Source organism: Notechis scutatus, chromosome 4 (assembly GCF_049901735.1).
Source record: "Notechis scutatus isolate UNSWTSFEM ecotype Mainland chromosome 4, rNotScu1.2, whole genome shotgun sequence".
Classification (NCBI taxonomy): domain Eukaryota; kingdom Metazoa; phylum Chordata; class Lepidosauria; order Squamata; family Elapidae; genus Notechis; species Notechis scutatus.
This window is the reverse complement of record NC_142012.1, coordinates 162,067,526-162,211,704: the sequence shown is the minus strand read 5'-3', so window position 1 is coordinate 162,211,704 and position 144,179 is coordinate 162,067,526. Positions and strand designations below refer to the sequence as shown.

Genomic DNA, 144,179 nt, shown 5'->3' with positions numbered 1-144,179 from the left:
TACCGGGGGTCCCCAATATCCTTCAGCCTAAACCCGAACATTGCCCCAATCTGCCTTAAGCCACGGCGAGTGCCATTCGCGCTCAAGCCCAAAATCGATGAGCAGTTAGACAAGCTCATCGCGCAAGGGGTTTTAGAGCCTATAGACCATGCCCGGTGGGAAACCCTCATAGTCACCCCGATCAAGCCGGATGGGTCCGTAAGAATCTGTGGTGACTATAAGGCCACCCTCAACCACGCGTTGCAACTGAGTGCCTACCCCATCCCAGTGGTACAGCACCTTCTGCACTCACTGGGGGGAGGTAAGGTCTTCGCAAAACTCGATCTGGCGCAGGCATACCAGCAGCTGCCAGTCGATGCCGAGACCGTGGAGGTGCAGACCATCGTAACCCACCGAGGGGCATTCCGGTGCAAACGGCTCCAATTCGGAGTCAGCGTGGCACCAGGAGTATTCCAGAGCCTGATGGAAAGACTATTACTAGGAATAAAAGGGGTGGTTCCCTATTTCGACGATGTACTGGTGTCAGCTGCAAATAAAACCCAATTAGAAAGCTGCCTAAGGGAGGTCTTGCAGAAATTCAAAGACACCGGGCTAAAAGTTAAAAAGGAAAAATGTCAACTTTGCACAGAGAAAGTTGAATTCCTGGGGTACCTCCTAGACAAAAACGGAATCCACCCCACAGAAAAAAAGCTCAAAGCCATCAAAGAAGCCCCTAGACCTAGGAATAAGACTGAACTGCAGGCTTTTCTTGGACTCATTAACTTTTACAATGTTTTCCTGCCCCAGAAGGCGACGGTAGCGGAACCCCTACAAAGGCTGCTGGACAAAACAGCCACCTGGGCCTGGGGGAAGCGGGAGGAAAACACATTCAAACAAATAAAAAACCTGCTAACATCAGACGCAGTCCTCATCCAATACAGCGAAACTCTACCGTTAGCCATGACCTGCAACGCGTCACCCTTTGGCATCGGAGCCATCCTCAGCCACACACTGCCGGACGGAAGAGAAGCACCCATCGCTTTCTTCTCGAGGACACTATCCAAGCCAGAGAGGAACTACAGCCAGCTGGACAAGGAGGCCCTAGCAGTCATCGCTGGCGTGAAGAGGTTCCATGAATATCTATACAGTAGGACCTTTTCAATTATCACCGATCACAAGCCACTGCTAGGGATACTGGCAGGGAACAAGGCCACCCCGAACATACTGTCACCAAGGATGACAAGGTGGTCCGAGTTCCTTGCCGCCTACACCTACCAGCTGACACACTGACTCAGGAAGAACATCAAGCATGCAGACGTGTTGAGCCGCTTCCCCCTGCCCGACCTGGAGGATGACCCGGCACCCACAACATTAGCGCTGCACATAGAAACACTACCCAACCCACCCCTGACCGCGTCAGATATTGCCCGAGAGACTAATAAAGACAAACGGCTGACGCGGGTCTTGAACTGGGTGGGAAAAGGGTGGCCGGAAAACGACGGCGGCAAACAATTTAGAACTTTTCGAAACCGGCAAACTGAACTTTTTACACAGAAGGGTTGCATACTTTGGGGGGACAGGGTTGTGATCCCTGAAACTCTACAAAAGAGGGTGTTGTCTATGTTGCATGAGGGGCACCTGGGCATAGTTAAGATGAAAGCCCTGGCCAGGAGTTACGCCTGATGGCCAGGAATGGACAAACAAATTGAGACTTGGGTAGCCTTATGCGGGAGATGCCAGGAAACCAGACCAAGCCCTCCCTCTGCCCCAATCCTGGAATGGGAAACCCCCAGGGGACCATGGTCCAGGATCCATATAGACTTCGCCAGACCTACCAAGGGATACACATTCCTGATAACGGTTGATGCTTACTCCAATTGGCTGGAGGTAAGCGCCATGAAATCCACCACCACGGAGGCCGTTATCAAAAAGCTAAACAAACTATTCACCACCCATGGCCTACCAGATGTACTAGTGTCAGACAACGGGCCACAATTTACTGCACTAGCATTCGAAAAATTCCTGGCAGAACGGGGCATATGGCATGCATTGACAGCGCCCGCTCATCCGGCGGCGAACGGGCGGGCGGAACGCATGGTCCGTTACACAAAAAACGCCATACAAAAAATCGAAACCAGGGACATGCAGGATAAAATAAATAAAATGCTATTAATACAACACATAACACCAAACACAATGACCAACAAAAGCCCAGCAGAACTACTCATGGGCAGAAAACTATGATCCCAGCTAGATAGACTGCACCCCACATACAACCCAGAGAAACCCCCAGACTCATCAAGCAAACACCGAACATTTAACACAGGAGACACAGTCTACACCAAAAATTTCACGGGGGACCCGCTCTTGGTGCCTGCAAAAATAATCCAGATAACAGGCCCCCGGTCATACTGGCTACAAACAGACGATGGACGAAGCTGGAAACGGCACATCAACCAATTAAGGTCAAGGATAGCCACCGATAGCGCAGAAAGCCCGCAAACACCGCAAAAAGTCACTAATAAAGAAACCGGAGCGGGGGGGGGAACCTCAAGCAATAAACAAACAGAAAAAGAAAATCGTAAAACACAAACCAACACCCCCAAGCCAAAATAAACCAGCAATACTCACTGGTAGACGACGAACCATTGGCAGACGAACAACCCGGAGCTTCACCTGGAAGGAGCAGCCAAGCCAGTTCAACCAGCCCGGAAAGACCAGGCGGGAACAGCGAAACCGGTAGCTCAACCAGCCTGGGTAGACCGGGAGGGAGCTACCGCAGCAGGCCCGGCTCACCCTTCCAGGCGGTTCCATCAGGAAGGTTGAGAGCAGTGAGGAGTCCGTCCGAATCGGTCAAAGACCAAACATCAACTGAACCGCGCAGGTCAAATAGGCAGGTACGAAGCCCCGCCTATTTGCGCGACTACGTGACCACGTTACGTAAGACTGAACCAAGAGGGGAGGGGTGTTCTATATTAACATACTCCAAAAGCTGAAATCTGATTGGTCCACATGGACCGCATTCCGATTGGTTTACTGAACGGCCGTGATTGGCTTCCTAAGAATCAAGCGCGATTGGCCGAGCCGATCGCGGGAGATTCAAAGGTCTGTCATTGGCCGACAAACCATGAGCAATCCCTATATGAAGGGCTGCCGCGGCTCCAAGATTTTGTACAGATCTTAACATAAAATAAAGAGCTTGAAGTACACTGGTCTCGCGTCTCTTTTGTACCTGATCTAACAACAACACTTAATGATAGTCACAGGGTACAATAAGCAATCAAATCATACTAGGAAACAGTCCATATAAATCGTAAGGATACAAGCGACAAAGTTACAGTCCTACAGTTGACAATGACTCAACGGCACATAATCAATCAACATCCTTGTTTTATACAGGTAGTCCTTGACTTCTGACCACAACTGAGCCCAAAATTTCCATTGTTAAGCAAGACGGTTCTAACATGAGTTTTGCCTCATTTAACAACCTTTCTTGTCACCATTGTTAAACGAATCACTGCAGTTGTTAAGTTAGTTACACATGATTGTTAAATGGATCTGGCTCCTCCATGGACTTTGCTTGCCAGAAAGTCACCAAAGGAGATTCCTCTGCCACCATCATAAATATGAGTCAGTTTGCCAAGCATGTAAATTTTGATCACATGGCCATGGGGATACTGCAACGGTCATAAGTGTGAAAAATGGTCATAAGTCACTTTTTTCAGTGCTGCTGTGACTTCGAACAGTCACTAACCGAATGGTTGTAGCACCGAGGACTAATATTATGTCCTGCCCAGACTTGTGATGGACTTGAGCTACCTATAAATCTAACAACTAACCAAATAATAACACTAATGTCCTTAATCCAGGCAGCAAAAGGTGAAAGAATCTATCAATTATCTTCAAGGTCCCCAGCTATGGAGAACTTAAGGGTGATCCAAATGGTCGTGTGGGAAGAAATATCCATTTGGTTCAGTTCCAAGCTGGGAGAAAGGCACCTGAGACAAAATGGAGGCTGGAGGCTGATTGGAAAGAGAGTCCATTTATTAATGAAGCAGAACCACATGTTTGTGGTTTATGATTTTGGTGCAGCTGACCACATGGAGCTGAGAGTAGGGGGTATTTATACCTTCTCTTGGGCTTTGCACTAGAGCTTCCTGTTCCTGTGCATGAACATGTATTCTATTGGCTGTTGTCAGACTCCCATGGGGCCATGTAGGGGTCATAGCTGGCTCTATAGGCTAAGAACAAATCTTAGGACTTTGTCTGAGCTAAGTTTGGTTGATGTTTCTGAGGGTGATGCAATGAAGGAGCCTTGGGCAATTCCTGTTGCAGCTGAGGGCTAATCCTACCTTTGTTGGATCTTGGGCAGAGGTGGTATTCAGCGGGTTCTGACCAGTTCTGGAGAACCGGTAGCAGAAATTTTGAGTAATTTGAAGAACTGGCAAATGCCACCTCTGACTGGCCCCACCCCCATCTATTCTCTGCCTCCCATTGAGTCCCAGCTGATCGTCTGGGTCTTCTTTGGCTGTCCTGCACAGGAGAACGGAGCTGGAAAGCAGGTTAGTTGGGGGGAGGGAATGGGATTTTGCAGTATCCTACCCCTGCCATGCCCACCAAGCCACGCCCACAGAACCAGTAGCAAAAAGTTTTGAATCCCACCACTGATCTTGGGTGAGGGTATTTGCTTATGAATAGAGCTACCTAGATACTTGGTTTCTTTCAATAAGTTCTTAAATGCTGACATCTGCTGAGACCTATTAAGGAAGGTGGAGGCTGCTTTCCAAGAGCATGTTTATCCATTTCTCATCCAGGAATATATAATATTCTGTCTTTTTAATATTTCTCAAAATATTTCATTCTTTTAGGAGAAGGGTGGGTGCTATCTTTCTACAGTAGCAAACTACAAGTCCCAACATCCTTTGCTAACGGCTGTGTGAGCTAAATCAACATGGAGTCGTTCAGTACTGTGGCACTGCTGACAAAAGTGACTGACGACCATCCTTGCACTTACGACAGAATCCTCACATGAACAAAATTTTGAGTGCCTGGTAACCAGTGTGTACATATGATGCTTGCTGTGTGCCGGGATCATGTAATCACCTTTTGCGACCTTCCCAGATGGCTTTTGATAAGCAAAGCCAAGGCGGAAACCTGGATTTGCTTAATGACCTCACAGTTCCCTCAATCTTTGCAGTGATTTGCTTACAACACTGTTTAAAAGGGTCATGAAATTGGCCATGACTCACTTAGCAATTGCCTTGCTTAGCAATAGAAATTCTGATCTGTTAAGGTCTTGGGATTTAAGAGCTGACCAGCAGTGAAGCTGACCAGGTGTGGCTGATGCAATAGGAATGAATCAGGATAGCATGGGTATTTCCCTTTAAGACTGGGGATGGGTTCTGTTAAGCCTGGATTCCCCAACGGGTGTTAAGGAAAACAAACTAAACAGAACGTGCAGCGAAGTCAGATAGGAAGACAGGTAAATGTGTGAGATAAGTTTTCTAGTTAACACGCAGTAAAAATACAGATACGCTTGTGCTATCAAAAATATAGTTTATTCCATTTAAGAATTATAGCATAGTCAAATAAACGGTCCATTAGTCATATATCAATTTCAGTCAAGTCTTGTCGAGGATACTCTAATTGCAAAGTCCGTGTCGAATAGCCAGTGTCGGTACACATATAATAAATCTGTCCAAAACTTATCTTCTCTCCGTTGAGAAATATCTTCAAAGTAATCCAACACTTCTTCTCCTCCCGATCCAGCAAGAACGCAGTCTTCAATAAGCCAGCCAGTAAGAGCCAGAGAGTGCCTTGCTGCTTATATAGTACTTTTACAGCTGCACCCTTAATTACATTCCTTTAGCTTAAAGTCACATACACTTTATCTGACAAACCATGATTCATCATTTTATTATCTTTACCCAAAACAGTTAGGGTAAAACAATGTTATCCCTAACAGGTTCTATCACTTTAAGAGGTGTTTATATAAAGGCAGCCATTAAAGGGTATGTTCTCTCTCCTTCATTGCAGAGTTCTCCGTGTGTAGAGTTAAGAAGTTTGCTTGCTTGTAAGTTATTTTGCCTACCACGTATATTTCCATATATAACTGTTGACAGCGGTTTAAACAGTGGTTTAAACTGACATTTAAACCACTGTTAAATGTTTAAGTGTGTGCTGTGTTTTGCTCCTGGGTTTTCTCATAATGGTAGTCATGCTGCAAACGCTCTAACATGATCCCAGTTGTCGTTGTACGTCGAGGACTGTCAGTTGATCTGGGAGGCCACTGCCTCAGTCCTGTGAGTTACTCATGGGCGAGAGATAAGCCGTACTTCCTGCTCGACATAGCTGCAAGCAGTAGCGGGGGATGGAGGAGGTGGGCTGCTTCCTCCCTCGCTCTCATTCACATGCCAGCGTAATTGGAATAATTTACCCACTGCGTGCAAAGCCACCAGCATCTAATAAAATAATGAGGATAAAATTAGACTTGGTCCCGTGTGCTTCTGACATGAAAGTTGGTTTTTGTTCATTTACAACTTCTTCGGTGCGCTGCTCAAAAGGGTTTTGAAACAGGGCTGTTTCTGCTGGATTTCTTCCCTGCTAATATTATATTTTAACATTAAGAAAACTAAGATCATGGCATCTGGCCCTCTCAATTCCTGGCAAATAGATGGGGAAGAAATGGAGGCAGTGACAGATTTTATTTTCCTGGGCTCCAAGATCACTGCAGATGGGGACTGCAGCCAAGAAATTAAAAGACACTTGTTCCTGGGGACTTTGAACTCTGGTGCTGGAGAAGACTCCTGCGAGTCCCTTGGACTGCAAAGCAATCAAACCAGTCAGTCCTGACTGCTCTTTAGAAGGCCAGATCCTGAAGATGAAACTCAAATACTTTGCCCCCCTAATGAGAAAGGAAGGACTCCCTGGAGAAGAAAAGCCTAATGCTGGGAACGATTGAGGGCAATAGAAGAAGAAGGGAAGAAGAAGAAGGGAAGAAGGCAGAGAATGAGGTGGCTGGATGGAGTCACTGAAGCAGTCGGTGTTAGCTAAAATGGACTCCAGAAGATGGCAGAGGACAGGAAGGCCTGGAGGAACGTTGTCCATGGGGTCGCGATGGGTTGGACACAACTTTGCAACTAACAACACCACCGCTATATTTTATCATCTTTATTTTGTCAAACAATTAAAGACCAGCTTTGAATAAAAAGCAAATGAGAAGGAAAGGAAATATGAAGGGAAGGGGGAAAATGGAATATAAGAGGAAGAAAATTAACAAACACAAATAAGTGATTTCTGGCCTTGTTTGTAACAGAAATTAATAAATTATTTGCCCAACTTCACTGCTTATTTTAAAAAAATCCTTTCCACCCCACATTTAATTTTTTTTCAATCATCAAATCAATCGTCACTCCACTTTTCACTGTTCTCAATTAAAAGTCCATAGAGAATTTCCCTAAAAGGATCTTTTAAAAAAGGACATTATTCCTAATATCTAAGGGGCTGCCACAAAGAAGAGAGGGGACAACCAATTTTCCAAAGCACCGAAAACAAGGCAAGTATCAATGGATGGAAATTAATCAAAGAGAGAAGCAACCTGGAATTAAGGAAAATTTATTGACAGTGTGAACAATTAACCAGTGGAACTACTTGCCTCCAGAAGTTGTGGGTGCTCTAATAGTGGAGGTTTTAAGAAGAGATTGGACAACCTTATGTCTAACATGATATAGGGTTTCCTGCTTGAGCAGGGGGTTGGACTAGGTGACCTCCAAGGTCCCTTCACACTCTGTTATTCTGATATTCTCTTATTGTCTCTGACCAAACCAGTCACTTTCACCATTTCTGCCAGTTCTTACATCTTCACCATCCAGTCTTCCATTGTGGGAACTTCAGTACTTATCCATACAATAATTCTGCTTTTGCAGGATTTACTTATTTGGGAGGGAGCAAGTGGTTGGGTGAGCCAGTCCGAATTTAGAACTACCCCAATCTGGGATGAATGAAATTTTCTGTGTTGCCATCTAATGTGTCATCTGGATCTTTGCATCCCAACCTCGTGGTCCCATGGGCCACAATGGTTTATTAACAGCCTTATTAAAATACACAGGTAGTCCTCAATTTACGAACATTTGTGGAACAAGTCTTCAAAGTTTTCACGGTGCTGAAAAAGCAATTAATGACTGGTCCTCACATTTACAAATTTTGCAGCATCCCCAGCAGTGGTGGGATTCAAAAAATTTGTACTACTGGTTCTGTGGCGTGGCTTGGTGGGCAAGGTGTGGCTTGGTGGGTGTGGCAGGGGAAGGATACTGCAAAATCCCCAATCCTTCCCCACCCCACTAACCTGCTTTCCAGCTCCATTCTCCTGTGCAGGGCAACCAAAGAAGACCCAGACGATCAGCTGGGACTTGGGAGGTAGAGAATAGATGGGAGTGGGGCCAGTCAGAGGTGGCATTCCGAACTACTCAAAATTTCTGCTACCGGTTCTCCAGAACTGTCCGAATCTGCTGAATACCACCTCTGATCCCCAGGGTCACATGATCAGAATTTTTTGCAATTGGCAACCAGTCAGATCCAGCACGCAGGCCTTGAGTTTGACACTCCTCTTGTAAAGAGTTGATTTCCTTTAGGATTGACCGATTTGATCTCCTTGCAGTCCAAGGGACTCTCAAGAATCTTTCAAAAGTTATAGAAATCTAGTATACATCCTTTGAATCAAGTGCCTCTTAATTTTCTTCCTTGTTATTTAAATATTCTATAATGTTGTACAGGAAACAGCCCAGAATTGCCTTCACAAATAAAGTTAATGAACAGTTAAATTAAATAAATATAGCATTGAATCTATCCCAGTGTTGCATTGTTATTTCTGGTTCCTTAACAGGAAGTGGTATTTATCCTTTTCAGTGACACTGAAGTATGAAGGAATTAGTCATACCTAATGAGATTCTTTCTTTCTTTTATTTTATTTATTTTATTTTGTCAAGCAATTATAAAATAACAGGTATAAGTATAAACATAGTTATGAATACATGAAATGGATACATATAAGAAAAAAACAACAGTAGGACAGGGATAGTAGGCATGTTGATGCGCTTATGCACCCCCCCTACAGACCTCTTAGGAAAGGGGTGAGGTCAATAGTAGACAGTCTAAGGTTAAAGTTTTTGGGGTTTGGGGAAGAAACCACAGAGTCAGGTAGAGTATTCCAGACATTGACCACTAGGTTGCTGAAGTCGTATTTCCTGCAATCAAGTTTTGGTGCGGTTAACCCTGAGTTTGTATCTTGTGTTGTTATGGTTGAAGCTTGGTGTGATCTTGTGTTGTTATGGTTGAAGCTGAAGTATTCATTGATAGGTAGGACATTGCAATGTATGATTTTATATACTATACTTAGATCGGACCGAAGGCGGTGTAGTTCTAGGTTGTCTAGGTCTAGAATTTCAAGTCTGGTGGCATAAGGTATTCTGCAACGAGTCGAGGAGTGGAGAACTCTTCTTGTGAAATATTTCTGGACTTTCTCAACTGTGTTAATATCAGATACGTAATGTGGGTTCCAGACTGATGAGCTGTTTTCAAGTATTGGTCTAGCAAATGTTTTGTATGCTCTAGTTAGTAGTGTGATATTACCAGAGAAAAAGCTGCCTAAGATTAGGTTAACAACTCTTAATGCCTTTTTGGCTATGTAGTTACAATGGGTTCTAGCACTTAGATCATTAGAGATGAGTACTCCAAGATCCTTGACAGAGTTTGGATCATCAACAAGGTCTTGACTATTCAGCCTGTATTTTATTTTCTGATTATTTTTTTTTGCCAATATGTAAGACAGAAGCATTTATTTGTTGAGATTTGAAGTTGCCATTTGTTTGCCCATTCTGATACATAGTCAAGGTCTTTTTGAAGGGTAGCAGCATTGTCGGTGGTGTTGAATAGCTTTACATCATCAGCAAAGAGAACGCAGTTGCTCTTGATATGATCACAGAGGTCATTTATGTAGAGTATGAAGAGAGTTGGTCCTAGAACACTGCCTTGGGGGACACCACTGTTGACAGGTACAGAATTTGATAGGATGATCCCAATTTTGACCATTTGTTGCCTGTTTGACAGGAATACCTCTATCCAGTTATGCAGGTGTCCAGAGATACCATAAGATTTTAGTTTTAGGAGTAGTTTGTCATGTACCACTGAATCAAAGGCTTTACAGAAGTCTATGTAAATTGAGTCTATTGCTTTGCCCTGATTGAGTTGTGTAGTCCATATGTTTTTGCAGTGTATGAGTTGCAGATTATAGGATAGTTTTTTTCTGAAACCAAATTGTTTTTTAGAGAGTAGGTTGTTTGTCTCTAAGTGGAGGATAATGGATTGGTTAATAATTGATTCCATGACTTTACAGGTGACGCAGCATAAAGAGATTGGTCTGTAATTTTCAACTAGGCTGGGGTCTCTCTTTTTGAAGATGGGGATGACCGTGGCCAGTGACAATAGGTTTGGCAAGGAGCTGGTCCTGAAAGATTTTTCAAAGATTATGCTTAGAGGTTCGGCTATGGCAGTGGATAGCTTTTTTAATAAGTAGGTACACATTCCGTCCAGTCCAATAGATAGAGACAGTTTTAGATTGCGTAGTGCTTTTTCAACATTGTCTTCTGTAAAATCAATATGTATTAGATCATTGTAGTTGTCAGTGGTTCGACTAGGAAATACTGGGCATGATCCATTGCTGTTTACAAATACTGGGCCAAATAATGTGTTAAAGAGGTTGGCTTTAGTGGTGTCGTCGTTGGAGTCTTTACCATTAGGTCCTTTCAGGGGTGGGATGGACCTTGAGTCTTTTGGTTTGTTGCTTACAAAATTGTAGAAAGCGTGGGTTGAATTGGTGCGTAGGTTTTCCTCTTGTCTTCTCAGTCATCCAGGTCACGGCTGTCCCTAAGGTGCTTTTTTCAAAAGGCAGCTGGACTTTCTTGGTTTTTCCTTGATGACATTTTGCTTCTCATCCAAGAAGCTTCTTCAGTTTCTGTTGCTCCCCTCTGGGAGGTGGTTTCGAAGTATTTGTAGCAGGATGACTAGATTCTGTAACAGCTTTGTTCCTCCTGCCATCCGTCTTGTAAATTCGCAGGATTCTCTTTTTTTCGCCATGTATATGTAAACATTCAAACTAGACTGTGATGTTTCTCTGTGTCAGATATGTGTGTGGATGTGGGTATATGCATAATGGTTATCCTTTGAGAACAGAATGCAATGAAATTTCATTTTAATGTATGCTGATTAGCGTACATTTAAAGTGACAATAAAATTTTATTCTATTCTATATTCTATTCTATTCTTGGACGAGAAGCAAAATGTCTACAAGGAAAAACAAAGAAAGTCCAGTTGCCTTTTGAAAAAGCACCTTTGGAACATGAATTAGCTGTGCTCATTATTTATTTATTTCTTAGTGTAGGAAGCCCCCTCCCCAGATTAAAATTCTTAATATTAAAAAGGGGTAGGATAGAATATTTCCCCAAAGGAGAAATGGAGAAACATATTCTTAAAGGCAGGAAGCAGCCTCAGTCTTTCTTAATAGCTTCAAGCAGAAGCCTCAATTCTTTAGAGATGGATATTTTGTACATATTAAGAAAGACCAATCTATTCATAAACAAAACACCTTCAGCCACAGCTCCCACAGAAGGCTGGAGCTGATGGGATTAAAATCTATATTCCCCCCACTCAAATTCTAAGTACAGGACATGACCTTTAGGACATAATAGGATTTACCCACCACCGTTAGAATAGCAAAAGACGCAAGGCTCACTACATTGCACAACCCCCTGGAGCATCCCAAACACAAAACCCCAGAAACCTATAAAGATCCATTTGCTCACTCAGCCATTTTGTCAGCCATCCCAGAAACTTTGCTGTGATCACTGAAGTTTCTGGCATCCAAATAAACAGAGTCCTCCTTTCCAATCAGCCAGTCTCTATTTTATCTTTTTTATCCAGGGTTGGAACCAGACTGGAATTTTCTTCCTACATTAGCAATGTTGGCCTAGGTTCCTGGGTAAAGCTAGCCCATGGCATCGGTGTATTTTGTGAACCCTTCCAAATTTGAATTTGAATTTTATTACAGCCAGAGACCAGAACAAATAAAAACACTCAATAAATATAGAATTAAAAATTCTAGAATAAAATAATAAATAACAGATAAAATATATGATAATCTGTCAATTATACATGGGCTAACTATACTAAAATGACAATCCATAAACTCTGTGGCCCGTAGTCAGTTTATTACTAAAAGGGAAAGGAATAAGCAGTGCAAAGGACTTGCCACAGTTGTTGTATAACAACTGTATAACATAGTTGTTGCTATGGTGGGCAACCCTTCCAAATTGTGAAAGCTTGGGTTTTTTTCCCTTCATTGTTGAGATCTTCAATTCTAAGAAAGCATCTCCTGCAATTTCTCAGGACACCCCTAGCTTGCCTCATTTCTTTTTTTAAATTGTTTTTATTATACATTTTCATTTATTATACATCATGTTTCCATTTCTGCAATGACAGTGTACTGTTGTATCAAATCTCATTTGAGTATACACAGTTTTATACACCCTGATTGTAACCATTTTTCTCATAATTCTACAATGTAATTTCTTTTGAATATACATATTATTTTACATTACAATTATAACCATTCTCATATTTATATCATATAGTCTTCACCTCTAGTCACTCTATAGACTATCATCTGGTCAAGTACAATCTATTAGTAATATTACTTATAGCGTATATATATATATATTATATATATATAATATATATATATATATCTATATGTATGTATTTACTTCCATATATATATATATATATATATATATATATATATATATATATATATATATATATATATATATATATATATATATATGTATGTATGTATGTATTTACTTCTATTTTGTCAATCTTTTTCCATTATAGAGTTACTAATCTCTGATTCTATTTTCTAACCATTTGTACAGTAGATCCCATGTTAAATAATACTCTGTTTCCTCTTTATCCTTAATTTCCATCATTAACCTATCCATTTCGGCACATTCTAATATTTTTTTAAATATCTTTTCACCTGTAGTTACACTTTCGTTTTTCCAGTTTTGTGCATATGTGATTCTAGCTGCTGTTAGTACATGTAATATTAAGTATGTAATTCTTTTATTGTATTTCCCCGGCAGTATACCTAATAAGAACAGTTCTGGTTTTAGATCTATTTGTTGTGCTGTCATTGCTTCTAATCACGTTTTTATCTTTAACCAATATTTTTTTTTTTTGCTGTTGGACAGGTCCACCACATATGGCAATCAGATTCTGGTATCTGTTTGCATAATCCCCATATAGCTTGACTCATTTCTGTGTTAAAGGTACAGAAGTGAAGCCTGTACTTTTAATCTTCCTGTTGCTTCTCCCAAATACCTTTGTCCTCACACTCCTGTGCCAAGGGAATATTGCATTTTCCACGCCTAAGGACTATGGACAGCTTCAACGCCCTTGTGCCATAAAGGTCTTAACACAGAGATGGAAAATATCGACCTTCCAATCCACTACCAGTATACCTCATCCTTGGTGATACTTGGTGAGTATGCTAGAAGCTGTAGTTCACCATAAACTGGAAAGTAGGAGAATCTTGATTTAAGGCAGGGATCTTCAAACATGGCCATTTTAAGACGTGAGAACTTTGACTCCCAAAACGGCTGGTGGGGGAATTCTGGGAGTTGAAGTCCACAAGATGTAAAGCTGTTCAATACCACAGACAATACTGCTACCCTACAAAAAGATCTTGACTATGTATCAGAATGGTCAAACAAATGGCAACTTCAAATCTCAACAAATAAATGCTCTGTCTTACATATTGGCAAAAAAAAATCAGAAAATAAAATACAAGCTGAATAGTCAAGATCTTGTTGATGACCCAAGCTCTGTAAAGGACCTTGGAATACTCACCTCTAATGATCTAAGTGCTAGAGCCCACTGCAACTACATAGCCAAAAAGGCATTAAGAGTTGTTAACCTAATCCTACGTAGCTTTTTCTCTGGTAATATCACACTACTAACCAGAGCATACAAAACATTTGCTAGACCAATACTCGAATACAGTTCATCAGTCTGGAACCCACATTACATATCTGATATTAGCACAATTGAGAAAGTCCAGAAATATTTCACAAGAAGAGTTCTCCACTCCTCTACTCGTTGTAGAATACCTTATGCCACCAGACTTGAAATTCTAGAACTAGAAAACCTTGAATTACGCCGTCTTCGGTCTGATTTAAGCATGGTATATAAAATCATACATTGCAATGTCCTACCTGTCAATGAATACTTCAGCTTCAACCATAACAACACAAGAGCACACAATAGATACAAACTCAAAGTTAACCGCACCAAACTTGATTGCAGGAAATACGACTTCAGCAATAGAGTGGTCAATGTCTGGAATACTCTACCCGACTCTGTAGTTTCTTCCCAAACCCCAAAAACTTTAACCTTAGACTGTCTACTATTGACCTCACCCCTTTCCTAAGAGGTCTGTAGGGGGCGTGCATAAGCGCACCAACGTGCCTACCGTCCCTGTCCTATTGTTTCTCTTATTCTTCTTTTATTTTTCTTATATGTACCCATTTCATGTATTCACAACTATGTATACACTTATACTTATTATCTTGTAAACAATTGGCAAATCAAATAAATAAAATAAATAAATAAATAAAAATCTTAAAATGGCCGAGTTTGGAAAGCCCTAGTTTAAAGCAATCGCAGAAACCGGCTATCCAAGGACCTAAAGCAGAGCTGAGCAACTGTGGCCTTTTTAAGACCTGTAGACTTCAACTCCCAGAATTCCTGAACCAACATGGCTGGCTCAGGAATTCTGGGAGTTGAAGTCCACAGGTCATAAAAGGGACCCCAGTTGCCCACCCTGGTCTAAAAACTCAACCTGGGTTGCAAACTTATCATTTTGCCCACATTCAGCTTTGAATCTGGTGTCCTCAGTCAGTTCCCTGATAGGAACCAAAGGCCGTTTCACAATCTCTCCTTGACAGAAACCCAAAACGGCACATCCATCGCGCGAGATTGGCAGTGCACATTTACCGTGCTACTTAAAAAGCGCTGAGGTGATTTGAATAAGGGCGATTTATCCCTAGGTCAGCAACCAGCCCCTTTAGGCAGGGAAGCCAAAATCCAAGTAACACCAAAACTGCCTGAAAAGTGGAGCTCATTTTCCCCCCAATATTAATGATGGCATGCTACCGGTTTGGACCGGTTCAACCGAACCGGTTGTAAAAAAAAAAAAAAAAGCCTTCCACGATCAGCTGAGAGGAGGAAAAGAATCCAATCAGCTCAGAGGAGAAAGAAGAGAAAAGCGCAGGATTGGCCCTCCTGCCCACCCCTGAGCTTTTCTCTCAGCTGATTGGCCCTGCAGGTCTCAGCTGGGGTGAGGAGAGCTGCCCATGTGCGTTAGGTGTGCGCGCGTGCGATCACCAAACCAGTAGTGGAACTGGTAGGATCCCTTTACTGCCCAATATGGATCTCTAAAACTCAGGGTTAATTGTGGCACCTGAAAACCAAACCCATTTAGCATGGCATAAACATTTCTGGAGGGCAGAATACATGTAATCCTCAACCTACGGCCACAACTGAATTTCCCTTTCTAAAGGAGACAGTTAAGTGAGTTTTGCCCTATTTTGTGACCTTTCTGCTACAGTTGCTAAGTGAATCGTTGCCGTTGTTAAGCTAGTAACACGGTTGTTAAGTGAATTTGGCTTCCCCCATCGACTTTGCTTGTCAGAAGGTCACAAAAGGGGATCATTTGATCCCCAGGACACTGCAACTATCATAAATATGAGTCAGTGGCCAAGAGTCTGAATTTCGATCATGTGAGTACGGGGATGCTGCAACGGTGTAAGCGTGGTCATAAGTCACTTTTTTTCAGTGATGTTGTAACTTCAAACGGCCAGCAAACGAACACTTTGTAAGTTAAGGATTACTTATATTACATTCAACAGCTAGAGTCTTCCAATCTGTTGGCAGGCCGACAAAAGAGCTCCGGAGGGGATAGGAAAGAGAGATTAAATAGGTTAGAGGACAGTTATGAAATAAAAAGGACAGTAGGTCATGGGCTTTGTTTTACACAAATCTTCAAAATAGCAGATAAGCAAAGTACAAGTTCTGAATAGCCATGTGCAGGAACCCAATCCCCCTATCTTGGTTTCCTCCTATCTTTGTTTGCAGGGAGTTAGAAACTTCATTATTACTGATAAACTCTCTTCACACCAGATACTGACCCAGGTTAGCTAAAGCTCCTAAGGTGCCAGTTCTCTGGGTGCTAATCAGAGCCAACCTGTCCCATGGCTTGGACAGTGGTGGCAGTTCAATCTCTAGGCTGGTTCATAAAGCAACTCCTTGTGCAAATATAAAAGTGAAGCAATAAATAAATAATGAAATCAAATAAGAACAGGAGAAGATAACAAAATTAATTGGTAAGATTAAAAATTGCACCCAGTTTTGGTCACCAGGATATAAATAAGTTGAGACAAGAGAGCAGAGAAGAGCAACCAACATCTGCCTATCCCATGTCTTTGGGAAGGACTTGATAGGCGAACAAAATTTTTGAATCCAATCTGAACATCTGGCTGACTATGCAACGAACTACACCAAAATAAAACTACACTACTAACCTACTAAAACAAACTACTAAAATAAAGTAAAATAAACCCAAGATGTTTAAGACCCCTAAGATTAGAATATCAAATTCTATTTTAGCCACAGCATTGTCATGAGCTATTGCAAATTCCCGTTCTTACTCATTTAATATTTTATTTGGAAAATTAGCTTTCTCTACTTCTCAATTTAATGCAGCAGATATCATGATGGTTTGGCGAACAGCGTTATGCATCATACACACAAGTTGTGGCACAAAAAGGCTACAAACATTTGAGAGGGATAAGGAATGCTTAAAAAATAATAATCATTTTTTCCCACAATTTTTCTTTCTCTTAAAAAAACAAAAGTAAAACTCTTTTTGTTCCGGTTTCAACATTTCTGGAAATATTATAAAAGATTTTAACTTTCCCACAAAGTACAAAGTGGGATTCCTGAATCTTGTAAAATCCAGAGCTGAATAACAGAATCACTTCTAGTGGTTTGAATATGGTAAGTGAAGGGAGTTATTATTGAGTTGAAACAGGATAATATAAAATAACAAAATAACAGAGTTGGAAGGGATCTTGGAGGTCTTCTAGTCCAACCCCCTGCCCTAGCAGGAGCCATTTCAGGCAAATGGCTGTCCAATCTCTTCTTAAAACCCTCCAATGATGAAGTATCCACAACTTTTGGAGGCAAACCGTTCCATTAGTTAATTGTTCCAACTGTCAGGAAATTTCTCCTTAGTTCTAGGTTAGTTCTGTCCTTGAGTAGTTTCCCTCCATTTCCATCCATTGCTTCTTGTCCTGCCTTCAGAAAGCTTCGACTGAGAAGCAACCTTTCTCTTTTTAAATTTGGGATGATGGGTGATCTGTGATGGTACTTGTTGCTTGTATCTTTACGATTTATTTAGTTTCCTGGGATGATTTATGTTGATTGCTTATTTAGTATCCTATCACCATCACTAAATGTTGCATTTTATGATTCTCGATGAATGTATTATGATGACTAGGATCATGATGTATCACTTATATATTTATGTACATTGAGAGCTTATGCACTGAAGACAAATTCCTTGTGTGTCCAATTACATTTGCCCAATAAAGAATTCCATTCCATTCCATTCTATTCCTGTGGCCCAGCAATGCCCTGTGTTCATTTCCATAGAATCACAGACTTGGAAGGAACTTCAGTGGTCTTCTAGACCAGGGGTCACCAACCTTTCGGACCCCAGGGACCACCAAATTCATAATTTTAAATCCTGCAGACCACTAACATGAATTTTTTAAAAAAGTTAAATAGTATTTAGGTAAAGGTAAAGGTTCCCCTCGCGCATACGTGCTAGTCATTTCCAGCTCTAGGGGGTGGTGCTCATCTCCGTTACAAAGCCGAAGAGCCAGCGCTGTTCGAAGACGTCTCCGTGGTCATGTGGCCGGCATGACGAAACGCCTTTGAAGGCGCACGGAATGCTGTTCCCTTCCCATCAAAGGGATCCCTATTTTTCTACTTGCGTTTTTTAACATGCTTTCGAACTGCTAGGTTGGCAGAAGCTGAGACAAGCAACGGGAGCTCACTTCGTTAAGCGGCGCTAGGGATTCGAACCATCGAACTGCCGACCTTTCTGATCGACAAGCTCAGCATCTTAGCCACTGAGCCACTGCATCCCTAAATAGTATTTAGCGCAGTATAAAAAATGCAAATAACTTTTCTGTGGACCACCAAAATTTTTCTCGTGGACCACCCATGGTCCACGGACCACTGGTTGGTGACCATGTTCTAGACCACCTCCTTGCTCAAACAGGAGAACCTATACATTCTGGACATTCTTTTCCTGAAAACCTCCAGGGATGGAGCATCTACCACTACAGGAGGCAAGTTCTTCCGCTGGTTAATTGTTCTGTCAGGAAATTCCTCTTTAGTTCCAGGCGATAACCTAAGACTGAGATAATAACAAGATCGAACTTAGATCTGTTAAATCTGAAGGAGAAAGATACTAGAGTCATAGCCACAGATCTTTCATGCCAGGTTTATGGGCCCCGGGCAACTAGTAAAGGCACCAGAAGGGCAGTTAAAATATGGGAATGCTAAATACAGTACTGCAACAAAATGAATAATAATTTAAGTTATCTTTCACTCTCCCGTCCGCTGAAGCCAATTTTGGCATTTACTGATGCTTTGCTGCTCTCTAGTGGTTTTAATATGGTAAGTGAAGGAAGCTATTATTTGATTTGGAACAGAATAAGTCAAAATAACAGGATAACACAGTTGGAAGGGACTTTGCAGGTCATCTAGTCCAACCCCTTACCGAAGCGGGAGACCCTACACCATTTCTGACAGATGGGAGTCCAATCTCTTCTTCTTCTTTTTTTGAAAACAATTTTATTGATTTTCTACAAACAAACAAGACAAACAAAACATTAAAACATCAACTCTCTTATGTATGTACAGTGTGTCGGTTGGTTCATCAGTTTTGTGCATTCATTTCGTAGTCTCAATTACAGTTATATTACATAACAACTCATATTGTCAATCCAAACTTATATATCCTAATATCGCTATTAATAAATCATTTGACTATACTTTTAATCATTCATGCTTTATGAGATAACAATACTTTAAACAGTTTATTCTATAACAAATCATATAATCATACCAAATCTATCCTAAAAACACTTTATAGATATAATGTCAAATAACATAGGCAAAAGAAAAAATAAAAGTATTCCTTGCTATCTAACTTTCTAAATATTCTATTATCGTATTTTGTCATCTAGCCACTGATAAAAAGATCCCAAATTTCATAAAATTGTTTATCCTCTTGCTCTCTAATTTCAAATGTCAATCTACTCATCTCAGCACATTCCAATATTTTCTTAATAATTTCTTCCTGTGATGGTATTTTCTCATTCTTCCAGTTTTTAGCAAATACAATCCTAGCCGCTGTTAACACATTTACAATCAGATATTTCAAATCTTTACTATATGTATCTGGTAAGATTCCCAATAAAAAGAACTCCGTTTTCAAATCTATACGTTTCTTTGTCATTTTTTCCAACCACATGCGAATTTTAGTCCAATATTTTTAGTGTCCTCACAAGTCCACCACATATGGTAATATGAGCCAGGTATCTGATGACATTTCCAGCATTTTTCAGATTTGTTCTTGAACATTCTTGCTATTCTTGTCGGGGAAAGTGCCACCTGTAAAACATCTTATACAAATTTTCCTTATATGCTGTTGACATTGTCATTTTATAATTTTGAGACCACAATTTTGCCATTTCTCTAAATCAATCCCATATCCAAAATTCTTCCCCCAAACAATCATAGTTTCTTTAACTTGTTCTTCTTCTAATTTAATTCCCAGTAAATAACCATATAATTTTTTAATCACCTTCTCATCAGTACCCATCAAGATCTTATCTAGATCAGTCTGTTTATCATAGAATCCCTCTGTTTTAGAATCTTCATCATACCTTGAATGTATTTGCGCATATGAAAACCAATTCATCTTTATACCTTGTTCCTCTAAATTTTGTATCGATTTAAGTTCACCCTTTTCATCCAATAGTTCCCCATATCTAACTGTTTGTTCCTTCTTATAAATTATAGGATAGGAAAATGCTTCAATAGTCGATAACCAAACTGGAATTTTCAAATAACATTGTCTTTTTATCTTCTCCCAGTTTAACCACAAAGACTCCCGTATATAATGTCTTCTAAAATAACCCTGTGTTTTAGTTCCCTTATACCATAAAAAAGCATGCCAACCCAACAGCAAGTCATGACCTTCTAATGTCAACAATCTAGTCTTTCTTAATGTTATCCATTCCTTAACCCACATCAAACTTGCAGCTTGATAGTACAATTCCCAATTGGGCAGGCCAAAACCTCCTCTAATTCTAGCATCTTGCAAAAGCTTTAGCTTTATTCTCGCTTTCTTACCTTGCCATATATACTTCAACATAATTTTATTTAAATCATCAAAATAGTCTTTTCCGAGCCTAATTGGTATTGTTTGAAAGAGAATAGAATTCTGGGTAGAATATTCATCTTAATTGTTGAAATTCTCCCTATTAATGACAATTGCAAGTTTTCCCATTTCTTCAAGTCTATAGCTATCTGTTGTTTAAGTTTAATATAATTATTCTCTTTTAATGTGCTACATCTTGCTGTCAAATGTATCCCCAGATACTTAACCTTATTCGTAACTTGGATTTTCAACAGGTCTGCCAGTTCTTCTCTTTGTCTCAGTAACATGTTCTTTGTCAAAATCTTTGTTTTGTCTTTATTTATTTTCAAACCAGCCACCTCACCATATATCTCTATCTTTTCCAATAACTTTGGAGCTGTTTCTAACGGATCTTCCAAAATAAAGACTAAGTCGTCAGCAAAAGCTTGCAGTTTAAATTCTTCCTTTTAATTTTCATTCCTTTTATGCTTTTATCATCTCTAATATTTCTATTCAACACTTCCAAAGTCAATACAAATAGCAAAGGAGATAGGGGACATCCTTGTCTTGTGCCTTTTCTTATATTAATAAAATCTGTAAGTTCTCCCTCCATCATTACCTTTGCTGTCTGTTTATTGTATATGGCTTCTATTGCTTGGACAAATTTTCTGGCAAAACCCATCTGTTCCAATAGTAATAACATAAATCTCCAGTTCACGTTGTCAAATGCCTTTTGAGCATCTAGAAATATCAAAGCCATTTGCTTTTCAGGATGTGCCTCATAATATTCCAAAGTATCCAAGATTACTCTCATATTATCTCTAATTTGTCTCTTTGGCAGAAATCCATTTTGATCTGGGTGGATGAAATTATTTAAGTATTTTAAAGTCTTTCTGCTAAAATTGAAGCAAAAATTTTATAGTCTGCATTTAATAGAGAAATAGGTCTATAGTTCTTAATTTGAAGTGGATCAGCCTCTTCTTTTGGAATAAGTGTAATATAAGCCTCTGACCATGTTTTAGGTATCATCTTCTTTGACATAGCTTCATTCATTACTTCAAGCAATGGAATGCTCAATGATTCTTGAAATGTTTTATAAAATTCTGCCGGAAGTGTAAAATCTTTTTCCTTTAAAATAGTATTGTTTAACGTCCACCTCGATCTTTTTTTTTTTGTCCCTTCCATTTAATTGTCATTGGACTATGATCTGCCCAAGTACTTGTTTCAATATTTGTTTCTTGAATATTAGATATTAATTCTGATGAGATCCAAATCATATCCAATGTGGACCATGATAAATGTCTATTTGAATAAAAAGTATATTGTTTAGCTTTAACATTTCTTTCTCTCCAAATATCTTTTAAGATTAATTCATCTGTCATTTTAAAAAAAGATTTAGGGAGAGTCTTTCTATTTTGCTTTGTTGTTGTTGCTATATAATCCAGTTTATTGTCCACAATTCCATTAAAGTCTCCCATCATAATGATATTAACATAGTCCAGTCCAGTTATTTTCATGTGTAATTTTTTATAAAATTCTTCTTGTTTATCATTCGGAGCATAAATTGCAATCAAGAGTATTTTTATATTATTGTCCATTATTTCCACCATCTCTTCCGTCTTCATCCGTATAAATCAATTTTGCTGGGATGACCTCTTTGATGTATAGAACCACTCCTCTTTTCTTACATTGAGTCAAAGAAGTAAATATTTTCCCTAATTTTGGTTGTACTAACAATTGTTCATGTTGTTTTTTGATATGTACTTCTTGTAAACAAATTATATCAAATTTTAATTTCTCTAATTTATAAAAAGTTTTCCTTCTTTTAACAGCTGAATTAAGTCCATTTATATTCATTGTAATCAATATTTTTTCTTCCATGATTATGCTTTATATTTAGGTCTAACAGCTCTCGTGGATCTCACTTCACGCTGTTCTTTACTATCCACCTGTCCACCTACTGCACCTTCCTCTTCTTCAATCTCCAGTTGTTCCTCTTGAAACTCAATTAATGAGACCTCTTTCTCTGCCTCTGCTTCTCTCCTTCCAAAAAATTCTGCGTGGAAAAGTTTTGCTTTCTCAATTGAATCAATTCTATGTCTCTGTTCTTGCCACGTAAACATTAATCCTTCTGGAATCAGCCATCTATAATTCACTTCCTTATTCAATAACATTTTGGTCAGGAATCGATATTCTCTTCTCATCTCTCTCACTCTTCTGGGTATTTGTTTTAAAACCACAATCTCTTTGCCTTTGTATTTCAATATCTTCTCTTACAACTTGTAGTATTTGTGTTTTGATGGATTTTTTGATAAATCTAATATGGACTTCCCTTGGTAATTTATTTCTCATCGCATATCTTGTAAAAACTCGGTATACCTCATCTATTCCATCCATCATCTTTTCCTCTGTAATTTCCAACGCATCCGCCAAAATTTCTATCATTATCGCAGCCAAGTTTTGTCCCTTTTCTTCTTCTATATTTTGAAATCTGAGATAGAATTCTGACCTCTCCATCTCCCACCTCAACATCCCACTTTTATCTTGTTCAACCACTGTTAATCTGCTGTCAATATTTCCAATCTTCTCCTCTCTTTGTTCACCTTCTTCCTCAATTTTTGGAATCTCTCATCATACTTCGCCATCATTTGTTGAATATTTTCAATTTTTTCATCAGTCTTCCCTGTTCTTTGTTCAATATTCTCTATTCTTTGTTCAATGGCGTCTGATTTTATCTTGAGATCTTGGATTCCTTGCATAATCATCTGTAAAGTCACTTTTTCTTGTTCTTTATCTTGCTTCAACATTGTCTGAATCAAGCGTTGTCCAGCTGGTGGGGAGGCAGAGGTAGAAGTAGAAACGCCAGAAGATATGGGTTTTCTGCTCATTTTGATGCTTCAAGACCTTCAAATTCTTTTTAGCTTTTAATCCAACTGGTAGAATAGCCAATTATAATCCAAAATGGAAGAATCCAATAATAAAAAAGCCCAATAACAAAAAAAAAGGAGAAAAAGAAGAAGAAAATCTTCAGGTTCTTCTAGACCCTAATCCAATTATGAAGTAGTCCAAAGTAAAAAATGAAAAATAGAAAGAAGAAAAAAAAAAAAACCAAACCCAAAAATAATAATAATCTTTAATCCAATTGGGAAGTCTCAATAATAAAAAAGAAAAGGCAGAGTGGTCCAAAAATATAAATGAAAAAACAGAAAGAATCCCAGTAAAAAAAAGGAGAAGAAAAGAAAAATAAAGAAAAAATTCTGAGGCTTTCCCTTTAAAATAAAAAGCAAAAATAAGAATATTACTAAAATTAAGGTTTACAAGAGAGGCTGGTGAGTAGGGGTACACGACTGAAAAAGGATTTAAAAAAAACACACTGCACTCTATTTATTTGTCCAAGGCTCTTATTATGACTCTCTTCTCGACAAGCTTCAAGGCCAAGCCTCAAGTGTTGAAATGTTGATAAGGGTCCAGGAGAGCACCTGTAATAATATTTTGCTACGCTCTCCCTCTATCTTATCAAATTGAAATGTCCTTGAGAAGTAGTCTTTTCAGAGTTCTTCTCCAATTCAAATAAAATACTTTCAATCCTCTAGTTGGCAGTGTTACAGAGTTTCTTAATCCACTTCCCCCCCCACCAGCCAGAAAAACATTTTTTAAATTAAGCAAAAAGAAAAAGTATTAACATATATCTATATATATAAAAATTAAAAAGAACAATAGCCAAAGGGAGCCTCTATCCTAAAAAAAAAAAATTAAAAAATCAAAAAGGAGCAAATATATATAAGAGAAAATTCAGTCCGGTTAACTGCAAAGTCGCTGAAGTTCCAAAAAAAAAAAAAGTAAGAAATAGAAAAAAAAATCCAAGCCTCAATTTGACATCCCTTTAAAAACGCCGCTCATACAGTTTTGTCAAAGAAAAATCTCACAGATTTCTTCTTATATTCAGAGTGTCCTTTCAAAACTCAGCTAATTAGCAAAAAAAAAGTTTCTCACCCAGCCGACATACTTTCACTCTCAGCTCTTCCTTACCGGAGCTGTCCCAACTTCAGCAGCTATGGAGGCTGCCTCTCCGCCGCCAGCAATAGGACTTCTTCCGGATCGAACCAGGGACTTTGCGATGTCCCTGGGATCCAGGAAATGTGCCCTACACCAGGGATCCCCAACCTTTTCGACGCCGCGGCCCGGTTCTGGCGTCAGCTGGCGCCGCGCCCGGTTCCGGCGCCAGCTGGGCGCCGCCATCTTTTTGACGAAAATCACTTCCGGTGACGTCACCGAGTGATCTTCGTCAAAAAATGGCGCCAGCGCTTGGTGAGCTTTTTCGGGTAGAAATGGCTTTCTACCCGGAAAAGCTCACCAAGCGCTGGCGCCGCCATCTTTTTGACGAAAAATTGCTTTTTTACCAAAAAGATGGCGGCGCCAGCAACCAGCGGCCCGGTAAGGCTTGTTCACGCCCGGTACCGGTCCGCGGACCGGCGGTTGGGGACCCCTGCCCTACACGGTCACCGTCTCTACGGGACGGTTTAGGTCCGTTAGGACCGACCGGGGCGAAAATATCAGCTGTGATCTCGGAGCCCCGAGATTACAGCTGTATCGCCAAACGAAGCTCCGCCTTCTCCCGGGAGTCCAATCTCTTCTTGAAAGCCTCCAGGGATGAAGCTCCCACAATTTCCAAAGGCAACTTCTGTTCCATGGGTGGATTGTTCTCTCTGTCAGAAAATCTCTCATTATTTCCAGGTTGAATCTCTCCTTGTTCACTTTCCATCCATTATTCCTTGTCTGGCCTTCAGGTGTTTTGGAAATAGCTTGACCCTTCCCTTCTCTCTGGGAAGGGGTCAGTCAGAGGTGGCATTTGCCGGTTCTCTGAACTACTCAAAATTTCCGCTACCGGTTCTCCAGAACTGGTCACAACCTGCTGAATGCCACCTCTGGTGTGGTCTTACTGAGGCTTGATAGAGTGGTATTAGTACCTCATGTGATCTTGATTGAATCCCTCTGTTAAGTAATTTAGGATTGCATCGGCTTTTTTGGCTGCTGCTGCTGCACACTGCTGGCCCATTTTTAACTGGTGGTTCTCAAGTTGTCATTTAAAAAGAGGATCCGTGCTTCAGGCAAAAAGACAGAGGCTACCAGATCTGATCTGGATGAATTCAGAAGACGACTAGTTGATGGCCTTAGCGCAGGGATGTCAAACACACGTCGTCATGGTGGCTTCACATGACTTTTCCCCCTTTCGCTAAACCGGGTGGGGGCAGGACCAGCACATGATGCATCAGGCCCACGGGCCGCGAGTTTGACACCCCTGCCTTAGAAGTTCGTTCTCGTGAAAGGCATCTTATTATCTGCCTTCAGCTTATTTCGGTACGATGTATATTAGGAACTATATACAAATTCAGATGTATAAATAACTCTAACAAAAGACGGAGAAGTAAGTTGCATATACAAAAAAAAGGGGGGGGGGGAAATCCATACGTTCCCCTCACTTTTTTGAAATTATAATATGTGAAAGTGCAATGCCCTGCAGGTTGTTCACAGTTGCCAGATCTGTGATGAGGGTGTTGTATCTGTGTGGCGTATTACTAACACTTCGTGTGATTTTGATTATATGCCAGTGATGGCTAACCTTTTTGGGCTCCTGTGCCAAAAATTGTGCATGCGCTTGCATGCTTGTGCTCACACGCCAGCACCCATAAAGCAATGTGCCCCCATGCCCCCAACGCATGCACGTGCAATCCCTACACCCCACCCCACCTCCCACCACTCCACCACCCCTTTACCTGCACTGCGCCTCACACCTGATTTTTGGCCAGTGTGAGGCCTTTTTCAGCCTCTCAGAGGCTTCAGGATGACTTCTGCAGGCTTTGCAGGCTGAAAACTAGCTCCGTTTTGTCACTTCCGGTATTTTCGGAAAAACAGGAAGTGACAAAACGGGGCTAGTTTTCAGCCTGCAAAGCCTGCAGAAGCCTTCCTCGAGCCTTTGGGAGGTCGAAAAAGGCCTTAAACCGGCTGTGAGGCACGCACATGCCCAGTGAGGTAAGTTTGCCTGCAGCTCGCGTGCCGGCAACAACTGGCTCTGCGTGCCACCTGTGGCATGTGTGCCATAGATTCGCCATCACGGTTCTATGCCTTTGTTTATACAGCTGCAAGGATTGTATTCACTTTTGGGCTGCCACCACACACTGCTGACTCACGTTTTAAGTGATTGTCCACTAGGACACCAAGATCCCTCTCATTGTTTTTGAGATAATTGGTTGCTAAGCTGTGTGAACACAGAAAACCTTTTTCGGTTGCTTGGAAAATTGCTCATTCTCCAAAGAGACCAATTTGAAGCATCTGGGGTTGGGCTCTGGATTGTGCCAGTGAGAGAGACGGCGGCCAAGAGGAAGACTTGGCTGTGAAATTGTACAACAGTCGACTTTACAGTGTCTGCACAGAAAGCCCTTATTACTGCTGTAAATTATTTCTGTAAAACTCTATAATAGAGTTACTAGGACTGGTTGTTGCCAAGATAAGACACTTCTGGGCCGTTAATATTGGCATAATGCGCGTTATAATTCACAGATGATGTATTTTGTAGCTAAGCTTTTTTCCAACTTGTCTGTCTGGAATAAGGGAGACCAGTTTCCGTTCCATTCCCACAACACACTTAAATGAGTCACAGCTAGGGGGTTGCGGGAACAACAGAAGGTGTCCGCAAATTAAATTAACTCTCACGGGGTCAATATTAACCCAAAACAAACCTGGTCTTGCAAAGGGTTAAAATAACCCAGTTAGTTACGTTGCAAAAAGCAGCAGCATCCAACCCCCAAAAAAGAAAGGAAAGAACTGAAGCCGTTTTCCAGAACCATCTGCAGGTAGTCCTCAACTTGCAACAGTTCATTTAGCGACGTTTGAAATTACAATGGCACTGGGGGAAAAAAAACATATTACTGGTTTTCACACTTATAACCACTTGCAGCATCTCATTTCTAGAGACTCTAGAAAAGGTGCAGAGAAGGGCAACCAGGATGATTAGGGGACTGGAGGCCAAAGCATACGAAGAACGGCTACAGGAACTGAGCATGGCTAGTCTAGGGAAGAGAAGGACCAGGGGAGACAGGAGAGCAGTCTTCCAATATTTGAGGGGCTGCCACAGAGAGGAGGAAAGTTTCAAGCTATTTTTTAAAGCATCCAAAGGCCAGACAAGGAACAATGGATGGAAACTGAACAAGGAGAGATTCAACCTGGAAATAAGGAGAAACTTTCTGGCAGTGAGAACAACCAACCCAGGGAACAGCTTTTGCCCTCGGAAGTTGTGGGAGCGCCATCACTTGAGACTTTCAAGAAGAGATTGGACTGCCATCTGTCAGAAATGGTGTAGGGTCTCTTGCTTGGGCGGGGGGTTGGAGTAGATGACCTACAAGGTCCCTTCCAATTCTGATTATCTGTTTATCTGTTTATCAGGGTCACGTGATCCAAATTCAGCCACTTGGCAACTGACTCATAGTTATGACGGTTACGGTGTCCCAGGGTCACGTGGTCCCCTTTTGCGACCTTCCGGTGAGCAAAGTCAACAGGGAAGCGCAGATTCACTTAGCAACCATGTTACTAACTGAACGACTGCAGTGCTTCACTTAACAACTGTGGCAAGAAAGGTCATAAAATGGGACAAAAAACTCACTTCATTCATGACCTTAAGACACATGGCAACAGGTCATAAATATGAACCAGTTGCCAAGCGTCTTAATTTGGATCACCTGACAATGGGGATGCTGCAAAAGCCGTGTAACTGTGAAAAACGATCATAAGTTACTCCCGACTCGGGAGTAAGGCTGGGAGGTGATTGCCCCTCCCATAAGGTATAAAGGTCAGGCCAAGACGACGAAACCTTTTCAGGAAGCAAACTCGTCCTTTTGGTTCAGATTCATTCTTGAAGCTCTGTGTACTTCACTTGGTTTTTGCTCTAGTTCATTGAACACTTCTGTTATTGGCACCACTTCACAGGGAGGAAAGGTGGGTGCTTATCTCGAGGGACTGTTTGAGATTCATTACCGGCTGGGAATGAAAATAATTCCCAGAATTTTCTATAAAACAAGACTTTGTTTTTAAAATAAGCGTGTGCATAATTACAGTCTAGGAAGCCTTGGTCAGAATAGCCGTTGTAACTTTGAATGGTCACTAAACAAACAGAGATAAGATGTATTTACTATGTGGTGGAAAATTAGGGTCATGGCTAAGTGTGCCTAAACATATTATACAACCATCTGTGCTGTGGTTCACTTAGCAGCGTATTAATTTTTAAATCTGCCTAGCGCCCTTGTTTGATGGAGAACTACATGAATAATTCTCTCCTGCTACCCAATTTAATGCATCCGGAAGATTCAGCCCCTAGAGTCTAGACTGTGTAAGCATCTTTGGTGCATGTAATGGGAGCAGTTCTGCCTGCCTCTATACTACATGAAGCTGAAATCAACCCATCTGGTTGCTTTTGAATCTGGAATAGGAGAGCAGCGGGCATTTTTCGTGCTTTAGAACTGCAGAAAAAAACAATTGCAACCAGCCTGCCTTCCGTTGAAGACCTGTATACTGCACGAGCCAGAAAGAGGGCTGTGAAAATATCTACAGACCCCTCACATCCCAGACATAAACTGTTTCAACTCCTACCCTCAAAACGACGCTATAGGGCACTGCACACCAGAACAACTAGACACAAGGACAGTTTTTTCCCCATGCCATCACTCTGCTAAGCAACTAATTCCCTCAACACTGTCAAACCATCTAGAAAGGTAGTATTACTCATCATTATTCTCATCTTCCCTTATCTTCTTAGGACTATAACTTTGTTGCTTGTATCTTACAATTTAAATTTTTTAATTAGTATCCTAGTATGAATTATGCTGATTGCCTGTTTAGTACCCGTGATTATCACTAAGTGTTGTATCTAATGTTTTATGATGACTGCATTTGTACAATGACTATGATAATGATCGATCACTATTGTTGAACGTACACTGAGAGCTTATGCACCGGAGACAAATTCCTTGTGTGTCTAATCACACTTGGCCAATAAAGAATTCTATGTCTATTCTAGTCTATTCTAGTTGTCTATTCTATTCTATTCTAGTCTAGGTCTAGATCTATTCTATTCTAGGTCTATTCTATTCTAGGTCTATTCTAGGTCTATTCTAGGTCTATTCTAGGTCTATTCTAGGTCTATTCTAGGTCTATTCTAGGTCTATTCTATTCTAGGTCTATTCTGTGTCTATTCTATTCTTTGTCCTACTCTACTCTACTCTACTCTACTCTACTCTACTCTACTCTACTCTACTCTACTCTACTAGAGTACTACTCTACTCTACTCTACTAGAGTACTACTCTACTCTATTCTATTCTAACATTCCCAGTCAGAAATGCTGGGGTAGCAGAGCTGAAGGATAAACTAAATAAAACTGGGAATTTATGCAGAAGAGCCAGTGAAATGTCACTCAAATTTTACTGATCGCAGTATAAAAACAAGAACTTGGAGCCTTCTGATGAATCTCAGCCTTTGCACTAATTGATCCAAAATGGAAAGCGGATGCAAGCTGAGTGATTAATGAGGATCTTCTCTTGCACAGTTTTGTTGCTATAACTAAACAACTAAGGACAAACTGAGTTGAAAACTGCAATGAGCTTGTGGCTCTGGGTTTACCTGCATAGCTGTGAGAGGCAGCTTGGATCGCTTGAGAAAAGTATCTGGCCACTAGATGGCAGCAATGCTATACTTTAAAATCTACTTCTGTGCTGCCATCTAGTTAGCAGCTGGGTTTTTGCAACCCATATGTGGGAAGTCCTATTGTGTCATTTCGACATTGGATTTACTAAGCCCAATCACAGAGCTGGCCTAGCCTTTTGAGCTTAGCAGGCAGATTTCAAGCAGGTAGCCCTTGATGTACGACCACAGTGGAGCCCAAAATGTCTGTTGCTAAGTGAGACAGTTGTTAACCGAATTTCTTCCCATTTTACGACTTTTCTTGCCACACTGCTTTAAGTGAATCGCTGCAGCTGTGAAATTAGTAACACGGTTGATAGCTTAACCTCTTCCCTATTGACTTAGCTTGTCAGAAGGTCACACAAATGATGATCCCATCACCCCGGGACACTCTTAACCGTCATAAATATGAGTCAGTTGCCATGCATCTGAAATCTGATAAAATGCCGCAATGGTCAGATGAGTGAAAAACAGGGCATAAGCCACTTTTTTCAGTGCCTGTTGGAGATTGACTCCGAGGGAGAGGAGGAACAGCCAACAGGGAGTGGAAGTGTGGCTCCGGAGGTTGGGGAGGAGGCTGGGGAAGGGCAGAGGCCGGCTGGGCAGCCAGAGGAAGACCCAGGCCCATCCCCTCTCCATCCTAGGGCACGCAGGGAGGAGAGGATAAGGGAGAGACCTGAATGGCGTGGTCTATGGGGGAGGAAAGGGTCTTTGATCCTCTTCATGGGCTGCAGCTGTGAGAACTGGTTAAAAGGACAGACATGCGTATGGGCCAGTGCTGGAAACAAAGCATGGAAATCTCTCTAGTCTGTTGTTCCTTTCTGAGTTTGGCGTCCTTCCCAGTGTGTGTTCTGATATCTGTGGACGTCTTCAGGCCCTTATCTTGCCTAGTTCCCTTAATTGCTTCAGTATGGTGTGGGTTGTTTTTATTCTTATAATTTATAGGCATTTTTAGTTTAAACAGCATATCCTCCTTTTCATAACTGCTTGTTGGGGATTTTTTTTTTTGTCTCCAGTCAAGGATATCTGGAGCTTTGAAGCAAAGTGAAGGAATAAAAGGGGCTTCCCCTGTTTTTGTGATGACCTTAGGTCATCACAGTGCCGTTATAACTTTGAACAGGCACTCAATTAACGGCTTTAAGTCAAGGACTGCCTGCGTGCTACAATTGAGTGTGGTAGAAACTCCAGCTAGGCTGGAGGGTGTCAAGAGGGGAACAAGCTTAGAATCCTTGCGCTGCAGTAAGTGGCACAGGCTGGCGTCCCCCAGAATTTCTGAAGTCTGATCCGACCATTTGCAGCGGAAATGCAGTCAGTCTGGCAAGATTCTTGCAACACAGGTGACTAGCGATAAAGCTTCCGCAGGCGGTCCTCAGCTTACGACCTAAAATTTCCATCACCCAGGGAAACAGTTAAGTGAATTTTTGACCCATTTTACCATCTTTCTTGCCGCAATTGATTAAGGGAATCACTGCAGTTATGTTAGTAATGGCTTCTTCTCCCTTAACTTTGCTGGTCAGAAGTTCGCAAAAGGGGATTGCATGACCTCGGGGCCCTGCAGATGTCATAAATACGAGTCAGTTGCCAACCGTCTGAACTTTGATCACGTGACCACGGGGATGCTGTGAGGGTCATCCAGGGGTGGGATTAAAAAATCCCAACAACTGGTTCTCTGCCTGGTTGCTGGGTGGACGTGGCCTCGCGAAACTTCCGGGAGGGCCGTTTTTTTTGCCTTCCCAGAGCCTCCGCGCAGGCCCTGCACCCAAAACAGGCCGTGGGGAGACTCCTGGGTGGGGCGGGAGTGGGGTACATAGGGCCAGCCGGTCAGTTCAACTCCCGATTTGGTAAACCAGATGTAAATTTAACATCTGGTTTGTCAGAGTATATTCATGAATTGAAATAGAGCCTGGCAACAAGGTCAGCCAATGAATAGGCGTAGCAACTAAATCAGCCAATGAAGACAGTTTGGAAACTGAAACTAGATTGTAGCCTAGGCTGGAAACTGAAACTAGCAGTAGCTTAGGCGTGGCTCTATATTAAGCTCTGCAACTCTGCAGCTATGTTGAGCTCTGAGTCTGTCTATTGAAGACGAAACTGCTTCTCTCCTCTTGCTTGCCTGCTGAAGACTGGAGCTCTGCTCTGAACTTGCAACATGTTTCTGTCTGAGTTTGCTTCGTGTTGGAGAAATCTACAACTGGTTTGTAAAAATCTACTTACTATGTTTATAAAGATGTTAAATGAAGCGTCAGCCATCCGTGTCTATTTTTCTGGCGCTGAATTAACGCTGCAAAACTCTGAACACGGTTCACTTGAACCGGTCCAAACGGGTAGAATCCCACCCCTGGGGGTCATCCATGTGGAAAACGGTCATCAGTCACTTTTTCCAGTGCCATGGTGACTTTCACTGCCAGTCACTAAATGAACAGTTGTAAGTCAAGGACTCCCTGCCTTCATGACTGGTTCCGATTGCTTGAACCTCACATTGAGTTGCAAGAAAAACCTGGGGTATCCTGTGGTTTTCTGCAAGTGAGATTATAGCTGATGATTTCCCAGGAAATTTCAAGGATGTTTGCAAGACTGCAAGAGTGACACGTTAAATCCTTGTTTCTCCTCCTCCTTCTCCTCCTCTGTTAGGAATATAAGTCACCTATCAGGTACTTGGGTTAGAAATATATAAACCAGGATAAACATTTAAAAACTATATCCTTAAGAAAATGCAAAACCATAATTAGGTGTGGTTTCTCAAACGGCCATAAGATGGAGCCAGAAACCTGGTTTGTATTAGTCTGAGTCTCAGAAGAGAGTGTGAGTAAGTCTCTGTTTCCTTCTGTTGGAAAGTATTGCCGTTCCTCCATTTCTTCTAATTGACTGATATTACTGGATTTGATGTAAGTTTGTTACTGAACTGTTTTTGATTCTGGACTTTGATATTGGAATTATCCCTGAAATGAACACTGACTGATTTAACTGTGAATGACTTTGGACTGCCTATTTTGGACTTTGCTTTAAACCTTTCTGGAACTAAAAACCTACATTTAATGTACAGTTTATCTGTGTGCTATATGTGTATTATTCAAACACTACTCTCAAATAAGTCTCCCTGTATGTGCTCATTCTCCTAACGGGAATTTCCTCCTCCTCCTCCTGCATTTGCCCTTACCATTACAAACTGCTTTATAAAGCAATTTCTAAAGTACTCTATGAAGCCTTAGGAAGACCACACCTAGAGTACTGCATCCAGTTTTAGTCACCACACTATAAAAAAGATGTTGAGACTCTAGAAAAAGTGCAGAGAAGAGCAACCAGGGTGAATAGGCGACTGGCGACTAAAACATACGAAGAACAGTTACAGGAACTGGGCTTGGCTAGTCTAGCGAAGAGAAGGACCAGGGGAGACATGATAGCAGTCTTCCAATATTTGAGGGGCTGCCACGGAGACGAGGAAGGGGTCAAGCTGTTTTCTAAAGCACCTGTAGGCCAGACAAGGAACAATGGATGGAAACTGAACAAGGAGAGATTCAACTTGGAAATAAGGAGAAACTTTCCGACAGTGAAAACAATCCACCAATGGAAGGAAGTTGCCCTCGGAAGTTATGGGAGCGCCATCAGTTGAGACTTTCAAGAAGAGATTGGACTGCCATTCGTCAGAAATGATGTAGGGTCTCCCGCTTGGGCAGGGGGTTGGACTAAATGACCTACAAGGTCCCTTCCAACTCTGATGATCTGTTATCTGCTTTTAATCCAACCATGGAAATTCCCTTGGAATTAAAAACCCTTGGGGGGAGGGAAAAAAAGAGGGAATTACCACAAGCGTTTGCTCAACCTCAGGTGCATTTTACTCGGCTGATCTTCCTTTTTAAAAAATAAATATTTCATCTTCAACATCGACCCTTCCGTTTTTTTGAATTGAGCTGGGATAGAAGAAGCCGCGGACAACATAAATTATACAACAAAAGGAAACAAAGAGGAAGCACCCACCCTCCTCCTCCTCCCCCAATACACGCATTCCTGACATACATACATACAGTACATACATATATATATTACTTTGGGGAAAGAGGTGCTTCCCTTCCTTTGGATCGTGTTTGGTACGACTGAAGCAATATGGTTCCTTTTGAAGAGGTCACGTATCCCGAGAGGTTGTGAAATTAAGATGAAGGCATCAGCGTGTTAAGTTCAAGGGGACATGGAAGAGGCGCCCACGATTTGGGTAGAATCCTGGTTCCATTCTAGAGTTTTACTGCCTATCCTAGACATGTAATATCAATTCCCAGTTCCTCAAGGAACCCACAAATGCCGTTTTTTCCCCCTTAGAGAAGCAGGTGCAAAAAAGGTGTAAGCCCACGCCGTAGGTAGAGGAGAAAGGAGAGCTGCTCAGGAGAATGGATGGATGCTTCTTCTGCAAGGAGAAGATCTGAAAGTCTTCCTGTGGCTTGGAGACCACCGTCAAAACTTGGGTGTCTTTAAGAAGGTTCCCAGAAAGATCTCGCTCCAGACTGCCTGCCTTAGCAACTCTAAAATATCTTTTGGGGGCATCCGTGCTTCTTGGTTTTGGCTGGTTAATGTCTCCAGGAGTGCTTGGTCACCCCTTCAAAGGTCCCTTGAGCTTCTTCTCGAAGGATCTCTGATGCTGCAGGACACAAAGAGGGAACAGAAAAGGCCAGTGGGGGAAAAAAAAATGAATTAGACGGGCAGGTTTGATCAGACTGAAGCAGGACAAAAACGGGATTTATCTTGTTGCTGTTCTTTTAATTTTAATTAGAGTCAGTCCTTTTAATTGGACTGACTGGCCTCCTCAAGTTTTTAATGGAATGTATAAGGCCACCCAAAACTCTATAGCAATGGTGGCTAATTTTTTTTGGGCTCCTGTGTCAAAAATTGTGTGTGCGCTTCCATGCTCACGCCGTGTGCCAGCACCCAGAAGGCAATGCACACGCCCACTACGCATGCATGTGCAATCCCCCGCCCACCTGCCTACCTCCCGCTGCCTTACCTGCACTGTGCCTCACAGCTGATTTCCGGCCGGTTTGAAGCCTCTTTCAACCTCCCAAAGGATTGAGGAAGGCTTCTGCAGGCTTCTGCAAGCTTTGCAGGCTGAAAACTAGCCCTGTTTTGTCACTTCCTGTTTTTCCGAAAATACCGGAAGTGATGAAACGGGGTTAGTTTTCGGCCTGCAAAGCCTGCAGGAGCCTTCCTCAAGCCTTTGGGAGCCCGAAAAAGGCCTCAAACCAGCCGAAATCAGTTGTGAGGCGTGCACATGCGAAGTGAGGCAAGTTTGCCTGCAGCTCGTGTGCCGGCACAAATGGCTCTGCGTGCCACCATAGGTTTGCCATCAGGGTTCTATAGTAACGCTGATGCTGCCGTTCAATTAAAATAGTTATAAAATGTTAACAGAAGACTTCCAAAAATATAAGTCGTCCTCGACTCACGGAGCACGATTTGAGCCCCAAATTTCTGTCGCTGAGTGAGACAGTTGCGAAGCGAGTTTGGCCCCGTTTCACGACTTTTTCTTGCCATGGTTGTTAAGTGAATTGCTGCAGTTGTTAAGTGAGTAACCCAATTGTGAAGTGAATCCGGCTTCCCCATGGACTTGGCTTGTCAGAAGGTCACAAAAGGCGGATCACATGACACCCCCTCTCCAGGATGCTGCAACCGTCATAAATGTGTCAGCTGCCAAGCATGTGAATTTTGAATCTTGTGAACAGTTGTAAGTGTGAAAAATGGCCATAAGTCTCTTTTTTTCAGTGCCACTGTAACTTCAAGCGGTCACTGAATGAACGTTATAGATTGAGAACTGCCTGTATGGCACTTTTCATAGCGTTGTTGTTGACTCCAAATGATTTGGGCAGCGGTTCCCAGTATTTCTGTTTGAAGACGATGGGATTTGTAGTTCACTGGATGTCATGAAGTGGAAATTTGCTGTGAGTGTATATGATGCACTGGTTCTTTTGTGTGCTAAACTTCGAACGGTCATTGAGCATACTGTTTGTTAGGGATAACATTGTTTTACCCTAACTGTTTTGGGTAAAGATAATAAAATGATGAATCATGGTTTGTCAGATAAAGTGTATGTGACTTTAAGCTAAAGGAATGTAATTAAGGGTGCAGCTGTAAAAGTACTATATAAGCAGCAAGGCACTCTCTGGCTCTTACTGGCTGGCTTATTGAAGACTGCATTCTTGCTGGATTGGGGAAGAGAAGAAGTGTTGGATTACTTTGAAGATATTTCTCAACGGAGAGAAGATAAGTTTTGGACAGATTTATTATATGTGTACTGACACTGGCTATTCGACACGGACTTTGCAATTAGAGTATCCTCGACAAGACTTGACTGAATTTGGTATATGACTAATGGACTGTTTATTTGACTATGCTATAATTCTTAAATGGAATAAACTATATTTTGATAGCACAAGCGTATCTGTATTTTTACTGCGTGTTAACGAGAAGGCTTATCTCACACATTTACCTGTCTTCCTATCTGACTTCGCTGCACGTTCTGTTTAGTTTGTTTTCCTTAACACCTGTTGGGGAATCCAGGCTTAACACTATTGTCCATCGAAAACTACCTGTATTGTGTTTCCACCAGGAGTTGGGCCACAACCTTGTGCAAAGACCAACCAGAGGTGGTATTCAGCTGGTTCTGACCAGTTCTGGAGAACCAGTAGCAGAAATTTTGAGTAGTTCGGAGAACCGGCAAATCCCACCTCTGACTGGCCCCTCCCCCATCTATTCTCTGCCTCCCCAGTCCCAGCTGATCATCTGGGTCTTCTTTGGTTGCCCTTGTTGTGGTTCGCTGGCAGCCTGTGCAGACTGCAGCGGAATCGGACAGAGGGGAAGAATGGGGACCAGTCTGGGAGTCTGGAGAGGACTCAGATGAGGGTCCCGCGTCCGATGCAGAGATGGGGCTAGGGCCATCTGGGAGTGGGGTGCTGACTCCAGAGCCTCCGGAGTCTGGCAGCAGTGAGGCTGAGGAACAGAGGGAGCCTGTTCCCAGTGCGGGTGTGCACAGAGCTGCTAGAAGGCAAGAGCAGCTGAGATAAAGGGCAACTCGGGAGTAAGGCTTGGAGGTGATTGCTCCTCCCATAAGGGATAAAGGGCAGGCAAAGGAGATGAAACCTTTGCAGGAAGCAACTTTGTTTGCTCTATTCGGATTAAACCTTGAAGGTTTAAGTGTGGACTTTGTACTTCGGTTGTTTTTTTTACAGTTAATTTGGCACTTTTGTTATTGGCAGCAATTCAAAGGAAAGAGAGGTCGGTGCTTATCTCGAAGGGACTGTTTCGGACTCATTACCGGCCAGGAATGAAAATAATTCCCAGCGTTGCAATAAAACAAGAGTTGTTTTAACGAAGTGTGTGCTTAACTACGGTCTCGGAAAGCCTTGGTCAGAACAGCCCCGCACAGGAGAACGGAGCTGGAAAGCAGGTTAGTGGGGTGGGGAGGGAATGGAGATTTTGCAGTATCCTTCCCCTGCCACGCCCACCAAGCCACGCCCACAGGACCCGTAATAAACATTTTTGAATCCCACCACTGGACCACCCTCACCTTGGCACTGGGTGCAACAGGAGTCTCCCTTTTTCCCTTCCTTGGAGCAAGTGGTTGGAGAACATTCTTGGCGCTCACAATGTGTTTCTCCAGACTGAAATTTTGAAAAACCAACAACAACATAAATTTGCTGGAAGAGAGCTAGGATTATACAAGAACCCCAAATCCCCAAAACAAGAACTTCAAGACAACAATGGTGCGGCAACGGCTTTCAGACCATACAGGCAGATTACAGGTAGTCCTCAACTTTAGGACTCACAACTGATTCCCCCCCAGAATTCATGCTGCTGAGCGAGATGGTTGTTAAGTGAATTGTGCCCCGTTTTACAACCTTTCTTGCCAGAATTGTTAAGTGAATCCCTGCAGTTGTTCAGTTAATAACCCGGTTGTTAAGTGAATCTGGCTTCCTCGTTGATTTGGCTTGTCAGGAGGTCGCAAAAGGGGATCATCGCATGACTCTTGCATCCTACAACCATCATAATTATGAGTCAGTTGTCAAGCATCTGAATTTGGCCACATGACCCTGGGGATGCTGTAATGGTCATAGGTGTGGAAAAACAGCCATAGGTCGCTGCCAGGATTCCAGCAATCACTCGTATTAAATCATGATTCTTGAGCCAAACTTCAAAAAACTTCAAAGGATTTATTAGAGGCATCATACTGGCACTGCCCTGTATGGAGCCAACTCTGGCATAGGTCATTTACAGTCCCCTCTGACCCTGTTTCCCCCTGGGTGTCTCATAAACCAGATTCTCCAATTGAGCACGTTCATGGGCTGGGTGTCATTAATCATGTTCTCCAATTAAATATATTCATGGGCAAAAGCTCTGGTATTTTAGTTACAATCTTTTAAAGATAAAGAGTTGGAATGTACTTTCGCTTTCAACTGCTCTTCCAGATTTCCTTCCTCCCCTCCCCCCCCTTTTATGGCAACTACTAAAACAGGCATAGGAATGTTTTAGGGAGTTGACAGTTGCTTTTTTCAGTGCCATTGTAACTTCGGTCACTAAACAAACTGTTGTAAGTCAAGGACTACTTGTGTTTTTCTTCCACCCACTGGGATACCGGCCATCTCCTAAGAGAGAGACATCCCCGTAGAAGTTCCACCTCCTCCTGCCGTACTCACCAGGCACCAGCAGGTGATGCACTTCATTTCCCCAAAAGGGGGCACCGTAGGGTGCCACCTCTCGTTGTGCATGTACCACTGCCGCCCAAACTTGCAAGCTCGGGGGCCGTCCGCCTGCATCATGTCGGAGAGCAGGGAGGAGCTCTTCTCCAAGGCTGTGGAGGAAAGACGCGAGTATGACGAACACGGAAAGAGCAGAAAAGGAGAACGTTGGCTAGAATTGTAATAGCCCTTAAGACTTATATATAGCTCCACGGTGCTTTACAGCTGTCTCTGGGCGGATTACAGAGTTAGCATATTTGTCCCCAACAATCTGGGTCCTTGTTTGACCGGCCTTGGAAAAATGGAAGGCTGAGTCAGGATCGAACTCCTGGCAGTGGGCCGAGTTAGCCTGAAATGCTGCATTCTAACCACGGTGAAACCACAGCTCTTCCATGCACACACTCTCTCTCTCCCTCCTTCTCCCTCTCCCCCTCTCCCTCCCCCTCTATCTATCCATCAACCACACATCCATCCGTCCGTCCATTAACTATAACAGTAACAATAGCACATATACCACTTCATAATGCATTACAGCCCACTCTAAGCAGTGTATGAAGTCAGCATATTTCCCCCAACAATCTGGGTTCTCATTTTACTGACCTTGGAAGGATGGAAGGCTGAGTCAACATTGAGCTGGTCAGGATCAAACTCCTGAAAGTGGGTAGAGTTAGCCTACAATGCTGCATTCTAGCCACTGCAAAACCACAGCTCTTCCATAGAGGTTCTATCTATCTGTCTGTCTGTCCATCTATTTATTCATCCCTCATCCATCCATCCCTCATCCATCCATCCATCCATCCATCAATCATCCATCCATCCATCCATCCATCAATCATCCATCCATCCATCCATCATCCATCCATCATCCATCCATCATCCATCCATCCATCCATCCATCCATTCATCCATCCATCCATCAATCATCCATCCATCCATCCATCCATCCATCCATCCATCCATCCATCCATCATCCATCCATCATCCATCCATCCATCCATCATTCATCCATCCATCATTCATCCATCCATCATTCATTCACCAATCATCCATCCATCCATCCATCCATCAATCATCCATCCATCCATCCATCCATCCATCCATCCATCATCCATCCATCATCCATCCATCATCCATCCATCATCCATCCATCTATCCATCCATCATTCATCCATCCATCATTCATCCATCCATCATTCATTCACCAATCATCCATCCATCCATCCATCTATCCATCCATCCATCATTCATTCACCAGTCATTCATCCATCCACCCATCATCCATCCATCCCGCCTATTGACACCAACAATCTGGCTCCTCATTTTACAGACCTCAGAAGGATGGAAGGCGGAGTCAACCTTGAGCCGATCCGGATTGAACTTCTAGCAGTGGGGCACAGTTAGCCTGTAATACTGCGTTCTAACCACTGCACCTCCAAAGTCCTGTAGCACCACCACAACTTTGCTGGGCACAATTTACAACACTGTTTTTTTCAATCTCATCAGCTTTAAGATGGGTGGACTCCAAATCCCAGAATTCCCCAGCCAGCATGACCAGGAAATGGAACTGCCCCATTCACTCAATGACCACCACAAAAAAAAACATTGCAAAAAAGGGTCCAGTCCAGTCTTGTAGTTCTGTCCTGCAGTAGGGATAGGACTGGGCTGGCTGGCAAAGTGTAACCTGACAGGTTTCACTTACCTGGGCATTGCTTGCAACAGTCAGATGGGTTGACCCGGATGGGGTTACTGCAGGCCAGCTGGGGGCACTGCACCTTCTCACAGTGAACTTCTCCTGTGGTTCCCTACGCAATCATAGAGGGGAGATTTTAGCACCCAAAAGAATCAGGACAGCATATACACACACAGAGCAAATTCCCAGCACATGACATCCTGCAGATTACAAATCCCATCAAATCCTCAAACAGAAGAACTTGGGAACCGCTGTCCTAACCATTTAAGAGTCAACAAGGCTACGTGAAGTGCCATATAGGCAGTTCTCGACCTACAATCATTCATTTATTGAAGACCAGTCTGAGAACCTCTTGCTATAGGTCCGAGGTCCTCAGACTGGTCTTGTGGTGCAAGAGTCATATAACCTCACCCTGAACATCAAAAAGACCAAAGAATTGATTATAGACTTCAGAAGATGCAAAGCAGAGCCTCTCCCACTATATATCAATGGAGACTGTGTGGAAAGAGTTCATAGTTTTAAATTCCTAGGAACCCACATTTCCGACAACCTTATTTGGTTGATCCACTCTATGGCCACTGCAAAGAAGGCCCAACAGCGCCTGCACTTTCTGAGGCTGTTGAAAAAGAGTAGTTTGGGTGAGAAGTGGCTGGTTACTTTCTACCGTTCTACCATCGAGAGCATTTTGGCATACTGTGTAACGGTGTGGTATGCTGGATGCTCTGTAGTGGATAAGCAGATGCTCCAGAGAGTTATAAACACATCACAAAAAAAAATCATCAGTTGCTCTCTTTCTTCTTTGGAAGAGATTGCGAAGACCAGACTCCTCTCTAGAGCACTAAAAATCTCCACAGACCGTTCTCATCCTGGACACTCATATTTCGAACTGTTACCATCAGGGAGGCGTTATAGGTGTCCTAAAATGAGGACTAATAGATTGAGAAACAGTTTCTTTTCCAGGGCAGTAATTGTCTTGAATCAAACAGGGCATTTGTGATTTAGTCCTATTATTATTGTTGTTGTTGTTGTTGTTGTAATTTTTAAATACTCTGTAGTTTGATTGTGATGTAGTGTTTGGGGCACTGTGCTGGAGTAGCTTTCAAATTTCATTGTATTCGTGGAATGCAATGACAATAAAGAATTCTATTCTATTCTATTCTATTCTATTCTATTCTATTCTATTCTATTCTATTCTATTCTATTCTATTCTACTGATCATTTGAAAAAAAAAGTGACTTATATTTTTCACACTAATGACAGTTGCAGCATCCCCAGAACCATAGGATCAAAATTCGGACACTTGGCAAATCCGTACGCTTGGCATTTATGACAGTTTGCAACGTCCCAGGGTCACATGATTCCCACTTTCGCCACCTCCTGACAAGCAAAGTCAACGGGGAAGCCGGATTCACCGAACAAGCCTGTTGTTACTAACTTACCAACTGCAGTGATTCGCTTAATAACTTCCTAAGTTCATAAAATGGGGGCAAGACTCGCTTAAACAACTGACGTTTTTCTGGCATTTCGTAGGTTGCCCAGCTCCAGCCCATTCAGTTTGTTTTATAGTTTCAATGGACTGTGCAAAATGGACTAACAGCATCTGGGTTAAACCCGTTGGTGCAACGGGGTTTTTTCAAAAGTCTGGTGATGTTCTTTTCCTACCTTGCAGGTGCAAATCGCGCATTTGATGAGCCCAAAGGGGGGCACCACAGGGTGCCAATGTGTGCCTGCGCGTCTCCACGTCTTGTCACCGTCAAAATAGCATCCTAAGATAGAGAAAGAGGATCAGAGCATCTGCCTTAAATGCAACGTAGATCATAGTGTTAGAACTGTAGTCCCCAAATGGCCCTGAACCCTCATCTCGTCTTTGCTAAGCCGTGGCTAAGCTAAAAAAAAAGGTCAGGATTAGTTCTAGTCAATAACTCTGTTTATCATCTATATCTATCTTCATCTCTATATCTGTCCATCTTTATCTATCCATCTCTGTCTGTCCATCTCTGTCTGTTTGTCTCTCTCTCTCTCTCTATTTATCTATCTATCATCTATCTACAGCAGGGGTCCCCAACCACGGTCCGCGGGACCGGCACCGGTCCGCGAACAAGTCCTACCGGGCCGCTGGCTTGCTGGCGCCGCCATCTTTTTGATGAAAAAGTGCTTCTGGTGAGCTTTTCCGGTAGAAAGCTCACCGGAAGCACGTTTTCATCAAAAAGATGGTGGCGCCAAGTCGCTTCGGTGAGCTTTTCCGGTGGAAAGCTCACCGGAAGCACATTTTCATCAAAAGATGGCGGCACCAGCGCCCGGTGAGCTTTTCTGCAGAAAGCCATTTCTACCGGAAAGCTCACCGAAGCACGACATCTTTTTGATGAAACGCTTCCGTGAGGTCACCGGAAGCACTTTTCATCAAAAAAGATGGCGGCGCCCAGCTGATGCCGGTACCGGGCCGCGGCGCCCAGCTGATGCCGGTACCGGGCCGCGGCGTAAAAAAGGCTGGGGATCACTGATCAGTATCTGTCTATCTATCAATCAATCATCTATCTTTCTATTGTGAGCCATGGTGGCGCAGTGGTCGGAGTGCAGTACTGCAGGCTAATTCTGCTGATTGACTGCAATTTGGCAGTTCGAATCTCACCAGGCTCAAGGTTGACTCAGCCGTCCAGCCTTCTGAGGTGGGTAAAATGAGGGTAACCCAGATTGTTGGGGGCAAATATACTGACTCTGTAAACCTCTTAGAAAGGGGCTGTAGAGCACTGTGAAGGGGTGTATAAATCTAAGTGGTATTGCTACTATTACCTATCTACCTTCCTAAAATTTATCTATTATCTATTGTCTGTCTGTCTGTCTATCTATCATCCATCTATAATTTATCTATTGTCTCATCTGCCTGTCTGCCTGTCTATCTATCTATCTATCTATCTATCTATCTATCTATCTATCTATCTATCTATCTATCTATCTATCTATCTATCATCCATCTATAATTTATCGTCTATCATCTGACTATCTATCTACCTACCTACCTACCTACCCACCTACCTACCTACTTATCTACCTACCTATTTACCTACACATACAGTATATAACACAGAGAGATACATATATAAGCATAAATGTAGATATAAATAAAAACAGATCAGTTAATATGTACACAAAGCCACATTTAGAAAGCGGCTCCTAAAAGAAATAAGCAGTCTAAAGCAACTAAAGTTTTTTTTTAACCAGCTTTTCCTAATGGGAGGCCATTTAGATTGGAGGACTTCTGTTCCTGGGATCTAAGCAGTGGTGTTTCCAACAGAAATGTCCTTCTGGGAACACTTTTAGCTACAATCTCAACTTGTTTCTTTTCTTCATTCTTCCTAAGAGAAACTACACATTTGTTATTTGTGGTATAGATTGTTCACCCTTTCGTTGATCCAAAGGTTTTCAAAGCAGCTCCCAAAACAAGGTGAAAACAAGGCAACCAGATGCCCTCCAGATGTATGGATTTCAATGTTGGAGGCAGCAAAGTCCAATAAGACCGTGGGAGTTGTAATCCAAAACATCTGGAAGGCCTCCTCAGAGGCCCGAGCTAAAGTCAACTGAAAAGTATTTCATTCTTTTTCAGTATTTATTATTCAATTTTTATCCTCCCTTTTCAACAACAATAACACTCGAGCCAGCATTCAGAAAAATAGAAATAACAGCAATAACTAAAAATGAAGTATAATAAAGACCGAATGAGAAAAAGACGTTTAGCTGCATTTCGGCAAAATGTAGAGCCTCTCTTTGAAGTAGATGGACAGTTTTAAAATTTTAATAAATGATAATACAATAAATAAATAAAATAAAATAATAAAAAATAATAACAGAATAAAAAAATAAAAAATAAAAAGTAAAGTAAAAAAATAAAAAAGTAAAGTAAAAAAAATAAAGTAAAAAAATAAGGTAAAAGTAAAGGTAAAAGTAAAAGTAAGAGTAAAAGTAAGGGTAAAAGTAAGGGTAAAAGTAAGGGTAAAAGTAAAAGTAAAGGTAAAGGTAAAGGTAAAGGTAAAAGTAAAGTAAAATAAAAAATAAAATAATAAAATAAAATAAAATAAAATAAAATAAAATAAAATAAAATAAATAAAATAATAAAATAAAATAAAATAAAATAATAAAATAAAATAAAATAATAATAAAATAAAATAAAATAAAATAAAATAATAATAATAATAATAAAATAAAATAAAATAAAATAAAATAAAATAAAATAAAATAAAATAAAATAAAATAAAATAAAATAAAATAAAATAATAAAATAATAAAATAAAATAAAATAATAAAATAAAATAAAATAAAATAAAATAAAATAAAATAAAATAAAATAAAATAAAATAAAATAATAAAATAAAATAAGCCTTCTTAAGTAGCCATGCAAGAACCTAAAGTGGGTTGGACAGTTCACAGTTGTGGAAACTAGCCATGCCCTTGTCATGTTGGGTTCATTAGACCAGGGTTCCCACAACTTTAGGACTTGTGGACTTCAACTCCCAGAATTCCCCAGCCAGCCATGAAGTCCACAAGTCTTAGAGTTGCCAATTTTGGAGGCCTCTGCACTAGACCCATCACCTACAGCCTTGACAAACATAACCTTCTCTTTCATACAAACTGGAATAATTATTTTACTTGAATTTAGCTCTGATGACAACGTGACCCTGAGCAATAATTGATGGGCCCTCACCCATGCGACCCATGGGCTTTAGGGTACGTGTACAAAATCGCTTTGCAACTTTGGGGGCCAGGGCAACTGTTAAAAAGAGAGAATGTGATGTTCGTTCTACCAGAAGGTCCGTAATGCTCAGCCAGCCCACTCTTGCCTTTACCTTCGCTGCCGTCTCGAATTTTCTCTACTCTTTTCCGTTCTTCGTTTTCTTCTGTTCGGGAAGAGAAGAGGTACAGATGCATCAGGGGCGGAAGGGGGAAAAAACAGGCTCAGCTGTGATTGGGACAGCTACACTCCCCTACGGTTGTCAGAGGGGCAGTGCCCTCCAAGCTACGTCCAGAACCATCTTCTACCCAACTAGCTCTGCCCTGACCTGCATGGGGCTTAAGGTGTGGGAAAGACAGAAATCTCTGGCTTGAAAGGGCAGGTGTCCATTTTCTAGCTAGAATGATGTCCATGATGCAATGTGCCTGCAGATATTTCCCTGGGTCTCTCTAGGCTCTGTCAACCACCTACCTGACTCCTCTGCTCTCTTCCCCTCCCCTCCCCTTCTCCTCCCTGCCTACCATCCATCCATCCAATTCCTCACACACTCATCTCCCTTTCATCTACTCACCCATCCATCTCCTTCCTTCTTCCTTCCCTCCCTTTCCTTTCCCCTTTTCTTTTTTTCCTTCCTTCGTCTCACTTCCTCTCTCTCTCCCTCCTTCCTTCCTCTCATCCTCCCTCCCTTCCTCTCTCTCCTTTCCCCTTCCTTCCTCTCCCCTTCCTTCCTCTCCCTCCCTTCCTTCCTCTCCCTTCCTTCCTCTCTCCCTTCCCCTTCCTCCCTCTCCCCCTTCCTTCCTCTCTCCCTCCCTACCTCTCTCCCTCCCTCCCTCCCTCCCTTCCTTCCTCTCTCCCTTCCTTCCTCTCCCTCCTTCCTCTCTCCTTTCTTCCTCCCTCCCTTCCTCTCTCCTCCCTCCCTCCCTTCCTTCCTTCCTCTCTCCCTTCCCCTTCCTTCCTCTCTCCCTTCCTTCCTCTCCCTCCCTTCCTCTCTCCCTCCCTTCCTCTCTCCCTCCCTCCCTCCCTCCCTCCCTTCCTTCCTTCCTCTCTCCCTTCCCCTTCCTTCCTCTCTCCCTTCCCCTTCCTTCCTCTCTCCCTTCCTTCCTCTCCCTCCCTTCCTCTCTCCCTTTCTTCCTCCCTCCCTTCCTCTCTCCCTTTCTTCCTCCCTCCCTTCCTTCCTCTCCTCCCTCCCTTCCTCTCCTTCCTTCCTTCCTCTCTCCTTCCCCTTCCTTCCTCTCTCCTCCCTTCCTCTCCCTCCCTTCCTCTCTCCCTTTCTTCCTCCCTCCCTTCCTCTCTCCCTCCCTCCCTTCCTTCCTTCCTTCCTCTCTCCCTTCCCCTTCCTTCCTCTCCCCTTCCTTCCTCTCCCTCCCTTCCTCTCTCCCTTTCTTCCTCCCTCCCTTCCTCTCTCCCTTTCTTCCTCCCTCCCTTCCTCTCTCCCTTTCTTCCTCCCTCCCTTCCTCTCCCTTCCTTCCTTCCTCTCTCCCTTCCCCCTTCCTTCCTCTCCCTCCCTTCCTCTCCCTCCCTTCCTCTCTCCCTTTCTTCCTCTCTCCCTTCCTCTCTCCCTCCCTCCCTTCCTCTCCCTTCCTTCCTTCCTATCAGAAGTGGGTATTCAGCAGGTTGTGACTAGTTCTGGAGAACCGGTAGCGGATATTTTGAGTAGTTTGGAGAACCGGCAAATCCCACCTCTGACTGGAGATGTTGCAGTATCCTTCCCCTGCCACGCCCACCAAGCCACGCCCACAGAACCGGTAGTAAAAAAAAATGAATCCCACTACTGCCTCCCACCTTCCCTCCCTCTCCTTCATTCCTCCCTCTTTCCTTCCCCACTTCCTTTCCCTCATCTCTATAACTGTGTCCCTCCCTCTCTAGACAGGGAAGCAGCCATGGCTCAAATCACAGCCCCAGCCTCTGCATCACCTCTATTTTAGGTTTCAAGTATTGAACATAGGTTGCTAGAAGGTAAAAAAAAAAAGGGGGGGGTGAGTTGCTTTGTCTGGAAATGTTCCTGCTCACCCGCCCCAAGTGAACAAGAAGAGCAGGGAGCATTCTGATCCATTAGTGCAGGGGTCCCCAACCGCCGGTCCGCGGACGGTACCGTCCGCGGAACAAGTCCTACCGGGCCGCTGGTTGCTGGCGCCGCCATCTTTTTGATTTACCGAAAAAGCTCACGGAGCGCTGGCGCCCGCCATCTTTTTGATGAAAAGTGCTTCCGGTGAGGTCACCGGAAGCACTTTTTCGTCAAAAAGATGGCGGCGCCAGTTGATGCTGGTACTGGGCAGCGGCATAAAAAGGTTGGGGATCACTGCATTAGCGCATTCGTAATTCCTAGCCAATATTTTGCAGCAGCTCCTTCTGGTTGTTCTTAAATTCCCAGATGGGATGATTTGCCCCTTTTGAAAGTTAATCCCCATGGAATTGGCTCCCCTGTTAGCCTGCATCCCTCTGACTGTCCTCAGGAGTAAACAGGTAGTCCTCGACTTAACGACTGTAACGGAGCCCAACAATTCTGTTGCTGAGCCAGACAGGGGTTCCATGAATTTGACAAGCTTTCCTGCCACCGTTGTTAAGTGGACCGCTGCTGTTGTGTTAAAAATTAGTGACCCGGTTGTGAAGTGAATCTTGGCTTCCCCCATTGGCTTTGCTTGTCAGAAGGTCCCAAAAGGAGATCACAGGATTCTGCCACCGTCATAAGTATGAGTCAGCTGTCAAGCATCCGAATGTAAATCAATGGGACCGTGGAAGATGCTGCAATGGTCGTAAGTGTGAAAAAACGATCATATGTTACTTTTTTCAGCGCTGTTGTAACTTTGAATGGTCCCTAAATATTCAAGGTATGATGAAGATCTTAAAACAGAAGGTTTCTATGATAAATTGACTGATTTAGATAAGATTTTGACAGGTACTGATGAAAAGGTGATTATGGGTATCTATTAGAAATTAAACTAGAAGAAGAACAAGTTAAATGATGATTGCTTGGGGGAAGAATTTTGGATATGAGATTGATTTAGAGAAATGGCAAAAATTGTGGTCTCAAAATTATAAAATGACAATGTCAACAGCTTATAAAGAAAACTTGTATTAAGATGTTTGACAGGTGGCATTTTCCCCCCGACAAGAATAGCAAGAATGGTCAAGAACAAATCTGAAAAATGTTGGAAATGTCATCAGATGGCTCATATTACCATATGTGGTGAGAAAAATAAAAAATAAAAAGGAATGGTCCCTAAATGAACTGTTGTAAGCCGAGGACTGCCTGTATCTGATAAGAGAGCCCAGCATCCCATCTGCAGGCTTAATCCTGCCCTGCCCAGGTTACCTGGACACAGAGGGCAGCACTGATTACTTTGATGAACTGGCTGGGAGCAGTTGAGTGGCTGGCACAACACCGGATCACAGATCACCGTCCGCTTCTGAGGAACCCGGGAGGAGAAAGAAGAAGGAAGGGGATGAATTAGAGCAGGTAAAGGAATTATATCCTCACTTGGGCTGAGTTTGCTTGCAAAATGACAGAATCAACACAGCTGGGAGTAGAGGTGGGTATTCAGCAGGTTCTGACAGGTTCTGGAGAACCAATAGCAGAAATATTGAGTAGTTTGGAGAACCGGCAAATCCCACCTCTGACTGCCCCTTCCCCCATCTATTCTCTGCAGGCATGATATTCCCCTCTGAAAAAAAATCGGGGCCGGCCAAAGAGACCCCCACCGCGCGCCCAAGAAATCGCTGTCCAGCTCCCTTTTCCTGCCGCTCAGTGGGCTCCGCTCGCACCGCCCGGGCTCCGCTCAGGTATCCGGCTGGGGCTGTCAGGAGTTGCTACCGCCGGTGCGGCTCCGCGCGGCTCTAGTCCCGCGTTGCCTCAGGAAGGGAAAGGCAAAATCAGGAGCCGCTGCTGCCGTTGCAAAGTGCCGCCGCGGCTCTTCCTTTTTGCCTTTCTCTTCCTGAGGCAACGCGGGACTGGAGCCACGCAGAGCCGCGCCAGCGGTAGCAACTCCTGACTCGGGCCTCCGAGGGGAGGAAGGAGGAGAAGAAGGGGGAAGGGGGGCGATTCCCAAAAATCGAATTCGATTTTAATCGGAAGAATATCATGTCTGTCTCTGCCTCCCATTGAGTCCCAGATGATTGGCTGGGTCTTCTTTGGTTGCCCTGCAACATTCCTTTTCTTTGACCCCTGAGAAACAGCTAAGCCGTCTTTTCGAGGGGTGTCCTAATTTCCCCCCCACACTCGCCTCGCCTGACCCCGGCCTGCTTCTTTTGTGGCCAAAAAGAGCGAGCTTCCCCTGGGCCGCTGCTTTCGTGGCCAAAAAGAGTGAGCTCACCGGTTGGCAACCACTGCTCCAGACACTCCTCTCCAGGTGCAGGGTAACATGTCCTTGACTTTCTGAGAAAGGAATGTTGTCGAGTCTAATTTTCCACCTCTCTACTAAATTCCCCCCCCCAAATTCCCAGGCACTCAATGTGGTAGCCTCGAAGCTTCCAAGTAAAATATGGCTGACACCTGACTTATTGTGCAAAATTACAAAACAACAACAGCAACAACAAACTCCTATATCAGCATAGACGGGAACCCAAACATGAAATTACCTTCTTTCTAATTGGATGCTTCAATTCTTCCAGAAAACAACAATTACTTTTTCCACTGTCTGCCCACCTACCTGACAGATGCATATAGAACATTTCTTATCGTAGTTCGGAGCCCAGCGGGAGCCATGCAGCTGGTGTTGACCTTCAAAAAAGCAGGTGTTGGGGTCTTTCTTCCACTCTTTTGGGTCTCTGGGCCTTGGTACTCCAACAGGTTCCTCCTCTAGGTTCTCAGAGGCCATCCGGAGGACCCCTGCCCTGCATTGGTTGGGAATGTGAACCTGGAAGGACAGTGGTGATTGAACAAGTGAGCAACTGGACAAGAGTAGGCCCGGCTAGGAACCGAAAGAAAGAGAAATCAAGCTTAACGCATCCGATTGAGGAGACTTCCCATTACAGGTGGGCTTCAAAAATTTTAGCAATGGGTTCTCTGCCTGGTGGCTGGGTGGGCCTGGCCATGGTGGGCGTGGCCTAGTCGGCCTCCTGCACCATGGCAGGGAGGGCATTTTTGCCCTCCCGGGGCTCCGAAGGCTTTCCTCGAGCCTCCGGGAGGGCAAAAATGGCCTCCCTGGGCTCCGGAGGCTCTCTGGAAGCTGGAAACAGGCCTGTTTCCCGGCCTTCCTGAGCCTCCACACGGGCCCTGTGCTTACCTGCATCCAAAAGGGCCACGTGGGGACTCCTGGGAGGGGAGGGGAGGGGTAGGGGGGTGTTTTTGCTCTCCCTGGGCTCTGGAGGCTTTCCTTGAGCCTCCGGGAGGGTGAAAACAGCCTTCCCAGACTCCGGAGGCCCTCTGGAAGCTGAAAACAGGCCCGTTTCTGGCCTTCTGGAGCCTCTGGGAGGCCCATTTTTCGCCCTCCCTGAGCCTCCACGCAGGCCCTGCAACTTACCTGGCATCCAAAACGAGCCACGTGGAGACTCCTGGGAAGGGCGAGGTGGGGTGGGTGGGGGCCAACCAGGGTTGGAGTTTGCCGGATCAACCGAACCGGCCATAGAACTAGCTACGGGTTTGCCCAAAACTGGGGACAAACTGGTAGAAGCCCACCCCTGCTTGCCATCCAATCTACCTGAAAGACAGCTGGCTCTAAAAATCTAAAGCGGTGTTTTCAAACTTGGCAATGTGAAGATGAGTGGACTTGCAACTCCCGGGATTCCCCAGTCAGGAGAATCTTAAAAGTTGCCAAGGTTGAGAAACGCTGAATTAAATAAATAGCAGAGATGCCCCCGTGCCTACATGATAAGTATCATGGCCCCCATCCCTGGGTCTTCACCCACTCAAGTTGAACAGGAAGGCCAAGAGGCCTGTGGAAGAGATGGACTGAGACGGGAAGAATTGTGTTCATTCAAGCCTGTCCCGTTCCAATAATGGCAGCCAATTGGGTGCAGGGGTTCAGTTGAAGGTTCAAAACAGACCGATGGGTTGTCGGCTAAAAGAAAGGAAGCTCATGAAAACACACAACACTTGAAAGAAAACCAGGAAGCCTGTAATTGTGGGGTCCGTCTGGCAAGAACAAAGAATGCTTATTCACAGGGAATATGCACGTGTTAAAGCTTATAGCAATCCTGGGTGATTAAGAAGCTGATAAAAGTTTGGTATGATTTTATGAATTGTTATAAAATAAATTAATTAAAGTATAGTTATCTCGTTTAAGCATAAATTAGTAAAATTATAGTCAAAGGATTGTTTAATAATGATATTAGGATATATAATTATTGATTGATAATATGAGTTATTATGTAATATAATTATTATGATGACTATGAAATAGATGCACAAAAAGGAGTGGTAAACCAACCGATACACTGTCCGCAAATTTATGAAGAATGATGATGTTTTATGTTATGTCTTATGTTATGTTTTATGTGTTTTTGTTTGTTGTTAAAATCAATAAAACTTTTACCAAAAAAAAAAAAAAAAAGAAGCTGATAAAAGTAACAAAGAATTAGGTATCTTGCCTAGCTCAGCTAGAAGTTAGGAAGACAGGTGGCCTGGAGCAAATAGAATGTGTATTAGATCAGGGGTCTCCAACCTGGGCAACTTTAAGCCTTGGCGGACTTCAACTCCCAGAATTCCCCAGCCATTCTGGGAGTTGAATTCAGCCATTCTGGGAGTTTTAAGTCCGCCAAGGCTTAAAGTGGCCAAGGTTGGAGACATTAGCCAAGGTTTAGGAATAGGGATGGCTAGAGACCAATAGAATAACTGTTCGATCGTAACTAAAATGTTTATTAGAGCAGAGGTCTCCAAACTTGGCGACTTTAAGACTGGTGGACTTCAACTCCCAGAATTCTCCAGCCAGCTATGCTGGCTGGAGAATTCTGGGAGTTGAAGTCCACAAGTCTTAAAGTCGCCAAGTTTGGAGACCTCTGTATTAGAGGATATTTCTTATATACCTTGCCTGATCCCTTCATCTGTTTTAGGGGAAAACGTATGAAGCTTTCTTTCTTCTATTGTTTCGGCCATTTTGGCCAGGAGCCATTTTCTTGGAGCGCTTCAATAAAAGGAAACAAAACCGGCACTTCGTGTCTGATGTCCTTCATTGACCTCAGACCCAGGGCTGGGCTCCAAAAATTTTAGCAATGGGTTCTCTGCCTGGTGGCTGGGTGGGCCTGGCCATGGTGGGCGTGGCCTAGTCGGCCTCCTGCACCACGGCAGGGAGGGCATTTTTTTGCCCTCCCGGGGCTCCGAAGGCTTTCCTCGAGCCTCCGGGAGGGCAAAAATGGCCTCCCTGGGCTCCAGGAGGCTCTCTGGAAGCTGGAAACAGGCCTGTTTCCCGGCCTTCCTGAGCCTCCACACGGGCCCTGTGCTTACCTGCATCCAAAAGGGCCACGTGGGGACTCCTGGGAGAGGGAGGGGAGGGGTGGGCGGGGCCAGCCAGGAGTGGGATTTGGGGGTTCTCCAAACTGTGCAGAATCTTAGCTAGGGGTTCTCCTGAACCCCTGCGAACCCCAAGCACCCACCCCTGCTCAGACCTGAACTGGGGACAACACAGGAAGTTGTATGTTGAGGACTATCGGTATCCCCCAGGTCAGTGGCAGGCCTTTCCGTTGCACTCTTGCACCTGCAAAAGCTAAACACTTGAATTTGAGCTTCCAGTTTCTCCTTTTCAACTCAAAGCTCCTTCATGCCTTCGTGGTTGGGAAGGCAACGTTGGAAAGAGAGGTTGTGAAAGTCACCTGCTTCGAGGGACAGACGAGGGATATTATCCAGCAAATAGATTAATAAATCAATTTTCCTGCAGAACTGCCAGCAAGAAAGACTTTAGTTCCTTTCAATTTTCGCAACCACTCGGCAACCACTGAAGAGAAAACACGTCCTGGCCCTGTGATCGTATGCCAAGCGGATTCTGCCGCCTTCCAGCCAAACATGGTTTCTGGGAAGCTGCTGGCAATGTTGGCCTTGAGCCCAGATAAGGTGCATGGCAGACAAAAGTCTGCCTTTGCAAACATCCCAGCCATGGAGAGACTCTGTTTGGGTAGCAGGAGGAGGAGGAGGAAGAAGAAGAAGAGGTGGAAGAGGGAGGAGGAGGATAAGAAGGAGGAGGGAGAAGAAAAGGAGGAAGAGGAGGAGGAGGAGGAGGAGAAGGAGAAGGAGAAGGAGAAGGAGGAGGAGGGGAAAGAAGGGCAGCCAAAAAATGATTTGCCTTTTGGTCAAATATCGTGACAATATTTTCTGCCTCACATCTTCCACACTAGGTTCACATTAAGTTCTTGATCAGTTTAGCATCAGTATCCTCTTCCATCAAGGACCCCGGACATGGCAGGTGAAGGAGAGGCAGAAAAAAGTAAACTAGGAGTAGCTACAAGGGATTAGCATTCTCTTGCAGCCAGTCCTAGGAGTAGTTTACTCCAACTAGTCTACTCCAATTAGTTCTATGCCAAGGAGGAATCCCTGGATTCTCAGCATCTCTATATCAAAGCCAGAAGCTCAAGTGGGAGCAGAGTTACCTTCCGAGTAACATGCTTGCAAAAATATCCCCCCAAATGGGAACAGAAGCCTAAGTGGCATAGTGGTTAGAAGGTAGTATTGCAGGCTAACTCACTGCTCACTGCCAGGAGTCTCGATCCTGACCGGCTCAAGGTTGACTCAGCCTTCCATCCTTCCGAGGTCGGTAAAACGAGGACCCAGATTGTTGGGGGCAAATAGGCTGACTGTAAAACCCCTCCGAGAAGGCTGTAAAAGCACCGTGAAGTCTAAATGCTATTATTGCTATTGCTAATTTCATTTCATGGAAAGTGAACTCAAATTCTGCTGGCCAACGTGAAGCCAGCCAGGCTGTTTTTCCTGGCCATAGCATGAAAATGGCTTGCTGTCATCTTTTTCTGATGCTGATGTGGAATGACTGCCCAGTTTCACTCCAAGAATTGGCATTTCCGGGTGTTTTGACATCCAAATATTAATCAGGCCCATGCCGGGTTAACTTCCAAGCCCAGACAGGGTGAGCCGAATGCTGCCATTGCATTTTCACAGAATTAAAATGAAATAGAATTCATATTATGACTCTTTAGTAGTGCATATATTCACTGCCCCTAAGCAAATAGCTTTGCTGACTGGGGAATTCTGAGTGTTGAAGTCCGTACATCCTAAAGTGGATGAATTTGAGAAACAATGCTCTAGTTATTTTTCCTCTTCTAGTATGTAGACAATCAGCTAACCCCTATTTCTGAACTTTAAACAAACAACTTATTTAGAGCATGTGAGGGATGGAAGCAAATTTTTGAAAAAACAAGATGCAAACCGTATTATCGATTACGGCAATTCCTCTTATTTTTCTGGCTAAGAAAGGACAGGCTGCCCTACTCATCCTACCCCCACCCCTGCAAACTTTCTATGTCATTCACTGTTATGCAAACATCCATCTTCATAAAGGCAGCATTTCTCATTATTTCATTTCCATGCCAAGAAAAGCTTCACTCGCGGAATTTCCATCTGTCTAGGGAGCAAGCAAATGCTTCTCCTTGCAGTGATTAGGAATGCAAACAATGTGGAGTTTAAGATTTTGGCACATAGCTTTCCTTGGCATCTTGCCACGCTTCTAAATGTTCCCGCTAGCTGAGAAAAAGAGTAATTTTTGAAATTCTCTCTCTGTGTGTGACTTCAATTCTTGTCAGTTTAGAGGGCCTTTTCAACCTGATTTTTCAAACGGTGCCCACATCACTTCCTTGAAAGGAAGAAGTTTGTGAATCTATCCTGGCACAGATTATCCAAAAAACTCAGCTCTACCTTCTGTTTTCTTATTGCATTCTAGTTTCAACATTTAGATTAGAAAAGCCTCCCCACCCCCAAAAAAAGCCAATGTAATCCTTGGTTGCATTAACAGAGGGATAGAATCAAGATCACGTGAACAGACATGAACACCAGGCCCTATCCAACAAAATGAAATTCAGTGTAGAGAAAAGTAAGTTTTTACACTTAGGCAAGAAATATCAAATGTACAGGAACAGATTAGGTGAAACCTGGCTCAATAGCAGTTACTGTGAGAGTCCTGTGAGATCTTGGAGTCCTAGTAGACAATCACTTAAATATGAGCTAGCAGTGTGCGGCAGTTGTCAAAAAAGCCAACACAATCCTTGGTTGCATTAAGAGAGGGAAAAACTCAAGATCATGTGAAGTGTTCACTACTTTACATTATGATTTTGATTGACTGTTTTCTAGTAGGATTTGATTGCTTATTGTACCCTATGACTATTATTAAGTGTTATTTATACCTTATGATTCTTGATGAATGCATCTTTTGTTTTATTTACACTGAGAGCAAATGCACTAAGACAAATTGCTTGTGTGTCTAATCACACTTGGCCAATAAATCTATTCTATTCTATTCTATTCTATTCTATTCTATTCTATTCTATTCTATTCTATTCTATTCTATTCTATTCTATTTATAACACCTTAGTAAGACCACTCTTGGAATACTGCATCCAGTTTTGGTCTGGAATGGGACAACTCACTGCAGCTAACTTGCTGTGGCCAACTCAACATGGCCAACTCACCGAGGGACAATTTAACAATTCAAGTTAATTATTTAAAATAAATAAAAAATATTTTAAATTTTTGTCATTCGTATTTCATTCTGTCCTTCTTTTTGCAGCCTTTCTTTAAGGATTCTATTCCACCATTTCTTTGATATTAGCATAACTTTTGTCCTGCACTTTGTCCTGTGGTGAGTTGGCCGCGGTGAGTTGGCCATGGCTAGTTGGCCATGACCAGTTGGCCACAGTGGGAAAGAATGCAGAGAAGAGCAACAAAGATGATTAGGGGTCTAGAGGCTAAAACATATGAGAAATATTTGCAGGAATTGGGTATAGCTAGCTAGCCGAATGACGGGAAGGATGAGGGATGATACGCCAGCAGTTTTCCAATATTTCGGAAGTGGACTGTTCCAAAAGAAGAAGGAATCAACCTATTCTCCAGAGAACCCGAGGGTAGGATAAGAAGTAAGAGACGGAAGGTTATCATGCTTTGAGGGCTACTTTAGATCTCTGAAAAAAGAGGTCCAACCTAGAATTAAGGAGAAATTAATTAATCCAATTAATCAATGGAACACTTGCCTCCAGAAGTTGTGGCTGCTCCATCACTGAATGTCAGGATTCTGGCAGTTACCCCCATTTAAGTCCATGAATCTCAAGCCAAAATTCCAAAACTTCAAAAGGATTTATTGGGAGTTAACATGTCTGGCACTGCCTGAGTGTAGCCGACTCTGAGACACCTCATTCATTATCACCCTTGACCCTGGTTTTCCCTCCACCCCCTGGGTGTATCATAATTCATATTCTCCAATGGGACACATCCATAGCCAAGAGTCATCAATCACACTCTCCGGTTAGAATTTTGTGCGGTAGAAACTTCAGTCACCTAGTTACTATCTTTGAAAACATTGATGGAATGCAGTTTGGGTTTTGCAAGTTACCGCACTGCTCCCCCCCTCCCTTTCTGTTGGCAACTCTAACAAGACCATAGAAATATTTTATGAGTTGACACTGGAGGTGCTACAGGTTGACATCATATGCAGTAAGTCTTCCACTGCTTAGCCTGAATCTCCTTCCCTATAATTCAGGGGTGTCAAACTCAAGGCCCATGGGCTGCATCCGGTCCACGGGGTGCTTAGATCTGACCTGCTGGTCCACCCTGGAATTAGCGATGGTGCTTCTTCTAGCGAAAATGGAGCTCAGGAGGGCTGCATGCACCCCAGCCCTCAGGTCCATTTCCACTGTCAGAGGGCTGCAGGAGGCAGTGACAGCTGAAAATGGGGCGTTGAGCTGGCCACGCCTCCTGGCCACCTCAAGGTCAAACATAACCCTGATGCTGCCCTCAATGAAATTGAGTTTGACACCCTTGCTATATATAATTAATGATTCATTAATTCTGGTCCCGCTCTTTGAGGCAGCAGAAGGTAAATCTCCTGCATGATGACCCTTCAAATATTTGGAGACTACTTCTGTATTTCTTCTCATTCCCCCCCACCTGTAGTTTAAAATCAACATCTGGAAATCGGCAACAATTATTTTCTAATTGGTGCATCTCTGCAGGGAGGAAGGGGGTTTTCTTTGACCTGAAACCATCCCTCCCTAATCTCAGGTGCTTTTTGGGACCATCTGTGGTTACAACCTAATAAGAAGAGGGTGTGGGGGGAAATCACTCTTCACATGCTCAAAAGGCATCCAGGGAGCCATGAGAAGCCTGGTTGGGAAATCAGAGTCTTTTAGAGCAGGGGGTCTCCAACCTTGGCAACTTTACGACTTGTGGACTTCAACTCCTAGAATTTCCTCAGCCGGCATATGCATATGCTGGCTGAGGAATTCTGGGAGTTGAAGTCCACAAGTCGTAAAGTTGCCACGGTTGGAGAAACCTGTTTTAGAGCTGAAATAGCAGACGTACCTTCCCTCGGATCTCTCCTTGGGGGTTCGCTTTGGTGCTGACTTGCAGGAAGGCTGTGCCTTGGGCTAAGTGCCGAAGCAGCTCTGCGTCCAGGTCCTTCACCACTCCCTGGGCCTAAGAAGGAAAGACAAGTACCTCAACAGAGTTCCAGGACAGGATGCAGGGAATTCTCAACTTATAACCCAGAATACTGCGTCCAGTTTTGGTCACCACACTATAAAAAAAAGAGGTTGAGACTCTAGGAAAAAGTGCAGAGAAGAGCAACCAGGAGGATGAGGGGACTGGAGGCTAAAACATAGGAAGAATTGTTGCAGGAACTGGGCCTGGCTAGTCCAGTGAAGAGAAGGACCAGGGGAGACATGATAGCAGTCTTCCAATATTTGAGGGGCTGCCGTAGAGAGGAAGGGGGTCAAGCTATTTTCCAAGGTACCTGAAGGCCAGACAAGAAATAATGGATGGCAGCAAACAGACCAATAAAACCCCTTCCTATTTCCCCCATAGCAACAACCTTGTGAGGTGGGCTGGGCTAAGAGAGAGGGGGAATAATGGGAATAATTTATTCTGAGTCTATGCGGCCATTCCCCAGAGTGGGTGTTCAGTGAACCTCTGGCAAAAGACACAGCAAGCTTAATTTCCAAACGCAGGGAAAAATGGAACAAGCTCAGGCAAATTGTTCATAGGTTCCATGCTGGCCTTACCCGTTCTTTCCTTGGGCTACCTACCAAGAAGGAGCTCTCTGGAAAAAATTAAGCTGGCAGAACATTAAACTGAGAGCAGATAATTAGATGCATAGTGTTGGAGGGAGGGAGGGACAGAGAGAAAGAGATAATGAGATAGAGAAATAGATAGATAGATATGGAGGAAGGGAGGGAGACAGGGACTGAGAGACAGAGAGATAGAAAGATAATGAAAGAGATAAATAGATGGATAGATAGATGATAGATGGATGGATGGATGGATGGATGGATAGATAGATAGATAAACAGACAGACAGACAGACAGACAGACAGACAGACAGACACTGAGAGACAGAGAGATAGAGATAACGAGAGAGAGAAATAGATGATAGATAGAAAGATAGATAGGGAGGGAGGGACGGAGGGACGGACGGACTAAGAGACAGAGAGAGAAATAATGAGAGAGAGAGAGATGGAAGGAGGAAGGGAGACAGGGACTGAGAGACAGATAGAGAGAGATAATGAGAGAGAAATAGATGGATAGATAGATAGATAGATAGATAGATAGATAGATAGATAGATAGATAGATAGATAGATAGATAGATATAGATGGATAGATGGATAGATGGATAGATGGATATAGATAGATAGATAGACGCACACACAGAGAGAGACATGGAGAGATAGAGAAAGAGGGATACATGGATAGACTGATAAACAGACAGACAGCAGGACAACACATTTCCAGCCAAAAGCTGGAAACCACTTACCACTAAACCACTTACCTCTGTGCCATAGAAACTTCTCAGCAGCCTCCTGTGCTCGGGGAGGCTGGTCTCGTGAATCTCTCCCAGTTCGGCAAAGCCATGCAGGTGAGCGCTCACGGTGCCATCATCTGCCCTGCCCAGGCCGGCCACCACAATTTCATAGTGCAGATGGCAGTGACTGTCCAAGGACACCCAGGCGCGTCCAGCAGAGCCCGTGTGCACCGCAGGGGATACAAATTGGCCGGCCAGAAGGATAGGAAATTCTACAGGACGAAAGACACACAAAGTGATCTATTCCCGAGTGCCGGTTTGTGGTCTTATTAACAGGGGAAGGCGCCCAATGCTTTGGCTCCCATCTCCCCCGATCCTTTAGCCACTTGCCATACTGGCCAGGCCTGACTGCAGCACATCAGAAGCCCTTTACCCATAAAGGAGAATATCAGGGTTGACATGATGGTGCTCTCTGAGCATGCTTGTTTTCTTGCAGACGTTTCATGACCCAACTAGGTAACACCATCAGTGCTAGTAAGGAGTGCTGTTTGCTGTCAAGTTTATGTTCTGGTGGCTTTCTCAACACATAGACAGAATTAACCATAGTTTCAATTGGAAAAAATGTGACATTCCTAGACCAGGCCAAGTCCCCCCCCCAAAACCCAGGAATTTCTAGAAGCCTGGTGCTCTGACAAATTATTTTATCATATTATTTTGCGAAGCTTCTTCTCCGGTAACATCGAATTGCTAACTAGGGCATACAAAACCTTTGCCGGACCAATCCTTGAATACAGCTCGTCTACCTGCAACCCGCACTGTATATTGGACATTGACACAATTGAGTGGGTTCAGAGATATTTCTCGAGAAAAGTACTCCACTCCTCCATTTACAATAGCTTGAAATTTTGGGCTCGGACAATCTGGAACTGCGCCATCTGCGGTCCAATCTAAGCATAATACACAAAATTGTCTGCTACAATGACTTGCCTGTCAATGACTACTTCAGCTTCAACCACAACAATACACGGGCAAAACAACCAATACGAACTCAAGGTGAACTGCTCCAAACTGGATTGCAGAAAATACGACTTCAGCCACGGAGCGGTCAACGCCTGGATCGTCCTACGCGACTCTGTTGTTACAGCCTCAAACTGTCTACCGTGGACCTCGCCCCATTCTTAAGAGGTCCTTAAAGGGGGCGTGCATAAGAGCACCAGCCGTCCCTGCCTTACTGTCCCCGTTTGTCTGTATTTATTCCCTTTGACCTTGTTTATGTTCATACTTGCTTTCTTGTACATGTTTGACAAACAAATAAAATAAATACTAAATAAAAATAAAATAGATCAGCCATCAACAGACACATAGACATCAACAACATCTACAGACTATGCAAAGGAAGCAGTCAACCAGCCCCAAAGAGAAAAATACTACAGCACCCCCGCTCCCCCCACCAGTGATCCAAAGCCAGATCAGCATAGATTAACTCCAAGGTTAACTTCAGATAAACAATCAAGTAAGCAATACCCCAGTCCAGAAACTCCCAAAGAGCCCTTAGTAAACAACCCAACCAAAAAAATCCACACCCACACAGACAGGCAAGACACCAGAATATAAACTGACAGCAAACGGCACTCCCTTACTAGCACTGATGATGTTACCTAGTTGGGTCATGAAATGTCTACAAGAAAAGAAGCAAGCTCAAAGAGCACCAAGGAAGCCCTTTAAGTTAACCTTTGCAGCTTGGAGGCCTGGGGTGGATAAGAGAACTGCGCCGTGTGAGCTGTGGGCTGGTGGGTGCATGCGTGTGCATGCAGCTCTTGCGCAAGTGCCAAGCCAGGCCTCACGTGCGCAGCTCAACCTGCATGAGCAGTGGGCTGGCACGCACCTGTGGGATTGCCCTCCTGCCTGCCACATGGGCAAATTGAGCAGCATGTGTACGTTCACACGATCAGCCCAGTCACTTGTGCAGCCCAATTCTTACTAGGGCAAGGCCTAATAGTGGGCTGCGGCCCAGAGGTTGGGGGCTCCTGTTGTGGACTTCAACTCCCAGAATTCCTCAGTCAGTATGGCTGGCTGAGGAATTCTGGGAGTTGAAGTCCATAAGTCTTAAAATTGCCAAGTCTTGTGGACCAGTGGTCCCCATCTTTGTGGATTGGAGGCCTGAGGCAGGAAGAGAACTGGGCCATGCAAATGGCAGGAGGGGACCCCTGTTGTGGACTTCAACTCCCAGAATTCCTCAGTATAGCTGGCTGAGGAATTCTGGGAGTTGAAGTCCACAAGTCTTATTAAAGTTGCCAAGTTTGCCCTCCCCTCCCACACACACATTATCTGGCTCCGCAATTTCACACACTTTGCATACGAGTACCTTGATAACGGGCCAAGCGTCCGTTGTAGAGCATGGAGTTTATCTGTCCACGCAATTCTCCATCCTCAAAGTCCTTGGTGGCGACATTTAAGAAGAGCTCGTTCTGCAGCAGCATGTGGGCATCACGCCCGCTGGCTTGTGTCCAGGAGCCACTGGCCTGAAAATAACAAAGATGGCACGAGAGAGAATCAAATGTACAAGGCTTGAGTTGTTTTTATTTTTTTATTTTTTGTCGAGTGTGAATTCCAAGAGCGGGCAAAGAGGAACAATGCATTTCACACATTTTCTGATGTTTGCTGCACCAAGCTGGCTGCCTGTCTCCAATCCCCAAGACCACCCACCCTTCTGCCAGCCAACGCTCACCGTGCCATCCCTGTAGCTGTGGGTCATGTCATACAAAATGCTGCGTTTATTTCTTCGGCGGGGTTTGGTTTCCAAGGTGACGCCAATCACCTCGCTTCCTGTCCCGGCTACCTGGATCTAGACAGAAGATTGTCCCAAAGGAATGTTCAAAGCCACATTAACTGAATAACAGAATAAAAGAATGTCAGAAAGAACCAACAGAGGAACACAATCACAGGATAAGAGAGTTGGAAAGGGACCTCGGAGATCTTCTAGTCCAGGGATTTTTGGATTTCTTTGAGGGCCGGATCAGCATCGTACTTCTCTGCTGTGGGCCGGCCAGGTGGGGGGAGACAGGAAGGACATCTCCTGCAGCACCCTGCCAGTCAAAACAGGGTGTGTGTGGGGGGGGTCGTGTGTGCCCACCTGTACCCTGTTTTCAGCCTGGATGGCCTCCTGCAGCACTTTGCCAGGGGCTCCCACACTCCATTTTGGCTGGCAGAGTGCCGCAGGAGGCTATCCAGGCTGAAAATGGGGCATTTAGGGGAGGAGCTGCATGCAACTCCCTCGTGCCCCATTTTGGCTGCCAGAGGCACTGTCGTGCCCCTGGTGGAGACTGACTCTGAGGGAGAGGAGGAACAGCCGACAGGGAGTGGAAGTGTGGCTCCGGAGGTTGGGGAAGAGGCTGGGGAAGGGCAGACAGAGGAGGACCCAGGTCCATCCCCTCTCCATCCTAGGGCACGCTGGGAGGAGAGGATAAGGGAGAGACGTGGTCTACTCGGGAGGAGAGGGCCTTGATCCTCTTCATGGGGCTGCAGCTGTGACAACTGAATAAGAGGACGGACATGCATACGGACAAACACTGGAAACAAAGTGGTTTAGTTTATGGTTCGCCGGGGCGCCTCCCCCCGTGGTTAATGCTGGAAACAAAGCGTGGAAATATCTCTAGTTTATGGTTCCTCTCTGAGTTTGGTGTCCTTCCCAGTGTGTGTTATCTGTGGACGTCCTCCAGCCCTCATCTTGCATGGTTTATGTTGCTTTTTTTCCCTTCTTCTTGTAACTGTTTGTGTGGGAGTTTTTTTGTCTTCCGTCAAGAATATTCAGAGCTTGGAAGCAAAGTGAAGGAATAAAAGAGACTTCACCTGTTTTCTGTGACTGCGTTTGTTTTGTATCCCACCCTGGGTCATCACAGGTACCATGGGCCGGTCCTTTGCTATTTCCAGGCTGGCCCCACATGCCAGATTTAAGTAGCCTGCAGGCCGTATGCGGCCCATGGGCCTTGAGTTTGATACTTCTGTTCTAGTCCAACCTCCTACTCAAACAGGAGACCCTAAACCATTTCATACAAATGGTTGTCCAATCTCTTCTTAAAAACTTCCAGTGTTGGAGCCTTCACAACTTCTGGAGGCAAAATTGTTCCACTGCTTAATTGTTCTCCCTGTCAGGAAATTCCTTCTTAATTCTAGGTTGCTTCTCTCCTTGATAGTTTCCATCCGTTGCTTCATTGACCTTGATATTTCTTGTGTTAATGTACTTTTCCCCATCTGTTCACAACAAAACACAAACTTGCCAAAGTTGGCAGCAGCTTTCTTCCCTGCTGTGTCCCGATGACAACGTCCCCAATTCTAATGGAGTACAGATAGTCTTCAACTTGCAACGGTTTATTTAGTGACTATTCGAAGTTACAAATGCATTGGAAACAGTAACGCATTATATCATTTTATTAATTGATTATTTGATTATTTTCTTCTATTATTAGTTTTATTTTTTATATATGCTGTTTTTATATTCATGTAAGCCGCCTTGAGTCGCCATGTGCGAATAGGCAGCAATATAAATTTTCTAAATAAGTAAATAAACCCATCACCCTTTCCTTACACTTACAACCATTGCAGCGTCCCAGGAGGTCACAAGGTCACAAAAGATTATCATATGATCTCGGGACACTGCAACCACCATAAATATGAACCAAGTGTCCACATTTTGATCATGTGACCATAGGGATGCTTGCAATGGTCATAAGACTGAAAAACGGCCATACGTCCTTTTTTTTCCAGTGCCGTTATAACTTCAAAGCCACCAAGTGAATGGTTGCAAGTGGAGGATTGCCTGTATGCAGTATAGCATCATCAGGGACTTCCAACAAGGTGTTTAGGAGCTGTACACAATTGTGAGGCCAAAATTGTGCTCTCCTGCTATGATCTCAAGTGCAAGCTATCAGCCATGCCAGCAAAAGTTGTCTCCTAGTGTTGTGGCTCGACAGTGGCTAGCGGAGCTGGCAGCAGAGTCAGACAGTGAAGAGGTTGGGGAGGAACCTGGGCCAGTCCTGGAGGCTGAGAAAGGCTCGGGCGAGGGCTCTGCGTCAGAGGCAGAGATGGAGCCAGGGCAAAGGCTGGCAGTTATCAGCTGCCTTCGGAGTCGGACAGCAGTGAGGTGGGGGAGCAGCTGGAGCTGGTTCCCAGCCTGCGCGTGCACAGAGCTGCCAAAAGGAAGGAACAATTAAGAACTCAGGGTCAATGTGGGAGTAAGGCCACAGGTGAATTGTGAATGACCCCTCCCATAGGGATTAAAAGAGGAGCAAAGGGGGAGGGGGCTTTTGCAGGAAACAATTCGTTCGTTGCAGCATTGTGAAGATCTGTTTGTGCATCTCAGGGACTCTGTGCCTGAGTCCTTCCTTGTCAGCACTACATTTGAAAATATTTACTTGGCAGCACTCCAGGCTAGATAAGGTCTGTGCTTATAATTAGACCCTTGAAAAACTGTTTGCCAGGCCTTTGGCTGAAGGTGAATGCAAGAAATCCACCTTCATTTAATAAAAGGAGTTTTGCCGGGACAAAAAGTCTGCTTAGTGCTTTTTGGGGGAAGCCTAGGTCAGAACACCTACCTGGTATTCCCATGTCCCATTTTCATGTAGCACAACCTTGGCAGAGCCCACTGCCCCTGTGTGAGTGGGTATCAAGGCATTGGCTCCACAAAGCACACTCTGTATGGCTGGAAGAGAAAGAGGGAGAGAAAGAAAGCGAGAGAGAGAGAGAGAAGGAGAGAGAAGTGATGTTTTTAGGATGACACAACATCGTTAGGTGAGCATGCTGATTGGGGAATTCTGGGAGTTGAAGTCCACATATCTTACAATTATGTGTAGAGTAGTTACAACCCAGATTTGAAATTCCGACAGAGGGAGGATTCTCGTGGTTATGTGACTGTACAGGTAGTCCTCGACTTATGACCACAATGGAGCCCAAAATTTCTGACATGAAGTGAGACCATGGTTAAGTAAAGTTTGCCCCACATTATGGCACTTTCTTTGCCATAGTTATGATTTTGATGTCAGGGTCTCGACGATTGCCCTAATTAAATCATGAGCTTCGAGCCAGCTTTAAAAAGAATTCAAAAGATTTATTAGGAGCAACACGTCCGGCACTAACCCCTATGAAGCCAATTCTTGAGACACGTAATTTACTATCGTTACTATCACCTATGACCCTGTTTTCCCCCCCAACCCTCTGAGTTTGTCATATATCAGATTCTCCAACGAAACACCTTCACGGGCTGGGTGTCATTCAATCACGTTCTCCAAAGAAAGATTTTTGCATGCGGAAGATCCAGTAGCCTAGGCTACAATCTCCACAAGATAAGCGTGGAATGTGCTTCTGGCCTTCATCTGCCGCACTGCTCCCTCAGGCCTTTCCCCCCCTCCTTATAATGTCAACTTGGAAACAGGCATAGGAATGATTGATGAGTTGACATTTGATCATGTGGCCATTGGGTCGTAAGTATGAAAAACGCTCATTTTTTTTTCAGTGCCATTCTAACGTCAAACGTTTACTAAATAAATGGTTGTAAGCAGGGAGGGGATTCAAGAATCCCAGCAACCGGTTCGCTGCACGGTTGCTGGGTGGGCGTGGCCATGGCGGGTGGAGCCTATAGGAACTTCCAGTTTTCGGTTTCCGGTGGGCGTCCAGAGCCCAAGGGAGGCCATTTTCACCCTCCCAAGGGTCCAGAGGCCTCTCCCCGGCCTCTGGACGCCCACCAGAAGGTAGAAACAGGCCCATTCTGCCACTTTTGGTTTTTCCAGGAAGGCCGTTTTTTGGCCGGGCCTTTGGAAGGATGAAAATGGCCTCCTCTGGGCTCTGGAGGCCCTTCAGAAGCCGGAAAGAGGCCTGTTTCCAGACTGCCAGAAGGCCCAGTTTTCCTCCTCCCAGAGCCTCCGCGCAGACCCTGCACTTACTTCCATCGAAAATGGTTCGCATGGAGACTCCTGGGAGGGGAGGGGTGTGGTGGGTGGGGCCAGCCATCAATTGAAATACCAGTTCGGCAAACCAGATGTAACTTTAACATCCAGTTCACCCAAACCGGTCTGAACCAATAGAGTCCCACCCCTGGTTGTAAGTTGTTGAGGTAATTCCCCGTTAGGAGAATGAGCACATACAGGGAGGCGTATTTGAGAGTAGTGTTTGAATAATACACATACAGCACACAGATACAGTGTACAGTAAATGTAGGTTTTTACTTCCAGAAAGGTTTAAGCAAAAGTCCAAAATAAGCAATCCAAAGTCATTCACAAGTTAAATCAGTCAGTTTTCATCCAGGGATAATCCAAATATCAAATTCCAGTGTCAAAAACAGTTCAGTATCAGACTTACATCAAATCCAATAATATCAGTCAATTAGGAAAAATGGAGGAACAGCAATACTTTCCAACAGAAGGAAACAGAGATACTCACTCAGACACACTCTCTTCTGAGACTAAGACCAAACAACCCGTGTTTCTGGCTCCATCTTATGGCCGTTTGAGAAACCACACCCAACTAAAGTTTTGCATTTTCTTAAAGATACAGTTTTAAAATGTTTATCTTGGTTTATATATTTCTAACCCAAATAGCTGTTAGGTGACTTATATTCCTAACATAAGTCATGGACGGCCAGTATTTTAAGTTCATGAAACTGATCTCTCTCTTTTTTTTCCTGGCTACATCAGTGCCAAAAGCTCAGAAACTCTACGAGGAGAAAAAGTAGCCGGGATGAATAAAGTCCCATTGGACCCCACACGGTCACTCACTGTCACAGCTTCTCCGGATCGCGATGTGCCCAGCTAACTTGCGACGGACTCCACTTTCCACCTCTGCGGTCATCCTCAGCTGTCCTTGAGCCAGCCAGCGCATCTCCTGACTTCCCAGTTCCATCAGCACCTCTGCAAAATCGGGGTCCTGGGGAATGACAGCCAAAGCAGGCAAGCAAACAGCAGCAGCTTCATTAAGTGTTCCCCAAGCCTCTCCCCAAAAAACAGGGTTTTAAAATGTCGGCTTACCTGTAAGGTGACATTAGCCAGAACCTGCCTGAGAACATTGTCCTGGTGTAGGATTTGCACCCTGAGAGGGATCCGATCGGATTCTGCAAGGAAGCGGAGAGACACAATTCATGTCACATGGTTAGTCCTCGACTTACAATCATTCCTTTAAGGACCGTTTCAAATTAGGATCGCGCTGAAAAAAGTTGCAACCGGTCCTTGCACTAACGACCATCGCAGGATGTCCATGGCCACACGATTGCAATCTGGTTGCTTGGCAACCAGCTCACATTTCAGACTGTGGCAGGATCCCAGGGTTAGAATACTTCATCAGTAGAACAACTTGCCTCCAAGTAAGAGGTAAGCAGAGACTGGACAGCCAGTTGTCTGAAATGGTATAGGCCGCAGGGGTCTTCAAACTTGGCAGCTTTAAGACTTGTGGACTTCAATTCCCAGAATTCCTCCTCCAGTCATGTTAGCTCAGGAATTCTGGGAGTTAAAGTCCACAAGTTAATTAAACTTGCCAAGTTTGAAGACCCTTGGTGTAGGACAGTGGTGGCTAACCTTTTTGGGCTCCTGTGCCGAGAAGGCAATGCGTGCAGTCCCCCCGCCCTCTGTGCATGCGCGGGGTCACCCCCGCTGGCCCCTTTCTGGAAATACAGGAAGTGACGAAACTGGCCTGTTTTTCGGCCTCCAAAGGCTGCAGAGGCTTCCCTCGAGCCTCCGGGAAGCCGAAAAAGGCCTCAAACAGGCTGAAAATCAGCTGGGAGGCGTGCGCATGGACAGTGAGGTAAGTTTGGCTGGGGCTCGCGTGCTGGTGTTAGGGATAACATTGTTTACCCTAACTGGTTTGGGTAAAAAATAATAAATAAATTATCATGGTTTGTTGGTTAAAGTGTGTGTAACTTTAACTACAAGAATGTAATTAAGGGTGTGGTTGTAAAAGCACCATAAAAGAAGCAAGTCAATTGCAGGTCTCTCTCTCTGGCTTAATGATCCCTAATTACTGGATGGATTGATGACTGCGTTTTTTTTCTTACTGGAACGGAGGAGAGAAAGGAGTGTTGATTTCTCAACGGAGAGAAGAGATAATACGGACTGATTTATTGTAAGTGAACTGACATTGGCTATTCAACACGGACTTTGCAAATTGAGTATCCTCGACTGGACTGACTAAAATGATACATGACTAATGGACCATTTATTTTGACTATGCTATAATTCCTAATGGAATAAACTATATTTTTGATAGCACAAGCGTATCTGTTTTTTACTGCGTGTTAACTAAAATACAAACTTATCTCACACATTTACCTGTCTGCCTATCTGACTACGCTACACATTCTGTTTAGTTTGTTTTCCTTAACACTCGTTGGGGAATTCAGGCTTAACAGCTGGCACAAATGGCTCTGCATGCCATAGGCTCGCCATCATGGGTATAGGGTTTCCTACCTGAGCAAGGGGTTGGACTAGAAGACCTCCAAGGTCCCTTCAAACTTTGTTATTCTATTCTATTCTATTCTATTCTATTCTATTCTATTCTATTCTATTCTATTCTATTCCTATTCCTATTCCTATTCTATTCTATTCTTCTATAATTTAAATTCACATTTGATCTTCAACCATCTCTTTGTGATATACATCCCATCAAAACTCTGGCAGCAACCCACTGGACTGGACTGGTTTAATCTTAACTAATTGGATGAGAGCGTTTTTTTTTTCCAGTCATGGCTCGCTGCTTCCCTGCTCACTTTTGTCTGCCGATGCCAGAAAGCCCTTAGTAACCAGGACAAAATGCAGATTGTTCTCTGTGTCGCTCAGGGTGAGCATAGCGATGCCTCCCATGTTCAGGTGAGTTGGGTCCACGGATGTCAAGATGGCACTGAAAGTCTCTGAAACAACAAAAGAAAATGTGACATTATTTTAATGGGGTCCGGGGCAAATTCAAATATCTGGAGGTAGTTAGATACTGGGATTATAACAGCTGCAAGATTGGTTTATGCCCCAAATTGGGAAAAATAGAGATATTCCCTCTGAAAGAGAGACAATAAAGAAAATACTGGTCTGTGCAGAGATGGACAGACTGACGTTAGAACTTAAAAATAAAGGTGAGACAGAATATTGTGAAGTTTGGAATAAAATGTACCAATGGTTGGATCTGAGGGAAAGGAGTCGGAATTATAGAAAATATTGACAAAGTGCAGAATTGATATTGGATGATATTTATGTAAATACAATGGAGTATAGTGGATAAAACGGTTGTATAGAAATAGTAAATCATGAGGTTTTATGTTATAAATACAAATGAATATACAGGATATGTTAATAGTATAAATTTAGCAATGTCTGATAAGTAGAAGCTTATTTGTTCTATGTTATGGTATGTATGGCAAAGACAATGCCAGAAAAGTCCCAGTGGGTCCAATATTTTAACATTTACTTAATAAAATTTGTAAAAAAAATGAAAGAAAGAAATTGGGATTATAGACACCATCATTTCTTATTCTCTCTCTCTCTCTCTCTCTCTCTCTCTCTCTCTCTCTCTCTGGCTCAGGATGGCATATATAACTAGGGGTGGGTTGCTGGGGGTTGCAGGGATTCAGGAGAGCCCCTAGCTAAGATTCTGTGCAGTTTGGAGAACACCCAAATCTCACTCCTGGCTGGCCCCGCCCACCCTGCCCCTCCCCTCCCAGGAGTCCCCATGTGGCCATTTTGGATGCAGGTAAATGCAGGGTGCGTGCGGAGGCTTGGGGAGAGTGTAAAACGGGCCTCCCAGAAGTTTGGGAAGGCCGGAAATGGACCCATTTCCAGCTTCCAGAGAGCCTCCGGAGCCTGGGGAGACCATTTTTGCCCTCCTGGAGGCTCAAGAAAAGCCTCCGGAGTCCGGGGAGGGCAAAAACACCTCTCCTCTGCCATGGTGCAGGAGGCCAATTAGGCCACGCCCACCCAGCAACCAGGTAGAGAACCCCTTGCTAAAATTTTTGAAGCCCACCCCTGGATATAACTGTGGGTCTATTCCCATGTTCTGAGAGCTATTAGGTAGTTTGTGAGACAAAATAAACTCATGTCAGCCCCTCAGGACAAACCAGGTGAGGGAAAAGACACCACAAGAAAGATAAGAATTGTACAATATTGATATAGACTACAATATTAAATTTTTAAAACCTAGCAGCATTTCTTCTTCTCTCTCTCTTATACCGAAGACAGGGAAGCCAAGGCAATCTTGAATTTCTTTCTCACACATTTCTGTTTTCCTAACAGTTGTTTCTTATTTCTTCACCGCTATCTCTTGTAATCTCTACAGCAGGGGTATCCAACCTTGGCAACTGTAAGGCTTATGGACTTCAACTCCCACAATTCCCCAACACGGCTGGCTGAGGAATTCTGGGAGTTGAAGTCCACAAGCCTTAAAGTTGCCAAGGTTGGATACCCCTGATCTACATCTTGAAAGCTTGCAACCAAATCCAATCTATCGACACCCTAAATTTCAACGTTCAAACACGGACTTCCTCATTGTAGGTCCCATCACGGGTCTTGAACTACAAGTCCCAGGATACTTAGCAGCAAAATCCCAAATGACTGGAAATTCTGGGAGTTGTAGTTTAATATCTGGAAGAAAAGAAAAGCCACAAAGCTGGAGGCGGTCAAGTTCAACTCTTATTTAGGTTGTCCAAGTAGATTGAGATGATATTCTACATTAAGGGTGCCTTATCTTTTGAAACAGGTTTGTAGACTCTTTGTGTGACATGGAAAGTTAAAAATTTCCCAGATCTTGGAAAAGTTCCCCAGGATAACCCTAGCTGCCTAAACCCTAGATTACCTGCAAAGAGGGCCCGGTGCTTCACGATCTGGCCATGAACCTCCCCTGCAGGATGAGTCTGGGTGATTAGGGTTATGCGCATCTGATCCACCTTCAACAATCGGATCGAAGCCTTCTGCAAATTCCGCCACATGCCACAGATCTAGAAAAAAAGAAGAGGCAAAGTGTGGATTGAAACCTAGAGCCCCCCAAAACCAGGAGTGGGGTTCAGCCGGTTCGGCCCTGTTCAGCCAGACCAGATTTTAAATTTACATCTGGTTGAACGAACCGGTAGTTAAACCGACTAGCTGGCCCCGCCCACACCATCCCTCCCCACTCAGGAGTCTCCATGTAGCCCATTTTGGATGCAGGTAAATGCAGGGTCTGTGCAGAGGCTCTGGGGAGGGCGAAAAATGGGCTGAACCAGAAGTTTCAGAAGTTCAGAAACGGTCCTCTGGAGCCTGGGGAAGGCTGTTTTCGCCCTCCCAGAGGCCTGAGGGAAGCCTCCGGACTCTGGGGAAGGCAAAAAAAAAATGGCTGTCCCAGAAGTTGCAGTAGGCCACGCCCACCACACCCACCCCACCCAGCAACCAGGCAACCAACCATGCCCTTTCTTGCTACAGTTGTTAATTGACTCATTGCAGTCGTTATGTGAGTAACCAGGTTGTTAAGTAAATCCGGCTTCCCCACTGACCTTGCTTGTCAGCAGGTTGCAAAAGGGGATCGTGTGACCCTGGGACACTGCAACCATCACAAAGGGCTGGCTAGAAGACCTCCAAGGTCCCTTCCAGGGCTATTCTCATTGATTGTGGTGCACTTACCATACCATCTTGGAAGACGGTGCCTTGTTGTATAGGATGTTCAAAAAGGACCGTCCCATCCGGTTCCAAGAAATGGACACGGATTGGTTGGCTCAGCCTAGACAAAAAGCAGAGGATGTAAAACAGAATTTATCACTCCAGGAACAGAAATATTGATTCCCCCCCCTCCGCCCCCCGAGTTTCCTGAAACTACTCAACATCAAGAAAGGCAGTGGTGGGCTTCAAACAACTTAACAACCGGTTCTCGGCCCGGTTGCTGGGTGGGCATGGCCATGGGTGGGCGTGGCCTAGTCGGCCTCCTGCACGATCCTGGGAGCAAAAAGGGGCTGTGGGGGGTCCGTTTTCAACCTCCCCGGGGTCCGGAGGATCTCTGGAGGCGGGAAATAGGCCCGTTTTTGCCCTCCACAACCCTCTGGGAGGCCAGGTTTCCACCTCCCCGAGCTCCATGCATCCCCTACACTTACCTGGGATCCCAAACGGGCCACGTGGAGACCCCTGGGAGGAATGGGGCAGGGTGGGGCAGGGCCAGCACGCTCATCAGAACTACCGGTTCATTGAACAGGACGTAAAATTAACATCCGGTTCACCTGAACTAGTACAAACTGGCTGAAGGCCACCCCCGACGAAAGGACTTCCAGGTGTTGAAGTCACGTTCCCAAAATTGAGATTACAAGTAGTTATGGATTCCGGACACAAGAATGGAGGTGTTAAACCGGTTGATGGTGGAACACACTACAGGTAATCCTTGACTTATGACCACAACGGAGACCAAAATTATGTTGTCGAGGGAGAAAGTTGTTCCGTGAGTTTTGTCCCATTTTACGACTTTTCTCGCCATGTTTGTTAAGCGGAACTCTACAGTTCTTCAATGAGCCACACAGTTCTTAAGTGAATTTGGTTTCCCCACGGCTTTTCAGAAGGTCGCCAAACGGGATCAGGTGACCCCGAGACACTGCAATCGTCATAAATGCGAATCAGTTGTCAAGCATCCATGGGGGATGCTGCAATTGTCCTAAGTCGATTTTTTCCAAGTGCCCGTTGTAACTTTGGCCAGTCACTAAATGAACTGTTGTAAGTCAAGTCTGTGGTTTCTTTAGCTAGCCATCTGAACAACAAAAGGTTCCTCCATCAGGTCCCACCAAATCCTGCTAGCATCTCCCTACCAGGTAGTCCTCAACTTACAACGATTCATTTAATGACAGTATTGAAAAGTTAAGCCAGTATGGAGAGAAAAAAGCAGCTTATCAGTGTCCTGAACAACCTTGTGCAAAGACCAACCAGAGGTGGTATTCAGCAGGTTCTGACTGGTTCTAGAGAACCGGTAGCGGAAATTTTGAGTAGTTCGCAGAACCGGCAAATCCCACCTCTGACTGGCCCCGCCCCCATCTCTTCTCTGCCTCCAGAGTCCCAGCTGATCGGCTGGGTTTTCTTTGGTTGCCCTGCACAGGAGAACAGACCTGGAAAGCAGGTTAGTGGGGTTGGGAGGGAACGGGGATTTTGCAGTATCCTTCCCCTGCCATGCCCACCAAGCCACACCACACCCAGAGAACTGGTAGTAAAACATTTTGAACCCCACCGGTTCTGAGGTCACGTGATTTACCATTTACCAACTACCCAGGGGCTTCAGATAAGCGAAGCCAATGGGGGAAGCCAGATTTGCTTAACAGCGGAGTGATATGCTTAAAGACCCTGGCAAAAATGGTCGTAACATTGGGCATGACCCTCACTTAACAACTTTTGGTCCCAAACTGCAGTTATATAAGTCACGCACCGAACTTAATTTTGTAAAGCTTTTATTAAAAGAAAATATTCAGCAGGACACTGAACTTTCACTGGGACGTCCCATCTTGCTTTGAAAAAAAAGGAAATTTATCCATAATAGTAAAAAAGAAAAGGGTGCACTTTCAGAGTGGCCCAAGGGCTGCTAAAAGAAAAAAAGAAAAAAAAGATTAAGAACAAACAGCCCTCCCCCACGTTCACCAAACCCACGCACCCCTGCACATCTTTTCATAAATAAATGAAGGAAACGCTGCTTTTGGCAGCCGAAAACAATTCCTTTCCACACTTCCACACACACACACACATCCATCACAACTCCACCCCCACCCCACTCTCAAAAAAGGCAGAGGGAGCATCTTGGCTTCTCCAGGGTTGAAGAGCTGTCATGTTTTTGGCCTTGCTTGGAATCATAACAACCACGAAGGCTGCTTTTGGGAATCTGAGCGCACGTTTGGAAATTACTCATCTCTTGGCTATGCAACAGCTTGGAGGGGGGGGGAAACAGGGGGGTGGGGGCTTGGTGTCCCTTCACTGAAGAGGTTGGGTGCCTCACGGATTTTGCAATCAGAGTTCAATCAACATACCCCTCCCTCCGTCTGCTTCCCCAGCCATGCGCAAGGCAGATAGACAAAACCCCACCAAAAAAGACCCCCGGTTTATTTGGACAAAGACCGAGCGAGTATGCAGAGGCTGGGACGATAAAACTCCCCCAAACTGTTCTTTGGACCATGACCCTCCCCCCTTCGTTTCTCTTCCCTCCTGGCTTGCCAAGTTGTATTCAGCCATACTAAATGTATGTGGGGGAGAGCTTTGGAACGGGGATGAATCCCGTGCAAAGCCAAGCTAGAATTCCCCGGTGCCTGGTGTTTCCCTAAAGCCATTGGAGAAATACCAGCTGCTTATCAGAATGGAGTACAAGCAGGGGTGGGCTTCATGTTTTTTTTTTTTTTTAGCAAGGGGTTCTCTGCCCTAATGACTGGCTGGGTGGTCATGTAACTGGGTGGGTATGGCCAACTCGACATTGCTTCTTCCCCTAATTGTATGTATGTATGTATCTATGTATCTATGTATGTATGTATGTGTATAGATAGATACACACACACACACATATACACACACAAACATATATATCTATATATATATACATATATCTATATCTGTTTTCTTAAGTTTTCACGGGTACTTACATGTATGGTATTCAGCTTTGTTCGGGTATTTTCCCACGTCATTGTAGTTGTGCTTTTAAAGTTGTAGCAACATTTCGGCAGAATCTCATCTGCCATCATCAATACAGAAGCCTGATGATGGCAGATGAGATTCTGCCAACGTGCTACAACTGCTAACTAACTGATGGAAATCAACAAAGCTGAATACCATATCTATATCTATATCTATATCTATATCTATATCTATATCTATATATACATACATATATATATATACAGACAATACAGAAGCCTGATGATGGCAGATGAGATTCTGCCGAAACGTTGCTACAACTTTAAAAGCACAACTACAATGACGTGGGAAAATACCCGAACAAAGCTGAATAATATATATATATATATACATATATACATACATACATACATATATGTGTGTGTGTGTGTGTGTGTGTGAAAAAGTTGTTTATTATTTCATGCATTTAATACTTAAATAAAAGACTGGGTGTAACCAGGCTTAATAGCAGTGATTCTGCGATGGATCTTGGAGTCTTAGTGGAGTTTCTGGTGAGTTACGTGATTCTTATTATTTGGGGATTCATCCCCTCAGAGGCTAGGGGCTATGTCTGATTTTCTCCATGGCTCTCCCTCGCAAGCGCTGAGTGGATTGTTTATCTAGCTTGCAACACTTTTACCAGGTGAGAAATGCTCTTGGCTGAATGCCCAGAATTTCAATTAAGCCTATTAAGAGCTTTCCTTTGCTGCTTATCTTTCTGAGGTTATTGGGGGCTCTCTGAGCCCCGCAGAATCTTAGCTAAGGGCTCTCCTGAGCCCCTACGAGCCCCCAGCAGCCCGCCCCTGAGTACAAGGGCCAAGAAAGGGATGTGGAGAGGACAGGAGCTGAACTGAAACCCAAGGAACAGTTTGGCATTTCTCTTCTCGGGGATAGGTTTAGTGTATTCCGCTAAGCAGGGCCGGCTGGGGAATTCTGGGAGTTGAAGTCTTAAAAGTTGCCAAAGTTGGACATCCCGTGGGTGGCTTCTTCCTTGCTGGAGTTGTTAAAACCAGATTCGGGTGGCCACCATTCTCCAATCCTCATGAAGATCCTTACACTGACCCAGAGGGTTCAGCTAGATTATCTCTGAAGTCCCTTCCAACTCATGCATTTTATGATTTTTCAGTTTGTCTTGAACGTCATTGGTTGGTTCTGGCCTCTTGGGGATGGGAAATTCCTCCACCCCATTCCTATGAAAATACGGGGGGATATCAGAATAACAGAACAACAAGAGTTGGAAGGGACCTTGAAGGTCATCTAGTCCAACCCCCCGCCCAAGCAGGAGACCCTATATCCGTGATGGTGAACCTATGGCACGCGTGCCACAGGTGGCGCACAGAGCCATTTGTGCTGGCACACGAGCTGCAGGCAAACTTACCTCACTGCGCATGAGCGCGCCTCACAGCTGATTTTGGGCTTATTTGAGGCCTTTTTTGGCCCCCCAGAGGCCTGAGGAAAGCTTTCGCAGGCCAAAAAATAGGGCCATTTTGTGACGAAACGGGCCTATTTTTTGGCCTGCAAAGGCTTTCTTCAAGTCTCTGGGAGGCCAAAAAGACCTCAAACGGGCCGAAAATCAGTTGTGAGGCGCAGTGCAGTAAGGGGGCGGCAGGGGGTGATTGCGTGCACATGCGCCAGGGGGCGTGGGGGCACGTGCATTGCCTTCTGGGTGCTGGCATGTGAGTCCTCATGAATCCCTGCCGAAGGAACCGATTACAGAACGATCAGGTAAGCAATTTTTGGCACAGGAGCCCAAAAAGGTTAGCCACCACTGCCCTACACCATGGCAGTCCAGCCTCTTCTTGAAAACTTCCAGTGATGAAGCTCCCACAACTTCTGAAGGCTGTTACATTGGTTGCTGTTCCTACTGTTAGAAAATTTCTCCTTGTTTCTTGATTGAATCCCTCCTTGATCAGTTTCCATCCATTATTCCTTGTCTGGCCTTTGGGTGCTTTGGAAAATAGCTTGACCCCCTCCTCCTCTCTGTGGCAGCCCCTCAAATATTGAAACTCTGCTATCATGTCTCCCCTGGTCCTTCTCTTCACTAGACTAGCCATGCCCAGTTCCTGCAACCGTTCTTCGTATGTTTTAGCCTCCAGTCCCCTAATCATCCTGGTTGTTCTTCTCTGCACTTTTTCTAGAGCCTCAACATCTTTTTTATAGTGTGGAGATCAAAACTGGATGCAGTACTCTAGGTGTGGTCTTACTAAGGCTTTATAGCAGGGGTGGGCAAACTTTTTGGCTTGGGGGCCGCATTCACTTTTAAAATTTGACAGACGGGCCGGGTCAGCACAAGATTTTTTGGGAATTGCCCCCTTCCCCCTTCTTCTCCTCCTTCCCCTCCCCTCGGAGGCCCCCTGAGTCAGGAGTTGCTACTGCCGGCACGGCTCCACGCGGCTCCAGTCCCACGTTGCCTCGGGAAGGGAAAGGCAAAAAGGAAGAGCCGCGGCGGTGCTTTGCAACGGCAGCAGCGGCACCGGAGGTTCAGGCTCAGCGGCTCCTGGTTTTGCCTTTCCCTTCCCAAGGCAACGCGGGACTGGAGCCGCGCGGAGTTGCGCCGGCGGTAGCAACTCCTGACAGCCCCAGCCGGACACCTGAGTGGAGCCCGGGCGGAACTGCCTGTTGCTGCTGCGGGCGCTGCTGCAGGCGTCTGGCTGCCCAAGTAAAGAACCGCACCAGCTCAGGGCAACTGTGAGGAGCGAGAGGGAGAGGCAGAGAAGGAGGCAGAGAAGGAGGAGAGCACCTGGCCAGTTGGGGAGGCTTCTTGTGCTGCGAAAGAGGCGGCTAATGATCTCCGGCTCCGCTCTGCTTCTCCAACATCCGGCGCTGCCCTGTTCTGTGCGCCGGCTGCTCGGACTTGCTGGGCCTGACACAGAACAGGGTGGCGCTGGATGTTGGAGAAGCAGAGCGGAGCCGGAGATCATAGCCCTCTTTCGCAGCACAAGAAGAACAGGGTGGTGCCGGACCATTGGAGAAGCGGAGCAAAGCCGAGATTAGTAGCTGCCTCTTTCGGCGCAGAAAGCTTCCCCCAACCAGCCGGCTGGTCTCCTCCTCCTCGGCCATACAGAACAAACAGACAGAGAAGGAGGAGAGCAGCTGGTCAGTTGGGGGAGGCTTCTTGTGCTGCGAAAGAGGCGGCTAATGATCTCCGGCTCCGCTCTGCTTCTCCAACATCCGGCGCCGCCCTGTTCTATGTGTCAGGCCCAGCAAGTCCGAGCAGCCGGCGCATAGAACAGGGTGGTGCCGGACCATTGGAGAAGCGGAGCAAAGCCGGAGATTAGTAGCTGCCTCTTTCGGCGCAGAAAGCTTCCCCCAACCAGCTGGCTGGTCTCCTCCTTCTCTGCCTGTTTGTTCTGTATGGCCGAGGAGGAGGAGACCAGCTGAGAAGCACGCTGCCAGGCAGGGGCCACGCGGTGCAGGGCAACACGCCACCGCCCAGCCCTGGCGAGGGAAAGCAGTGGGCGTTCCCCAGGCGGTGGCCTTGGCCCCGTTACCAGGGAAGCGGCTGCCCAGCTCCGTGTTGTGTGTGCAATTTTTTGGCGCGCGGCGCGGGGTCTCTTTTGGCCGGCCCCAATTTTTTTTCCAGAGGGGAATATATTTTTTTCAGAGGCGGGCCGTATTAAAATGACCAACGGGCCGGATGTGTCCCGCGGGCCGTAGTTTGCCCACCCCTGCTTTATAGGGTGGTCTTAGTACGTCACTTGACCTTGATTGTATCTCTCTGTTAATGCAACTTAGGATTGCATTTTTGCCTGCCATTGCATAGTGCTGGCTCATATTTAACTGATTAAGACATCAGATGGAGACATAATTGAGGCTCACCCACCTTTCATAGTTAATGGAGAAGATCAGATGCGTGTGTGAGAGAGTGAATCTGGCTTTCGCCACTGCGCTGGTGGCAGCCCCTCTTCGACCTGAGCCCCCGATCAGCAATGCCACAAAATCTGAGAAGCAAAAAAAAAAAGAGAGAGAAGTTGGTGTGATCTTACATTGCCTGCCACCTGGAAATGAATTCAGTTATTTATTATTGAAATACAGGGAGTCCTTGACAAACGACAGGTTGCATAGCGACAACTCAAAGTTATAATCGAGTAGCTACAACCCAGATTTGAAATTCCGACAGAGGGAGGGTTCTCGTGGCTACGTGCCTGTACAAGCGGTCCTCAATTTACATCCACAGTGAAGTCCAAAACTGATGCTGCTAAGTGAGAAAAGAGTTAGGCGACATTTTGCCCCATTTTATGACTTTTCTCGCGATATTTGTTAAGTGGATCACTGCCGTTGTTAAGTGAGTCACAGGGTTGTTAAGCGAATCCAGCTTTCCCATTGACTTTGCGTGTCAGAAGGTTTGCAAAACGGGGATCACATGACCCCAGGGGACACGACAACCGTCGTAAATACAAGTCAGTGGTCAAGCATCAAAATGTAAACCACATGATCATGATGGGGAGATGCTGCAAGGGTCGTAAGTGTGAAAAATGGTCATAAGTCACTCTTCAGTGCCATTGTAACTTCGAACGGTCACTCACTGAACTGTTGTAAGTCGAGGGGTACCTGTACTTTAGATGCTTAGCAAACAGGCTGCATGTACAGCCATTTGCAGCATCCCATGGTTTTCTACTGGTTTTGCCAAAATGCAATAGCAATAGGCCTTAGACTTATTATACTGCTTCACAGTGCTTCACAGCTGTCATGCCCCTGTTGGAGACTGACTCTGAGGGAGAGGAGGAACAGCTGACAGGGAGTGGAAATGTGATTCGGAGGTTGGGGAGGAGGCTGGGCAGTCAGAGGAGCACCCAGGCTCATCCCTTCTCCATCCTAGGGCATGCAGGGAGGAGAGGATAAGAGTGAGACATGAATGGCATGGTCTACGGGGGAGGAAAGGGCCTTGATCCCCTTCATGGGCTGCAGCTGTGAGAACTGGTTAAAAGGACAGACATGCATATGGGTCAGTGCTGGAAACAAAGCTTGGAAATATCTCTAGTTTGTCGTTCCTCTCTGAGTTTGGCGTCCTTCCCAGTGTGTGTTCCGATATCTGTGGACGTCTTCAAGCCCTCATCTTGCCTGGTTCCCTTAATTGCTTCAGTGTGGTTTGTGTTGTTTTTACTCTTTATAATTTATAGGCATTTTTAGTTTAAATGGCATTTCCTCCTTTTCATAACTGTTTGTGGGGGAGTTTTTTGTCTCCAGTCAAGTATATTTGGAGCTTTGAAGCAAAGTGAAGGAATAAAAGGGGTTTCACCTGTTTTTGTGACTATGTTTATTTTGTATCCCACCCTGGGTCATCACAACAACCCTCTCTAAGCGATTTTACAGAGTCAACCTATCTGCCCCCCTAACCATCTGGGTTATCCTCATTTTACCGACCTTGGAAGGACAGAAGGGCTGAGTCTACCTTGAGCCGGCCAGGATCAAACTCTTTGCAGTGGGCAGAGTCGGCCTGCAAATATGCATTTCATTTCATTTAGCCTGAAATGAAATGTATTCAGGGACTCCTTGACTCCTTGACAACCAGAATTGAATCCAAAATGTATGTTGCCGAATGAGAAATTTGTTCAGTAACTTTTGCCCCATTTTATGAGTTGTCTTTCCACCGTTGCAAAGTGAACCAATGCAGTCGTTAAATTAGCAACACGGTTGTTAAGCGAATCCGACTTCCCCATTGACTTTGCTTGTCCGGAGGTCACAAAAGGGGTATTCAGCAGGTTCTGACCGGTTCTGGAGAACCGGTAGTGGAAATTTTGAGTAGTTTGAAGAACTGGAAAATCCCACCTCCGACTGGCCCCGCCCCCCTCTATTCTCTGCCTCCTGAGTCCCAGCTGATTGGCTGGGTCTTCTTTGGTTGCCTGGCATGGGAGAACAGAGCTGGAAAGCAGGTTAGTGGGGTAGGGAGAGGATGGGGATTTTGCAGTAACCTTCCCCTGCCACGCCCACCAAGCCATGCCCACAGAACCAGTAGTAAAAAAATTTTGAACCACTGGATCACATGACCCCCTGGACACTGCAACCGTCATAAATATGAACCAGTTGGCAAGGATCCAAATATAAATCACCTGACCATGGGGATCCTGCAATGGTCATAAGTGTGGAAAATAGCATCAGCAACAGCACTTAGACTTATATACCACTTCATAGTGTTTTACAGCCCTCTCTACATGGCAGTTTACAGAGTCGGCCTATTGCCCTCCAACAATCTGGGCCCTCATTTTACCAACCTCGGAAGGATGGAAGGCTGAGTCAACCTTGAGCCTGGTGGGATTCGAACTGCTGGCAGCGCATTGAATTAGCCTGCAATACTACATTCTAACCACTGCGCCACCACGACTCATCAGGTCATCAGTCACTTTTGCAAGTGGTCACCAGACAACCTGTTGTAAGTCCAGGACCACCTATACTAAATATCTCTGGAAGATAAAAGTCTTTAACACCACATCCTGTGGTTACACACAAAAACACGCACCCTGGAATCGGGACCTGGGCACCACCTCACCCATACCTATCTGGCTGTCGTCTCGGATCAAGTCCTGAGAGCTGAAGTAGGCACGGTCGTTGTAGTTCCTGTGTAAGCCATCTTCTTTCTCCTGGGAGTATTCTGTCTTGTCAAACAGCTGCACCGATCTCTTCTCCGCGGTGTTGGCGGAGGCTGCATGAGGGAGGACAGAAAGCGATTTGAAGCTTTCAAAAATAAGGGCACTCCGTACACAGGGTAGTCCTCAACTTATGACCACACTTGAGGGCCCACCCCATTTACGTCGCTAGGTGAGACAATGTGTTTAGTGAATTTTGCTCCTTTGCATGAACTATCCTGTTAAGTGATTCACCGCAGGGGTTAAATGACTAAAATAGCATTTGAATCACGGGACACAAGAAGAGAAAATAACTTTTCTTTTGAGTTTAATGGGGAAAAAATTGGGGACAAAAAATTGGTGATCTATCTATCTATCTATCTATCTGTCTGTCTGTCTGTCTGTCTGTCTGTCTGTCTATCTGTCTATCTGTCTATCTGTCTATTTGTCTACCTGTCTACCTGTCTACCTACCTATCATCTAAAAGCAAAATACCACTCATGCATCATCACAAAATCTCCAGAACCGTAAGGCCTACAAACTTGAAATTTGGCATGGATGTTCCTCTTGGCTTCTAGGGGCTCACTAAGAAAGGATTTTTCGAAATGACCATCAGAGCATGAGTATTCATATATTATTATTAACACGCTCTGATGCTAAAAGAGTTCTACTCCCCCTCCCCACCTGAAAAGAAATATCTTCCAAATGCAAAACACAAGCAGAGGGCTTTTTCAGTTTTAGTTTCACAGCAGCAAGCAGCATTAGTACAGAACAGTTGAGCTAAGCCACGCCCAGGCTGCTTGCTGTCTCCTACTTGTTCACACAGCCAATACTGCTTCACTTTCCAAACAGCCCTCAATTCTCTCACATACTGACAGGATGCTAGCCAGATGAATACGGATGGATGCTGCTAGGCAGATGCAGAATTTTGTTTTCATTATTTTCCAGAAACAACAACAAATATTTTTGTTTCTACTTGGAAACCGTTTCTGGACTTCTGGCTTCAGGTGGGGAAAAAAAAATGAAACATTTATTTTGGATTTTAGTGATTAAATAGATTTGTTGTTGCAGAAATGACTCGTTTATGCTATGATGTAAAAATTAAAAAGTTACGGTTTGATGTTACTGTTTTATTCTACGGCATCAGAGGGAGTCATATGTCTTTTCCTTCTTTTTCCCTTCTCTACACTTCTCCCTTCCCCTTTCCCTCCCCTATTTTTCCTACTATTTGCTTTTGTATTTTTGTATTTTATTTTATAAACTAATAAAAACTGTAAACAGGAAAAAAGAAGAGAAAAGAATACAAGATAGAATGACAGCATTTGAAAGGACCTACGAGTTTTCCTAGTCCAACCCCCTGGTCAAGCAAGAAACCCTAAACCAGGGATCCCCAACCTTTTCGCGCGCGGCCCGGTTCCGGCGTCAGCTGGGCGCCGCGCCCAGTTCCGGCGTCAGCTGGGCGCGCCATCTTTTTTGGCGAAAAATCACTTCCGGTGACGTCACGGAAGTGATTTTCGTCAAAAATAGCGGCGCCAGCGCTTCTGGTGAGCTTTTTCGGGTAGAAATGGCTTTCTACCGGAAAAGCTCACCCGCTGCGCCGCCATCTTTTTGACGAAAAATTGCTTTTTTACCAAAAAGATGGCGGCGCCCAGCAACCAGCGGCCCGGTAAGGCTTGTTCCGGCCCGGTACCGGTCCGCGGACCGGCGGTTGGGGACCCCTGCCTAAACCATTCCAGACACATGGCTGTCCGATTCCTTCTTAAAAACCTCCAGTGTTGGAGCACCCACAATTTCTGGTGGCAAGCTGTTCCACTGGTTAATTGTTCTAACTATCAGGAAATTTCTCCTTAGTTCTAGGTTGCTTCCCTCCTCGATTAGTAGTTTCTACCCGTTGCTTCTTGTTCTACCCTCAGGTGCTTTGGAGCAGTGGTCGCCAACCAGTGGGCTGGGAAGCGCTGGTGGTCCATGAGAAAATTTTGGTGGTTCGAAGAGAAATGTTACCCCCAAAGCAATTAATCCAGGCTGCGTGGGAACATAAGGCTGCGCCGCCCACATGACCCGTGGGAACACAAGGCTTGTGTTGCTTGCATTGCAAACAACATGAGGTAGTGAGGAGAGGGGGGAAAGGGCAGAGGGGGGGCGACTTGCCCCACTCACCCCACGCACCTGGCCTGGCCACCGGGGTGCTTCTTTCCACTTCTTTCTTCTTCTGCTTTTGGCTGCACGCAAAGAAAGCAGCAAAAGTCTTTCTTTCTCTCCCCCAAACTCCGCCAGAAATGAGTCTTTGGGACCCTGCAAGGCATCCTGCTCCAAGGGGCTGTGCCGGCAAAGACTCATTTCTGGTGGAGTTTGGGGAAGAGAAAGAAAGACTTCTGCTGCTTTCCTTGCATGAAGCCAAAAGTCTCTCTCTCTCTCTGTCTGTCTCCCCCTGAGAACGGTATCCTGTGATCCCAAATAAAGAATGATCATTTGGTAGGAAAATGGGGTGGGGAATTTTCCTGCAGACTTTTTTGGGGATTTCCCCAGGGTCCCTGGTCCGCGGGATTTAAAATTATGAGTTTGGTGGTCCCTGAGGTCCAAAAGGTTGGCGACCCCTGCCCTAAATCATCTTTATTGCTCTTTCCAGAGTCTCCACATCAGTTTTGTGTTGTGATGACCAAACCTTGGATGCAGTGGATAAAAGCCGACAGCTCCTGACACCCACAAATGACCCCCCTCTTTCAAAACAAGACCCACCTCCTACTTCACACAGTTACACGTGTGCCTGGCAGACATACAAGAGAATAAAGATGCCGCTATGCCTTGGGTCTGGTATATTGGGCCAACTCTGGAACTGAATTGCCCCAACATCTCTGGGGGAAAGAGGCAGAAAAGGGCTTTCCAACATTACAAGGGTACCTGGAATTCCCCTTCATTTCAAACAGAGTGGCGTCAGGAGAGATAATCCCACATGGCAACAGGAACGGAAGAATTTACGGCATCCCCATGCAATGATTAACACTGCCCAAATCTGCTTTTTCTTTAAAGAAAAATATGATTTCTGCAGGTTTGGGTGGCATTTTGTAAACATCTGGGAGAGACCACAGGCCTCAGGTGGCTGCGAGACTCCTTGGCCACAACAGGACAAAGTCTCGCTTTCACTCCGGTTCCCTCGTAATTCCCAAGTGAAACACCCCAAACACGAAATTAATCAGCGTATCAAAAAACAAGCTGCGGTTATTTTGCCATGTCAGCAAAGTAACAGATGATTTCAGAGCCGGGTGGAAAGAGAGAACACGGTCCTTACTCTGAGACAGATGTGGGATATTCGATTTAGCTAGTGATGGTTTCTCTTTATACACATTTAGTCTTCGATCACAACTGAGCCCAAATTTACTCTTGCTGGACGGTTATGAAGTGAGTGTATTCCCCCCACGCCCCCACCCAATTTTACGATTTTCCTTGCCGTTGTTAAGTTAGTGACATGGTAGTTGAGGGAATCTTGGCTTCCCAATGGACTTGGCTTGTCAGAAGCTTCTATTCTAGGGATGGCGAACCTTTTTGTTGTGGTGTGCCGGCACCCACAATGCAATGCATCCCGCCCCCTCTGCTCATGTGCATGGAAAACCCCACCCCTTCCCTGCACGGCGTATGCGCGCGCCTCCCAGCTGATTTTTGGCTCGTTTGAGGCCGTTTTTGCCCTCCCGGAGGCTTGAGGGAAGCCTCTGCAGCCTTGGGAGGCCGAAAAAACGGGCTCATTTTGGCACTTCCGGTATTTCCAGAAGGCCCGTTTTACGGCCTCCAGGAAGGCATAAACGACCTCAAACAGGCTGAAAATCAGCCGGTAGTTGCGCACATGCGCAGTGCAGGTCAGTTTGGCTGGGGCTTGCGTGCCCGCACAAACGGCTCTGCGTGCCACCTGTAGCACGCGTGCCACAGGTTCACCATCACGGTTCTATTCTATTCTAGATAAGGGCATCTCCTTTGGAAGGCTTCCTTAGAAGCATCACTGGAGGCTTCTAAGAAAACATTGGACAACCATTTGTCTGGAATGGGACAGGATCTCCTTGCTTGAGCAGTGGGTTAGACTAGATGACCCCCAAGGTCCCTTCTAAATCTGTCCCTCTGTTATTCTGTATCCCCATTGACAGAACAATTAATCAGGGGGAACGACTTGCCTCCAGAAGCTGTGAATGCTTCCAACACTGGAAGTTTTTTTAAAGAAGAGATTGGACAACCATTTGCGTGAAATGGTATTAGGGTCTCCTACTTGAGCAGGGGGTTAGACTAGAAGATCTCCAAGGTCCCTTCCAACTCTTGTTATTCTGTTATTCAAGGTGGCAAAAAGTGATCATGTCACCCCGGGACCCTGCAACCGTCACAAATACACTCCAGTTGCCAAGCATCCAAATTTTGATCATGCGACCACGGGGCTGCTACAATGTGAGAAATGGCCATAAAGTCATTGTTTTTCAATGCTGTTGTTAACTTGGAACGGTTGCTAAACAAATGCTAAACAACTTTTTGTTTACATCGTGGTGACCAGAACTGGATGCAGTATCCCAAGTGTGGTCTTGCCAAGGCCTTATAAAGTGGTATTAACACTTCATGGGATCTTGATTCCATCCCTCTGTTAATACAGCCTAGGACTGTGTCCAGGGATGGGATTCTACCAGTTCGCACCTATTCTCTAGAACCGGTTAACATTCTAGAAGAAATTACTGGCCTAATCCTGTAAGGAAGGCAGGAAGGAAACATTCTGGTGTTGCTTACAGAAACTGCCTCTCCGTTAACCCTTATTACATTCTTGGCAGGACTAGACTTCCTGTCTCTGGAATGTCTCTGGAGTTATTTTCCCCTCCTTTGAAGGTACTTTGCTTGTGTGGAGTGACCATTCAAAGTTACAATGGCACTGAAAAAAGTGACTTATGACCATTGTTCACTCTTACGGCTGTTGCAGCATACCCCACAGTCATGAGAGGCCAGGCAAGGAGAGGCGTGATATTGATGTGAGTGATGTGAGTGATATTGATTGATATTAATATTGATATTGAGTGATGTGAGTGATGTGAGTGATATTGAGTTGGCCACGCCCAGCCACCATCACATGACCACCAAGCCACGTCCACCCAATCACATGACCACCAAGCCACGCCCACCACTTAAGCCACGCCCACAGAACCGGTGGTTAAAAATTTGAACTCCACCCCTGACTGCGTCGACTTTTATTTTGGCTTCCTATCCAAGAAGGAAGCTTCTTGGATGAGAAGCAAAATGTTTCCAAAAAAACCCCCAAGAAGTTTCCTTTTTGGGGTGGGGGAAAAAGCATCTTTGGGACAAAACCGTGACCTGGATGATTGAGAATCTCCCTAGCAGAGGCTGTCTGGGCAGTCCATCTAGTAGTGAACTCCAAGCCCTTTACTCCTTGTAGCCAGGTGGCTCCAGACAGCTTCCTTCTGTCCAAACATTAGCTCTGTTCAGCTGCTGGGAAGCAGACAAGGGCAGGTGTGTGCAGGGTGTTATGGCGATCAACACATCGCCTGCTTAGTCATCTTGGGAAAGCTAAACAGATGGGAAGTATAGACTATACAAGGGAAAGCAGGGCACCGAAAATCAACACACCAAATAAACAAGAGAGGAGGTTACATATCTGTCCTACTCAATGTCTTGCCCCCCACCCTCCCCGTCTGCCATCTGAGGCAGAACCTATGCTGAACATCGGAGTTGGAGAGGGAAAAAGAGGCAACTGACGGGAGGGAAAGAAGGACATGGGACAGGGGGAGAACAGGCTGTTCTAGGAAATCATCTTGTAGGCTAAGCCTGCCAAGAGGACATGTGTGTGAGTGTGTAGGGGTGTCTACGGTTCCAAGAACTCGGTTTCACTGTTTCTCTGCCAAAAGAGAAAGAAAGAAAGAAAGAAAGAAAGAAAGAAAGAAAGAAAGAAAGAAAGAAAGAAAAGAAAAGAAAGAAAGAAAGAAAGAAGAAAGAAGAAGAAGAAAGAAAGAAGAAGAAAGGAAGGAAGGAAGGAAGGAAGGAAGAAAGAAGAAAGAAAGAAAGAAAGAAGAAGAAGGAAGAAGGAAGAAGGAAGGAAGAAAGAAAGAAAAGAAAGAAAGAAAGAAAGAAAGAAAAGAGGAAAGAAAGAAAAGGAAAGGAAGGAAAAGAAAGAAAGAAAGAAAGAGAAAGAAAGAAAGAAAGAAAGAAAAGAAAGAAAGAAAGAAAGAAAGTAGAAAGCTTCTGGTCCTCATGAATCCCTGCGGAAGGAACAGATGACAGAACGATCAGGTAAGCAAACCTCCGATGGACCATCCTCAGGGACAAGAGATGGCTAAGATGGTTCAAGGGATGCAGCTCTCATGGCTAGGCTCAGAGGGGCTCAGACCAGCCATGCAGGTGGTTGAGCTTTGTTCCTCATTTCCAAGTTGTTAGAAACTTGGAACTATATAAATCAGGGGTGTCAAAACTCGATTTCATTGAGAGCTGCATCAGGGTTGTGTTTGACCTTGGGGGGGGCGTGGCCAGAGTGGGCGTGGCCAGCTTGACATCACTCATGTCGGGGCACCTGTGGTCGGGGCACCTGTGGTGACCCGAGCACTCTGCCAGTGAAAACGGGCTCCCGAGCTCCGTTTTCAGCTGCATGGGCCTCCTACAATCCTTTGCCAGCGAAAACGGAGCTTGGGAGGGTCCTGTTTAACCTTGGAGGGCGTGGCCAAGGTGGGCATAGACAGCTTGACACCACTCATGTCAGGGGGCACCTGTGGTGACCCGAGCACTCTGCCAGTGAAAACGGGCTCCCGAGCTCCGTTTTCAGCTGCAGGGGGCTCCTGCAATCCTCTGCCAGCAAAAACGGAGCTTGGGAGGGTCCTGTTTAACCTTGGAGGGCGTGGCCAAGGTGGGCATAGACAGCTTGACATCACTCATGTCAGGGGGCACCTGTGGTGACCCGAGCACTCTGCCAGTGAAAACGGGCTCCCGAGCTCCGTTTTCAGCTGCAGGGGGCTCCTACAATCCTTTGCCAGCGAAAACGGAGCTTGGGAGGGTCCTGTTTAACCTTGGAGGGCGTGGCCAAGGTGGGCATAGACAGCTTGACATCACCCATGTCAGGGGGCACCTGTGGTGACCCGAGCACTCTGCCAGTGAAAATGGTTTCCCGAGCTCCGTTTTCAGCTGCATGGGGCTCCTGCAATCCTCTGCCAGCGAAAATGGAGCTTGGGAGGGCCCTCCGGAGCTCTGTTTTCGCTGGCAGAGACCCCGCAGGCCAGTCCTTTGCTCTTTCCAGGGTGGCTCCATGGGCCAGAACTAAGCACCCCACGGGCCGGATTTGGCCCGCAGGCCTTGAGTTTGACACCCCTGATATAAAAGTCTCCCTTGTCTAGTCGTGTCCGACTCTCTAGGGCTGGGGTCTTCAAACTTGACAGCTTGAACACTTGTGGACTTCAACCCCCCCGAATTCCTCCTTGGTAGCTCAGGAATTCTGGGAGTTGAAGTCCACCAGTCTTAAACTTGCCAAGTTTGAAGACTCTTGCTCTAGCGCACAATGCTCATCTCCGCTTCTTAGCCGAGAGAGAGCCAGTGTTGTCCGTGGACATTTCCGTGGTCATATGGCCAGCATGACTTTACATCAAGGCTCATGATCACCAGCCCAGAAAAAAACCCAGAAAGTCCAGTGGCCTCCTGAAAAATGCATCTTTGCGACAACCACAACCTGGATGGCTGAGAATCTCTTCAGACCTTTAGCTTTACAATTTGGGATGAACGCCCTTGGAATGGTGTGCGAGTAGGAATGGATTTTCAGTGGAAAAAATTGCAGACTACAGGAACCAGGAGCACTACTCAGGTGACTCTGAGGACACAGATAAACCTCCAAGTGGCCTCAGTGACCCTTTAAAAGGATGCAAATGACCAGCTGTCTGCAAGGAATATAAATCCTTCCATCCCATACCATTCAGTCAGAGCTGAAGAAGCTTCTTGGATGAGAAGTGAAATGTCTTCAAAAGAAAAACTAAGAAAGTCCAGTTGCCTCCTGAAAAAGCAACTTTGGGATTTTTTTCAGTTGTTATTCAAGGGAAAAACAAAGAAAGTCCACTTGCCCTTTCAGAAGCACCTTTGGGATTAACTCTGCTAGTGGCAAACTGGTTTCAAGCCGGTTGGGAAGCATACAAATGTTGATCAGGTGACTGCTGATGCAGCAACCATTGTAAATGCGAGGATTGTTTGCCAAGCTATCCCTTTACACCACCGCCATAACTTTGAACGGTCACAAAACAAGGCCGTCCGTTAAGTGAGGACCCCCCCTGTAATTTTCTTACCTTTGGGGCAGGATTTGCAACATTGTCCTGGAAGCACAATAGCATCGGCACAAGGAAGTTTGGGGCAACTATGCTTAATGTTCTTACAGGTGACTTTGCCGGCAGGTTTCCCTCTCCGGTTTCTCTGCTGTAGGGAGGAAAAAGGAAATAGAAAATCTTTACAATGGATCATCTTCTGGTTTTGGAGAGACAAATCCTAGCACTTTGGTGTTTTATTAGGGATGATGCAGAATCTTCCCACCCAGCGCAAAATCCTCCTGTCGTTTTTGCATTGAATGCTACAATTACTTATCATCAATATTTTGCCTGATTTAGGAATGTGGCATCAACTTTTTGGCAGCCAAATGGATCCAAATTATATAATACACACTGGTCTTCCAAATTCTATTCCTTCCAAGTGTGGAAAGAAGCAATTTTGAATTATTCTTGATATGCAAAGGAGAGGCCACAGATAATCCTGAAGCATAACCATTAATTCAGTGTCTGTTTGACGTTACCACAGCACTGAAAAAAGTGACTTATGACCACTTTTCATACTACCTGTATGTGAGTCTTGCTGTTAGCATCAATCCTTAAGGGATTGGTAAGATTCTATCTATGTCTATATCTATCTATCTATCTATCTATCTATCTATCTATCTATCTATCTATCTATCTATCTATCTATCTACCTACCTACCTACCTACCTACCTACCTGTATTTGTATTTGTATTTGTATTTATATATTTATATTTATATATTTGCAAAATACCACTCATGCATCATCACAAAATCTCCAGAACCATAAAGCGTACAAACTTGAAATTTGGCACGTATGTTCCTCTTGGCTTCTAGGTGTGCACTAAGACAGGATTTTTCCAAATGACCATCAGAGCATTAGGATTATTATTAAGTGAAAACTTAAGAATATATATATTTGGTTCGGGTATTTTCCCACGTCATTGTAGTTGTGCTTTTAAAGTTGTAGCAACGTTTCGGCAGAATCTCATCTGCCATCATCAGGGGGCCTCTGAGTCAGGGGGCCAACAAATGTGGGGGCCTGACTCACAGACGGACACAATACAGAAGCCTGATGATGGCAGATGAGATTCTGTCGAAACGTTGCTACAACTTTAAAAGCACAACTACAATGACGTGGGAAAATACCCAAACAAAGCTGAATACCATACATACATACATACCTACATACAAATATGAACAAGCACTGAATGTAAATCACATGATCATACTGCAACAGTCATAAGTGTGTGAAAAATGGTCCTCAGTCACTTTTTTCAATGCTGTTGCTAACTTCTAACAGTCACTAAATGAGCTATTGTAAGTCAAGGACTAGCTGTGTCAGGATCCCTCATTCCAAAAACCTGGGAAATCTGGCCAATTCAACCACACCTGCCTTATAACCTGGATCTTCCATTACACTTACTGGTTCGCAGGTGCACATCACGCAGTGCATAATGCCAAAGGGTTCCCCTAAATCAGGATGCCAGGTGTCCTCCAAGGTGTAGAACCGGCCACCGAAATAGCATCCTGCAAAGGAAAAGAGGTTTGAGTGCTCCAGAAAAATGTGCATTGAACCAGCTGCCAAGCCTACTAAATCAACGTTTCTCAGACGTGGCCACTTTTAAGACACATGGATTTCAGTTCCCAGAATTCCGGGAGTTGAAGTCCGTGTGTCTTAAAAGTGGCCATGTCTGAGAAACCACTGTACCAGTGGTGGATTAAAAAATTTACTCCTGCACCTACCCCCCACTAGGCCAGCAAAAATGTTTAACCTAAGCCCAAACTATTGGAAGTGTAAGAAAGAAAAAGGCACTTATTTTCATATGTAGTGGACCTGCCCAGAAGTGAAGAACTACTGGAACATAATTCAACAATGGCTAGAAGAAATTATAAAACAGAAAATTGAATCCAAACCAGAACTATTTTTATTAGGCATAACAACACAAAAATGTAACAAAAAAGATAGATATATTATGTTACATATCTTAACAGCTGCAAGGATCTTTTACACACAGTTTTGGAAGCAGGAAAGAGTACCACCAGAGGATGTTGTTATGAAAAAAAATATTAAGACTGTATAGAGATGGACAGGCTAACGTTGAAATTAAAAGATAAGGAAGATTCCACATATTACACAGTCTGGGATGCCTGGTATGAATGGTTTAAGAATAAAAAGAAATTAAAATGGCAGTTAGGTAAAGAATGAGAAATCATATAAATAAGTATATGTATTATGGAGAAAATCAAAGCCTATGATGAAATATATTGATTTGTAACAAGAGTAAGGAAAGAATTATGCAATGGCAATGGAATAAGAAATTATATATAGAGAAAAAATGTAAGGAAATGTAAAAGATGCCTTGATGTTGATATAAGGATGTATAAAGTTGTATTTTATGTTTTTAATCTTTGAAAATTGAATAAAATTTATTTATTTATTTTACTACCGGTTCTGTGGGTGTGGCTTGGTGGGAAGGAAGGGAAGGGAAAGGAAAGGAAAAAGGCGGGAAGGAAGGAAAAGGAAAGGAAGAAGAGAGGAAGGAAAGAAGGAAGGAGGGTGGATGGGTGGAAGGAAAGAAGGAGAGAGGGAAGGAAGGGATGGAGGGAAGAAAGGAAGGAAAGAAAGAAAGAGGGGAGAGAGGGAAGCAGTGGTAGGATTCAAAAAAGATTACTACCAGTTCTGGGGCGTGGCTTGGTGGGTGTGGCTTGATGGGCATGGCAGGGGAAGGATACTGTAAAATCTCCATTCCCTCTCCACCCCACTAACCTGCTTTCCAGCTCCATTCTCCTGGGCAGGGCAACCAAAGAAGACCCAGCCAATTAGCTGGGACTCAATGGGAGGCAGAGAAGAGATGGGGGCGGGGCCAGTCAGAGGTGGCATTTGCCAGTTCCCCAAAACTACTCATAATTTCTGCTACTGGTTCTCCAGAACTGGTCGGAACCTGCTGAATACCACCTCTGCACTGTACTTAAAATCGAGCAAGTGAATCAACCCATTCTCTGGGTTGTCATCCTATGTGGGATGCTGAATTCACCCAACTAGGTTTGCCAAAAAAAAAAAAAAAATGTAAGCCACACACTTATGCACAAAATGAGTCTTTCGCACAAGACTCGGTTTTCATCTAGCCCAGGAGTCTCCAAACTTGACAACTTTATGACTTGTGGACTTCAACTCCCAGAATCCATCTGCCATGGCTGACTTGAGGAATTCTGGGAGTTGAAGTTCACAAGTCTTAAAGTTGCCAAGTTTGGAGATCCCCTGATTTACATGACTGCAGAGAAGACTTCCTCTTCTTCACTTGGGACCCCTTCAGGTATTTTGGGGTAAATAAAATACGGGAGCTGGTATCTACCTTTTCGGGAAGACAATAGTTGGGACAGAATGCTAAACAGTTTTCTTAGTCTGAACTATTATTTCTCCTCCTGGGCCAAGACTTCAACTTCCAGAATTCCTGGCTGGGGAATTCTAGGAGTTGAAGTTCACCTATCTTAATGTTGCTAAAGGTTGAGGAACTCTTTTTCTAAAGCAGGAGTCTCCAATCTTGATAACTTTTTAAGACTTGTGGACTTCAACTCCCAGAATTCCTCAGCCATGTCTTGATTGAGCAATTCTGGGAGTTGAAGTCCACAAGTCTTAAAGTTGTCAAGTTTGGAGACCTCGGCCTTACACCATCCCATCCTACCCCATCCCATTCCAACCGTCGAAAACTGGAGAGGAAACAACTTGATTGATTGATAGGTAGGTAGGTAGGTAGGTAGGTAGGTAGATAGATAGATAGATAGATAGATAGATAGATAGATAGATAGATAGAATTCTTTATTGGCCAAGTGTGATTTGACACACAAGGAATTTGTCTTGGTGCAGATGTTCTCAAGTGTACATAAAAAGAAAAGAGACATTCGTCAAGAGTCAAGAATCATCAGGTACAACACTTAAAGATAGTCATACGGTACAAATAAGCAATCAAATCATATTAGGAAACAGTCAATAAAAATTGTTAGGATACAAGCAACAAGGTTACAGTCATACAGTCATAAGTGGGACGAGATGGGTGAGGAAGGATGGGGGGATTAATAGTAATAGTAATGCAGACTTAGTAAATAGTTTGCTTGCTACTTTATTCTTATCCCACTCATGCCCCTCCCCACAGCTATTTAAGGCCAAGGTCTCAGCTGATCCAAATCACCATATCCTACAGCCCCTATTCTTTTATTTCCCACCCCCCAGAAAGCATTCCTTTGAATCAGAATTTCCCCAAGAATTTCCCCTTCAACTTGGTTATTGCTATCAAAGTTAAAAAAGAAAAAAAGAAAAAAACTGAGCTGGAAGGGACCTTGGAGGTCTTCTAGTCCAGCCCCTTGCTCAAGCAAAAAACCCTATTGCCATTTCTGACCTATAGCTGTCCAATGTCTTCTTAAAACTCTCCGGTGATGGAGGAGCATAGCTGGCTGGAGAATTCTGGGAGTTGAAGTGCACAAGTCTTAAAGTTGCCAAGTTTGGGGACCCCTGTTCTAGTTGTTAAGAAATTTCTCTTTAGTTCTAGGTTGGATCTCCCATTGATAAGTTTCTGCCCTTTACTTCTTGTCTTGCCTTCAGGTGTGACAGCAATGATTAAAAAAAAAAGATATGGTCCATACAGAGAATGTTTTTTTTTTAAATCCTTGCTAAAGTTGGGATTCAAGCATATGGACAAAAGATGCTTGAACCAAGGTTACCAGTGTTTGAGACAATATTCACACAACACACTTATCCAGACCAGCTAAAGGCTTAGCCATTTCTGCATTTATATCAGGGGTCCCCAAACTTGGCAACTTTAAAACTTGTGGACTTCAACTCCCAGAATTCTCCAGCCAGCATAGCTGGAGAATTCTGGGAGTTGAAGTCCACAAGTCTTAAAGTTGCCAAGTTTGGAGACCTCTGGTTTATATAAACGACTGTATTGTGCAAAGAATGCAATGTGAAACTGGCTCATTTTGTCCAGGATGAAGCATATGGGGCGAACTCCAAAGTGTGCATTTAACAGGTTAAACCTCTGCAGCCGGAGCGTTCACCTCTGGATACACGTAACATCATGAAAGATCATTCCCACGAACAAAGCAAAAAATAAGAAACTAAAGCTAAAAAAAAACAATTGACACGTGTGAATACCCAAGACAAGCAAGTAGGAAATGGGGCCAGAATCTGCCTTCACCTACTTGATTTTAATGACCGAAGGAGATTCATTCCCATCTGTCTCTTCCCTCCCGCTTTAATTCCAAAAATCTGTCCCTGTCCCTTTCCCCCTAAACGGGCAGATCTAACAGAACTCGGAAAGTGTGGCTGCGCCTCCTCGGAGTTCTTCACACGTTCAGAAACCACGCCGTCAGGTGGGAAAGGACGGGAGAGGGTCGCGCTGCCGAGCAGAATATACAGAACAGCAGAGTTGGAAGGGGCCTTCAAGGTCCTCTAGTCCATCCCTCTGCTCAAGCAGGAAACCCTATACATTGAAGACAAACGGTGGTGCAATCTCTTCTTTTAAAAGCCACTAGTGTTTGGAGCAGCCCCAACTTCTAGAGGCAAGTCGTCCCACGGATGAAATGTTTGAACTGTTAGGAATTTTTATCCCTTATTTCTAGGTCGGATCTCTCTTTAAGTAGCCATCTTCCCCAAGTTATTTCTTGTCCTGCCCCCTTGGTGCTTTGGAGACCTCCGATTCGACATTAGTCCGGAATGGTAGAGGGTCCTCCTGCTTGAGCGGAGGGGTGGACTAGAAGACCTCCAAGGTCCCTTCCAACTCCCAGCTCCCGCGGTTCCCCGAAGGCACTGCGCCCGCCCTTCCAACGCACGCTCGGCGCCTCTGCGACCACCGGCCCATAATTGGGGATTGGCGGGGCTCCAAGGACCTGGTGGGGGGTCCGGAGAGGTGGGTGAGAGCCGAGTTTCCACCCCCCTCCACCCCCAGCCCCACACGCGGCGTCTGGCCCTTTCCCCGACGTGGCTGCGGAACGGATGGAGCGCAGCGGTCGGGAAAGCGCTCAAGGGCGTCGAAGCCAGCTGGAGACGGAGGGATCCAGCCAGCCGCGCCAAGAGAGCGGCCCGGATCCGCCCTTGGAGAAGAAAGACCGTGGGTGACACGGTAGCAGGCTCTTCCATACTGGAGGGGGCTGCCCCATAGAAGAGGGGAGGGAGGGGTGTCAAGCTATCCTCCAAAAGCACCCGAAGGCAGGACAAAGAAGCCATGGATGGGAACCAATCTAGGAGAGAAGCAAACTTGGAATGAAGGAGAAACTTCCTAAACAGTGAGAGAACAATGAACCAGTGGAACTGCTTGCCACCAGAAACGGTGGCTGCTCCAACACTGCAGGTTTTGAAGAAGAGGTTGGCCAGACACATTTGTCTGGAATGATAGAGGGTTTCTTGCTTGAAACGGGGTTGGACTAGAAAAAAAACTCCAAGGTCCTTTCTATCTCAGGCTCTCAATCTATCTTGTATTCTTTTCTCTCCTTTTCCCTCCCCTATTTTTTCCCCTATGATTTGCTTTTATAAACTAATAAAAATTCCAAGTTTTTATTAGTTTATAAAAGCAAATTATAGGGGGAAAAATAGGGGAGGGAGAAGTGTAGAGAAGAAAGTGGGGGAGGGAGAAAGAAAGAATTGGGCAACCCCCTTGTTGTGGAACGGCAGAGGGTCTCTCCTGCTTGGAGCAGGGGGGTTGGACTCGATGACCTCCCAGGGTCCCTTCGAACTCTTTCGTTAAAAAAAAAATCCCCGCCCGCGAAAAAAAAAAAAGAAAACTCCTCGGCTCCTGCGCTTTGGGAGGCTTCCTACCTTGCGCGCCCTTGGCAGGCAGCGGCTCCGTCGACTCGGGCTGGATGAGCAGGAGGGTCTTGGCGGGTCCCACGGGCGACCCCGGGCCCGGCCACGCGAGGGCGGCGGGCGGCGGCACCACCACCAGCAGCAGCAACAGCAGCAGCACCAGCTGGGCGCCCAAGAGGCTCATCGCGACGAGGCGATCGCGGATCCCGGAGCGACTCGCCGCCGCCCACCCCCTTCTGGACCAGCCCCGAGACCCGCCGGGTTTTATAGGCTCCGGCATCGGCCGGAGCCGAACGGAGGGCTCGATGGCTTGAACAAACAAAGGCGAGGAGGACTGCAGATCACAGCCCCAGCGGGGCGCGCTCAACACCGCCGCGGGGGGGACGGGGGGCGTGGGGGGGCGGGTGTGCGCTAGAGGGATGGAGAAGGGAGGGTGGGGGGGTCGTCGGGACGGATCGGGGCCCCTCCCGCCGCCTCCGCGGACGAAGACCCCCCACCCCCTGCCCGCCCAATTTGCAGCCCCCAAAAAAAGTAGACACCTCCCCCGCCCGCCCAATTTGCAGTCCCCCAAAAAGTGCTCATTCCAAAAGGGCTCAAAATTGACCCTGACTCTCCCCACCCGGCCTCCTAAATTCTCCTCTCCCCCAAACTTTGCTAAAATGAAAACTTTTCATCCCAGCCAAAAAAGTGGGGGGGGCTTCTCTCCCCCTTTGGGAGACTCCCTGCCCCGTTTGCAACCCCCCAAAAGTGCTTCTTCCAGGCGGGTCCAAAAAAAGGGCTCAAAATGGACCCTGACTCTCCTCACTGGGCCTCATAGATGTCCCCCCCTTGCTAAAATGAAAACTTTCAGCCTGACCAGAAAGTGGGGGAGGGGGCTTATCTCCCCCTTTCCAGCCCCCTAGGGAATAAATTGCCCATCCCTTAAGAAAGGGGGTCCTTAGGGATGGAGAAGCGGGGAGGGGGGGTGCAGACTAAGCCCATGCAGAGGGGGGGACCCTGAGAGTCCCATGGCCAGCCTAGGGGCAGGAGAGGGGCAGGAGAAAGCCCCCTCCCCAACCCTAAACGTCCTTCTCTGGCCTTCCTTTGACCCCGCTCCCCTCACCGGAATGGCTGGCCGGGCCACCCCGCTTGCCTTTCCCCCAAATCATCACCAATGAACCCCAACCCAGCTCGGAGGGGAGCCGTGGTGCCACTTGGAGGTGTAGATGTGACGAGGGAGCCTTCCCTGTTATATTTTGGGAGACCCCCCACCCCGCTGCACACCCAGTTTGCATCCCCCAAAAGCACTTATTCCAGGCTGGTCCAAAAAAGTGCTCAAAATTGACCCTGACTCTTCCCAGGCCTCCTAGATGCCCCCTCCTCCTTTGCTAAAACGAAAACTTTTGGTCCCGGCCAAAAAGTAGGGGGGCTTATCTCCCCCTTTCTGGCCTCCAACTGAATAAATTGCCCATTCCTCAAGAAGGGGGTTCCTTCGTAAGGCTCCCCCCCCACCTCAAGTGTTGTCTACCTGTAGGTTAAAGGAATGTATGAAATCGGGCTGCCAGCCTTGCCTTCTGAAATAACACCACCACCCCCATGAAGACAAATCCTCAGCAACCCTGTTTCTTCTTCAAACCAATCCAGCTCCAAAGTGTGAGTGCCCCAAATCCTAGCCACTGTCTTACTGCATTGACCTAACTCAGCTTCCCCCAAGAGAGTTAGTTGGGTAGAGGAGGGTGGAAGCTGTAATCCATCTTATCTGGAGACCCCGTGGATCCCTACCACTGCATCCATGCCCTTTCGCCCTTCCAAAATGGGCAGGTGCCTCGCCCACCCCAAAGTGTGTTGGCCTTTAGGATTGGGTGCAGAGCATCTGTCCTTGCCTTGCCTGGAAGCTTCCAGATAGAGATGCAATATAAATAATAATAGTAATAATAATAATAATAATAATAATAATAATAATAATAATAATAATAATAATAATAATAATAATAATAATAATAATAATAATAATAATAATAATAATAATTAATAATAATAATAATAATCATCATCATCATCATCATCATAGAAATAGAAATAGAAATAGAAATAGAAATAGAAATAGAAATAGAAATAATAGTAGAATTCTTTATTGGACAAGTGTGATTGGACACACAAGAAATTTGTCTATGGTGCATGCAAGTGCTCTCAGTGTACCTAAAAAGAAAAGATATCTTCGTCAAGAATTGCAGTGTGCAGCAGCAGCCCCAAAAGCTAATGCAATCCTAAATTGCATTAACAGAGGGATACAACTGAGATCAAGTGAGGTACTAATACCACTCTATAAAGCCTTAGTAAGACCACACCTAGAGTACTGCATCCAGTTTTGGTCACCACACTATAAAAGAGATGTTGAGACTCTAGAAAAAGTACAGAGAAGAGCAACCAGGATGATTAGGGGATTGGAGACTAAGGCATATGAAGAACGGTTACAGGAATTGGGCCTGACTAGTCTAGTGAAGAGAAGGACCAGGGGAGACATGACAGCTGTCTTCCAATATTTGAGGGGCTGCCACAGAGAGGAGGAGGGGGTCGAGCTATTCTCCAAGTCCAGACAAGGAACAATGGATGGAAACTGAACAAGGAGAGATTCAACCTGGAAGTAAGGAGAAACTTTCTGACAGGGAGAACAATCAACCTGTGGAACAGAAGTTGCCTTCGGAAGTTGTGGGAGCTTCATCACTTGAGATTTTCAAGAAGAGATTGGACTGCCATTTGTCGGAAATGGTGTAGGGTTTCTTGCTTGGGTGGGGGGTTGGACTAGATGACCTACAAGGTCCCTTCCAACTCTGATTATCTGTTATCTGTTAAGAGTCAAAAATCATAAGGTATAACAAGAATAATCATAGGGTACAATAAGCAATCAAGTCATACTAGGAAACTGTCAATAAAAACTGTTAGGATGCAAGCAACAAGGTTACAGTCATACAGTCGTAAGTGGGAAGAGATGGGTGAAAGGAAGGATGGGAGGATTAGTAGTAATAGTAATGCAGACTTAGTAAATAAATGTGAGGATGAGGATGGTGACAGAAGGTTGCTGTTTTGTCTAAACATCAAATAGCTGCGTGGGATACGGTGGTGCAAACTTCTGAAAGCATTTAAAATTTATAGAGTTCCACCTGCAGTCCTTATCGGAGGTCTTTACTCTTTTGATATCAATTTGATCAGCCTGAAGCAAAAGAGTTTAGAAACGTTTTTTAAAAAGTGGGGTACAGGTAATCCTCAACTTATGACAGGCCATTTAAGGACCATTCAAAGTTACCGAAAAAGGTGACTTAGGGCCATTTTTTTTCAGACTTATGACCATTGCAACATTTCCGTGGCCATCTGAACAAAATTCAGAGGCTTCCCTCTTGAGATGGAATCTGAGGTTGATGTCAGTGGAGATTCTCCATCCACTGACTCATAGTTACGACGGTCGCAGTGCCCTGAGGTCATGTCATCCTCTTTGGCGGCCATCTGACAAATGGGGAAGCAAAGGTTCACTTCACAGCCGTGTTACCAACTTAACAACTGCAGTAATTCACTTAACGACAGGAAAAATTGTAAAATGGGACGAACAACTGTCTTGCTTAGCCACGGAAATTTGAAGGGGCTCAATGGTGGTCCTATACTTTTCCCAATTGTATTATCGGCTTTTGTTTTTGTTTTTCTAAAGGATGGGAGAAGAGAACTTGGATTGGAGCCCTTCAAGAGAGGAGGAAATTTGGAAAAGAAACGATGTTCTAAGAGTTGAAATAAAGTAAATTTATGTTTTAAGATATATTTTTTAAAAATATTATATTTCCTATGTGTTCTCTTCTTTTCTTGATAACAGCAAAGACGTTCTGTGCCATTTACCATCTATCTGTGTTCACTTTTTCTCATGTATAACTGAATTCTGTGGCTTCCTGGTAGTTTCTTGCCTCCCATGCAAATATTAACCAGTCCTGGCCCCGCTTAGTTTCTGAAACTAGAAAGATCTACCGGATGTTGAGCTCTGATCGATCCTCCCTGATACATTCAGCAAACTAGGTTTGTTGGTTTTTTGGCCAGCTTCTCAGCAGGCTTCCAGCTCTTCCCAAACGTGGAGGTCCTGTTTCTAGAATCTGAAGCTTCTGGAATTGGGAACCTTAGGATGATACTTCCAGTGAGACACCATGGTGGCATTGGACACAACACAGGAAAAGTGGTGATGCTGCGGGAAAGGTTAGACTCCCCGATAAAATTGGAGAAGGATCCTATCCCAGGAAGCAGGGAATGGACCAGAATGAACAACACTTAGGGCAACAAAGTTAGGAGGAGGAGGAGGAGGAGGAGGAGGAGGAGGAGGAGGAGGAAGAAGGAAGGAAGGAAGGAAGGAAGGAAGGAAGGAAGGAAGGAAGGAAGGAAGGAAGGAAGGAAGAGAGACGGAGGAAGGGAGGAGGAGGGAGGTAGAGGAGGAGGAAGGGAGAGAGGGAGAGAAGAGGAGGAGGAGGCGGAAGGAAGGGAGGGAGGGAAGGAAAGAAAAAGGAAGGAAGGAAGGAAGGAAGGAAGAGGGATGGAGGAAGGGAGGAGGAGGAGGAGGAGAAGGAAAGGAAGGAACGAAAGAATGAAGGAAGGAAGAGGGACGGAGGAAGGGAGGAGGAGGGAGGGGAGGGAGGGAGGAAGGAGGGAGGTAGAGGAGGAGGAAGGGAGAGAGGGAGAGAAGAGGAGGAGGCGGAAGGAAGGGAGGGAGGGAAGGAAGGAAAGAAAAAGGAAGGAAGGAAGGAAGAGGGATGGAGGAAGGGAGGAGGAGGAGGAGAAGGAAAAGAAGGAACGAATGAACGAAGGAAGGAAGAGGGACGGAGGAAGGGAGGAGAAGGGAGGGAGGGAGGAGGGAGGTAGAGGAGGAGGAAGGGAGAGAGGGAGAGAAGAGGAGGAGGAGGCAGAAGGGAGGGAGGGAGGGAAGGAAGGAAAGAAAAAGGAAGGAAGGAAGGAAGGAAGAGGGATGGAGGAATGGAGGAGGAGGAGGAGAAGGAAAGGAAGGAACGAACGAACAAAGGAAGGAAGAGGGATGGAGGAAGGGAGGAGGAGGGAGGGAGGGAGGGAGGGAGGAAGGAGGGAGGTAGAGGAGGAGGAAGGGAGAGAGGGAGAGAAGAGGAGGAGGAGGCGGAGGAAGGGAGGGAGGGAAGGAAGGAAAGAAAAAGGAAGGAAGGAAGGAAGAGGGATGGAGGAAGGGAGGAGGGAGGGAGGGAAGGAAGGAAAGAAAAAGGAACGAACGAACGAATGAAGGAAGGAAGAGGGACGAAGGAAGGGAGGAGGAGGAGGAAGGGAGGGGGGAAGGAGGGAGGTAGAGGAGGAGGAAGGGAAAGAGGGAGAGAAGAGAAGGAGGAGGGGGAAGGAAGGGAGGGAGGGAAGGAAGGAAAGAAAAAGGAAGGAAGGGGTGTAGGGACTTGGAAATTCGAATGAAACAAAGGATAGAGGTGATGGCTAGGTTCACACAGCATGCTTAACCAGGTCAGACTTGGTGGGTGAATTCACCCAACATGCCATGCCATGGTTAGCTTTAACAAAGCTTACTTCTTTATCTCTTTCAGTTTTCTCTTTCTAGTTTAGCTGGCAACCCAACACATAGTTAGTAGGTTGCCAATGGAACAATAGTCCTAAACTTTCTGGGGAGTTACCGCTGTCCCTGCCTGCAAAGTGGGTGAAGTTTATTGAATGTTCAGGGCAGCTGCCCTCAGAACTACTTGAAATGATGTAGTAATAGCACTTAGACTTATATACCGCTTTACAGTGCTTGACAGCTCTCTCTAAGTGTTTTACAGAATCAGCATTATTGCCCCGGTCAACCTTGAGCCGGTCAAGATTGAACTTTGGGCAGCGTGCTTTAAGTGAGTCATCTTAAAAAAAGGAAAACATTGGTCTCTCTTCACCATCTTCTGCTGGAGAAATCCATAACTGTTTTACATGTGGTTGATTTTAGCTGGCCTCCTTCTTTCTCTCCTGCAGGATATGATGGGAGAGATGGAGAGAAACACACACATACAGAGAAAGAGAAGGAGAAAGAGAGAGAGAGAGAGAGAAAGAGAAATACACACTGAGAAAAACAGAAAGTGGGAAAGAGAGAGATAGAGAAAAATACAGAGAGAAAGAGAGAGAGAAAGATAGAAAGACAGAGGGTGAAAGAAACAGAATGAGAAGCAGAGAGGGAGAGAGAGAGAGATGCACAGAGAAAAAAACAAGGGTGGGAAAGAGAGAAAAAACAGAGAGAAAGAGAGAGAGAAAGAGAGAAAGACAGAGGGTGAAAGAAACAGAATGAGAAACAGAGAGAGGGAGAGAGAGAGAGATGCCCAGAGAAAAAAACAAGGGTGGGAAAGAGAGAGAAAAAACAGAGAGAAAGAGAGAGAGAAAGATAGAAAGACAGAGGGTGAAAGAAAGAGTGAGAAGCAGAGAGAGAGAGATACACACATAAAAAACAGAATGGGAAAGAGAGAAAGAGAAACACACACAGAGAGAAAGACATAGAAAGACAGAGGGTGAAAGAAACAGAGTGAGAAGCACACACAGAGAGAGAAAGAAAGAGAGAGGAAAAAACAGAGAAATTCAGAGAGAGAAAGAGAGAGAAGAGAAAAAGAAAGAAAAAGAAAAAAGAGAAAGGAAGGAAGGAAGGAAGAAAAGAAAGAAAGAAAGAGGGAGAGAGTGAGAGAAACAAAGAGAAAGAGAGAGGGGAAGGCTGGAGAATATCAAGCATCCATCCATATTAACTGGAGGAGTGGAAATTTTCTAGTCCTTGTGCAGTCAAGCCTCAACTTGCAAGGTAGCAGAAGTGAGGTGAGAGCGAAGGGGGCCGGGAACAGGCTTGGTCAGCATGGAAGTGAACCAGCTGTGTTTTGTCTATAACACATGGATTTTATTATTTTCCTCATCTTCAGCATGAAAACGCTCCAGCATGACTGAGCAGTGTGTTGGAATGATGAAGGAACTTCCTGTAAAATAATGGGGTAAAACAGAGAGAGACCAAGAGAGAGAAGGAGGGGGGGATATATGCCAGGTGTTCTATAGCAAGATTTGGGGAGGTGTTATTTATTTTATATCCGTAGATTTCTTGTTCCCATCTCAAAGTAAGTTTAAAAGACAATAAACCTTACAGTCTTTGTTTATAGCCTTTGATAAAAAGTTCCAGATTCTTTTCTTGTGTTTTTTTTTAAGTCTCTCTCCCTCTCTTTCTCTCACACTTGCATTTTAACTTTCTGAATAAAATAACAAAATATTGCAAAAATAAAAGGATCAGAAAGGAAAGATTGGGCTGGCTGGGAGGAATCTTCCTACACAGGCAGTCCTGAACTTAGGACCACAACTGAGCCCAAAATTCCTGTTGTTAAGTGAGACATTTGTTGCCTGATTTTAACAACCTTTGTGAAGTGAATCACTGCGATGGATAAATTTGTAACCTGGTTGTTAAATGAATCCAGCTTCCCATTGACTTTACTTTGTCAGTGTAAATATGAACCAGTTACCAAGCATCTGAATGTTGACCCTGTGATCGTGGGGATGCCACAAAAGTTGTATGTGTGAAAAACGGTCATAGGTCACTTTTTTTTTTTTTTTGAAAAATACTTTATTAGTTTTACCTTTAAAAGAACAACACAACTACAAGTTATGTACAACAAAAGACAAACAGGCCTTAGCATAGGCCAAGAGGGAGAGAGAGGAAAGCCTAAGAGAGGGGAAAGGGAAGAGTAAGGGAGGGAAGGATAGAGTAGGGAAAACAGTTAAAATAAAACCATATTTTGTGACTGTCTGTAAGATCCTTTCTTCTTCAAAAGTATCATCGGCGGTGCTTTTCTTTATCTCTGCTTCGGAGGCCCTCGGCCATAATTTTCCTAGAGGTGATCTATCTTTGGTTTAGCCAATTATACAAAGGATTCCAATTGTTGTAATAGGATGAGGATTCTTTATTTTTAGTGCTTGGGTTAGTTTGTCCATTTCGGCGCATTGTAAAATTTTCTGAATAACCATATGTTCAGTGGGAATGGAAGGTAATTGCCACAGTGAATTCTTCCCACTTGCACCAAAGAGTAGCACAAATTTGCTCCCAGGCTTTTGTTTTTGTTTTTCTAAAGGATGGGAGAAGAGAACTTGGATTGGAGCCCTTCAAGAGAGGAGGAAATTTGGAAAAGAAATGTGGTTCTAAGAGTTGAAATAAAGTAAATTTATGTTTTAAGATATATTTTAAAAAAATATTATATTTCCTATGTGTTCTCTTCTTTTCTTGACAACAGCAAAGACGTTCTGTGCCATTTACCATCTATCTGTGTTCACTTTTTCTCATGTATAACTGGATTCTGTGGCTTCCTGGTAGTTTCTTGCCTCCCATGCAAATATTAACCAGTCCTGGCCCTGCTTAGTTTCTGAAGCTAGAAAGATCTACCGGATGTTGAGCTCTGATCGATCCTCCCTGATACATTCAGCAAACTAGGTTTGTTGGGTTTTTTTGGCCAGCTTCTCAGCAGGCTTCCAGCTCTTCCCAAATGACCCTAAATAATTGTACAACTGAAATCATACACACAACCTTCTACAATGCTATTACAAATCTAGGTCTTGAACAACTAGTAACCAACAACACTAGACTGAACAACTGCCTCGATCTCATCTTCTGCAATAGTTTGAATTTAATTTACGGAATACAAACCAAAGAACCCTTTTCCAGTAGTGACCACAATATGATTGACTTTTGCCTCAACATACGTCCACACAAAAATCACCACAATGATGTCATCCCTAATTGTAACTTCAAAAAAGGCAACTATGATCTTATAGATAATGATCTCTCATCCCTCGATTGGCAATCTCTATTCACTGGATGCAATACTGTTGAAGACCATTACAACATTTTTTTACTTGAAGTCAAAAGAGTCATCAAACTATATGTTCCAACAACAACTCCAAAAACAAAACAAAAAAGCAGATTACCCATATCAATAAGGAAACTTCAATCCAAAAGAGATCACTCTGGCGGAAAAACAAATCTGGTCACGTTGCTAATTTCAAAAACCGATACAAAAATTTATGCCACCAGATAAAGACCGAATGCACCAATTATCACATTAAACAAGAGGAAAACCTTCTAAGCACCAATTCCACCCGTGCTTTTTACAATTTTGTAAACAACAAACTAAAAGACTCAAGGTCCATCCCTCCCTTGATAGGACCCGATGGTAAAGACTGCAGCGACGACACCATTAAAGCCAACATCTTTAACACATTCTTCGGCTCAGTGTTTGTAAACAGTAATGGATCATGCCCAATGTTTCCTAGCCGTACCACAGATAACAACAATGATCTAATACATATCGATTTTACAGTAGACAACGTTGAAAAAGCACTACGCAACCTAAAACCATCTCTATCTATTGGACCGGATGGAATATGTGCCTACTTCTTAAGAAAGCTATCCACTGCCATAGCCAAACCTCTAAGCATAATCTTTGAAAAATCTTTCAGGACCAGCTCCTTGCCTAACCTATGGTTACAAGCCACAGTCATCCCTATCTTCAAAAGGGGGACCCAAGCCTAGTTGAAAATTACAGACCAATCTCCTTATGCTGCGTCACCTGTAAAGTCATGGAATCAATTATTAACCAATCCATCATCCTCCATTTAGAGACAAACAACCTACTCTCCAATAAACAATTTGGTTTCAGAAAAAAACTATCCTGTAATCTGCAACTCTTACACTGCAAAAACATATGGACTACACAACTCGACCAGGGCAAAGCAATAGACGCAATCTACATAGACTTCTGCAAAGCCTTTGATTCAGTGGTACACGACAAACTACTCCTAAAAATAAAATCTTATGGTATCTCTGGACAACTGAATAACTGGATAGAAGCATTCCTGTCAAACAGACAACAAATGGTCAAAATTGGGAACGCCCTATCAAATCCAGTACCTGTCAATAGTGGTGTTCCCCAAGGCAGTGTTCTAGGACCAACTCTCTTCATAATCTACATAAACGACCTTTGTGATCATATCAAGAGCAATTGCGTTCTCTTCGCTGATGATGTAAAGCTGTTCAATACCACAGACAATACTGCTACCCTACAAAAAGACCTAGACTATGTATCTGAATGGTCTAACATATGGCAACTTCAAATCTCAACAAATAAATGCTCTGTCTTACATATTGGTAAAAAAATCAGAAAATAAAATACAAGCTGAATAGTCAAGATCTTGTTGATGACCCAAGCTCTGTAAAGGACCTGGGAATACTCACCTCTAATGATCTAAGTGCTAGAGCCCACTGCAACTACATAGCCAAAAAGGCATTAAGAGTTGTTAACCTAATCCTACGTTGCTTTTTCTCTGGTAATATCTCACTACTAACCAGAGCATACAAAACATTGCTAGACCAATACTCGAATACAGTTCATCAGTCTGGAATCCTTATTACGTATGTGATATTAACACAATTGAGAAAGTCCAGAAGTATTTCACAAGAAGAGTTCTCCACTCTTCTACCCGTAGTAGAATACCTTATGCCATCAGACTCGAAATTCTAAAACTAGAAAACCTCGAATTACGCCGTCTTCGGTCCGACTTAAGCATGGTATATAAAATCATACATTGCAATGTCCTACCTGTCAATGAATACTTCAGCTTTAACCATAACAACACAAGAGCACACAACAGATACAAACTCAAAGTAAACCGCACCAAACTTGATTGCAGGAAATACGACTTCAGCAATAGAGTGGTCAATGTCTGGAATACTCTACCCGACTCTGTAGTCTCTTCCCCAAACCCCAAAAACTTTAACCTTAGACTGTCTACTATTGACCTCACCCCTTTCCTAAGAGGTCTGTAGGGGCGTGCATAAAGCGCACCAACGTGCCTACCGTCCCTGTCCTATTGTTTCTCTTATTCTTTTATTTTTCTTATATGTACCCATTTCATATATTCACAACTATGTATACACTTGTACTTATTATCTTGTAAACAATTGACAAATCAAATAAATAAATAAAAATAAATAAATAAATAAATGTGCAGATCCTGTTTCTAGAATCTGAAGATTCTGGAATTGGGAACCTTAGGATGATACTTCCAGTGAGACACCATGGTGGCATTGGACACAACACAGGAAAAGTGGTGATGCTGCGGGAAAGGTTAGACTCCCCGATAAAATTGGAGAAGGATCCTATCCCAGGAAGCAGGGAATGGACCAGAATGAACAACACTTAGGGCAACAAAGTTTGGAGGAGGAGGAGGAGGAGGAGGAGGAGGAGGAGGAGGAGGAGGAGGAGGAGGAGGAAGGAAAGGAAGGAAGGAACGAAGGAAGGAAGGAAGAGAGACGGAGGAAGGGAGGAGGAGGGAGGGAGGGAGGGAGGGAGGAAGGAGGGAGGTAGAGGAGGAGGAAGGGAGAGAGGGAGAGAAGAGGAGGAGGAGGCGGAAGGAAGGGAGGGAGGGAAGGAAGGAAAGAAAGAAAAAGGAAGGAAGAGGGATGGAGGAAGGGAGGAGAAGGAGGAGAAGGAAAAGAAGGAACGAACGAATGAAGGAAGGAAGAGGGACGGAGGAAGGGAGGAGAAGGGAGGGAGGGAGGAGGGAGGTAGAGGAGGAGGAAGGGAGAGAGGGAGAGAAGAGGAGGAGGAGGCAGAAGGGAGGGAGGGAGGGAAGGAAGGAAAGAAAAAGGAAGGAAGGAAGGAAGAGGGATGGAGGAAGGGAGGAGGAGGAGAAAGGAAAGGAAGGAACGAGCGAAGGAAGGAAGAGGGATGGAGGAAGGGAGGAGGAGGGAGGGAGGGAGGGAGGGAGGAGGGAGGTAGAGGAGGAGGAAGGGAGAGAGGGAGAGAAGAGGAGGAGGAGGCGGAAGGAAGGGAGGGAGGGAAGGAAGGAAAGAAAAAGGAAGGAAGGAAGGAAGGAAGGAAGGAAGGAAGGAAGGAAGGAAGGAAGAGGGATGGAGGAAGGGAGGAGGGAGGGAGGGAAGGAAGGAAAGAAAAAGGAATGAACGAGCGAATGAAGGAAGGAAGAGGGACGAAGGAAGGGAGGAGGAGGAGGAAGGGAGGGGAAGGAGGGAGGTAGAGGAGGAGGAAGGGAAAGAGGGAGAGAAGAGAAGGAGGAGGGGAAGGAAGGGAGGGAGGGAAGGAAGGAAAGAAAAAGGAAGGAAGGGGTGTAGGGACTTGGAAATTCGAATGAAACAAAGGATAGAGGTGATGGCTAGGTTCACACAGCATGCTTAACCAGGTCAGACTTGGTGGGTGAATTCACCCAACATGCCATGCCATGGTTAGCTTTAACAAAGCTTACTTCTTTATCTCTTTCAGTTTTCTCTTTCTAGTTTAGCTGGCAACCCAACACATAGTTAGTAGGTTGCCAATGGAACAATAGTCCTAAACTTTCTGGGGAGTTACCGCTGTCCCTGCCTGCAAAGTGGGTGAAGTTTATTGAATGTTCAGGGCAGCTGCCCTCAGAACTACTTGAAATGATGTAGTAATAGCACTTAGACTTATATACCGCTTTACAGTGCTTGACAGCTCTCTCTAAGTGTTTTACAGAATCAGCATTATTGCCCCGGTCAACCTTGAGCCGGTCAAGATTGAACTTTGGGCAGCGTGCTTTAAGTGAGTCATCTTAAAAAAAGGAAAACATTTGTCTCTCTTCACCATCTTCTGCTGGAGAAATCCATAACTGTTTTACATGTGGTTGATTTTAGCTGGCCTCCTTCTTTCTCTCCTGCAGGATATGATGGGAGAGATGGAGAGAAACGCACACATACAGAGAAAGAGAAGGAGAAAGAGAGAGAGAGAGAGAGAGAGAGAAATACACACTGAGAAAAACAAAGTGGGAAAGAGAGAGATAGAGAAAAATACAGAGAGAAAGAGAGAGAGAAAGATAGAAAGTCAGAGGGTGAAAGAAACAGAATGAGAAGCAGAGAGGGAGAGAGAGAGATGCACAGAGAAAAAAACAAGGGTGGGAAAGAGAGAAAAAACAGAAAGAGAGAGAGAAAGAGAGAAAGACAGAGGGTGAAAGAAAGTGAGAAGCAGAGAGAGAGAAAGATACACACATAAAAAACAGAATGGGAAAGAGAGAGAGAGAAACACACACACAGAGAAAGACATAGAAAGACAGAGGGTGAAAGAAACAGAGTGAGAAGCACACACACACAGAGAAAGAGAGAGGAAAAAACAGAGAAATTCAGAGAGAGAAAGAGAGAAGAGAAAAAGAAAGGAAGAAAGAAAGAAGAAAGAAAAAAGAGAAAGGAAGGAAGGATGGAAGGAAGGAAGAAAAGAAACAAAGAGAAAGAGAGAGGGGAAGGCTGGAGAATGTCAAGCATCCATCCATATTAACTGAAGGAGTGGAAATTTTATAGTCCTTGTGCAGTCAAGCCTCAACTTGCAAGGTAGCAGAAGTGAGGTGAGAGCGAAGGGGGCCGGGAACAGGCTTGGTCAGCATGGAAGTGAACCAGCTGTGTTTTGTCTATAACACATGGATTTTATTATTTTCCTCATCTTCAGCATGAAAACGCTCAGCATGACTGAGCAGTGTGTTGGAATGATGAAGGAACTTCCTGTAAAATAATGGGGTAAAACAGAGAGAGACCAAGAGAGAGAGAAGGAGGAGGGGATATATGCCAGGTGTTCTATAGCAAGATTTGGGGAGGTGTTATTTATTTTATATCCGTAGATTTCTTGTTCCCATCTCAAAGTAAGTTTAAAAGACAATAAACCTTACAGTCTTTGTTTATAGCCTTTGATAAAAAGTTCCAGATTCTTTTCTTGTTTTTTTTAAAGTCTCTCTTTCTCTCTTTCTCTCACACTTGCATTTTAACTTTCTGAATAAAATAACAAAATATTGCAAAAATAAAAGGATCAGAAAGGAAAGATTGGGCTGGCTGGGAGGAATCTTCCTACACAGGCAGTCCTGAACTTAGGACCACAACTGAGCCCAAAATTCCTGTTGTTAAGTGAGACATTTGTTGCCTGATTTTAACAACCTTTGTGAAGTGAATCACTGCGATGGATAAATTTGTAACCTGGTTGTTAAATGAATCCGGCTTCCCATTGACTTTACTTTGTCAGAGTAAATATGAACCAGTTACCAAGCATCTGAATGTTGACCCTGTGATCGTGGGGATGCCACAAAGGTTGTATGTGTGAAAAACGGTCATAGGTCACTTTTTTCAATGCCGTTGTAACATTTGAACGGTCACTAAATGAACCATCGTAAGTCGAGGACTGTGACTAAAAGGAGAGGGCGAGCTTTTCCTTTTTACTTCCTAGCTCTGTAAAAAAAATATGTCCTGAACTCCTGCCACTTAGTGAGTTCTTCCCACTTGCTCCAAAGAGTAGCACAAATTTGCTCCCAGGTGTATGTCCGAACATTATGTTCACCTCATACCCAGCCCAGAAGTGAGAGTGGTTAAAGTCATCTTCAGCAGCCCCTTAGCTGTTGAAATAAATTTTTTCCTGCTTATTTCAGCAGGATCAAAAGGCAGCTTCAAGTTGGATCGAATCTAATGTTTCGCAACTTTTAAGATGTCTGGATTTCAACTCCCAGAATTCCCCACCCAACCATTGCTCAGATCTGGTGGGTTTTGGCGTCCACTTCCTTAGGATACTGTCAGGGGCTGGAAAAGAGGCAACTGAGACAGGATAAGAATTAGTGATTTATTTATTTTTTTTAAAAAGAACAGAATAGAGTTGGAAGGGACCTTGGAGGTCATCTAGTCCAACCCCCTGCTCAAGCAGGAGACCCTATGCCATTTCGGGACAAGTGGCTGTCCAGTCTCCTCTTAAAAGCCTTCAATGATGGCGCAACTTCTGAAAGCAACACTTAGTTCTGGGTTGCTTCTCTCCTGTGAGCGTGTGAGAAATGGTCATAAGTCACTTTTTTTCCCCAGTGCAGTTGTAACTATAAACGGTCACTAAATGAATGGTTGTAAGTCTACCTGTAATTTGATTACTGGATCAAGTTGGGGACCGATCATGAAAGGTACAGCTTGACAGGCAGCTACTAAGACCTCACAGCTCCTACAATGGGTGGGGAAGGATTGAAGAGCCCAACTTGCAATAACTTTACACTGGAGCGGGGGAGGGGAATTTTCATTTTCCGCTCACATTTTAAACCTTTTTCTCCCTGCCTTCAAGCGTTTGCGAGATTTCTTTCTCCTTCATATGTAGAAGAGATTTTTCTGCCCGCTAAAGAGCCCTCAATTGACAGATTAGCTTGGCTCTCTCCTCAATAGGATTTCCTGCACAGCCATTTCAATTGTTGTGGGATAGGATGTCAGACGACAACGCATTTGGAGCTAGAATTCTTGTTTATTCGCTATTTGGTCATTTGGCCTGGCTCACCTACCCCAAATATTCCTGATGGCTTTTTGGCATTGTCTGCTATGTATATGTATATGTATATATGTATATGTATATGTATATATGTATATGTATATATGTATATGTGTATGTATATGTATAATGTGTATGCATTATGTGTGTGTGTATCTGTTTACATCTATCTATATCTACAGTATATATTAATCTTAAGATGTAGATATGTGTCTGTCTGTCTGTCTGTGTCTGTCTCTCTCTATTTATATCTACCAATCTATCTACTATCTATCTGTCTATCATCTTAACTTAACAGAATGACATCATTGGAAGGGACCTTGGAGGTCTTCTAGTCCAATCCCCTGCTCAAGCAGGGGACCCAATACTGGTCCTCTCTCTCTTTCTCTCTATCATCTCTGCCTGCCTGCCTATCTCTGTCTGCCTATCTATCTATCTATCTATCTATCTATCTATCTATCTATCTCTATCATCATCTTCTATCATCTCTCTCTATATGTATCAACTCTCTCTCTTTCTTTCATCTCTGTCTATCTGTCTATCATCTACTATCTACCTATTTACCTATCCTCTATTTATCTACTATCTATATCTACCTACCTACCTTTCATCTATCTATCTATCTATCTATCTATCTATCTATCTATCTATCTATCTATCTCTTATCATCATCTGTCTATCATCTCTGTCTCTTTCGATTATCTCTCTCTCTTTCTTTCATCTCTGTCTATCTGTCTATCATCTACTATCGACCTAACTATCTACCTATCCTCTAGTTATCTACTATCTATATCTACCTACCTACCTACCTTTCATCTATCTATCTATCTATCTATCTATCTATCTATCTATCTATCTATCTATCTATCTATCTCTTATCATCTGTCTATCATCTCTGTCTCTTTCGATTATCTCTCTCTCTTTCTACCATATCTGTCTATCTGTCTATCATCTACTATCGACCTAACTATCTACCTATCCTCTAGTTATCTACTATCTATATCTACCTACCTACTATCTATCATCTATCTATCTATCTATCTATCTATCTATCTATCTATCTATCTATCTATCATCTCTATGTTTATATCTATATATAGGTGGTTCTCAACCTATAACAGTTCATTTAGTTACTGTTTGAAAAAAAGTTACCTAAGTTATGACCATTTTCCACATTTATGACCATTGCAGCATCCTTATGGTCCCACGATCAAAATTCAGGCCCTTGGTAAGCTAGCTGATATTTATGACAGTTGCAGGGTCACCGGTGTGTGTGTGTGTGTCACGGGATCCCCTTCGGTGACCTTCCGACAAGCCAAGCCAATGGTGAAACCGGATTCACTTAACAACCGTGTTTCTCACTGAACAACTGCAGTGATTTACTTAACCACTGTGGCAAGGAAGGTCGTAAAATTGGGCAAAATTCACTTCACAACCATCTCGCCCAGCAACAAAAATGTTGGCTTCAATCCTGGTTGTAAATCAAGGACTACTGTATATAAATGAATGAATGAATGAATGAGTAAAATGGGAGATTCTGCATCATTCCAGCGCACAATTCTGTGACCGAAGGCAAAATTGTCTTAGCTTGGAAGTCGCTTAAAATAAGGATTTCTTTGCCATTAAAACTTTAAAACATGCTCAGTCCGGTATCATTCATAGAAAATCATTTATTTGATGTAAGTAAACTGGTAGCAGGGCCTCAGTTTGGGTTGTTTCTCTGGTTTTAAAATTTTTATTAGTTCATCAAAATATCAAATGCAAAGAAAAATGAAAGTAAAGTAAGGGAAACATTGTAGAGGAAAAGGGGAAGAAGAAAGAAAAGCGTTGATTTGTAATACTTTTTAGCACAGTAGGATAAGGCACTAACAACCAGCCACTTTTTTTTTTTTGGCGTTTTCATAATAATATATACTAGCCATTGCTATAACAACACACCGCAAAACTCAAAATCAAAGTTTCATTTTTCCTCCCCACCTCAAGCACAAAATCCACATATTACCGTTTTAACAGATTCATTACCCGTTATATGGCATTATATGTAATTTAAGCCAACAATTGCACCGTTTCTTAACCCCAACAACCCACCCCCAGCTTCAAAAGGGAATTTCCTCCTATCAGAGAAAAGTCAGAATGGAACATGTCTTTTTAGGATCCAGCCTTCCGCCAGGAATTTTTTACAAGGTTGCATTGGGTTTTCCAGAAATTAAACTTCTGACGTCAGATCACTGAAAAGTATATTTTCTTCCCGTCCGAAACGTTGATCATCGCTAATGTAAACCAGGAATTGGCTAAACCTTGGCCAGTTTTTTCCACAAACAAACTATGGCAGACAACCCATTACCGTTTTTGAACCGTTATTCACCCAACAACTCCCCCGCCAAAGCAAATAATCAACAGGACGTGTGCATGTAAATCATCTTTTAGCCCCAACTCTTCTCTTATGCACTGAGTACAGTCCTTAGCCTGAGACAAATGGCTTCTTTGACACTCAAGTTGCAGGCCTGCTGGATTCGAGGTGGCTTTTTTTTAGGAGACCAGGCAGGGTGGCAGTTTAATACTTGGGTTGTTGTTGTTAGTTGTGAAGTCGTGTCCGACCCATCACGACTCCATGGACAGCTTTCCTTCAGGCCTTCCTGTCCGCTGCCATCTTCTGGAGTCCATTTAAGCTCACGCCGACTGCTTCAGTGACTCCATCCAGCCCAGTGGTGGGATTCAATTTTTTTTATTACTGGTTCTGTGGGCGTGGCTTGGGGGGCATGGTGTGGCTTAGTGGGTGTGGCATGGCTTGATGGGGTAGGTGTGGTGTGGTGGGCATGGTTTGGTGGGCGTGGCAGGATATACTGCAAAATCCCCATTCCCTCCCCACCCCACTAACCTGCTTTCCAGCTCCGTTCTCCTGTGCGGGGCAACCAAAGAAGACCCAGCCAATCAGCTGAGACTCAGGAGGCGGAGAATAGAGGGGGGCGGGGCCAGTCAGAGGTGGGATTTGCTGGTTCTCCAAACTACTCAAAATTTCCGCTACCGGTTCTCCAGAACTGGTCAGAACTTGCTGAATGCCACCTCTGATCCAGCCCCCTCATTCTCTGCCTTCTTCCCTTCTTCTTCTATTGCCCTCAATCATTCCCAGCATTAGGCTCTTCTCCAGTGAGTCCTTCCTTCCTTCTCATTAGGTGGCCGAAGTCTTTGAGTTCCATCTTCAGGATCTGACCTTGTAAAGATCAGTCAGGGTGGATCTCCTCTAAGACTGACCGGTTGGATCGCCTCACAGTCCAAGGGACTCGCAGGAGTCTTCTCCAGCACCAGAGTTCAAAGGGCCTCTATATTTTGGCACTCGGCCTTCCTTATGGTCCAAATTTCACAGCCATACATCGCAACTGGAAAAACCATAGCCTTGACTATAGGCACTTTTGTTGGCAGGGTGATGTCTCTGCTTTTTAGTATGCTGTCTAGATTTGCCATAGCTTTCCTCCCCTGGAGCAAGCGTCTTTTAATTTCTTGGCTGTCATCCCCATCTGTGGTGATCTTGGAGCCCAGGAAAATAAAATCAGTCACTATCTCCATTTCTTCCCCATTTATTTATTTATTTATTTATTTATTTATTTATTTATTTATTTATTTATTTGCCAATTGTTTACAAGATAATAAGTATAAGTGTATACATAGTTGTGAATACATGAAATGGGTACATATAAGAAAAATAAAAGAAGAATAAGAGAAACAATAGGACAGGGACGGTAGGCACGTTGGTGCGCTTATGCACGCCCCTACAGACCTCTTAGGAAAGGGGTGAGGTCAATAGTAGACAGTCTAAAGTTAAAGTTTTTGGGGTTTGGGGAAGAAACTACAGAGTCGGGTAGAGTATTCCAGACATTGACCACTCTATTGCTGAAGTCGTATTTCCTGCAATCAAGTTTGGTGCGGTTAACTTTGAGTTTGTATCTATTGTGTGCTTTTGTGTTGTTATGGTTGAAGCTGAAGTATTCATTGACAGGTAGGACATTGCAATGTATGATTTTATATACCATGCTTAAATCAGACCGAAGACGGCGTAAATTCAAGGTTTTCTAGTTCTAGAATTTCAAGTCTGGTGGCATAAGGTATTCTACAACGAGTAGAGGAGTGGAGAACTCTTCTTGTGAAATATTTCTGGACTTTCTCAATTGTGCTAATATCAGATACGTACCAGGAATGGAGTCCCTTGTAAAAATCTCTCTCCACCCTCACCCCCCACCTTCATCCTCCAGTTCCATGCCCTGATGTGGCCACACCAGAACCAGCTTCCAGGTTCAGAGGAGATCAAAGGAGCCGGCTGTTTCCTCACCATCTTTGCAGCTTCTCCAAGCCCTGTGTTGGTAGCCCAGGAAAGGGAGGAGGAAAGTATGTTTGGCATAAGGATTACTTGAATGCATTAGAAAGGGAAGATTTAATGACACCGGCTATATCCCGGGAAGGGTGTTTGAAAAGTCAGGGCTTGCTAGCATCACCTCCCCGGGAGAGAGACCTGCCACACAGGGAGATCAGGAGATGGATGGAAGCAAATATTTGGGGGCAGGTTTCGCAGAGCGGTGAGAAAGAATTCCATTTCTTCGCCCAGCTTGTCTCGGCTTACACACCCAGGCAAAGTGTGCAAACCGGTGTGCCGGTTAAAGATCTAACTGTTTGACGCCATTCTTTTTATTGGGTTCATTTATTTCAGTTCTGTGCTTTTCTGGAGGAGCTCAGGAGGTGTACAAGAAGAGGAAATGCATATTCATACAGTTCTACAGAGGAATGATTGAATCTGTCATCTGCACCTCTATGACTGTCTGGTTTGGTTCTGCAACCCAACAAAACAGACACAGACTCCAGAGAGTAATTAGGACTGCAAAAAAACAAAACAACAACAATTATTACTAACCTGCCTTCCATTGAGAACCTGTATACTGCAGGAGTCAAAAAGAGGGCTGTGAAAATATTTACAGACCCCTCACATCCTGGACATAAATTGTTTCAACTCCTACCCTCAAAACGACGCTATAGGGCACTACACACCAGAACAACTAGACACAAAGACAGTTTTCCCCCCCCGAAAGCCATCATTCTGCTAAACAAATAATTCCCTCAACACTGTCCAACTATTTACAAAGTTTGCACTACTATTACTGTTAATCTTCCCATCCTTCCTTTCACCCATCTCCTTTCACCCATCTAGTATGATTTGATTGCTTATTGTACACTATGACTATTATTAAGTGTTGTAGCTTATGATTTTTGTCTCTTCACGAATGTATCTTTTCTTTTATGTACACTGAGAGCATTTGCACCAAGACAAATTCCTTGTGTGTCCAATCACACTTGGCCAATAAAGAATTTTTTCTTTCTTTCTTTCTTTCTTTCTTTCTTTCTTTCTTTCTTTCTTTCTTTCTTTCTTTCTTTCTTTCTTTCTTTCTTTCTTTCTTTCTTTCTTTCTTTCTTTCTGTCTTTCTTTCTGTCTGTCTATCTATCTATCTATCTATCTATCTATCTATCTATCTATCTATCTATCTATCTATCTATCTATCTATCTATCTATCTATCTATCTATCTAACAAACCACAAACAGCACATCCGAATGCAGGAATGCATGCACTTAAAACAGATCTGATTTATTTTTCCAAAGGACACCATCTGATCAGTGGTGGGATTCAAATTTTTTTTTACTACCGGTTCTGTGGGCGTGGCTTGGTGGGCGTGGCAGGGGAAGGATACTGTAAAATCTCCAGATAGAGGTGGGATTTCTCGGTTCTCCGAACTACTCAGAATTTCCGCTAGTGGTTCTCCAGAACAGGTCAGAACCTGCTGAAGACCACCTCTGCATCTGATGCTACAAGAGCTGCTTGAGTATGTACAAAGTAAGACTATCTAAACCTCAGTGGATTCTCTTTTCATATATCCCCTCATTGGTGGACTGACCATGAGAAGTCTCAATTGTGCTTTTTTTTTTTTCAAGAGGCAAGTAGACTTTCTTTGTTTCTTCTTTGAAGACTTTTCGCTTCTCATCCAAGAAGCGTCTTCAGCTCTGGTTGCCAGCCCTGGCGCCATTTTCCCTGGCCCCTGGCATCTTCAGGGCCGCCACAGCGGAAGCTGAGCAAGCTGTGGGAGCGGGAGGGGGAAGGGAGAGATAAGGAGGCCTTTGTAGCCAAAATAAAAATTATTTCCTCTGAGAACCAAGGACGTTCCCAGCAGGTGTGAGGAGGCGGGACGTTGAGTTGGGATGAACTTTGGATGGTGCCTTGGTTGGGACATGTGATGGTCTGCGTGGGCAGGAGGAGGAAAAATGTATTTTTAACTTGGGGGAAACATGAGGGGCTTTAGAGTTGGGTTTCCCCAGAGGTGTCAATATGACCTACCGAATAAATCTTTACTTTGAGGAAAACGCCTGATTCCGTTGGGGGTGTTACTTGGAACCCTGACAATGGTAGGGAATGGAATCCAGTCAGGGCTGAAGAAGCTTTTTGGATGAAAAGCGAAGCGTCTTCAAAAGGAAAAACCAGAAAGTTCAGTTGCCTCTTGAAAAAAAAAAAGCACCATTGGGATAACCAGGACCTGGAGGACTGAGAATCTCCGTAGACATTTAGATCATGGGAAGGCTTACTACAAGTAGCCCTCAACTATTTGTTTAGTGATCGTTCAAAGCTAAAATGGCACTGATAAACAAAACAAAAAAAGTGACTTTTACCATTTACAACTGTTGCAGCAGAACAACAGAGTTAGAAGGGACCTTAGAGGTCTTCTACTCCAACCCCCTGCTCAAGCAGGAGACCCTATACTAGGGATCTTAAAAACTTGACAGCTTTAAGACTTGTGGACTTCAACTCCCAGACATGTTAGCTCAGGAATTCTGGGAGTTGAAGTCCACAAGTCTTAAAGCTGTCAAGTTTGGAGACCTTTGCCCTATACCATTTCAGACAACTAGTTGTCCAATCTCTTCTTAAAAACATCCAGGGGTGGAACTCCCACAACTCCTGGAGACAAATTCCAAAAAGCCAAGTTAAATGGGTTGTATGAATGCTTGCAGAGGGTACACCCATCCCTGCCTTCTCCAAACTGGCTCTTTCTTCACCAAGGAGGCCTCCCTGCTAAGTCTGTCTGTTTGTTGAAAGATTAGCCACTCAAACTTTTCTTTGTTTCCCCACTTTGTCCAGCTTCAAAAGAACCTCATTCCCCGCCCGCCACCCCCCACAAGACCCCAATTCCACTCTGACCTCCTGCAGGCAATGCTAACAGGATGGCTTTAATGTCAGGATGACAACCCAGGGTTTTTGAAAAGGCAGGGAGGGAGGAAGACGGTCCCAAGAATTGGGGACAATAGCACATGGATGGGTCCAGTGTCTGGGGAGTTTGAACTCTTTCAAGGTTTTATTTTATTTTTTACTTTGCACACGCTGCAATTGACTGAACAGCTACCTCAAGACAAGGTGTACAAACTCAAACCAGGCGGGGGAATTATGGATTTGATGAGCAGACAGGATGCTGGGTTAATCCAATAACCAAAGGGGTTTTTTTGGGAGTGGGGGAAGAGTTATGCTAGTTTCTGGTAGCAAAATACTGAAAGCAGCTTATTTATTTATTTTTTCTGAATTTGTCAAATTTAGATGCCTCTCTTCCCTACTCACGGAGGGCAGCTCCCAAAAGCTTATGCTTTTGGTTAAAATGTGTTAATTTGAAAGTAGAAGAAAAAAAGCAGGCACCAGATTCTTTCAGAGGTTTTGGAAAATGGGACTGTGCCCCGTGTTGGAATCAAAAGATAGCACCTGTTTCAGGAAGCATGGAAAATATGTCTATTTTGTTTTACGGGGCTTTTAAGGTTGCAGATATTTTTAATGTTGTATATTGCCCGGAGTCACTTGCATATGAGCTGGGGAGGGCCATATAAATTTCTGTAACAAAATAAATAAATAAATTGATCAGGTAAGTAAATGAAGACATATTTTAAGGCCCCTTGCAATAGTGCTTTCTCGTTGAAAAGGACCTGGATGTTGGGAAAGATGGAAGGAAAAAGGGACGGCAGAGAATGAGATGGTTAGATAGGGTCACTGATGCCAAGAAACGTGAATTTGGAGATCTCCGGGAGACGGGGTGATGGAGAATGGGGAGGCCATGGTGTTCATGGGCTTGTGAAGAGTTGGACACAACTGAGCGATTGAACAACAACAAAAATTAAGGCCGAGTTTTTATCTTTCTTCCTCGTTCAATCAGAAGTCAAGAATCGCTTCTGAAATGGGCTGTTGAGAGTTGGACAATAAGGAAGATTGAGCAGTGAAGAATTGATGCTCTCAAATTGTGGTGCTGGAGAAGATTTCGAGAGTCCCTTGGACTGCGAGGTGATCCAATCAGTCGATCCTGAAGGAAATCAACCCTGACTCTTTTTTTGGAAGGACAGATCCTGAAGCTGAAGCTGAAATCCTTTGGCCACCAAACGAGAAGAGAGGACTCCTTGCAGAAGACCCGGATGTTGGGAAAGATGGAAGAGAGAAGGAGAAAGGGGACGGCAGAGGATGAGATGGTTAGATAAAAGCCATGGATGCAGTGAACAGGGATTTGGCCCAAATCCAGGAGACAATGAAGGACAGCAGGGCCTTTGGTGTGATAAGGTCCATGGGGTCATGAGCAATCAGACACAACTTAGCAACTGAACAATAAAGCAGTGCAAAAAGGAAGATTTATTTTTCCCCCCTTTTTAATGCCCTGGCACTCAGAAATAAACAGAAAACTCTGCATGAAGGAGATAATTTTCCAGTGAAGCGTGAAAGGAAACGATTGAATCTTAAAATTGGACAGGAGTGTGGATGCCAGCTAGTTTTCTTGAGCGTGAGATTCTGGGGCACGCAGTCTGGGGATGATGGTGCCACAACCTCCGAAAGGCTCCAAGCCAACAGGATCCTCTACTCAACAATTTCTGAGACAGGATCTGCTTTGCACCGAATCTCCAAAGCAAGAAAGTTAGCCACCAACCAACTCACCCTTTTCCAATCCAGCATATCGCCTGTCACTAGAGAGCCAGGGACAAGAAGTAACGGTTGACTGATCCCTGAAGAGAGATCCAATCTAGAAGCACGGAGAACTTTTCTGACAGGGGGAACAATTACAGTAATAAGAGTGGAATAGTTTGGCTCCTGGGGTTATGAGTGCTCCATCACTGGAAGTTTTTCAGAAGAGATTGGACAACCATGTGCCTGAGATGGTAGGAGGCTCTTGCCTTGAGCAGGGGGGGTTGGACTAGAAGACCTCTGAGGTCCCTTTGAGCACTATGGTTTTATGATCCTACTCAGTGTAGATCTGGAAACCCACAACAAGCCTACATACTCTCTTCCATGTAGTTGCCCTTTTGCAACAATATGAACCATAGTCTAATCTAGATTGAAGGGGGTTGTCCAACCCTCACCCTCCCTTCCTCCCTTCCTCCCTCCTCCTCCTCCTCCTCCTCCTCCTCCTCCTCCTCCTCCTCCTCCTCCTCCTCCTCCTCCTCCTCCTCCTCCTCTTCTTCTTCTTCTTCTTCTTCTTCTTCTTCTTCTTCTTCTTCTTCTTCTTCTTCTTCTTCTTCTTCTTCTTCTTCTTCTTCTTCTTCTCATCCCTCCTCCTCCTCTCCTCTCCTCTTCTTCTTCTTCTCATCCCTCCTGCTCTCCTCCTCCTCCTCCTCCTCCTCTTCTTCTTCTTCTCATCCCTCCTCCTCCTCCTCCTCCTCCTCCTCCTCTTCTTTTCTTCTCATTCCTCCTCCTCCTCCTCCTCCTCCTCCTCCTCCTCCTCCTCCTCCTCCTCCTCCTCCTCTCCTCTCTTCTTCTTCTTCTTCTTCTTCTTCTTCTTCTTCTTCTTCTTCTTCTTCTTCTTCTTCTTCTTCTTCTTCTTCTTCTTCTTCTTCTTCTTCTTCTTCTTCTTCTTCTTCTTCTTCTTCTTCTCATCCTTCCCGCTCTCCTCCTCCTCCTCCTCCTCCTCCTCCTCCTCCTCCTCCTCCTCCTCCTCCTCCTCTCACTTCCATCTCACATAGTTGGCACCCGGCAGGATCCTTTAGTCCCCTGCAAACAGAGTGCAAAGTGGCACCAGCCCATCAACAGAGCAATCCCATTAGCAGCTATTTCCAGGCCCAGATCTTCAGCAGGAGCAAAAGGGGGCCAATTCCACATTTGCTGCCTTTTTCCTCCCTCCACCCCCCAAGGAAAAACAATCAGCCAGAAAAGAGGACCAAAGCATGCAGATTTCTTTTGTTCTGCAGGGAAACTGTGTGTGTGCTAATGTCTGGGTAGAGCTGCCGATTTCTGTGTAGAGATGCAAATTTGGTTTCCAGAGTGGTTTCCATGCCTGGGATGGGGTGTGTGCCATTCTGGAGGTGATTACTGGATTAAATAGAAGATCCCATCCTCAGTCCATTATACACCATTCCCCACTCCCTGCTATCTTAGCTATTTCTCTACTCACCTTAAGGTTCTATTTATTGTCTGACTGTTTTAAACCATCAACTAAGAGCAACTAAGATGATTTATATCAAGAATGGTTGCAGGAATCGGGTATGTCTGGTTTAATGAAAAGGACTATAACAGATAAAACATAATCAGAGTTGGAAGGGACTTTGTAGGTCATCTAGTCCAACCCCCCTTCCCCCCACCCCCCGCCCAAGCAGGAGACCCTACACCATTTCTGACAGATCTCTTCTTGAAAGCCTCCAGTGATGAAGCTCCCACAACTTCCGAGGGCAACTTCTGTTCCATGGGTTGATTGTTCTCACTTGTCAGAAAGTTTATCCTTATTTCCAGGTTGAATCTCTCCTTGTTCAGTTTCCATCCATTATTCCCTGTCTGGCCTACAGGTGCTTTAGAAAATAGATTGACCCCTTCCTCCCTGTGGCAGCCCCTCAAATATTAGAAGACTGCTATCCTGTCTCCCCTGGTCCTTCTCTTCACTAGACTAGCCAGGCCCAGTTCCTGCAACCGTTCTTCATATGTTTTAGCCTCCAGTCCCCTCATCATCCTGGTTGCTCTTCTCTGTACTTTTTCTAGAGTCTCAACATCTTTTTTATAATGTGGTGACCAAAACTGGATGCGGTACTCTAGGTGTGGTCTTACTAAGGCTTTATAGAGCGGTATTAGTTCCTCACTTAGCTAGGGATGACATGATAGCAGTCTTCCAGCATTTGAGGGGCTGTCAGAGAGAGGAGGGGGTCAACCTATTTTCCAAAGCCAAGAAACAATGGGTGAAAACTAACAAAAGAAAGGACCAGACTAGAATAAAGGAGAAATTTCTTGACTGAACAATCAGTGGAACGACTTTCCTCCAGAAATTATGGGATGCTCCATCACTAGAGGCTTTTTTTAAAGAAGAGACTGGACAGTCATTTCTCTGAAATGGCACAGAGTCTCAAAAGCAGCTTTAAGCAGCAAGGGGCTGGACTAGAAGACCTCCAAACCCCCTTCCAGCTCTATTCTGTTCAGATTCTAAACGTTGATCATATTGTTTTATCAAATTGTAAGTGGCATGACAGTGAGGTCATGGCACACAAATTTAATAAACCAATAAGTAAGAGGTGATTTAGACCAGGGGTGTCCAACCTTGACAACTTTAAGGTTTCAGCTCCCAGAATTCCCCAACTAGCAAGGGGAATCATATTGCACCAGAATGGAATGTATTGTTCAATTATGACTTTTGTGTCTCATCTCCACTTTCCTTCTCCCAGCTAAAAGACTATCCAGGCAGTTACTTGAGGCTAAATAATGCCAGCATTTCTTTTTCTTTTTTTCCCAGTAAGAAGCTGCGCAGAAATATTTGGAAGCATTCAATATGGACACAGTGGAGGCACTGCCAATATTTATGGGGAAATGTTGGGGCTAGTACCACCCAGACGGAGAACGTGGCTCTGCCAAAGACACATTGCTATTTTTTAAAAAAACCTTTTTTTTTTCTGCAAAAGTTCCACTGTTTGGGTTGGTGGTAATGCTGCAAAACCAGACGGGGAACTGAACAGAAAAAAACTCTCTTGCCTGTCCAAATTTTGTCTCTAAAGTTTTGCCTCTAAAGTGAATAGAAACTTAAAATTGGAATAACAGAGTTGGAAGGGACCTTGGAGGTCTTCTAGTCCAACCCCCTTCTTAGGCAGGAAACCCTACACCACTTCAGACAAATGGTTATCCAATCTCTTCTTAAAAACTTCCAGTGTTGGAGCATTGACAACTTCTGGAGGCAAGTTGTTCCACTGGTTAATTGTTCTAACTGTAAGGAAATTTCTCCGTAGTTGCTTCTCTCCTTGATTAGTTTCCACCTATTGCTTCTTCTTTGTGGCAGCCCCTCAAATATTGGTATCCTGCTATCATGTCACCCCCTGGTCCTTCTTTCCATCTAACCAGACATACCGAATTTCTGCAATTGTTTTTCGTGTGCTTCAGCCTCCAGTCCCCTAATCCTCTTTGTTGCTCTTCTCTGCAATCTTTCTGGAGCCTCAACATCTTTTTTTATGTCGTGGCAACCAACGCTGGGTGCAGTATTCCAAATGTGGCCTTACCAAGTCATTATAAAGTGGTATTAACACTTCATGTAGCCTTGATTCTACCCCTCTGTTTATGCAGCCTAGAACTGTGATCTGCACATGCACATACGTGTGCGTGCACACACACACACACAAACACACACAAAGCTTGATCTGCACACGCACACACACCAAAAAACTGGCCAGCATCAGATCTAGACAGACCTCTATGTCAGTATCTCTTAACCTTGGCAATTCTAAGATGTGTGTCAACTCATAAAACATTTTGTAGACATGTGTGTCAACTCCCAGAATTCCCCAGTCAGCACTTGAGGAAATAGAAATAGACCAGCTAGAGCAGAGGTGTCCAATCTTGGCAACTTTAAGACTTCAGCACTTCAACTCCCAACTTGTGGGAGTCGCAGTCCACAAGCCTTAAAGTTGCCAAGGTTGGAGACCCCTGAGCTACAGTCCTGGAAGAGGGGGAGAACTCGTAGCTTGCCCATTCCTACCAGCATTTCTGGGAGACTCAGCTAGTTTTCCCATGCTTCTTTTGAATATAGAAGTCGAGGACTTCTTTGCTGGAAGGGAAGGATGAGTGAAAAACTTCTGCCTTGGCTTTCTTCTCCCTGGTCAGCAGAAGAACCAATTGCCCACTTCCAACTTGGAACAGCAACAGAAACCAGCAATATCCTGCAGCTGCAGCTCGCAGCAGGAGAATCTGGGGGGCTCCTAGGACCCCCCAAAAATAGTCATTGAGGTATTACTCATGCCAGGCCTGGCTAAACCATCATTCTGGGAGTGGATGTGGAAATCTGGAAATAACAGAGTAACAGAGTTGGAAGAGACCTGGGCGCCCAACCTCTTACTCAAGCAGAAGACCCTAAACCATTTCAGACAAACAGTTATCCAATCCCTTATTAAAAAGGGATTGGATTCTGGAGTTGGAGCATCCATAACTTCTGGAGGCAAGTTGTTAATTGTTCTAAGCTGTCAGGAAGTTTCTTCTTCGTTCTAGGTTGGTTTTCTCCTTGCTTACGAGAGGAGAAATCCACGCAGCTTAACGTTGCCAAGGTTGATAAACACTGACCTAAAATCCGGAGAACTGAAGGAGCTTCTTGAACGAGAAGCGAAATGTCTTTAAGGAAAACAAACAAACCAAGAAAGTCCTGTTGTTTTTTGGAAGAAGCACCTTTTGGGACAACCATGACCTGGATGATTGAGAATCTCCATATACATTAAGGCAACTGGGCTCTTGACACTGTGAAGTATGAATAAAGCTGGAAGGGACCTTGGAGGTCATCTGGTCCAGCCCCTGCTCAAGCAGGCGATTCTATACCATTTCAGACAAGGGGCTGTCCAGTCTCTTCTTAAAAACTTCCAGTGATGAAGCACCCACAACTTCTGGAGGGAAACTGTTACACTGATTAATTGTCTTCACTGTCAAGAAGTTTCTCCTTAATTCTAGGTTGCTTCTCTCCTGGATCAGTTTCTACCCGTTGTTTCTTGTCTTGCCTTCTGGTGCTTTGGAAAATAAATTGACCCCCCTCCTCTTCGTGGCAGCCTCTCAAATACTGGAAGTAATAGAAAATACTAAATTGAAACGAAATCCTAAATTGAAACAAGCTTGAAGAGCAAACCTACTGCCAATAGGTTGGCAGTAGGTTTGCTGTTCAAGCTTGTTTCAATTTAGTTTCTGAACGTCTCGTTACCAGGATAGGTAACACCATCAGCAAGATTTTCTCGTCCTATTCCTCTCCACCTTATAAATGTCTTGTGGGCCAGTGTGGTCAGTTGGTTGTGCGATTGGTTCTTTTGGAGCTCTGTTTAAATTCTGAGCTGCTGATTGGTTCGCTGGTTGATTGGTCATTCGAATGGTCTATCTCAGGGGTCTCCAACCTTGGCAACTTTAAGACTTTTGGACTTCAACTCCCAGAGTTCCTCAGCCAACAAAGCTGACTGAAGAATTCTGGGAGTTGAAGTCCACAAGTCTTAAAGTTGCTAAGGTTGGAGACCCCTGGAGTCTATCTTACATATTTATATGCTGGATCTGGATCAATTGCTCCTTTGGTAGAATACTAGGTTTCAATCAATTCACATGTATGGTGGGTGCTGGCACAGACGATGATTTTTATTTCTTTCCAATCGAACTGGTGTTATTTATTATCAAGGTGGCTTGAGAGCGGGACCCAAAGGTGCTCCTTTCAAGAGGCAACTGGACTTTTTGGTTTTCCTTTGAAGACATTTCGCTTCTCATCCAAGAAGCTTCTTCATCTCTGACTGGAAGAAGAAGCTTCTTGGATGAGAAGTGAAATGTTTTCTTCAAAAGAAAAAAAAACAAGAAAGTCCAATTCCCTTTTGAAAAAAAAGCACCTTTGGGACAACCAAGACCTGGCTGACTGAGAATCTCCACAGACATTTGAGATCAGGAATTTTTGGTCCTGCCGTTTTAATTCTAGTTGATGTTCATGGACTCTTGTTTTCAATGGCCTTCCTGCTTGTTCCACATAGTACATCTCCAACATCTTGAATTATTGAGTCTGTCATCTGCACCTCTATAACTGTCTGGTTTGGTTCTGCAACCCAACAGGACAGACACAGACTCCAGACTGCAGAAAAAACCATTGCTACCAACCTGCCTTCCATTGAGGACCTGTATACTGCATGAATCAAAAAGAGGGCTGGGAAAATATCTACAGACCCCTCACATCCTGGACGTAAACTGTTTCAACTTCTACCCTCAAAACGACGCTATAGAGCACTGCACACCAGAACAACTAGACATAAGGACAGTTTTTCCCCAAATGCCATCACTCTGCTAAACAAATAATTCCCCCAATACTGTCCAACTATTTACAAAGTGTGCACTACTTACTATTAATCTTCTCACCACCATGATTCTTGATTCTTGACAAATGTATCTTTTCTTAGAATAGATAGAATAGAATTCTTTTATTGGCCAAGCGTGATTGGACACACAAGGAATTTGTCTCGATGCAAATGCTCTCAGTGTACATAAAAGAAAAGATGCATCCGTATCGCTCTTCTCTGATGTACACTGAGAGCATCTGCACCAAGACAAATTCCTTGTGTGTCCAATCACACTTGGTCAATAAAGAATTCTATTCTATTCTATTCTATTCTATTCTATTCTATTCTATTCTATTCTATTCTGTTCTGTTCTGTTCTGTTCTGTTCTGTTCTATTCTATTCTATTCTATTCTATTCTATTCTGTTCTGTTCTATTCTATTCTATTCTATTCTATTCTATTCTATCTTGGTCCTGTTTTGCAGGAGTCTTCTCACCATCACTTTCATTTTGCTTTGCATTTTGGGCTACTGCCCTTAGCACAGATCATGAGTGTTGCTGAAGCCAAAGAGGGGCCCATCAGCTCCTCATTAACTGCTAATAGCTGCAGGCCACGCCGTTGTTAAAGGATAGTGTTAGGAACCAGTAGAGGACTTAACCTTCTGGCCTCCTGGTTAATCTTCCTTGGCTGCACTTGAGGTCTTTCCTTGAAGGGGTGAAGGTGAGACACAGAAAAGGGTCTGCATAGAGGAGAATATTTGTAGCTCAGGATTGAAAGGAGGGGGGGGTCCTTGGGTTTCTGTGAGGTTGGTTGTTTCCTTGCAGATGTTTCAAGCAACATTATCAGTGCTAGGAGACAGTGGGATTTGCTCTCATGTTATATTCTACTAGCACTGATGATGTTACCCAGTTTGGGTCCTGCAAGGATCTTAATTCTAATTGCTGTGCATCCGTTTGAGGATGGAAAGTGGGAGATTCTGGTATCCATCATGCTTGCAGTCAATCAATCAGAATAGAGCTGGAAGGGACCTTGGAGGTCTTCTAGTCCAGCCCCTGCTCAAGCAGGAGACCCTACACCATTTCTGACAGGTGGCAGTCCAGTCTCTTGTGATGAAGCACCCCAAAACGACTGAAGGCAAGCTGTTCCACTCGTAAATTGTCCTCACGGATAGAAAGTTTCATCTTAGTTCTAGGTTGCTTCTCTCCTTGGTTAGTTCCATCCATTGTTTCTTGTCTTGCATTCTGGTGCTTTGGAAAATAGGTTGACCCCTTCTTCTTTTGGGGAAGCCCCTCAAATGTTGGAGCACTGCTATCATGTCTCCCATAATCCTTCTTTTCTCTGGACTAGACAAACCCAATTCCTGAAACTGTTCTTCATATGTTTTAGCCTCCAGTCCCCTAATCTTCTGAGTTGCTCTTCTTTACACTTTTCCCCAAAAGAAGCCTAGTCATATGCCTCTTTCTTGAACATCGGCTCCCCTTCATCCATCAAGGCTAGGACATGGGCAACATGTGGTGGTAAGGAGACCACCAACAAATAAGGACCCAAACCATAAATATCCTCTTGCCAATACCAAGGAATGAGGATCAAGACTAACATAGCAACACACCAACACTCTTGTTGTATACATGTAGAATATGTTCTGTATTCAAGGTAAATGTAACCACAGGTAGATCTTTTGGATCCCTTCCTATTCAAAAGGATCCAATAGCAAATATTGGTAGCTCAGGGTTGAAATGTGAGGTCCTTGGTGCTCTCTGAGCCTGGTTGTTTTCTTGCAGACGTTTCATCACCCAAACTAGGTAACATCATCAGTGTTAGTAGTGGGTGGGATTTCCTCTCATTTTATATTCTACCAGCACTAATGATGTTACCTAGTTTGGGTGATGAAACATCTGCAAGAAAACAGCCAAGTTCAGAGAGCACCAAGGACCTTTCAGAAAAAAACAACAACCTCTTCCCTATTTTATCTTTCCAACTACAAGCTTAGCAACAGGAATTGACTTCCAGGTCTCTGAATGTGTGAAGACTGAACCTGGATAAACGCAAGGAAAGTTCAACATCTGAGCTATTACAGCCTGCTGGTTCTTTGATAGATGGCTTTTCATTGCCATTTACTTTCTCTGTTTCTTGCAAGCAGGGAGGTTCAGAGCTGTTGTAAAAATGCATCAAATAACTGCATTAAATAAATATTGGAGATCAGAGAAGAGTTGAAATAAAAGGAGTAATCCTGCTGGCTCTTAGATCTTGGCAAGTTCGCCAGAAGAAAAATGACATTAATGTTCCAGTGTTGCTCATTCGTTGTTTATTCTGGTTGGTTTTAGTTCAGCCATGTATTATGCAGTGGCTCTGCTTTATTCCCAAAGGTATTTTTTTGGATTAGTGTGTGTGTGTAGTAGACATCAAGCTCCCATTTCTACCCCTCTTTTTTGTTCTCTGTCCACCTTTTTTCCTTACCACGGGAAATCTACCAAGAGAAGTTGGAATCCAAACGATTTTTGTGTGTGTGCTGCCTGAAGAGAGGGAGAAAGGAAGAACAAACTTCCTTTTCAAAAAAACAAAAGCATTAAATCATAATCCCCAAAGTGATTTTTCAAGAGGCAATTGGACTTTCCGGTTTTTCTTTGAAGACGTTTGGTTCTCATCCAAGAAGCTCTGAAGAAGCTTCTTGGATGAGAAGCGAAATGTCTTCAAAGAAAAAAAACAGAAAGTCCAGTTGCCTCTTGAAAAAAAGCACCTTTGGGACAATCATGTATACTATTTTATGTATACTGAGAGCATCCCATCCCCCAAATAGTAGGGAATGGGAAAGAGAAAGCAAGGGGTACAGATAGTCCTCACCTTAACACAGTTCATTTGAACGGTCGTTCAAAGTTACAATGGCACTGAAAAAAGTGACTTATGGCCATTTTTCACACTTACTAGTGATCAAAATTCAGGTGCTTGGCAGCTGACTCATATTTATGACGGTTGCAATGTCCCGGGGTCATGTGGTCCCGTTTTGAGACCTTCTGACAAGCAAAGTCAGTGGGGAAGCCAAATTCGCTTAAGAACCGGATTACTAACTTAACAACTGCAATGATTCACTTAACAACCATGGCAAGAAAAGTCATCAAACGGGGCAAAACTCACAATAAATGTCTCACTTAGCAACATAAATTTTGGGATTGCAAGTTGAGGACTACCTGTATAACATAATGGGCGGGGAAGGGGAAAAAAAGCATTGCTTCCATTTTTTTTTTCAGTGCAGAAAAATACAAAATAGAATTTGAGCCTCAACTTTAGACTATACCAACTTATTTTAGGACCCATTTCTACAATAACCAACCAATCTTAATTAGCTAAACTCGAAGTCAAGATTTCCTCCCCAACCCTCATCTCCAGAAAAAAGTTTCCAGGTAGAATCAAACCTGGATTATCTAAAGCTAAATCGATGAATTATTCTTTTTCTAATTAAAACAGTCCCTTTTGCCATCTCTTGTCCGTTTCATCTCTTTTTCCATCCATTCTTCCCTGGTGAGGCTAGAGAGGGATTTTTCCATTTCTGTTCGGGTGTGAGGCAGGGGAGCTTCCAATGATGGCTAGATGCTTGTGAATCTTAGAAATGGGTTTGCCTGCAGTCTCATGCAGACTGCTTCTCTCTGTGTGTGTATGTGTATTTCTATATATCTTTGTCACTTGTATTCTTATGATTTATATTGACAGTTTCCTAGTATGATTTGATTGCTTATTGTACCCTATGACTATCATTAAGTGTTGTACCTGATGGTTCTTGACAAATGTATCTTTTCTTTTATGTACACTGAGAGCATTTGCACCAAGACAAATTCCTTGTGTGTCCAATCACACTTGGCCAATAAAAGAATTCTGTTCTATTATATTCTATTCTATATCTGATAAAAGACAGAATAGCCATGGAAGAGGAGTAAGTGACTGCTTATGCTTATTTGGTGCTTATCACTACATTAAGGTGAGATTGTTGCAATGAATGGAACACATTAAGCCCATTTTCTCCCCGATGTGGATTGACTCCATCCTACCGCCCGGGGCCTCCCCAACCAGCCAACCTCGATTTTGCCACCTCCACTTAAATTGAGGGTATAAATCCAGCCCCAGATCATTAACAGCTGTCTTTGCTTTTCTCCCCAGGAGCTGTGATGCCAATTAGTAGCCAATCAAGGACTGCCAGCTTTTGGATGGAAGAGGCAGCTGGACCTTAATTGCAGTTTGAGAGGCTGGCATTTAACAGGTGATAAGATGTGATTTATTTTCTGATTTTCAGAAAATGGCAGAGGGGTGGGGTAGGAGGGAAGAATATCTCTTTTTAGGTCGTTTAGTCTGTGAAAACCGTGGTGGTGGGGGAGAAAGTAATAATAATGACAGAATGAGGGTGTGTAGTTTGTGAGCGGGCATATACACTCCCTCAGTCCACCAATCTAATTTTACAAAACAATAGAGCTGGAAGGGGCCTTGGAGGTCTTCTAGTCCAGCCCCCTGTTCAGGAGACCCCTATAGCATTTCAGATAATATAAACAATATTAAATTTATTTCATGCTTTATTCCTTTATAAGTGGTAGGAGAGTAAGAGTTAATAATTCTTCCCTCCCTCCCTCTTTCTTTCTTTCTTTCTTTCTTTCTTTCTTTCTTTCTTTCTTTCTTTCTTTCTTTCTTTCTTTCTTTCTTTCTTTCTTTCCTTCCTTCTTTCTTTCTTTCTTTCTTTCTTTCTTGGTTTTAGCTTTCCAAGACCAAAACTACCGAGGAGACTGTGACTTTCCTGGACTCTTCAAATAAATAAATAAATAAATAAATAAATAAATAAATAAATAAATAAATAAATAAATAAATAATAATAATAATAATAATAATAATAATAATAATTGCCCATTTAATCAGTGGGTGCAGCAAAATTTCACAAACTGACTACCTAGAACACCATAACCGAGTTGCTAAAATCATTCACTGGAAACTGTGCCAAAAGTTTGGATTTGAGTATAGTAACAACTACCGAGAACATCAGGTTGAGAAGGTTCTGGAGAATGAAAAAGTCAAGACCTTGTGGGACTTCAGAATTCAGATGGACAGGCACTTGGCCCACAACACACCTGATATAACAATAGTTGAAAAGAAAAAGGTTTGGTTCATTGACATTGCAATACCTGGTGATGCACGAATTGAAAACAAGCAGGAAGAAAAAAATCACAAAGTACCAGGACTTACAAATTGAAGTTGAGCAACTTTGGAAAAAGAAATCGTGTGTTATCCCAATTGTAATTGGAGCCCTTGGAGCAACACCTAAAGGGCTACCTCACTAGTTGGAAATTCTGAACTTATCAGACTTGAATACCCTGATTCTACAAAAAACCACCCTACTTGGAACAGCTTATATCCTCCGACGCTACCTGAACAGTTCCTAGGTCCTTGGTTAAGACTTGAGCTGTTGAGCTACCAACCAGCCCCAAAGGCTGTGAATCTCACCAAAGATTAACCACAACAACAATAACAACAACAATAATTACAGATTACAGATAATCAGAGTTGGAAGGGACCTTGTAGGTCATCTAGTCCAACCCCCCACCCAAGCAGGAGACCCTACACCATTTCTGACAAATGGCAGTCCAATCTCTTCTTGAAAGTCTCAACTGATGGCGCTCCCACAACTTCTGAGCGCAACTTCTGTTCCATTGGTTGATTGTTCTTACTGTCAGAAAGTTTCTCCTTGTTTCCAGGTTAAATCTCTCCTTGTTCAGTTTCCATCCATTATTCCTTGTCTGGCCTATAGGAGCTTTAGAAAATAGCTTGACTCCTTCCTCCCTGTGGCAGCCCCTCAAATATTGGAAGACCGCTATCATGTCTCCCCTGGTCCTTCTCTTTACTAGACTAGCCAAGCCCATTTCCTGTAACCGTTCGTTGTATGTTTTAGCCTCCAGTCCCCTAATCATCCTGGTTGTTCTTCTCTGTACTTTTTCTAGAGCCTCAACATCTTTTTTATAACGTGGTGACCAAAACTGGATGCAGTACTCCAGGTGTGGTCTTACTAAGGCTTTATAGGGTGGTATTAGTACTTTCCTTGATCTTATAATAATAGGACTCCAGCTGTTGAGCTATCAACCAGCCCCAAAGGCTGTGAATCTATCTATCTATCTATCTATCTATCTATCTATCTATCTATCTATCTATCTATCTATCTATCTATCTATCTATCTATCTATCTATCTATCTATCTATCTATCTATCTATCTATCTATCTATCTATCATCATCATAGTTAAACACTGGCTAGGGGATTCTGGGAATTGGAGTCCACACGTTTTATAGTTGCTGAAACTGAGAGGCGTAGTTTTGGAAGATGGACTGTGCCAAATGTATAAAGCCTTAGTAAGGCCATACTTAGAATGCTGCATCCAGTTTTGGTAACCATATTATAAAAAAGATGTAGATTGTAGAGACTATAGAAAGAGTGCAGAAAAGAGCAACAAAGATGGTTAGGGGAGTGGAGGTTAAAATATATGGAGAACAGAAGTTGGGTATGTCTAGTTTAATGAAAAGAAAGACGAGGGATGACATGATAGCAGTGTTCCAATATTTGAGGGATTGTCACAAAGAAGAGGGAGTCAAGCTATTCTCCAAAGCACCTGAAGGCAGGACAAGAAGCAACGGGTGGAAACTAATCAAGGAGAGAAGCAACCTAGAACTAAGGAGAAATTTCTTGACAGTGAGAACAATCAACCAGTGGATTGCCTTCAGAAGTTGCTGGGGGCTTTTAAGAAGAGACTGGACAGTCATTTGTCTCAAATGGTATAAGGTCTCTTACTTGAGCAGGGGGTTGGACTAGAAGACCTTCAAGGTCCCTTCCAACTCTATTATTCTGTTAAATTGCTTCGATACATCTGTCAGGAAACTTCCCCAGATGTCTACTCACCAGCGGATCATAGGAATCAGTAAGACTGGAGAATGGCTAAATGTCTATGGAGATTCTCTGTCATGGTTGTCCCAAAGGTGCTGTTTTTTTTTTCCAAGAGGCAACTGGACTTTCTGTTTTTTTGCTGAAAGACCTTTTTGCTTCTCATCCAAGAAGCTTCTTCAGCTCTGAGAAGATGGTAGAATGTTACAATTTTCTAATTGGACAACAGCTGGAGGATTTAAAAAAAGAGAATGAGAAATGATGAAAGGAAAGAGCATCAGAGGGGGTATTCAGCAGGTTCTGACCAGTTCTGGAGAACCGGAAGCGGAAATTTTGAGTAGTTCGGAGAACCGGCAAATCCCACCTCTGACTGGCCCTGCCCCCATCTATTCTCTGCCTCCCATTGAGTCCCAGCTGATCGGCTGGGTCTTCTTTGGTTGCCCTGCACAGGAGAACGGAGCTGGAAAGCAGGTTAGTGGGGTGGGGAGGGAATGGGGATTTTGCAGTAACCTTCCCCTGCCACGCCCACTAAGCCACACCCACAGAACCGGTAATACAAAATTTTTGAATCCCACCATTGCCATGCGTCAACTTTTCATGAAATAGCTTTTCACAAATTGGAGCTTAACTTATTCAAAATTACTTTCTAATTTGAAGGGAAAATATCCCTCATTTAAACTGGTTCCAGTGGTTCGGTCCCTTGAAAATGTTCCTTTGCTGCCCTCTGCTGTCCTCCTGTGATATTGCAGATCAAGTTAAACATCTTGCTCCCTTGCTATGTAAGAACAGGCTACAGGTAGTCCTCGACTTACAACCACAATTCGGATTTTAACTCCCTTTGCTAAGGAATGCAGTTGCTAAGCGAGTCATGCCCAGTTTTACAATCTTTTCTCCCAGTGAATCATGTCATTAACCAATCTGGTTTTCCAAAAGGTGGCTAGGAAGGTTACAAACAGTGATGACATGATCCCTGCAACAGTTGTACAGAGAGTCCTCAACATATGACCACAATTGAGCCCAAAATTTGTCGCTAAGCGAGAAAGTTGTCAAGTGAACTTTGCCCCGTTTTACGAGCTTTCTTACCCCAGTTCAGAAGGTCACAAAACCATCATAAAGGTGAGCCAGTTGCATCCTAATTTTGATCACATGACCGCAAGGATGTTGCAATGGCCGTAAGCCTGAAAAATGATCATAAGGCAGCTTTTCAATGCCGTGGTATCTTCGAATGTCACTAAACGAATGGCTGTAAGTCAAGGAGTTACCTGTATGAAACTCCTCCATATCTACTGGACCCAGATTGAGGAAAACTGGCCATTAGCCCAAATAGATTTGCTCGTCTTTATCCGTCTAGACCAGGGGTGTCAAACTCAAGGCCTATAGCAGGGGTGTCCAACCTTGGCAACTTTAAGACTTGTGGACTTCAACTCCCAGAATTCCTCAGCCAGCAATTTGTCTCAAAGCTGGCTGAGGAATTCTGGGAGTTGAAGTCCACAAGTCTTAAAGTTGCCAAGGTTGGACACCCCTGGCCTATAGGACAGATCCGGCCCTCGGGATGCTTAAATCAGGCCAACAAGGCTGGCCTGGAAATACGAAAGGACTGGGCCACAGTGCCTCTGGTGGCTAAAAGAGGCCGTGTGAGGGGGGCTCGCACCCAGTTTTCATCCTCCATGGCCTCCTGTAGCACTCTGCCGGCTGAAAACGGGCCGAAAAATGAAGCCTAAATGGGCACAACATGGTGAAAAAAAAATGGGCACAAAATGGCCCCAAATGGGCACAAAATGGCCCCAAAAATGAGCCAAAAAAGGCCAAAATGGGCCCAAAAGGACCTAAAAATGAGCCTGAAAAAGGGGCTGAAAAATGGACCCCACTGGCCTGAAAAACAGGGCAAAATGACCGAAAAATGGGCCAAAAAACGGGCCCAGAACAGGCTGAAATGGGCCAAAAAATGGGCCAAAATGGCCAAAAATGAGCTGAAAAATGGGCCCACAATTGATGAAAAATGGGACAAAAATGGGCCAAAAAAATAGGCCAAAAATGTGCCAAAAACAGGCAGAAAATGGGCCAAAAATGGGCCCGAACGGCCAAAAAATTAGCTGAAAAATGTGCCCAAAAGTGATGAAAACTGGGCTGAAAAATGGGCCCAAAACAGGCCAAAAATTAGACTAAAAACAAGCAGAAAACAGTCGAAAACTGGGCCGATAACGGTTAAAAAAAAACGGCCTGAAAATGGGCCACATCAACTCCTCAAACCCCCCATCCCACTGCCCTCTGCAGACGAGAACTACAATGCAGATCCAGCCCTCAAAGAAATCCAATTTGACCCTCCTGTTCTAGACCCTGTGAGGTCTTAATTTCCAAAGAACTTCAAAGGAATGAAGCCTTCAGCTCGCTTCCTGCAACTGAAACAAGCTCATTTCCCGCCAAAGCCCTTGGCTTGCTCGGAAATCCCGATTGTAGCTTTCACTATGACAGGGGAGGTCACCTCACAGGATCCGGAGGGACTCTGGCAAGCGCCCAGCTGCATGCGTGAGCTACGGCAGCTTCAGGGTGCTGGGGCCAAGTTGGCTGACCTTCCTTATCCTTAACTGTCTCTTCTTGCTCCTTTGCAACCCAGTTTCTGCTCCAGGCCTCTCCTGGTCCTGGAGGGTCATCAAGGCTTCTGGCTATCCCCTGATTTTACCCCGGATCTCCCAGGGATTCTATTGCGCCTCAGAGCAGGACCGAGATCGGTGTTTGCTAGACAGGGTCAACGGCAGAGAAGGAGCTTGAGATATATCTATGGAGATTCTCAGTCTTCCAGGTCATGGTTGTCCCAAGGGTGCTTTTTCAGGAAACTTTCTGGTTTCTTTCTTTGAAGACATTTCGCTTCTCATCCAAGAAGCTGAGGACACAGATAAATATCTCCAGGTGGCCTCAAAGACCCTCTAAAAGCATGCAAATGCCCAGCTATCTGCAAGGAATATCGATCCTTCCATTCCCCAGACATCAGTCAGAGCTGAAGAAGCTTCCTGGATGAGAAGCGAAACAGCTTCAAAGAAAGACTACAGGAACTAGGAACCTGGGTGAAAAACAAAACAAAACAAGCAAGTCCAATTGCCTCCTGAAAAAAAGCACTTTGGGGACACTAAAGTTTGCTTTAAGACACTTTTCATTTTTTTTTTGTTGTTGTTGTTCTAGACATTCTGGATTTGGTAGATCCCAATGAGAGGCAGAAAAGTCAAGATCCAGCTTTGGGGACATCCATCAGAATAGAATAGAATAGAATAGAATAGAATAGAATAGAATAGAATGGAATGGAATGGAATGGAATGGAATGGAATGGAATGGAATGGAATGGAATGGAATGGAAAGGAAAGGAAAGGAAAGGAATGGAATGGAACAGAACAGAACAGAATAGAATTAGAATTAGAATTAGAATTAGAATTAGAATTAGAATGGAAAGGAAAGGAAAGAATAGAATATAATAGAATAGAATAGAAATTAGAATAGAATAGAATAGAATAGAATAGAATAGAATAGAATAGAATAGAAATTAGAATAGAATTAGAATAGAATAAGAAATAGAATAGAATAAGAAATAGAATAGAATAAGAAATAGAATACAATAGAATACAATAGAATAGAATAGAATAGAATAGAATAGAACAGAATTCTTTATTGGCCAAGTGTGATTGGACACACAAAGCATTTGTCTTGGTGCAAATGCTCTCAGTGTACATAAAAGAAAAGATACATTCATCAAGAGTCAAGAATCATCAGGTAAAACACTTAATAGTCATAGGGTATAACAGGCAATCAAATCATACTAGGAAACAGTCAATATAAATCGTAAGGATACAAGCAACAAAGTTACAGTTGTACAGTCACAAGTGGGAGGGGATGGGTGATAAGGAGTGATGAGAAGATTAACAGAATAGTAGTGTACACTTTCTAAATAGTTGAACAATGTTGAGGGAATTATTTGTTTAGCAGAGTGATGGCATTCGGGAAAAAAACTGTCCTTGTGTCTAGTTGTTCTGGTGTGCACTGCTCTATAGCGTCATTTTGAGGGAAGGAGTTGAACCAGTTTATGTCCGGGATGTGAGGGGTCTGTAAATATTTTCAGAGCTCTCTTTTTGACTTGTCCAATATACAGGTCCTCGATGGAAGGCAGTTTGGTAGCAATTTGTTTTTTTTCTGCAGTCCTAATTACTCTCCGAAGTCTGTGTCTGTCTTGCTGGATTGCAGAACCAGTGACACCTATGTCCCATATAGGACTATGGGGTCAATGCTGGGCACCCCAAATAGGTGGCTGGGACTGCACGAGGTGCCTCCAAGCCTGAGGCTGGAACGTGTTTGCAAGATCCCTGTGGATGGTGGCTCTGTAGCCTGTGCCGGCCTCCTCCTTCAGCTCTGAGCCAAGACGGAAATATCTGGAAGTAAGAAGTTTTCCTGACGGACGGCCGTGTTCCCTTCTCTAAGTGCCTTGGCCCAGAGGTCACCACCACCACCAGTAGCAGCAACACAACAGGAAGCGACGCAACCCTGACTTTGGAAAGCTGGAATTGCGCAGCAGAGGGCCTGGCAAGAGGAGCCAGCAACCTCTGGGCTCTCCCTGGAGAACGGCAGCCTTCCCTGGGTGGCGTGGTCAAGCCGTTTTCAATGGACGCCAGGAAGGAGCTGGAGAGCAGCTGTCGTCCCCCAGCAGAGCGAGGAAGTGACCAGATGGACAGGGGGGCATGGAACTGAACCGTGAGTTGCCAGCCTGGCAGGAGAGGGCAGGGTAGGGCACCCCCAAAATCAGGGATCCTTGGTGCTTTCAAAGCCTGGGTGTTTGGTTGCAAGAATTTTAACTGGCACTGATGACCTTTCCGATTTTGGGTAATGAAAGATGCGCAAGGAAGCCACCAATATTCTCAGGGAGCACCAAGGACCCTTCAATTTTCAACCCTGGACTACAAATATTCTCCTTGATTGACACCCCAATGTATTTAGGGAGGGAGGGAAGGATAGGAGTCCAAATGGCAGGGCTGGAATGGACTCTGTCCTGAAAATAGAGCATGCAAGGACAAAGGCACTCTGCATATGAGCTGAGGCTAGATGGCAACAACCAGTGGTGGGATTCAATTTTTTTTTTTACCAGCGGTTCTGTGGGCGTGGCTTGGTGGGCGTGGCATGGCTTGGTGGGCGTGCCAGGAGAAGGTTACTGCAAAATCCCCATTCCCTCCCCACCCCACTAACCTGCTTTCCAGCTCCATTCTCCTGTGCAGGGCAACCAAAGAAGACCCAGCCGATCAGCTGGGACTCAATGGGAGGCAGAGAATAGATGGGGGTGGGGCCAGTAAGAGGTGGCATTTGCTGGTTCTCCAAACTACTCAGAATTTCCGCTACCGGTTCTCCAGAACTGGTCAGAACCTGCTGAATGCCACCTCTGGCAACAACCCAGGATGAGGTCTGGGGAGGGAGAACTACCCTCCTCTCCTCCCAAGACTGGATGTTAACCCTTTATAGGAAGTTTCCAAATGGGGAGGGGTTCTATCTGGAATTAATAATTAGGTTTGGGGTTAGATAATTAGGTTTGGGGTTAGAATTGGGAATCTGCCATTCAGCTTCGCCAAAGTTGGGATCCTGTTAATAATCAGCTGGGGATTTTACGACCTTCCTTGACACAGATGTTAAGTGAGTCCTTGCTGTTGTTAAATGAATCACACGGTCGTTAAGTGAATCTGGCTTCCTCGTTGACTTGGCTTGTTCAGATAGTCGCAAAAGGGGATCCGATGACCCCGGGACATTGCAAACCATGATAAATGTGAGCCAATTGACAAGCGTCTGAACTTTGATCGCATGACCATGGCAAGGCTGCAATGGTCATAAGGTGAAAACCGGCCATAAGTCCCTTTTTTTTCAGCGACGTTGCAAATTTGAACTCTAAACAAATGGTTGTAAGTCAAGGACTACCTGTATTAGAAGCTCTTCCTGTTTCTTGCCTGCAGAGAAACCAGGCTGAGCTTTGATTGTATTGTTGTGGCCGCCATCTTGACTTTTTTGACCACTCCCTGAATGATCAAGGGCACTTTTGTGGCCTAACACCCCCCGCCACCCAAACTACAATATCTATTATCCCAGGCTGAGCCACAAGGATTACATAACTGGAAACCAAACTCTTGTTGGAAATTAAAACCCACCCCTCTCCTAGGAAAATGAAATATTTTAGGATATATTAAAAAGGCAGAATATTTCCCCTAAAAGAGAAGTAGAAACTCAGAAGCAGAAACTCACCTAAGAAGCAGAAGCACACCTCCCACCTTTGTTAATGGGCAGGCCATTATGGCCTGGGCCAGAGTATTCTACATAACAAAGTCCTCTACCCATCTCACCACCTGGTCCGGGAAGATTGCATCAGCCAGCACTCAGGTGAAGCTATGTGGTCCAGACAAAGCTTACAGTTAGCTAAGACCCCCCCCCCCGCCCCATGGGAGTCTTGACAGCCAATAGGATACAATTCTTGCACAGGAGCAGAGGGTATAAAACTAAGGGTCTCTCAGCATTTGGACCCTTCTTTTCCTTCACCCAACATCTTGAAGCATGTGATCGTCCTTTTCACTTTGGAGCTCCAAGGCATGTGGTCCTGTCCATCATTAAACCATCTTTCCAAAACAGCCTCCATGTTTCCAGTGTCTTTTTCCCCACTTGGAACTGAACCCAGAAGGATATTTTTTCCAACACTCTCTTTTGGGTTTGAAACATCTGACTCAGCAACCAGCAAAATTAACACCGGATGTTTGAAGTGCGAGAACGGAATTCCAGCTAAATTAAATAGTATTTATATTTAAAATATAGGATTGTGGCCTTACGTTCACATTTGATGGGGTAAGAGGGGGGAATTCCCTCTCACTCCTGATCTTTTGCTTGTGAATATACCATTTAACATGATGTCCAACCCATAACAACCTGGGCTGATCTCAAAAACTGCAATAGAAATGACTGGGTGGGGTGGACGGGGCACCACCAGGAGATCCCAGGGCTATCGGCTAGACAGGAAAAGTGAAAGCCTAACCTCAGACTAAAGTAATGCCAAATCTCTTCTGTGGTATGGCGGGAAAAGCTACATGAATCTGCTCCTTCCCTTCCCAATCCTGAGGAGTTGAGTTTGACCCTAAGGAGAGTTTACTACAGCACTTTTTTACTAAGAGGAAATGTGGGAATTATTCTTGGTCTCTCTATATCCTATCGTTGCCTTCTTGGATTCCCAAACCTTAGTCCAGTTTTCTCAACCATGGACAACTTTAAGACTTGTGGATTTCAACTCCCAGAATTCCCCAGCCAGATTACTGGCTAGGGAATTCTGGGAGTTGAAGTCCACATATCTTAAAGTAGCCAAGGTTGAAAAAACACAGCCTCATGTGATCCTGCTAGGCCGCTCCTTAGACCCTTCTAGGCTCCGATCCCTTATATCTCTATGACCTGGAAGATGAGTAGCTTAAGGCTTGGAAAGGAAATTCCATGGAGAGTTGATGGCTTTCAACCTCCTGCTTGGAAGGTGGCAAAAATGGAGTGGACATTCAGGACTGAGTGATGATTAGCTTTTTATTCTGCTTTTTGTTCGGGAGCTCAAGGCCCATCCCTCTTGGCACTCACCAACCTATCTGGCCCGCCCAAGTGAATTTCCTTCATTGAATTTTTATAAGTAAAAAAAAGTGGGAAGTTTGGAAGCATCCCTTTAATTTCCGAGGCATCCCGCGTTCCTAGAAGATCAGCATAGTGGGGAAGTGACCCTGAATTGGGTTGGGAAGCATACTTTCTGGCTCGGAAAACAAAATAGAATAAAACACATAAAAAAACAACAACGATGGAAATAAGACAAAGGTCGGTGGCGTCGGCATCTGTTGATGGGAAACCGCCATCACGGTTCGTCTTCTAATAATCAATGTAAGCTTGTGACTGTTTGCACTTGTACATTTTAGCTATTTGTGGGATCGGGCAAGCATTTCCATTTCGTGAGAGTGCCCACCATCGAACTCTAGTAGGAGATCATTAGTGAGTCCTTCTCTGGTCTGTCTCCTTTGTCCCCTCCAGGGCTGCTGGTCCTCATTGTATTCCTGTTCCAGATGAGACCCTCCGGGATGTGGCCCACGGAGCTCGTATGTGACAGGCGACTGATCCAGAAATACGTGGCTGAAGCTGTGGACATGGAGGAAACGTTGGTGAGAAAGCACCTGTTAGTCTGTCCAAACGTGCGCTGAGTTTGAAAGGACCCAGTTCCTCCTTCTTAGCCTGCTTCAGATGCTTTGGGGGACAGAATAACAGAGTTGGAAGGGACCTTAGAGGTCTTCTAGTCCAACCCCCTACTCAGGCAGTAGCCCTTGACAACACTGTCCAATTATTTACTAAGTCTGCATTACTATTACTATTAACCTTCTTATCCTTCCTTTCACCCATCTCCTCCCACTTATGACTGTATGAACGTAACTTTGTTGCTTGTATCCTTACAATTTTTTTTATTATTTTATTGACTGTTTCCTAGTATGATTTGATAGGCCCTAGCTTATTATTATGTTTCCTGGTATGATTTATATGTTTTATATGTTTCCTATATATATGTTTCCTAGTATGATTTATAGTACCCTATGACTACTATGTGTTATACCTATGATTCTTGACGTATGTATCTTTGAGAGCATATGCACCAAAACAAATTACTTGGGTGTCCAATCACACTTGGCCAATAAAGAATTCTATTCTATTCTATACCTTTTGGTTGTCCAATCTCTTCTTAAAAAACTTTCAGTGATGGACCACTCACAACTTCTGGAGACAAGCAGTTCCACTGATTAATTGTTGTCACTGCAGAAAATTCCTCCTCGTTTCCAGCTGTTATTTCTTGTCCTGCCTTCACGTTCCTTGGAGAATAGGTTGACACCCCCCCCGTTCTTCTCTGTGACAGCCCCTCAAATATTGGAGCACTGCTATCACGTCATTCCTAGTTCTTCATTAGACTACACATTCTTACTTCCAATAACCGTTCATCGTACAATTTAGCAAGGGGCGTGCATAGTGCACAATCGTGACTACCGTCCCTGACCTATTGTCCCCATTTATTTGTACCTATTTCCTGTATTCTTACTCATTATACTTATACCTATCATCTTGTAAGCGATTGACAAATCAAATAAATCAATAAAAAGTCCCCATAATAATATTTGCATTTCTAATAAGAATATTCCCATTTCTGTTTCCTGGACGGGGTGTAAATGAAAGGCAGAAGTGAAATTTAGTTAGCCTCGAGTTGATTTTCTTCTGCTTTTGTCCTGTCTCTGCAGAGCCAGTGTGAAGAACTTCCTTTGCTTCTGGAACCCGTGCATTTACCCTTGGTGGGGTTGAACCTCAGGGTGTGGAAAACAAAGACGGTATGTATGTAGGCTGTATGGAAGTCACGGTTCTTTGGGCTTCACTGTCTGGGCTGCAAAGGTACTTTTCCAAAAAGCAACTGACTTTCTTCGTTTTTTTTCCCCCCTTGAAAACATTTCACTTCTCATCCAAAAAGCTTCTTCAGTTCTGACTGAATGGTGGGAATGGAAGGATTTATATCCTTTGCAGTCACCTGGTTGTTAGCACTCTTTCTGAGAATTGTTCAGGCCACTTGGGGGTTTATCTACGTCCTCAAAATCACCTGAATCAAATGGTTGTGGAGCCTTTTTGGGACTGCTGAAAGGACCATGTTGTAGACAGGAGATAGGTGGCATCATATCCTAATAACAGAATAATAGAACCGGAAGGGACCTTGGAGGTCTTCTAGTCCAACCCCTGCTCAAGCAGGATATATCATTTCAGACAAATGGTTGTCCAATCTCTTCTTAAAAACCTCCAGTGTTGGAGCACTTACAACCTCTGAAGGCAAGTCATTCCACTGATTAGTTAAGAGAGGGCTGCTCAATGTTAACATAGACGGTCTCTTTGATCCCTCTTTCAAACCATTGGTTCTGTCCGTCTGGGCCAAGTGGACCATTGTTTCCAACCTAAACCACTGGCTGAGGAATTCTGGGATTTGAAGTCCACACATATCTTAAAGTTGCCAGGTTGGGAAACAAGAGTTAGATGGATACAACTGTTATGGGAAGAAGAAATAACCTCG

At 44.2% G+C, this 144,179-nt stretch overlaps 2 protein-coding genes across 2 annotated transcripts in view; one reads left to right on the top strand and one right to left on the bottom strand.

The window, feature by feature from the left end:
- Positions 1 to 34,130: 34,130 nt before the first annotated feature.
- Positions 34,131 to 96,915, bottom strand: CHRD (chordin). The gene is made up of 23 exons (XM_087965429.1): positions 96,591 to 96,915; positions 91,206 to 91,309; positions 89,782 to 89,908; positions 81,427 to 81,573; positions 78,757 to 78,874; positions 71,937 to 72,033; positions 71,137 to 71,278; positions 69,068 to 69,208; positions 67,338 to 67,420; positions 67,089 to 67,236; positions 64,914 to 65,020; positions 62,051 to 62,167; positions 61,688 to 61,844; positions 59,350 to 59,594; positions 57,887 to 58,000; positions 50,088 to 50,294; positions 48,755 to 48,848; positions 45,557 to 45,607; positions 42,381 to 42,484; positions 40,728 to 40,830; positions 38,987 to 39,141; positions 37,861 to 37,954; positions 34,131 to 34,944 (listed from the first exon to the last, which is right to left on the bottom strand). Exons 1-23 carry the CDS (start codon positions 96,856 to 96,858, stop codon positions 34,874 to 34,876), a joined length of 2,994 nt encoding a protein of 997 aa, XP_087821555.1. The 5' UTR covers positions 96,859 to 96,915; the 3' UTR covers positions 34,131 to 34,873.
- A 41,723-nt stretch (positions 96,916 to 138,638) lies between these two features.
- Positions 138,639 to 144,179, top strand: part of THPO (thrombopoietin) — an 11,064-nt gene continuing 5,523 nt past the window's right edge. Inside the window, exons 1-3 of the mRNA XM_087962581.1 lie at positions 138,639 to 138,799; positions 142,124 to 142,251; positions 143,368 to 143,454. Coding sequence (XP_087818707.1) covers positions 138,787 to 138,799; positions 142,124 to 142,251; positions 143,368 to 143,454 — 228 coding nt within the window. The 5' untranslated portion in view covers positions 138,639 to 138,786. The remainder of the gene's footprint in view (positions 138,800 to 142,123; positions 142,252 to 143,367; positions 143,455 to 144,179) is intronic.

Excerpts from the sequence above, each read along its gene's own strand:
- CHRD (XM_087965429.1), bottom strand. The coding sequence starts at position 96,858 with ATGCCGGAGCCTATAAAACCCGGCGGGTCTCGGGGCTGGTCCAGAAGG. Across the intron at positions 61,845-62,050 it reads ACAGCTACAGGGATGGCACG|GCCAGTGGCTCCTGGACACA; the intron begins GTGAGCGTTGGC and ends TGTTATTTTCAG. Across the intron at positions 50,295-57,886 it reads AAGGAGAGATCCGAGGGAAG|GTTCACATTCCCAACCAATG; the intron begins GTACGTCTGCTA and ends CTGTCCTTCCAG.